This window comes from Astyanax mexicanus, chromosome 10, assembly GCF_023375975.1.
Source record: "Astyanax mexicanus isolate ESR-SI-001 chromosome 10, AstMex3_surface, whole genome shotgun sequence".
Taxonomy (NCBI): Eukaryota; Metazoa; Chordata; class Actinopteri; order Characiformes; family Acestrorhamphidae; genus Astyanax; species Astyanax mexicanus.
Window position 1 is genome coordinate 39807567 of NC_064417.1, and position 144179 is coordinate 39951745.

The 144179-nt window shown below is 37.4% G+C and overlaps 2 protein-coding genes across 52 annotated transcripts; both read left to right on the top strand.

The window, feature by feature from the left end:
• Window positions 1-21111: 21111 nt before the first annotated feature.
• Window positions 21112-57380, top strand: ahnak (AHNAK nucleoprotein). 50 transcript variants are annotated; one of them, XM_049484111.1, is made up of 8 exons: window positions 21112-21472; window positions 31016-31068; window positions 36549-36612; window positions 37102-37258; window positions 37384-37589; window positions 37781-45578; window positions 45936-51893; window positions 54393-57380. In XM_049484111.1, the coding sequence occupies exons 4-8, from the start codon at window positions 37102-37104 to the stop codon at window positions 56408-56410; spliced, it is 16137 nt and encodes a 5378-aa protein (XP_049340068.1). In that variant the 5' UTR covers window positions 21112-21472; window positions 31016-31068; window positions 36549-36612; the 3' UTR covers window positions 56411-57380. The 50 variants fall into 50 exon arrangements, with proteins under 50 accessions (XP_049340068.1, XP_049340069.1, XP_049340072.1 ...); XM_049484083.1 differs by having other exon boundaries at window positions 21113-21472; window positions 45936-52841; window positions 53556-57380; XM_049484081.1 differs by having other exon boundaries at window positions 21113-21472; window positions 45936-52811; window positions 53526-57380.
• A 230-nt stretch (window positions 57381-57610) lies between these two features.
• Window positions 57611-108111, top strand: klhl4 (kelch-like family member 4). Of its 2 annotated transcripts, none has more exons than XM_022684046.2 (11): window positions 57611-57805; window positions 84672-84839; window positions 85394-85530; window positions 88379-88575; window positions 90680-90892; window positions 91176-91362; window positions 91583-91807; window positions 96681-96843; window positions 99746-99958; window positions 103641-103812; window positions 107971-108111. In XM_022684046.2, exons 2-11 carry the CDS (start codon window positions 84697-84699, stop codon window positions 108028-108030), a joined length of 1710 nt encoding a protein of 569 aa, XP_022539767.1. In that variant the 5' UTR covers window positions 57611-57805; window positions 84672-84696; the 3' UTR covers window positions 108031-108111. The 2 variants fall into 2 exon arrangements, with proteins under 2 accessions (XP_022539767.1, XP_022539765.2); XM_022684044.2 differs by lacking the exon at window positions 57611-57805 and adding an exon at window positions 60769-62003.
• The last annotated feature ends 36068 nt before the right edge of the window (window positions 108112-144179 follow it).

Here is a 144179-nt window from a genome sequence, read left to right on the forward strand (position 1 = left end):
CACTGCAGGGGTTGGAGGTCAGGGTGCTAAAGGGGAGAATGTGGACGGGGTTGTCAAACAGAATCCTCCACAACAGCTACCAATCAGATAGCTTAAAAGCTTGAAGGCACGTCTGCTTTCCTTGCAATATTTCAAGCACGGCTCTGCCAAGTTTTCTTTAGCGCTTGCCCATAAAAAGAAAATTCGTCATTTTTTTTTGGTGTAGGCATCAGAGGAATTGGAGAGGGAAAACAGACAGCCCTTGCGCTTTTGCATTTGAGACCCCATACATAACTCTGCGGGCTCAGATTACCAATGGGGGAGGTGGAGCACAGGAATGGATGGTCTCATCCAGAACACTACTACAATGCTTAGAAATGTCACGCAAAGGAGGCGTATTTTACAAGACTTTCACAGAACTTCTAGAAGGTTGCTGCTGCAGCTGAAACTTTTACTTCCCTGAATGTTTATTTGCTTTAGCCTGTAATTGAGCTGAAATGTCATTACCATCAGTAATACAACAGCAGCCCAATTCATTCAACCATCTGCACCACATCTCGCAGATTTTTATTGCCTACTTGTGTGCACATACTCCCTAAAGTACTGTATTACAGTTACACAACCAAGCAAGCAAGTAAGTCTTAGATACATTTTAGGTCAGATTAGAAACGTCCCACCAGAAATAGCATGCAGTGTGCTCGTAAACAATGACACAAATGCCCTCCTGCTACCAGCATTGTGAAATTTGCAATACTATAGGATTACGTTACTGCCTTCAGCATTATGCACGGCTCCTTGACCTTATCATCCTTACAAAAGATGAACAATAGTGCCAGCAAAACTGTAAGAGTTTAACCCCAAGCATCTGCCAAATGTATTATCTGCCATGGCAGAACTGGCATTCCTTAGGTTAATTAGCACAGGCCTGAAAGGGATTTGTGTCATGGTATCACTAGACTTTTGTTCAGTAAGGACTGAACATGCAAGTTTTGGCTATTATCATCGTCATAAGCATGAAAGCCATTAAAGACCCACTTTTGGTTCCCTGAAGCTCCACTGACCATTTAGAAACATGTTGTACTTTTATAATTATAGACTAAATGTATCAGACAGTATAATGTCCTTTTTACCGTATTTTTCAGTGGTCAGGACTCTACAAGACCACCACACAGCAGGTATTATTTGGTTGGTGGATTTGGTTGGTGATTAGTGTGTTTAGTGTGTGTTGTTCTGGTTTGAGTAGATCAGAAACAGCAGTGCTGCTGGAGGTTTTAAAGTGGCAGTCCCTAATATTTTGTTTCTGAACTGAAAGCAGAAGCCTTTCTGAGTGGAGAAGGGATAAAATAGTGTGTTTAATGGTACCAGTTTGCTAAAACAACCATCCCTGCTAAGCCTAATATAATCATTCTAAAAACTGGGGTGTTGAGTCGTTTTTTCGCGAGAGTTCTTCTGACCACGTCACACGTTTTTATGTACTTGCCTCTAAAATTATGTACAGTGGAGACTTCAGAAGAGGAAACTCAGACCTCAGTAGCTCATTCACTCATAGTAAAACAAACAAACATAAAAAAAAAAACTAAGGAGTGAGCACACTATCTTTCTCTCTCTCTCTGACTGAACAAACCTGGATTCGGATTCATTCGCCCAGTTTAAAATGATTCTCCCCCAAGCTAGGTGCAATTACCAATTCTCACCAGAGAGGGCCCTAAATACCAAAACTTACGAACATCAGCTTTAAACACCTCAGTGTCACTATCTTTGACAAGGTGGAGCAGAACCATAGGAGTGTCTAAAAGAGCGGACAGTAAGTGGACACAGTGTTTAAAAACTCCAGCAGCACTGCTCTGTCTGATCCACTTAGTCTGTGCAGCAGTAGATTGGGTGAGCAGTGAATGTAGTAGAAACAGTGTCATGAAATTGATATTCTGATTTCTCTTTGTGTATCAATTTGAAAGAATCATCAAAGACAGGCAACCGATAGTTTTGTTTTTTCTAATATCATAATATAGCCTCCAAAGATTATTCACAGATGTGCCAATTGTTAGCAACCTACACAAACAAGTTGTGAGATGTTATCTTGTCAGTGAGGTTAAACACTGGTCACCATGCTCATGGCAAGGCGACATAAATTATTGGGTTTTGAGTGAGGCATAATGAATTAAGTGGTAGTTAAATTAAGTAGTTGAGTACTTAACACAGTGAATGGGTGAACACCACACTAACGAGTGAGCATAGTTGGTAAAAACTAACCCTGACAGACCTATGGCTGTTGTTGCAGCAAAATGTGCTTCTACTATGTACTAGTCTGATTAATTTCTTCGTAATGATTTTGCTTAATGAAGAAACATGAGTGCAAAAATCCCGTACAAGTGTAAAGAACCATTTCTGCTTGTGGTAGGATGCTAGTCTCCCCCTAAAAGGTGGAGTCAGGAAGTAGAGATAACAAAGCTGAAAGCTGGAGGGGTGTGTATAGGACACTAGATTGGGAGGAGGGGCTTCAGGCATGTTGCTCCTTCCAAAATTTCATGACAACACTTGTTTAAAAACTTCACGTAGTGTAAAAGGCTTTTCTGAGAACTGTATGTCAGGAAGTTGAACTTGTCAGTTAATCCTGCCTGGGGCAAATACTACACATGGACAGGCACTAGACACTTTTAAATCTAGGCTGAATACACTTTTGTTTGAGGAGACTTTTAGCTCAGTTTAAAACAATGTTAGCATTACAATGCTTCTGTGCTGGGGACTTTCATACCCTTCAATATCTGATGCTTAATTTTCTTTATTTGCATGTATTTTTAAATGTGCTATTAATATACATATAATTAATATATATTTTTTTCTTGCCAATGTAAAGTACTTTAAATTGTCACTGTGGTACAACACAGATGATCTTGCATTGTCTTATAGTAAAAAAAAAAGGTTTATTTTTGTTTATTTAGGTTTAAATTTTTTTCAAATTATAAAATGGCAAGTATAGGCATATGTATTTCTTTAACCCTTGTGTGGTTTTCATTTTTCATCAAATGATACTAAAAAAATATTTTTTCTAACTCAAACTCATTGGCATTGGCTCATTTTTTGTGAAAAACATATATCAAAAAACATTTTCGATAAACACACACTGTACACGCCCCCCCCCCCCCCCCCTACACATTTATATTACATACAGTATGTTTGGCCAAGGGCTAATAAACATTGCTTCATTTGAAATTTGAAACTAAACAAATTTTCTACTCATATCTTGAGTTTAATTCATTTTCTTTTACATTTTATTAAAAAACTAATAAAAAAAAGAGTAGCACTTTTTGAAAGAAATGTAACATAAGAAAGGTAAAGGGCAAATATTAACCATGTAAGCTGTTTATATTGCTTGCAATTTTGGTGAAGCAAGCATGTGTAAAGCATTTTAATGTAAAATTGCTTAATTTTTCTGAATTAAATACAAGTAACAAAGTAAACGAGTATCAAAAATATGAACACCACACAAGGGTTAATACTGTTTGTTCAAATATTTTTGGACACCCCATTTGATGAATGCATCCAGCTTTTTTAAATTGCACCCACTATCAAGCAGATGTGCAAATAGACATATACAGCTTGTCTAGTAGCTGTAAAGTATTGCCAATAGAATATGACCCTTTAAAACAGATAAACATGAACTCATTGGCACGGTGCTTAATGCCAAGCATGGACTAATGTTTATTCAGGTTACAGAACATAGTATTAATAAATTTTATTTTATTCGGGTTAACCATTTTAAGAGAAGTGTCTGATTCAATAATCCCTCTGTAGCTTTGGGTGTGGACTATATGCGGATATGAAAGAGTAATATATTAGCATCATGCGTGCTGACTGTCTGAATGTGGTGTTAAGGGGGGCAGGGGTGTGTGCAGGTCTGATTCAAATGGATCTGATTAACGTGATCTGAAAGTAAAACTTCTGCTTTTCGGTTTTGTGCCATCTGGTTTCTGGAGAACATTTTTTTTTTCTTTAGTTTATCCGTCTAACGTTTCTGGCTCTCAGTAGAACACTGGAAAAGATCCAACAAATTCATAAGCTTTATAATTTAGGAAAGTAGTGATTTTGTGTTAAATTACTAAATGGTCCTCTAAAGTACAGGGTGAGTCAAAAGCTGTAGGACACCTTACACTTTGGCATTGAAATGTTCATTTATTTTTGTAGATGGCTTATCCAGAGACAGACTATGATCACGCCTTTCATCAGTTCTTAAGATTTTCCTGAGGGGAGAGGGGACAAAACATTTTAATAAATGGCATCAGTGTTCTTCTGAGGCCATCTATTCCAAGCCAAATATATTCATTCATTCCTTTTGCTGGTTCCTTAAACAACTGCTGTGCTGCAAATGGCTACTGTGAACATGGAGATATCAAAACAGCAAACTCATTTGCGTATTGGTAACCCAAAGAAATCCAAAGAAAAGCAGAATTAGAACTAAAGAGAGCTGGCAAGCTAAAAAAGAGCACACATGAATCATTGCTAAAATAATGATAATAATAAAAAAGTAAAGAGTAAAGATTTATCCGCTCTGAAAGGAGACTGCACCACAATGCATGTTTTAAAAATATTGTTCCACATGTTCGGTTCAGTAACACATTTACACCAGAAAGATCTCTAAGGTTAAATTCACCCAGCAGGTAAAAATTTTCTTTCCAAAAATCCAATGTTATTCTTTTAGGCTTTTAAAACCACATATTTTATGTGAATAATTTCTGATATTTGTCTGAACAGTTTGCAGTATTGAGTAAATAACTTGTATACGCAAAAGAGCAATGCTTCACATGAAGTTTGGGTTTCATCTTTGTCAGAATCAAAGGGGCTTATCACAGATAATGTGCTTTAGCTCACTGTAAAAATCATCATGTTATTCGGCCACAAACATTATTCTACCAATGGAACCCTATTAAGTGCCACTGTCCATTTTTCTATCCACTTATGGCCGTTTTTTCTCTTTTTCTCATAGACATATTTTATACTTCATAAAACAATCTCATAAATTCTTATTTGCCAGAATCAGATATGAATCAGACTTCCATACCACATATTGAAATAGCCCTAGTTGAAAATGGAAATGTCTGTCAATGTGATTTAATGTGTTTTTTGCCACATAAATGACACATGTGCTACATATAATGAAAAAAATAAAAAATTGGGCAACTATCACCTGCTGTGTAAACACAAATTTATATATAATTTTATCAAGTGTGTTTTTGTTCAGGGTTCTCCATAATAAAATACATTTAAATAATTTATTCAGGAAACACCTGGCTATTATTCATTAAACTATCATTTTTTTAAGACTCCTGTTGGCTTTTTGTGTCCTGATGTTATCTCTTTTTGTATTAGAACAGAATTGTGAAACGTATACTGTGGAATGCCTGCACTAAACATGAGTATTATGGGTGAGGCTCTTTCACTCTGCACCACTCAGCTCTTATCACAACTTCCAGGATTCTTTATATATGAGTGTTGTGTTGTCATGGTTCTTCAGAGCGAAAGGAACTTTAAGAAACCATTCAGAAAAAAAAAACTCCTCAATCTTACCAACCACTATTTAAGATAAAAAAAAAACCCTGAAGTATATAGTAGAAATTGTACCAAGCTCATTATCTAATGGTTGACCCACAAAACCATTCTTTGTTCACTTAATAAAAGGATCACAGACATCACGTTTGTTATCTGTGACTTAAAAATAAAAAAAAAGTGCTGACCTTTCCACTCTGTATTACATTAAGCTAACTAGTGTTTAAAGACCCCTTTAAAGAGTAATTCAATGACAATGTCTCTCCTTCTGACATTTGCCCCTTGTCCTTAATTTTAGTCGCTTTATCAGATGATAGGTCGCATGTCTTTTCAGAAGATTCCTGAGTTAACTTGTGCAAGGCTTGAGGGCTAAATACCATGCACTAGACTGTTGAAATGCCTAAGATCTATGACTGGAATTTCATGCTCATAGGAAACCTCTTGTAGAAAAACAGAAAAGAATAAGGCGACAGAACCACACATACAAACGGTAGCTATTTACTCATAAATATGAAGTAAAATTATCTGAAAATATTATGTGTGTCATTGGGTATTTACAGCCCTGGAATTTTGATGGTGATTGGTAAAAATTATGTTTTTCCTTGATTTTACCAAATTGAAAACTCTGGAATATAAATCAAGAGGAAGATGGATAATCACAAGCCATCAAACCAAGCTGAAGTGCTTGAATTTTTGCACCAGGAATAGCATAAAGTTATCCAAAAGCAGTGTGTAAGACTGGTGAAGGAGAACATGCCAAGATGCATGAAAACTGTAATTAAAAATCCACCAAATATTGATTTCTGAACTATTAAAACTTTATTAATATGAACTTGTTTTCTTTGCATTATTTGAGGTCTGAAAGCTCTGCATCTTTTTGTTATTTCAGTCATTTCTAATTTAATTTCTGCAAATACATGCTCTAAATGACAATATTTTTATTTGGAATTTAGGAAAAATGTTGTCTGTAGTTTATAGAATAAAACAACAATGTTCCTTTTACTCAAACATATACCTATAAATAGCAAAATCAGAGAAACTGATTCAGAAACTATAGTGGTCTCTTCATTTTTTCCAGAGCTGTATGTATACAATCAATACATATGAACAATGTTAAGTTGTCCATTGTCCATTCTTTTATATGCCATATATTGTATATGCCAAAACCTCTATATTAATAAATAATTGAATTAATCCAATTAATGTCTTAGTTAGATTATGCTTAGTTACCTTAAGGCATCCTCCATAGGAAGTAGACAATAGTATTAAATATTATAACTATTTTACAATTTCCTACAGATTTCTAAGCTCATGTCATATTTAAACTGAATGTATGTGAATTTAACATTTATATACTTCTATATGCGACTATATATACAAATATTTATATACATAAGTAATACTGTATTTTGTAGGTAATATTTTCTTAAGAAAAGTTTTCAGAGCGAAGACTGTGTGCGAGAGCAGCGTGCAGATCAGTAGGAATTCTAGGTGGAGCAGCGGTTGAGCAATGTGCAGATTTAACTCACTTACTCTGAGGAGAAGGGCTGCGTTGTTCAGAGCTGGCCGGGCAAAATTAGAGATGTGAAAGTTCTGAGTCAAGTGAGACAAATTACATTTGAGTACAAATCCAGAAATAAAAACCGGACTTTATATCAGAGGCTGGTATGGTAAACCTAGTTACTGGGATTCACGGGGAGAGCTGCAGGCAGAGGAGCCCCATATATTTCACAAGTGAGGATTTTAGAAAAAAAAAAAAAGGAAAAGCAGTGAATCATGTGAATAATACGTGAATTATCTTGTGATCTTTTTTTTCTGTAAGGCAGACGCTGATATGACGTTGGTTGTTGGTGTGTCATAATTCTTTCAAGCTTTAAGTTAAAAAGAATAGAATATATGAAGCTTAAATAACAGATAAGGTCAAATGTAGTATCTATATCAAATATATCTCAAATAAATCATAGCTATGAAAATTGATGTCAAATGATAAAATGATTGTATATATACAATATATACACAGATAGTCACTAAAAAATATAATTTTATAATTTACATGTTGTACATGATTGTACACTAAATTTACACAATAGAACAAAAATCTGTAACACAATTCTGTGCAGCTGAGAAGAAAGTAATGTAATGATTAGTATGTATATGATTCTTGATTATTAATGAATGAGTGTGTGATTATGGTTGTTATCTGTTTTGTTTTGTTTTCTTGTCATCTCATCGGTGCTGCCTGAACGACTGACCACGCAGTTTATCTGATTTTTCGAACTTCTCAAGCACTTTTGGCATCCCATATTTATATACACACACAGGCCTTTGCTATGGAAACCTCCCTGCAGTAACCTGCCCCCTTGCTTATTATGTTGCCATGGCAGCCATCCCAGAATAGTCCTTTTCGGCCCGTCCCTCCCTCGTGTTGGTGAGTCATAATCTGCAGGGGAAACCACAATTCAATCCGTCTGACATTCTGCGCTCTTCTCTCTTTCCTCTTTTCTTTACTGGAAGTTCGGGATAGCCTCTTTCTGAATCATGAGATCTAACGCAGGGAAGCCCCAGGACAATAAAGGCCGAAAAACACAGTCGCGTAGCAACTGCCAGGGTTAATCATCCGGTGGGTTGTGGGACACTGGCCAGATGTTTAGTATCCCACATCACTTCGAATGCATACATCTGATTCTGCTCATCTAGGTACATCCACCCTGAAAACAGATCTACAGAGAGAGTGAGAGAGCGTGAGAGAGAGAAAACCAGCCTCTCTGTTTCATACAGGGAATGTGGTACATGAGAACAATCTCCACATGCATACATTCCTGCACTCCGCCTCCATACAGCGGTACATGCCAGTGGTAAAGTAACCACTGTTCTCTGAAGTAGTTAAACTGGAATGTGCTTTCATAGGTAAAAGTCGGGCAAGCCCTGGAGAAGGTGCTGAACACTGAGAGCCTGATAAATTTTTATCAGCGTTCTGTATCACACAGCTCTCAAAAATCTCAAAAATATTGATCAAAACCTTAGTTGAGAACATTTAATCCAAAAAATGAACCAATATTCAAGCCTTTCCAACGTGTAAGCATATCTCAACCACTTCTCCTTTTTGTAGGGTACTTTCATATCATCGCTGTCCAATTAAAACCAGCAACTTTACAGGAGAGAGAAAAAAACTTGTAAAGGTTGTCAATGTAAAAAGAGTTAATTTCAGGTCATTTTGAAGAGTTTCTATTGGTCCGTTCATCAAGAAATTTTGGCACAGTGTAAGGGACAGTTTGTCTGTTCAAATTATGTAGTTAAATAAAATTGACAAAAAAATGGAGATAAGTGTTTTTCATAGGAGAGCGACGATATGGACTTATATACTTTATACAGGCATACTCTAAATGTATAAATAGATTTTTCCAGTTCTCACAACATGATATATGACATTTTTTAAATAAACAAGACTGTATAGACACAACATACTATTTAAATTGATACTAAATGCTGCAAGTTTTGTAAAACAATCACACAAATGTCACTGAAATACCACACTTACACTTAAGCATGCTGTTAAAGCAGTTTAATTCATATCAGAAATAATACAATGTATTTCATTGAGTATTGGCATAAAGTATTCATACATATAAAACAAATGCTATATAATTGCATAATTCAATGCCTTTGAAGTTGTTTTAAAGCTTCTATGTTAGTACAATTAAAAATTGATATTAAATGCTGTAACCTTTGTGTAGCAATCACACAGATGCCACTAAAATGTCACACTTACACTTAAGCATGCTGTTAAAGCAGTCTAATTTATACTATAAGTAATAACGTGTATTTCGTTGTGCTGTGAGTATTGGCATAAAGTATTCATACATATAAAACAAATGCTTTATAATTGCATAATTCATTGCCTTTGAATTTGTTTTAAAGCCCCTATGTTAGTACAATAAAAAAAATGTGTTACCAAAGTCAGTCATTCTTTTTTTTTACATTGAAAAACAAAATGTTGCTTTATGTGGACTAATAATATTTATTCATTTATAAAGGCATTTAAAATAAAACCTCCAATAAAAAACATCAGATTTCTCCTAAAAGAGATACGTGGTTGACAACTATGCATATTTATTTGCTGGAAAGGCTCAAATATAGTGCAAAAGCACATGAAATACAATCAAAATTGTGCAAATCCTACATTTCTCTTGAACTCCTGAACAATTTTTCATCTGAAGTCCACTTAGTACATTTGTGGTTGAACCAGTTGTACAAAAAAAAAACCAACCATACTTTTAAGATTTTTGCATGAAGTAAATCCTTCCTTCAATCCCTACACTTTCTTCAAACAGCGAACCAGTATCCAAATGAGGTATTGCATCTTGTCACAAAGCCTTCAGGGTGTCACGTCTGCACGTCAAGTCAAATAACATAAATTACAGACCTGTTAGCTTCAGATAACACCTTCAGATATCAGTAAAAAAAAACTGTGACGTGAATTTAAAATAAATGTAGCTGTGAAATGAGTTTAACATTACAGTTATACAATGATGTTCCCAGTGTTCCAGTTTATATCCTTACTAAAAAAAACAAAAAAAAAAAACAAAGATCCTACAAACAATGGCATTGAAGAACCACTTTAAATCAATGGAGAAAAATATATGCAATAGGGATATATCAGTGTTAGTATAAAGAACCATTTTGCCAAATTGGTAAAGAACCTTGAATTTAAACCTATGTATTTAGGTTAAATTGAGAAGCTCTGGCTTCTCATAGAAACATATGTAGCACATTATAGCTTAGAAACAGTGAAGATATAGGGTCATACAGTATTCTTATTTCTAATAATCTAATAGTTCTTTGCTCATAATTGCCTAATTTCCCTCTGTTTTGATGAATGTCAGAAAACATATTATATTGGTATAACATTGATTGTGTCATTATCATTGCTTTGCTTTCTTATAAGACAGTGCTTCTCAAAACTGCTTTACACTTGTATAATTTCCCTTCTCTCAACACCTGATTCATCTAATTAGTTAATTAACACAACCTTTCAGAGAGGCAGTGGGTGTGTTAAAGTAGGGAAACCACTAAAATGTGCAGAGCAGGGTGTGTCCAGGACCAGGATTGAGAAACACTGTGATAAGACAGTAAAAGAGGTTAGAACTGAACAGGCTGTATTGTTATTGTGTCTTTGAGACGGATACTATATGTAAATCAATGTAAATCTCTTCTGACTGCATGGCTGAACTGTGTTGGGCTTCATTCAAAAAGCAGTCAGGGCTGAAATACTTCTTATCACTTCTTATCACCTTGAAGCAGCTAAGCTGCTGTTTAGCAACATAACTAAAAAACTGTTTTCCATATATAACCAGTATATCAGCTTAGTTTCCCTCCATGGACTGCATGGACAAGGAAATGAATAGTTTTGCTTTAAAGGAGATATTTGTGAAGATTCAAGAAGCACAATGTCTAGCATTAAAAGTTACAAGGTTTTGAACACAACAATACTGAAACTACATTTTCACAAAGATATATTGCCTTATCATGATCCTCTCGTACAGTACAAATTAGTCTTGGTATAGCAGTGATGTTTGGCCAGAACAAGCATCAAACTCCTTTATTTGAGGGCCATGACCGTGCTAGCAATGCATTCTGATAAATTATGTTGCCCACTTTGAAATTGCATTTTGCTTTAGAATTGGCCTATAACCATTTGTTACTGTGAGAAGTGTTGAATGTAGTTCCTGTCTGAGCTCTGATGAGTTTTTCATTCACTACCTGTGTTAGTTTTTTGTGTTAAATTAGGAGCAAAGGTAGGAAAGTTTGAATAATTCCCATTTAAACTTAAAAAAAAAACATGCTACATCAAACTCTCTGCCATCAAAACATAAAAACAATCCTTTGTTTTGTGTTGTATTCTCCAGACCAAAGATAAAAAGGACCACTTAGACTGATATCAGTAACCAAAAAGTAAAAAGCCAGGTTGTCATGGTCTGGCCTTAAAGCTAAAGTGCCCTTGGCAAAGGCAATTTATCATTTACTGGCTTTTAAGGTGACGTCTCTTCCAGGGACACAGATCTATTTTTCAGCAGGAGAGTGCAAAACCACATGCTGCTTAAATTACAAAGGCATGGCAAAAAGAAAAAATGGGGCTTCTGCTGGCAGTCCTGGCAATGTGTGGAGAATTTTGAAATGAAAAAATGTAACACTGATTAACCCGGTTCGCACTAAGAATGAGACAAAATAACACCTGAAGTACTTAATAGTAGCTTGGTATCTTTGGAGGTGTAAAAGCCTTGTAAACAGATAACCATCACTGTCCTCTCTCTTGTACTGGCAAGCCCTATTCAAACTGACTGGACAGTCCATAGAGGAAACCTTTGTAAAAATGGCTCTTTTGTGCTCGCAGTTACTTGATGTGCTGGCTGCTTGTTTAGTTCATGGACGATGGGATGGCTCATTTCCACAGTTCTGCTGTTGTTCTCAGAAAAACAACCAGCTAATGAGACTCGCATGTGCCCACAATAATAGGCCGAAACTTTACATCACTGCAGAAAGGCTTAAAAATTGACTTCTCGACAGAAGTTTTTCCACATGACACAAAATGATCTAACAACGTTTAGTCGTCAACATCTTTCAAGTCTTCCTGTAAAAGAGAACACCCTGACTAAAGCTGGATTACGCCCTTTTTTTAGAATGGCCCTGACCTCTTTTGACCTCGTAATTGATTCGAAATGTTGCTTTATGCATCTCCACTTTCAGTAAAAAAAAAAGAGTAAAAGGAAGGAGGACTCAAGGCCATGCAAGTTCTGAAGAACTGTACTGAGGATAGAGGAAAGGCCTTGCAGGGTTGTTGGGACGGACGCTACCGCGTGATCTATCAAATGATCATGATATGAAACAGCAGTGCATGCTCCTCCCTTGCAAAGACACTGTGTGCATTGTTGGAGTGAACAGGAATTTGATTTGGGTCCATTGTTTAGCTAATAGTAAGCACGATTACAGTCCAAGAGGAGCCTTTTCAACAGATGGTCTTTGGCTGAATGAGAATGAAAGCGAGTGTTTAGATTGGCAGTAGTAGAACACATTTGACCACAAAAGCGAAAAGTGGCTTTCGGTGTGCACCCTCTTCGTTGCGCTTTATTACCTACTGTTTTTGTTTAACCTATGAAAAAGAAGTGGCTCCGCTTATCCTCTGAAGTTGATCCCTCCCGGGCCACACCCAGCGGATTCGGGCCCCCCCTGCCCCTCCCTGTTCTTTTCCTTTGCTTCGCTCCCTGCATGAGTGGCACGGTGAGCATTGTAGTCATACTGCGTGACTCATCCTGACACACCAACACTCACTCTTGTTATTTGCACTAGCGCGCACAAGCAGACACACCTATAAGCACAGCTCTCCAGGAAACACACCCATTCCCACATATCCTAGTATTGAACTATTGAGACATTCCATTTTTCATGGCTGGGCCCTGACAGAGTTCCGTGGGTACTTGCAGCTTACGCTAACTAAAAGCACGGGACACTCATACACTTACACAGAGCACTCCGAATTATCTTCGGCCCACAGTGCTGTCCTTTCTTCGGTCTGCAGCGTCCTTTGTTAGAGGCCTGCGCTTTGAGAAAATCACTCCTAAAAATGGGAATGTTTTGTTCTTGCCATTTTTTTTCTTGCCCGTTTGTAATCCAGATTCTTTATTGCCGTACAGAGGCAGAACTCCTACGCAGAGAGCCGGGAGAGCGCGGCCAAATCAAGGCCAGGATTTTACTACGTTAGGCACATACGCACTGCTAAAACATCTGCTTTTCTGTTCCCATGTTTGCAGAACATGATCCTTCTCCTTTTTCTCTCCCTGCTGAGGTTTTTGAGCATGATGAGAAGACGTTCTTTCTTGTTCTTTTTTTCTTTCGCTTTTTTTGTTCCCCCTCATGAAAATCACTTTCTTCACCCAGAGTGGCGTGCCACACCCTGCCGTTTTTTTTTTTTTTTTGCAAAGACAGACAGTATAATAACTCCTTCTCTGTTTACTGAATTCATCTGCTGTTTGCTATTTCTCTGCACTGAATATATGGGTGTGACATGGATTTGTTGAAGGAGTGTTTCAAGGTTAAGCCTCCGACACACACACAAACACACACACACACTCACACAGACACACACAAACACACACACACACACACACACACACACACACTCACACATACAGTACATACGAATGCACATTCGCACAGACACCCACTCAACATGTTTAGCTGGACATTGTTACGCTTTCTGCTTGTGTCTGCTGCAGTGTCTCCTGCACAGAGTAACGTAGCCGAGATATCCAGCCAATAAGTTATTACAGTGCCGCGTTTTCCAAAACACTGTTATGCAAATAACATGGTATCTTCTCTTGTAGGAGGCAGAAACATGTTACTCAAGGCCGTTTGCTGCGGCCGTTTGGCCTCAGGCTGAGCAGAATGTGTGCTGGACAGAAAGTACTTAACATTGTCTCATCGCTGGCCAATTATTTGCTGGCCAGTTGATGTGATTCAGTTTATGGTACTTGTGGGATTAGCAAACTATATTTAATTCTTGGAAAAACAGAAACAAGAAAAAAAAAGATACATTTGGCCTAATTTTATGCCTATCTATGCTCTTGCTTTATTCACTTTTACTACATTAATTTAATTAGACTATATTTTAAAAACCTCTCCAGTAAAACGTTGGTATTTACTAAAACTGGTTTGACAGTTCTATGCTCCACCTTAGCTTCATTGTTAGCACTGTTCCAGGTTAGCATTTTTAGCTATAGCAGTTGATCACAGCAGGCATTTTACATTACAGTTATATACCATGGAATCATGACCACAGATAGAAGTTGTAAAGTTGTACAGTACTGTGTTCAAGACGGATTTAATGAGACACAAATACATATATATATATATATATACAGTAGATAGATAAGTGCTAATAAACTGTTATACACTACTGCTTATAGTTCTGCTGCTGTGCAGTGCAGCAATCTTGGATTCTAAACTCGAAAATCCAACTTTGGGAGGCATTCCACATGAAATTTCACACTATCCACTTGCAGCATTAGTTTTGTCCCTTACCTTTTAAACTTCTAACTGTTTTATTTCCATCTGAAATTCAGAAATCCCCTCATCATAGGTGAAAGGCATTTCAAATCTTAGGCTCCTGACCATGGAGGGCTCCTGACAATAGAGTGCTGTGTTATTGATTGGATTCAAACTTAGCATCTTCTGGTAATATTGACAAGTAGCTGTAGCAGTTAGACAGTTGTGCCACTCTAGAGCAGTAAAGCTTTGCAGTATATTTCTGAACAGAAGAATAGATTTACTCCGAATTGTGTTTTTATGTAGGAGACTTTAATTGCTCTTGGGTGGCACAATGGTCTAACTGTCTGCTCATCAAGTGTGATAAGATCAAAGTTCAAAACCCAGCAAGAGCTCAGCACTCCATGTCAGAAGACAGCCAGTCTGGGGACAAGTGACGGGGGAGGATCCCAGTCTAAACATCTTGCCCAGCATTTCAGCTGCAGCACGTTTACTAATGTTTGTGAGGCTCAGCATTAAATGTATTGTTGATTAAACTGAGATGCAGAATGACAGTAAAAACATTTGACTTAAAAAATATTTTTGTAGTTTTGTAGTCCTCCCTTTTTACATAGAAAATCTGGAACAGTTTTACATGTAAACAGAACTAACAATGATTGAAACATATCATAGAATAGACACTTAAAATGGGCCATATATACACAGACATGCCAAAAGTCAATGGACAGGAACTAGTATTGTGTCCCATGACTTTTAAAAAAAACTACAGAATGATGAGCTGACCTGTGGAACATGCATGTGGAACCTCTGTGGAGCAAAGTGTGGATGAGATTTCTAACAGATTTGCTTTTTATGGTCGCATGGACAATTCTAGCCAGACACCACAAGCCACAATGATTACCACCCACTGCTCTGTCCACAGTTTATAATATGTGTGGGATTAGCAAGCTATATTTAACTTTTGGCAAAACATAAACAAAAAAATATATACATTAGGCCTAATTCTATGCACTTTAAAAAAACGAGACAAGCCAACTTAACATAAACGTTTTCTGATTTTTTTCTTCAACCCAACTTACTTTATTCACTTTTTTGTTCTACATTAAATTTTAACTACATTCACTACATTCATATAATTAGACAATATTTTAAAACATCTCCAGTAAAACTTTGGAATTTTCCAATACTGATTTGACAATTCCTTATGGATAATTCAGTCTAAATATATCCCAATTTTATGCTCAGGTTATCATTGTTAGCACTGTCTCAGTTTAGCATTTTTAGCAATAGCAGTCGATAACAACGCATTATACATTGATACAAATATATTTTTTGCACACTCAAATACCATGGAATCATGGCCACATATAGAAGTTGTACAATACTGTGTTTATGACCGATTTAATGAGACCAAGTGCTAATAACCTGTGTTGAACTACTGCTTGTACTTCTCAAGGAAGTATCACATTTGTGCAGGAATGTTACATTTTTGCACAACTTCAATAACTTTGTGTCCTGGTTATCTAAAACCCACAGGCCTGAGGTAAACATCATAATAAATTAATGTACTGCATTTTACACAATATATGGCATGTCAGTACAACAGTAAATAAAAGTTGTTTGACTTATAACAAAAATAAAAGCCTTCTTTATGAAAGGTTTTATAAGAAACCATCAACAAGAGGTATTGTTTGATTGTACTGGGTTTTCAATACTCTGTCAATTCCTAATTATTTATAATTTAGATTTTTTTAACAGGCTTTTTCTTTTTAAACTACAATTTTATATTAGATTTTTTGTTTGTTTGTTTGTTTTCTTTACTCTATATTGAATCTCAGCATAACTATCTTCCATTTTTCTGTGTATTTGGTCTTTATTTGTGTTTCACATTATCCACTGTACTGACTTTCAATAAACAAAAAGTTGTTCACAAAAAAGAGGTAGTGTTTAAGTGCATGCTGAACCAATTAGCGAGGCAAAGTGATATTTAAGTATTTAAACAGTTTTTTGAGATGTCATAGTTTGATGTAGAATCACTGGCTTTACTAAGCAATCCGTATTAATCCATATTTTATAATATGCTACCTTTAAGTATTTCTAGAGTGTGAATTGTGCATAGCATAATTAAGAACTAATAAGAATTTAAATGAGTACACAGTATTAGTGTAACTTATTGTGATTTAATTTTGATCTGCCACATTTGTTACAATGACACAAATTGCACATAATGTCCTTCAATACAAAAACAAAAAAACTGCATTATTTATTTAGGTACAAACAAGTAATACAACTTTTGCTTTGAGAATCTTTAATCATTGTTTATTAAACAAGGGACAATTTATTCAAGCAAATATTTGAAGCTGCATAATCAAACCTTCCAAAACTCCCTATCATCCATGCAACCACGAGACTTGTCCATGCAAACAGCACTGCATTAATTAGTTTCAATTTTATTGAATTGATGGTTTGTGTTTGGTTAAATTCTTATTAAAGTTTGAAACTGATTTGATATAATGGGAAGATCATTACATGTGTTTTTTCAATCTAAATCTAAGATCTTCCGATGACAGTAGCAACAATATTTATAATGCAGGGTTGTTAAGGAAGGTTCAAACAATGGGGCACTCTGTAGGGGTTTTGAGAAAGCAGCGAGGGGCCTAGTGAAAGGCTGTTTTGATAGCGGTGGGTAACTCCAGCAGTGGCTGTAGGGCATACTTTTAAACTCTACATCTGATCTGTAGTAAAATTATCAACAAGATGAAGGCAAAAGATTTCCAGTGGAAGCGGCTGCTTGGAACATTTGATTAGCATTACAGGTCTATCAGGGAGCACAACGGCAATGTAAATCAGGTAATGAACGCAGACGTGTCTCTAGGTTAGGTTTTAGTTTCTCGTTGATTTTAGAGGTACCAAACCAGAAGGTAATCTTAATTAAAAAGTAGAGACTGGTAAGAAAAGAAATGTGTTCATAATGTTACAAGACAAATTATTTACTTTTATCATTAATGATTATAAGCCCCAAATTGTCTCTGTACCAGCTTATTTGGAATGTGTTTCAGGCCTGAAATAAAGGAATGTATGTATGTTAATAAAGTAAAGAAAGTCAGACAAGGACCAGACAAAGCATGGATTTATTGTGTCTGTTATTGTTTTTGTTTTTTTTTGCGTAAATTTAGGATTGTGCATAAAAATAGTCCAGTCTGTCTGAAATACATAAAGCAATTCAGCTTCAATGCTGTTAAATTAGCTGCAATAAATCTACAATTAACAAGACTAAACCCAACAAAGAGAATGGCAGACTGTAATTTGAGAACTCATTGTGAAATCTTAAGATTTCGGTGCTTGGGAGGAAGTCAGTCCTGAACTAGTTACAGGCAACCTATGTGAGTTCTAAGTGAGTTCTGAATTGATTAACTAAAATAACAGGTTCTTCAAACACAGAATTCTGACCTAGTTGTGTTTGTACTTCATAATGTAATGCACAAGATATGTTTTGGAAATATTAGCTGTCATTTCACATGTGCAATGTCATCATCCCTTAGGCTAGAGATATGTTTGCTGTTTAGCATGCACATGGACAGATAACTGGCTGCACCATGAACGAGACTTTTCACATACACTTATGTGTTACGTGTGTAACTGAAAGGATATTAAAGCCATATTTACCACACTGCATAGAGTTCATAAGAACGTTTTTCTCGGTTTAAAAACATGAACTTAAAACTGTGCTGGACTGAGGTGCACAGCTTTCGACACGTGCATTTACAAGCATGTGCTAAACTATGTGGATGGAGGCCATGCGGTTAACTTGTGTTTACTCCTACTGCCCTGTGCTCCCCCTCCCCCTCCTGCTTCTCAGGCAGCAGCAGCCTGTCACTTACACAGACACAGAGACAGCGCTGTGTATCTACTTCTTGTGTCAATAATCGAAACATTGCAACATGACGTGTTTGATCTAATTGCCTTAAGTGTTGTTGCATGCGCACATTGTGTTGGCGATGCTTAAAGGATAAATCGTGCAGCCCTACATACAACATCTATCAGCATAGGAATACAAGTATTATACACTCCTTTCTCCTCTTTTTTAGATGAATTGTTCCAAAATAAAATGTCCAAAATCTAAAATAAAAGAAGAGGTGTACAGGATAAGTTATTAACAGAACACAATGAAAATAAACACAGAGCGAGAGCTTCCTTGGCCCAGATTTAGCCTAGGTCTAGACTCAGAAGAATTTCCAAAGGTAAATCATGGTCTAAGACCAGGCTTCATCCATGTCTGGGAAACCCTCCCAAAATGGATTTAGATGCTTAACGTGAATGACTCAGATGTGAATGACTCAAACTCAAGCCTTTCCTCACGAGGATAAAGGCACAGAAGTAAACACATAACTCCTCATCTTTAAAAAAAAAAACTATCATATAAGCATTAAAGCATTACTTATTCACCCAAGTATGGGTGTATAAAACTGGGGAAATGTACAGATTCTGCACACTATTGCATTTTTTCATTGCTGAAAAAATGTGTCTCAGTCATGATGAGTCATAAGAACCACCATCCCAAGGGTGAACCATTCATCACGCTGTGGATGTCCATCTGTAACTGTGGCTACATTGTAAACTGAGTGTAAATACAAGTGTAAAAGCTGTCATTAACTCCCTCTATCTCTATCTCTATCTATCTCCTCTCACTGTGTCTTTCAGTTATTGGCCCGTTCTAGAATAGTGAATACAATTAAAATATGGAAATATCTGACACATCAGTTAACTCTTTAATCGTAAACTCATAGATTCCACACAACACCTTTAAAAACAGGATGTGTGTTAGTGTATCCTAGTGTATTTTTTTTACAAAGTAATGAGATTAGACATGTGACATATCTCATATCTGGTTTTCTGATAGAGGAAGTGACATCACTGTTTATAGAACTGTTCCATATTTGTGCAGTTTTGTATCAGAGTGATCAGTCAAAATTGCCCAGAACTTTGCCCAGACATAATATTATTTAGTGTATGAATCAGGAAGTAAGGCAAACAACAATGTATGGGATGGGAGTCATATAGGTCAAAATATATAGGCCTAAAATAAAATAAAATAAAAATACCCAAAAAATACCCAGTGGCAAATTATTTAAAGCAGATGGTAACCGTGTACTAATTCTATACAAGCTGGCTGTATTTTACTTTCCAGCAAAAGGATAACAGCTGCACAGGCCTATGACAGTAATACTAGCTAGCTAAGTTAGATAGGTAACTGAGGTAGATAGCCTGGGTTTTTTTTTTGTTTACAAACAAATAAATTGTCACCTTCCCCTGTGTAAATTTCACTTATGTTTAACTCGAGTAGCACCGCTGAGGTATATTTATAATTAGAATAGCACTACTGTACCATAACCAAGTCGCCTATGTATTAGTTGGTGACTTGCTAGCAAGGATGAATACAAATACTAAGCATTTACTGTGAATTCAGCTCTGATATAATGGTAGAAGATGCTGGACAGACCCACACTTACCAAGTTAAGTTTTTAACCTTCTTGTTATGTTATGAGTGAAACTGACCCATTTGAAGATCTAGGAAAAATATATGTAGTATGAAACTTCTTCTGCTTGCTTTAATTAGTGTAATCAACATACAATATGTCAAAGCCTAAAACTAAAACAAAATTGCAATGTTATGTTTCATTGTAAAAGGTTATGTAAAACTATTGTTTTATATGTTGGTCTTTCAAAAGTAATAAAGTAGTGAAACATAAAAATGACAAACGAGTACATTATCCTATATGATCCATTACATGGAGTTAGTAATGAAATAGTCACACTGATTGTTAGGATTCTTTTGGTTGGGAACTCCATTGCTGTTCCTGACAAATTAACATAATAGGAGGGTTAAATGGTAGCTTTTTTTAATGAGGTAGGAAATAGGTTATATATTTGTACAATCTTAGCTCATTTGATACAGTCTTTAGCAGGTTAATAAGCTTTTTGGTAGGTTAGCTTTGGATTATAATATCTTGAAAGGCATATTTTACAGCTGTAGTTTAGTTACAGCACCTCTCAAAATGTGTCCTCACTTCTTGTTCTCATTTCTGCGAGTTCATTCTTGCAGGTAACTTGTCAAGAACATTCTTCTAAAGAACACAAGTTCTTCAACAATCTGTTTGTTCTTCACAATCATGGTATTGAGAAACACCCATTTTACACCCTTTTACCAACGCAACTACAATCATGTTCTCTAAAAGTTCAGGCCTTCACGTCCATATTTCCTCAACAGTGCGTGGGCTGAAGGGCAGAAGCAGACGACCACTCCCTTCTGCTTTACTTTACTTTTCTTCTTAACCCACCCGTATTGCGCCTCCCGAGCGGACCCCGCCCCCGAGCTGGGCTTGGCCTCAGTAGTTGCTGGTAGGTCCTTGTGCTCACCGTAACGGCGGCCTGCTTGGAAGTAAGACCCAGTAACCAATCGTAGCGCCAGTGGGCGTGGCTGATGGAAACACTGGTAGAGGATGAAGGGAGGGAGGGGGGCAAAAAAAAAAAGAACAAACAACGCCTCCCTGCCACACCGTTCCCTCCCTCCCTCTTTCCTCCTGAAGATCCCTGCCCTGCCCTGCGCTCAGCCATTCTCCATAGCCCCAAGTTACGACCACAGCTTCTGAAGAGAGAGAGAGAGAAAAAAGGGAGTGAGAAAGAGAGAGAGAAAAGAAAAAGTTAGAAAGGCTTTAAGCCTTGGGTGGACAAAAAAAAAAAAAAACCTAGAAAGTGTGTGAGAGACAGAGAAAGTTTGAGTTCTCAAAGAAAAAAAGTTTCAGACAGCATCTGTGTGGGAGAAAACTTTTGGGGGCTGTGGCAGAAAAGGCGTGTCCGGCTGAGGATGCTCATGCCGAGGTGGTAAAAGCTTTGGATGCAGGATCTGCTCCAGGTAAGAACTTATCCTTAACCTTATACGTCTTAAAACACTTTTAAAGTGTTTAGAATAGGCTGTAGATCAAGCAAAAGCAATCTGCCTTCGTCATATGTAACTTTGTTTTAAACTAATGCGTAAAGAAGTGACATACCAAGCTTTAAGGGCGTGTTTACCTCAGAGTACCAAGTTTGGTACCGAAGGTCTTATGAATGTAAAAATGCTGGATATCTATCTATCTATCTGTTATGTGTATGGAACAGTGCTAAGTGATTAGAACAGAAGTCTGCAGCTTAGCTTCTTTATTGTAGCCTAATGTCATTGGTGTAATACTGTGCGTAAATCAAAAAACGAATAAAATAGAATGCTAAGGGCGTGTTCAGCGAAGTTCTGGGGTCTGTTGGGAGTCTTTATCTGTGCATATATGAGTTATGAGCCCCCGTCTGTCTGAAGACAATGAAGCATAACTTGGATCATGAGGAGAGGTGGGTGTGTATGTATCTATCTCTCTGGTTGCACAGTGGCTTCTCCGTTACGCACAGGCTTTTTGGACAGAAATAAACCGTTCAAGACAAGTTTTTTAATGGCTTTTGCTCTAATGGGAATCGAGTAGTAATACACTTTTAAACAGCATGTCTTTGAATAGCCAGATATTGCATTTGAGAGGCAACAGTGCGCATTAGCTCAGCTAATAAGGGCGCAGCAGGCTATTGGCAAGGAAAAAAGCTCGGATTTGTTTGCATGCCATGCAAAGGATATGCCCACACCTTTGGTTTTGTCTGTAGAAAAAGCTTCAGCAGCGGTGCTGGTCGAGTTTGGCTGTGCAACGTGGATATAACGTTGGGCTCGGCGTGTACGCACGCACTCGTCACACACGCAGCTGGAGTGGTGTTGCGCACGCTCGAAAAGTTTTAGTTTGTATGAAGAAAAGTTTCCGATGTTTATATATTTGTGTTTTTAAGGTTGTGAACGTGTGTTTTATGCTATGTAAATGCTGATAAACAAGAGTTGTTTTACGTATTTACGCATAATGCTGCTTCCACGCTTTCAGGCTTGAGCTTATTTTCTGTCCACGTTGATTCTCCGTGCTCATAATCTCACGTGTGGTTTCATACTCTTCCAAATGTGGTCACAGCCTGAAGATTTGGGCAACGTCAGCATATTCCACTGTATGACTATAACTAAGACCGTTGTAAAAAAAAAAAGTTTTATGGAATTTGTTTGGTGTTTGTGCACATTGAGACTGGGGTACTGCTAGTAAATTTAAGTTGAGGTGTGGCGTTTAAAGAAAAGAAAAAAAAACTCCACTCTAAAGTAGTGAAGCTTAAATGTACTGAAAATGGGTGGAGTCTGGTCATTCTCAGTTTTTTTTCTCGATTTTCTTAACCTGGGATTCTGGCCAGGGTGTGGGGAGTGCGAAAAGAGGGGGATGGTGGTGGTGGTGGTAAGGGGGGGAGTGGGGGAGGTGGGGGGTGATGGAATGTAGTGGTTTGGAAAGACTTACTAATTGAAACCAGGTCTGAAGCACAAGAAGGAAAAGTACAGCTTTGCTTGGAAAAGGAAAGAATGAAATGTTTTATTCACGCTCTGCTCTTATTTAACGCTTATGTGGAGGTGAGGTTTGCTGCAGAAATGCTCTCCTAACTTCTCCTAACTTTTCAAGAACTTGAAGAGTTAGGAGAACAGGAGAAAAGTAGAGTTTCTAGAGTGGAAGCTCTTCGGCATGGCCTATTCAAACATTTTCAAAAAGCTCAAAAAATGAAATGAAAAACTATATACACGGGTACAAGGAGTGAGGAACTACGCATTTAGATCCCATCCACCCCTCCCTCTGCTGCCACACCCTTCTCACTCCTTTCGTTTTTTTGTAGTTGAGAGTATCACTACATGATAGAAGATACCATCAAGATGTACAGATAGAGGCCATAGAAGATAAAGAATAGCCTTTTCAAATTTTGCACATTCTGTTCACAGGGATTTGTACACAGACTATAGTTAGTAGCAACAATCAGGTTCAATCAAGGTCCAGCATGTCTTCCATGTCTTCAGCAATGGTTCAACCTTGACTATCTTGAGGTGATTGCACTGTGTGTTTGTGTTTCTAAGCAAAACAGGACAAGACAGCTCAGCCACAGTTCTTCGAGATTCTCTGTTAAGGGACAGACCACACACTGTACATTGAGGTTTTAGAGTGACGGACTGAAACATCATTGCTCAAAGAAACTAGTTTCAGGCGGAGGCACCACTTTCTCCTGCAAAGTGTTGATAGGGTAGATAGGAGGGGTGCCTCCGAGACGTTTTCTATGCCAGTGTGAAACGGAAAGACTCTGGACGTGCGCAGACTTCCTCTGTCATTTCCTTACAGGGTCTGGCATCTACACCAAATGGAGAACAGTATGGAGGAACAGCCCTCTTAACAACCAAGTGTGATATTTTCTATTTGTTTGTGTTCTCACCTGCACCATGCTTTGTTTCTGACTCAAGAACCCACTGATAAAGACCTGAATGAGGGCTTTCATTTGCGGTTATCTTTGAAATGGTTTGTTTAGATTATCCCCTGCTGATAAGAAAGGACCACAGACATAGGGATGTTGACAAAAAAACTGAATGAGTTCAATGAGGCATATGTGACTGCATAATTATCCTAACAGTTTTCTTCTGACACATCCAGTTTTTTGAAACCTCTGGCCTGGTTGTGTGAATCCACTGTGCTTCAGCTTGTCCAAACTAAGCTGTAGTTGAGAAATACTGACTGTGGAAGTTAGGAACAATTGAGCAAAAGGCCAAACCCCTGCCAAAATGACAGTGACTCAGAACCACACGTTGATTTTTCATCATTTTCCATGTGACTGCATTCTATTGTAAGCAGCAGTCTGGGACGTGCAATATGGGACTGGGAATTCTTTGTGAAGGCCTTTAATTTTCTTAACACTAGTGAACATAAAAGGAGACTGGGAATAAAAAGAAAAATAAATGTAAAAGTATTGCAGTTGTTTAGCTTATGTTGTATAAGCAATAAGCCACTGTTATTCAAAGCACATCTCTATAAAATGGCAAGATCCCTTTTAACTATGACGTGTAACTGAAAATCAGTGCTAAAATATTTAATTAGAAGTCATTTTGGACTTATTCTACAGGTCCATTTATCATGAATTCAAAGTTAAAACAATGTAAAGAACAATTGACAAACATGAAGCAAAAAAAAAAGTTAAAACTTGTGTATTTTAAAATGCAAGTTTGCTCAATGCACACAGTTTACTTTAGGTGCTAAGCCTGAGGGGGTGTGGCAGCAGTAAGAGCAATATAAATGAAGGACTTGAAGGAACATGCCTTCAAGATCTATACAGCAATAAGCACATATGTTTTGTCAAGATGTGCGAGTGTTGCACATGATCCTGCTCAACACCTCAGTTCTTTCTCAACTACTTTTGCTGATACCTGTCTGATGTATTGACTGAACTGTTGCAACAAGCTAACCGCTGCCTGGTGCTTTTCCATGTTACTGATTGCACGGACAGTGTGTTCCGCCTGTTTCTTCGGGTGTTCATCATCCCACACAATACAGTTTAATGCATTTGGAGGGTTGACAGATTGTGAAATAGACAGTGCTGGTGTTAATCAAATTTCAAAGAGTTATTGGCAGGTATCTGTGGACATGTTCTCCAAAGGTTGTGTCATATTTGCCATAGGTGGTCATGGAGATTCTGCAAAATCCTGTAAGAGAAAGGAACTTTGGGATGATGGAAACCACATGTTTATTGTGCTCTCACGGACATTTATCTTAAAACTTTCCATTCACAAAACCTCAGCAATGTACAGATTCAGTAACATCCTTATCTGTAACCAATACCTTGGCGAGTCAAACTAGGCATGACCTGACATGTAGACCAAATTGCTAGGTTCTTCACACCCATTGCAGCAGCAAAAAAAAAAAAAAATGTTGCGTTAACACACTGTGCTATGCAACGAGCCTTGAGGGATCCACACATTCGAAACATGATTCTTGACATGTGTGTTATATTATCTGTACTTACCATCAGTATTCAAACTTAGCGATTTGAATATAAAAGAAATGCTAGTGGCCAGTTTTGGCCTCTCTTTTTTTTTAGCATCTTTGAGTCATTTCGTAGAGATGTTAGTTGCTTTTGTAACTAATTGAGAACATGAGTCATATCACTGCTCTGGACTACGCCCTTTCCACTACTCTAAAATGTTTGACAGAGTTATTACAGAGCAAGCAGTAAATCCTTACGAAAGGACTTGGAAAAAAAAAGATGTCAATTTAAGACACAGTGTGGACAAGCCTTAAACATATGCAGCATCCTTGTTACAATAGTTTATATTATTGCAATTGACACTTTAAAACCCTAATTATTGTGATTACCTTAGTTATCATAGTTCATTATAATGCTTCTATCATTGTGGATAAAAGACTCCACTCCATTAATACCCAAGCAAACCAGTCTAGCCAGTCTGAGTTTTTTTCTTCCCCTTAGGTTGCATATCTACACCCTAACTGCCAAGTGACAACGTCTGTCTGTGAACTGAGCACTTTCATTTCTTTAACATGTTCTTTAGTACTGCTGTTTTTAAATTCTACTTCTTTAATTCTACTCCATTACAACAAAAAAAAACACCTCATTTAGATCACGATTGCTTCAGTGCACGCACTGCATGCTTTCAGTTGGGTTTCGTCTTACTGTTTGTCTGCAGAGCGCACAATAACTTGCAGAAGTTTAAGTTCTTTGGCTGAATGTGGGTTTTCAATTGAGTCCATCTGGATGGGAAGATGGAACATTTTACCACTTGGTAGTTATCCTCGATTTTCCAGAAGTGAGTCAGCACTCGTTTTGAGGCGTTTTTTTTTCTCTCTTCTGCTACAGCACAATCTCCATATTTGCCATATTCCCCAGTGATTAATGAGGTAGTAGTGAAAAACATTTCTGCTTGTCAAAGGCCACGACTAGTGGATTTATTGACTTTTGCGCTGTCCAAATGCTAACTCACCATGAGCACACTCCTCCAATTAAACAGTACAACATTTTAATTAAAACAACAGGCCATGGAGGCACATCTTGTGCTATAAACAAGGCTTCTTTGTCGTCTTTGTTTGTGGGTGGGAGGAGGACGGGGGCACCCGTTCGTAATTATGGTAGATGTTTGTGGGAAACCTCACTGAAAAACCGTCTCTGTTACTGTCTCTCTTACTTCGTACACACACGATTGTCATTCCTCAGCAGATCTGCAAGTCTTGTTGAGTCTTTTTTAGAGTCTTATTGAGTCAGTGATTAAAATGTACATTTACTTAAAGTTGGAGAGACGGTTTAATAACACAGGAAATAATCATTCCAACCATTTTGCCTCCATTGGATAATAATCGGTCAAAGCTCATAAAACAAGTATCCTGTTTTTGTGGTGCAGACACAGTGGGTGAACAGAGTGATTGGGCAAAGTGTAGGACATTGCTTTGGAGTTAGTCACTGCAGGAGAGGCTGGGCGCTCTTCCAGCTGGCCTGACGGCTCTATCAAGGAATGTGTGTGACTGGAGGCCAGGGTGGGGCCCTCTGTGCTCTGCGCTCTGAGCATGGGAGATGGCGTGCCCACGGTTTCTCTCTTATTCAACGTAGGGTGTTTCCTATACTTTACATGCAGTATGCGATGACTAGTTTGTAGTGAAGATGCTAGAATCCTTTGATTTGTGAAGATTTGTGTTGACGCAACATGCAAAGCCCTGGATTAGATTGTTATCTTTGTTGCATTTTCCATTCTATCTCATGCACCATTTGTTTGTCATTGATCTTGACCTGATCGATTAAACCCATGCCATCCAGATGTTGTTAAAGGAAGCTGCTCTGTAACTAGGTGACAGCAGCATTAATAGAAATCAGTAGAAGTCTCATGGATGCAGTCTTTGGAGTGTACACAGCTGCTCTGCCACGCGCTATTCTGTGCAAACACTTTGACAAGCCCATCCAGCCTGTCCTTTATTGCCACAGGTCCATGTCTATTTCAGTCCCAGCTCAGAAATAACTAACTGCATAATGAAACAACAGGATAGTGAGAGCTTCTAGCAATGCTTTGGTAATCTTGGATGATAAAAAGCTTTGGGACGCTGAGAAGCACATTTATCTCTGTTGTTTATGAACAGCGCAGTACTATTGATACCACCAACACTGACTTGTGAAGGCCTCATCCCCCCACTACCTCCCTTGAACCACAGCATAACATACCAACTCTTAAAGATATGAGTGAAAAAAGTGAGAAAATAAATCTGTACTTTATAGTCTTTATTTAAGTCTTTCATGTGTGCAATTAAAGATGGCATCTACAATAATTTTAGGATTATTTAGGAAATAAATAAATAAAATTAAGTAACCTTTAAATAACAAGGTTGACTTGAAGGTTGAAATATCATAATCAGCATTTCCACTGATTGTATATTATATAAAATGACTCTACAGGTCTATAAGACAGAGTATCACTTTATGTAGAGTGTTCCTGCAAATTGCTGTTTTCTTCGAGTCCCAAATGGTCATTAAGAGTTAAAGTTAAACCACAGCGAAGAGACATAATTACAGTTGTTCTGCAACACTTTCTAGGGCAGGTCTCTACTGGCAGATACCTGTCTGCTCTGACTTCAGCATTTCTTTTCAGTGTCAGTAAAGGTCTCCCCCTCCCCTTTAGCTGCCTCAGGCACTTGTCTTAAAAAAAAACTCTACTCTGGTCACAGAGAAGATTTCAAGACATCATGATTTCCTAAAAAAAAAAGTAAAACCTTTTTTTTTTTTACCATAGCTTTTTTCAGAGACCCAGTACTATTGGCCTAATGGAAGCCTTAGTCCATCAATTAAACTCCAATTGCATCAGATTATGACTTAACAATACTTAACAAGACCCTAACCCAATAGAGGTATCACTATGTCATTCCATGTAACAATTACATTAAAATATTTTAAATAGTGTCAATGAAACCAAAATGACCCCAAATCCAGAACTAGTTTATTTGAAGTGATCTTCATCAGATTACTTTTTTACATGGCAATTGGCTTGCATCATATCCTGTCATCCATCAATTGCTTTATTGCTTTATTAGAGGCACTAAAGAACCGCCACATTCTCCACATTTTTCCTGACACAGGACGACACACGTAAAACAGGCCTCACTTTGTTCTTAGACATCTAACATTGTACATCTCAAACTTAAGATGAACTTTATAGGCTGTGCCAAATAGTATTTTAAAAATATTATTATTTAATGAGACACTATTTTACACAGTTAAACTGCAAAATAAAAAAACTTAAAAGAGTTTTTTTGCTTAAGTTGTGCTGTGTTGTATTGTTTGTTGATGCTGATTTCCAGCATTATAAATTAAAATACATAAACAAAACTATGCTCTTAAAAACTGCCTTTAAAAATGTTTTAGCTTCTAAGACAGCGTGAAATTAAGGACACTAGAAAGCCATTCTTTTGTTCCAAATGCTGCACATTAATAATGTTTAATATTTGATTAGAACGTGATTAAAAGTTAGATACTTTAAATGTAAAGTGCATTTTCAGGGACGTAATATTTATTATTTGATTAACTGATAAAAAATAATGAATTGGAACACTATCATTGTATCGTATTAAATCTAGGGCTGTATCTAACAATAAATTTTTATTGATTTGTCAAACAATTAACTTTTGATTAGTCAGTTAAAGTAATGACTAATTTATTGATTTCACAATAACAAAATAGTACTTTAAAACTTTAATCATATTCTGAAAACACATATTATGTACTTAATATAAAATTATTTTGCACACAAAAATATCTCATTATTAACAGGTGATCTCTGTTTCGTACATAAAGGTAAATAAACATTTTAGTATTTAAATACTAGATCTAAAACTTAAAATGGATTTGAATGGGAATTAATTTATCACTAGTGTAATATGAATTAATTACAGTAATATGTAAGCACTGGCAAATTTATTTTTATTTTTGTATTTATTTTTTTGCATAAATGTTGTACAGTAAGATGCTTGCACTTATATAGTGCTTATATATATATATATATATATATATATATATATATATATATATATATATATATATATATATATATATATATATATATATATACCAGTAGTAGTGTAGCGTGTGCTCTAGAGAAATCCAGATCCAAAACCTTTTTACACAGTATTTAGTGTGGTAGGTGTGATGTTCGGGACACAGTCCCTATTTTCATTGGGTGTGGCCATGTTTGCTCAGCTTTGATGCAGGTAATGCAAATACATGTAGCCCCTAAAACAAAAATAAATGTTAATTAGGTTGCCCTTTCCTTAATCAAATCTATTTCTACATTTGGTGAATCATTATAGAATCATAATCCCTAATATAAATCCCTTAAATTTACATTGTAGGGGTAAATAGGTGTAGCTATCAGTTACGCCACTGCTGCACTTCAGCAACTGCTTGTTCAGGTAGTTGTGTGTTTAGTGTGTGGTGATAAGCCATGCATTCATATAGCCTGTTACACACTTACCCTGAAAGAGCCGGTGCAGCTGATAAGGTTTGCTTTGACTAGGGGCTGACACTGACATTGTGTATATACAGTGTGAGAGGTAGAATATCAGAGCAAACAGTGCACTGCTGTGGACTCATGATTTTATTGTGATTAGACTCAATGGAGTGAGATAGGGATTGCTGGAGAATGTAGCATGTTTTTTGTATTATGAAGTGGTGATATAGAGTCAGAATGGAAGACTGTTTATTCGAATGAGGATTTGCACATGACTGTGGGGAACCCTAGAGGGCCTCAGTTTTGTAATGTGGCAGTCTATTTCAAGAAGAAATGATAGTGAGGAAACAGCTTTTGGGGCTGTGGGTTATGTTTAGTCTGATATTAACTGAAACTGATGTTTTCTTCTTTTCCAGATCATTTCACAATTATTTGTTGCATTGCTCGTAAATAAACTAGAATAAATAGTTGAATGTAATCCAGAGCAGCAGGCGGGTGCATTTATTTTTAGGGAGTGTTGCACAGGATCGTGATTTAATTAGCTTTTTATTTGCATTTTATTGAAATACAATCAGCTTATCATCTGTTGGTTTTAACTAGTTAAAAACTAGTTTAACATACAGAGCTGCAAAAAACAAACAAGCAAACAAACAAACAAAAAAAAACTCCCGAAAGAGAAGCTTTGGGTGTGTACAGGCTCAAATAAGCTGAGGGCTTAGGTCAGTGTAAAGGAATGCTGCCTGTATTATGTGTTTATGCAGTGTCTGTTTCAGTCACTGTCGCCCTCTGAGGGCAACCAAGAGAAAGTGGAGAGCAATGGGTGGGGTCGTATTTTGAAGGAAAAGGAAAAAAAGGGGAAAAAAAAGATTTTGCGTGTTCATAGTACACATGAGTACACCCAATACCAGGCAGAGCCACTGTATACTGATTTTTATGTGGGTTTATTCTCATTAAGTGTGGTTATTGTGGAGACCTCAATTTTAATGAAATGCTCTGCAAAAATCCTTTAACGTGTCTAATCTTTTGCCTTTTCGTCTTTTCTTTCTTTTGTTACAGAAAACAACAAGTAACACAGGGGTGGCACGGAGCGTGTTGTGCCTGATCACAAGGTAGGTTCCTTCTGGTTTTAATTCTTATGTTCAAAAAGAGCAGAGGGTAACGTGGATAGTGGTTAGAATAAAATGGAAACAGTAAATATGTATTAGCTATTTTTGGTAATTTCTTGTTAAGCACTTAAAAACAATACTGCAAAACAAAATAAACATACACATATGTCTTGATCTTATATTGTATATAATATAATTAATAACATTGTTTTTGGTACATATCTCTGTTCAATACAATGCCAGAAAAAAGGTACAGTTTCACCAAGGTGCAAAAGTATAACTGTACTCACAGAGGTTCACTTGCCAGGGAGAAAGTGGAGGGGGTTATTATTATCTTTGCATAATTTAAATGTTATAGTATAGACAAAAGTATAGACTAATTATATGAATGATAAATACAGATCTAAAAATAGCACAATTATAATCTCTATTAATTTGTACTAAAATGTACCCTTGTTTAGGGTATGATAAAATGTTAAAACACTTGTGCTTGACCTCTAAAGCACAAACAAATAAAATATGATACCCATCACAAGATCTGTGATAACATCTAGAGCTTCTGCACATCACAATGTAAATGATTAAACCAGTGCCTATAAACTAAAGTCAGACTGCAGAGCGCATATGGAATGTTTGTCATGAAAGCCATGCTTGACTCAGGAAGGTCATACAGCCGTGTCTGTGCTGTAAAAGGCCTGTGCTAAGAAATTTGACACTTCGTATCCACAGTGTTTTGCCCTCCCATAGTACTGCTTGACCACCTGTTCATGACGTCCAGTTCCCCATGCCGTTGCTGGGCCTTTCAAGACTGCCCAGTTCATGCCAGCAGCTGGTGGACGGCAGCTGCAGAAATATTCTCAGGCTGAAAATGGCTTGGTTCCTAATTTTACTTGTGGACGGAACAACAAAACATTCTGGACATTTGATAGACATAGTTTTAAAGTAATTGTTGTTTTCTCTTGTTACTCTTGTTTAGCTCAGATTGTATTGTTCTTCCTCTGTATGAATGCAGGGGTACTGTACAAAAAGTTGATATCCAAAGCATATGAACTGCCTGATACCCCCCCCCCACCCCTTATTTACATAGCATGGTTCAGTCTGCCCTTAAGACAGGTGTGACTTGTACTGTTGCAAGTACTGCACTGAAGGGAGTGTTGGGAGTGTTCACTCCCACAGTTGGAAGTGAAGCATCACATTGCATTTAGTGGAACAATCTGGTTACCAGAAATGCAGAGAAAGAAAACAGAGACGAGAGAGTGAAAGAATTATATCTCTCAGTTTTTTTGGGGCGTATTCTGGCTGTGATGGAAATCAACCTGTTAGCTGTGTTGCTAGTAAACATGCTAACATTCATTCTTTAATATCTTTACATTTCACTTTTCACATTTCGTTCATTATTCTGTTGACAAGTACTTACCTGGACAGGCATAAACAGCTTCATGATCTGCAGAACAAAAGTACCCATGCATTTGTACTGCTCTGTGCCTAGCGTTTGCCTGGTGCTGGTGTAGCTAGTCACCCCCAGGTTGCTGGTTGTCCTGCATATAAGTATCCAAAACCAAAGCTGTTTTGCTGGTGACCAGCTGTGCTGTTCATTTCTTTTTTATCTTTTTTATTTTCTCCAGCAGAGCAATTCTTTCTCATGCATTTTTGTTTCAAACTTGAGTTTGTTCTTTTCATTTGTCTTTGTAGATTAAAAAAAAAAATATTTACATTAGTAGATTAGCATGCTAAATGTAGCTAAATGTAAAGCATTTGACTAAGCATGTTTAGGAAGTCAACATAGGTCATCAACAAAGTAGGAAAGTTCATGCTAAGTTTTAATCCTGCTGCTGTCAAACGTTATTTTAGCAAGGTATGTTTGTTGTATTGTAATAATTTACTACAGTTATGTTTGTCTCGACTGGTGGGTCCAAAAATCCCTGGGAGAACCCCTATCGTACCTATCGTCAGGGCCGTTTCAATGCATTTGGGGGCCCAATGATTTCTGAAGTTTCATATTTTGCCGACTGCAAGAATTATTAACCTGGCTGCGGCTGGCTACTTCCAGTAGCTAGTGGGAGGGGCCAACCTGAGAGAGATTCTGATAACAGTGTTGATGTACTTTCCTGCATTGACAGTCACAAAATTTAAAGGGTTGCTCAAACAGTTAGTTATTTCATTCAATTCAAAACCAGTCATTAGCTGAGGGGCCCAGGCCAGCTTGGGGCCCTTGACAATGGACTGGGCAATTGATGGGTTTGCTTGACTTGTTTCAGCGTGCCTGCCTATCGTACAGAGGCCGTTATAGTTCCATAGTTCTGAAATTCCAGACTTTAGATCAGCTTTTTATCTGCGTACGTTGTTAGCCTCCTCCCACCACAATGTTCAATGATCAAGTTGTCCGGACCCTACGTGTTGTCTCAGCACTGCATTGACACTGACATGGTGGTGGTGTGTTAGCTGATATTTTGCACTGGTATGAATGGATCAGACACAGTAGTGCTGCAAATGTATACCACTTTCACACACCAATGCATCTTGTAATCTTTCAATTTGCTTGCCTAAACAGCCTTTTAGATCATGAAGCTAGTGAGGGATATAAAGTAGCTGGAAAATATGTATGTTAAGTAGCTTGATGGGCAGGGATGAGAAGGGAGTGTTCCGACCCCATCAGAAAAACAGAGGCGGAGGAAGGGTGTGGAGTTAAGCTAAACTTTAAAACATGCTTCAGCCAGGGAGAGGAATAACAGGTCATTCCTCTACTTGCTGGGAGTTGTTGAGAATCTGACCCTTGTTAGTTCCCCCTCCTCCAGCTTTGGGAGATGCCTGTTTCAGCCAACAATAATAGTAATAATAGGCTTTGTCTCAGGGTGTACAACTTCTATGTGTCCACAGTACAGTAATGCGTACATTTAATTTTTGATAGAAGGGGGATCCAAATATCTAAAAGAGCAAACCAACAGTAAACTAGTTATTCTGTTAAATGATGATTTTTGTTTTGATTGTAAAGCTACAGCAGGGCTTGCTGTCAGGAGCAGAAGGTATTTTGTTTGCATTTAGGCCCGTCTGCTTTCAGTAAACGGATCCTGCAAGCTGTCAGTTGGGAGTGTTGACTCTGCATCCGCAGAACATAGATTTGTTATTTTAAGCAAGTATTCTTATGGATTCTTGGTTTCAAGTGATTGTCAGGATGTTTTTCTTGGAAGGGAAGATTGTAGAACAGGCATTGGTGGTAAAATCTGATGACAGATGACAGATGCTTTACATTGACTTGTCAAAAGTTGTGGAAGAGCAGTATGTAAATTGATTATGAAGTGTTGTGAGGTGTTATATTCTTCTGGCACTGACAATCATTGCATATAGTTTTTTTTTTTTTTCAATTGAGAAGTTATAAACAAAGCCAATATAGATAATCAAGCATTGATTGGCACTCATTGCAGAACAAGGACAGAAGGACTGATGAGTCAGAGAATGTATAATGATTGGTGATAGCCAATCATTAAAAGTTTCTTACTACTGGTGAAATAACTTAGGCCTCATTTGCTGATCAAGGAATTTAGATATATGTTTTATTTTTTATTAATTAGTAACTGTACTGCAACAAAATACACATAACATATTGGGTTATATGTCTAATTAGCTACTAATCTCCTTTTTTTGCTTTATTTTACGTTTTGACACAATGTAAATCTAGCAGTTATTAGTTATGTTAAAATTTCATGACAATTGAACTAATAGAAATGCTCGAAAATTACAATTTTGACATTTTTGCAATGTTTTTTCTTTCTACTATAAAGTTGCCATTTTGAAGATACAGTATTTTGTATAAAAAATGTGACAGAAGTGATTTTTTTTCCTTAGTAAAGGCATAACAGTTACTATGACTATTATGACTATTGCTGTGCCTTTGACATTCCAAAAGATGACTAAAACCTTCCTCTATTTTAAACCTGTATAAGTGTAAAGGCCAAAACCTCTCCTTCTTTTTTCTAGATTCTAGAACACATATTAAACTGTAGTAAAAATGACATATTGCTTAACAAACAATGTAAAAATCTACAAGTCTGTTTACACGATCTGGTGTTTTCTTGTAGTCCGTCAACAGTCAGAAAAGTGTTGATCACAGTGCGGTATAAAATATGCACGTAGGTGTATTCATAGCCAAAAGGTCTTATGTAATAGCTGAGAGGATGGTTGAGGGGGTGGTATTAATAAAACAATGAGATGTCTGTGTTTGAAGTTGGAATGGCAGACCCACATGTTTACTGGACAACCCAAATGAAATATTTATCACCCAGTGGTTGCTTCATATTACAGTCCTTTATTTCTCCAAGCATATTGCAAAAACTATTTTTTTAAATATTTTATTGTACTTTGGTTTGCAGCATGCATGTTAATACTAATTTTCCCTTGTATTAAGGCGTGAAATACAATTGAAATAAACAAGTTAATCTATTATTACAGCTATGGAAAAAAATTAAGAGACCACTTCAGTTTCTGAATCAGTTTCTCTGATTTTGATATTTATATGTATATGTTTGAGTTAAATGAACATTGTTGTTTTATTCTATAAACTAGGAACATGTCTCTCAAATTCCAAATAAAACTATTGTCATTTAGAGCATTTTTTTTTTACAAAAAATAAGAAATGTCTGAAATGACAAAAACGATACAGAGCTTTCAGACCTCTAATAATGCAAAGAAAACAAGTTCATATTCATAAATTTTAAGAGTTAAGAAATAATTATTTGGTGGAATAACCCTGGTTTTTAATCACAGCATAATCAAACACATCATCTCAGTTTTTATGCATCTTGGCATGTTCTCCTCCACCAGTCTTACACACTGCTTTTGAATAATTTAATGCCACTCCTGGTGCAAAATTCAAGCAGTTCAGTTTGGTTTGATGGCTTGTGATCATCCATCTTCCTCTTGATTCTATTCAAAAGGGTTTCAATTTGGTAAAACTAAAGAAACTCATCATTTTTAAGTATACCCTTATTTTTTTCCAAAGCTGTATCTATATAACATATAAAAATCATGCATCTGAGAAAGAAAACTGTTTACTCTGTTATTAATTAATATTGAGAACACTTGCCTCCAGTAAATGCATTGTTGTGTCTACAAAATGAGGCAGCTTTAAACAGAATAGTTTGCTCCATTTGAGTTTGGATCTGATCTATGACCAAACTCAGTTTCCTGAGGCCAGTTTCTAAATGTCCTTCCAAATTTCACAGGGAGAGAGACGATTTCATAGTTGTATTAAACTTGCATATTTTGAAAAAAGGCATTTTATTGCCATCTTGTGGTATTCTGCTCCATGTGTCATAGTTCCTTATGTATGGAATTTGGTAACCATTTACAAACACTTTAACTTTGTAAGAAACCCAAGCAATGGCAAATTAAAAAGAAATACCAGTTCTTTGTTTGATCATGCACTTGTATATTATGATAACTTAGCAAATATTTTTATCAGGATGTTCTGTTTTGTTTATTTTTAGGGAGTGAATCCAGGGCTGATACAGTCCACCATAGGGGACAGGTCAAAGAGAAACAGAATTTAAAGTAAGTATATTTACTGTGGAGTAAAATCTGTACAGTTACTGTTTAAAGAAATACAGGACACACTGTTCTAACCCAAATAATTGATATTGAGACAAATATAAAAAAAGTAGAATAGTTCAGTGATTCTATATTTAGTACCAGAGATTAGTAGTAGCAGATTACATAAGCACAAAATGTTTGCTTGATGGTAAATATGCATGATATAATTCTGTTTCTTCTTTTTAACTACCTATTCTTATTTAGAAAGTGACATTGAGCTGTACACCACCAGATGTCAGTAAAGAATTGGATTTGGATATTGCCAATAATAATTACATAATTACACATTTATAAATCATGCTTTTATTGTAGTTTTACTTAAATTATTGCACACATAAAGTTTACTCTTTGTTTCTACTTCTCTTTCCACCAAAAACCATTGTCTATTAAAAGTTACATTTATTTTTGAATATCAACAAAAATTAATTTTGATTCTTTCCCTCTTTCCAGATGGCTGAAGAAGAGGACACAAGGGAAGTGCTCTTCCCACAGTGGATGGGCGCTGATAAACATGGGCTTACAATAGAGGAAAAAGGTCAAGGAGAAATATTCATCAAAGAAGTAAAAGAAGAGTCCCCTGCTTCTCATACTGGAAGAGTATTTGAAGGTACTCATTATAACCACCTTATAAGTGGACACATATTTATAATACTGTCTTTCCATAACATGTACGATTTCCAAGTGTGCATCTATTGTGTAATTTATGTGCTCTAAATATTTCTCCTCTCACAGGTGATCAAATTGTGGGTGCCACCATTTACTTTGAGAACATGAGCTCAGACGAAACAGCTGAGTTATTGAAAACTCTTAACCGACACAAGGTTGGACTAAAACTACAGCACAAGACAGGAGACAAGTCACCTTGTCGCTCTCCCATGGGCACACTGACCTGGGAAGGACGAAGCGGATTTGGAAGCTCCAGTCCTGACGTCATCCTAGTAAGACTATCCTTTTAATCGTGTGATCTTGTGTAAAGATCCCATGTTGTACATGATGGTAAATGTTTAATAATGATGTATTCATAACAAACTCCTTTCAATGTTTTTTTTTTATCTTTAAAAGTTTTGACATCTTTTTGTACAATATTCAAATATCACAAAAACCTTCTTACTTATTTCTGTGTTTACAGAGCGGGGATGATGAGGACTACAAGAGAATCTACACAAAGAAAATTAAGCCCAGACTGAAGTCTGAGGACCTTGCAGAGGGGGTTGATGTACGTACAGAACGTCACAGCAGCACCAGCAGTGACGGCAGCACTATTACTACCATTACTCGTCGTATTACTACCTACACTGTGGACATACCAGGGGCATCTGGCCAACAGCAGATTGATGTTTCAAGTCCTGAGTTTAAAATTCATGTTTTACCACATGAGCAATCAGATGGGAGCTCTACTCAGATCAGATTGCCACATGGCAGCTTAATAAGTAAAGAAGGTGTAGATGTGAGTGAGGTGAGACTCAGAGATCCAGAAGATAGTTCTTCTGAGGAGCACTGGAGTACAGCACATGTCAAAACAACGATTACAACAAGAGGGACAGAGGGGAGAGGGAAAGATTTGAAATTTAATATGTCTGACACTGGACTGTCAGGGGCAAAAGCACAATGGGAACCAGGGCATTCTGGGTGGAGGCAGCCTGAGATGAGTGGAATAAGTAAAGGTTCAGTCACTACCGATACAAGTAATATTGGTCTATCGGGTAAGGTGGGCATGGAATTAGACAAAGATGCAGGTCGTGTAAGCATTAGTGAAAAGCACTCGAAAGAAAGTGGAAAAGAGTTTGGCATTAGTGTGAACACAGGGGGTGTTATTAATCCACAACTAACAGAACGCAAGATTGTTGTTTCCAAACCAGATATTGAATCTGAAGGTTCAAATGTGAAAGGAGGAAAAGATTTTGTTTCTGGTTTTTCTGTGAGAGTGGGACCACAGCACAGCAATGTATCAATGAAAGGTACAGACCTGTCGTCTTCTGGTGAAGTAAAGCTGACAAATCCATCCATCACTGGACAAAAAATATCTATGCCTGAGGTAGACTTAAGCAGCAAAGGTGCCATTCAGAAAGGAGTTATTGATGTTCCAGTTCAAGGAGTTGAGGTAGACATCAAGGTGCCAAAAGTAGACATTCAAGGAGGTGATGGAAGAGCACAGCAACCTGAAATTAAAATGCCAATAATCTCAGGTCCAAATGTTTCCATGACAGATGTGGAGATAAAGGGTCCAAAACTGAAAGGCAATGTTGATGTCTCTGTTGCACCTAAAGTGGATATTAAAGGTGGAAACATCAATTCTAAAGAAGCAAAAGACACAATTAAGATGTCATCAATACAAATGCCATCTTTTGGGCTAAAGGGTTCAGAGGTTCAACACGCTGAAGCTGACAAAGGACTATCAGTAGACATCAAGACTGCTGACAGCGGAATAAAAGGACTAGATGGAAAAGTAAAGAGCACTAAAGACACATCGTTTATTTCTGGTCCAAACATATCTATGCCTACTGTTGATATCAACTTGAAAGGGTCAAATGTGAAAGGTCCAGATATGGATGTAAACCTTCCTAAAGCTGAAGTTGACATAAAGGGTCCAGCCATAGATATAAAGGCTCCAGAAGTCGACATTGAGGGACCTGATGGAAAAGTGAAGGGGCCAAAATTCAAAATGCCATCCATGTCTGGCCCTAAGGTTTCAATGCCTGATGTGGATTTCAATCTTAAAGGCTCTAAAGTCAAAGGCGGTGTTGATGTGTCAGTTCCAAGGATTGAAGGAGACATAAAGGCACCAAAAGTGGACATCGAAGGCCCAGAAGTAGACATCAAAGGCTCTGAAGGGGGAATCAAGATGCCAAAAATCACAATGCCATCAATTGGTCTAAAAGGTCCTAAGGTTGAAGGTCCCAGTGTGGATGTAAGGATTTCCAAAGCTGAAGTTGACATCAAGGCACCTGAAGCTGAAATTGAGGGACTTGATGGAAATCTGAAAGGTACAGAAATCAAAATGCCATCCACCACTGGCCCTAAGATTTCAATGCCTGATGTGAATTTCAATCTGAAAGGTGCAAAAGTAGAAAGGGGTTTTGATGTGTCAGTTCCAAAGATTGAAGGAGACATAAAGGCGCCAAAAGTGGACATCGAAGGCCCAGAAGTTGACTTTGAAGGACAAAAAGGAGGAGTCAAGATGCCAAAAATCAAAATGCCATCATTTGGAATTAAAGGTCCTAAGGTTGAAGGTCCAGATGTTGATGTAAACCTTCCCAAAGCTGAAGTTGACATAAAGGGTCCAGCTATAGATATTAAGGCTCCAGAGGTCGACATTGAGGGACCTGATGGAAAAGTGAAGGGGCCAACATTCAAAATGCCATCCATCTCCGGCCCTAAGATTTCAATGCCTGATGTGGATTTTAACGCAAAAGGCCCTAAAGTCAAAGGCGGTGTTGATGTGTCAGTTCCAAAGATTGAAGGAGACATAAAGGCACCAAAAGTAGACATCGAAGGCCCAGATGTTGACATAGAAGGCACGAAAGGAGGATTCAAAATGCCAAAAATCAAAATACCATCATTTGGACTTAAAGGTCCTACGGTTGAAGGTCCAGATGTGAATGTGAACCTTCCTAAAGCTGAAGTTGATATTAAAGGTCCAGCCATAGATGTCAAGGCTCCAGAAGTCGACATTGAGGGACCTGATGGAAAAGTGAAGGGGCCAAAACTGACAACGCCATCCATCTCTGGCCCTAAGATTTCAATGCCTGATGTGGATTTCAACATAAAAGGCCCTAAAGTCAAAGGAGGTGTTGATGTGTCAGTTCCAAAGATTGAAGGAGACATAAAGGCACAAAAAGTGGACATCGAAGGCCCAGAGATTGACATAGAAGGCACGAAAGGAGGATTCAAAATGCCAAAAATCAAAATGCCATCATTTGGACTTAAAGGTCCTAAGGTTGAAGGTCCAGATATGGATGTAAACCTTCCTAAAGCTGAAGTTGACATAAAGGGTCCAGCCATAGATATAAAGGCTCCAGAAGTCGACATTGAGGGACCTGATGGAAAAGTGAAGGGGCCAAAATTCAAAATGCCATCCATCTCTGGCCCTAAGATTTCAATGCCTGATGTGGATTTCAATCTTAAAGGCCCTAAAGTCAAAGGGGGTGTGGATGTGTCAGTTTCAAAGATTGAAGGAGACATAAAGGCACCAAAAGTGGACATTGAAGGCCCAGATGTTGACATAGAAGGTCCTGAAGGAGGATTCAAAATGCCAAAAATCAAAATGCCATCATTTGGATTTAAAGGTCCTAAGGTTGAAGGTCCGGATGTGGATGTAAACCTTGCTAAAGCTGAAGTTGATATAAAGGGTCCAGCCATAGACATGAAGGCTCCAGAAGTCGACATTGAGGGACCTGATGGAAAAGTAAAAGGGCCAAAATTCAAAATGCCATCCATCTCTGGCCCTAAGATTTCAATGCCTGATGTGGATTTCAATCTTAAAGGCCCTAAAGGCAAAGGAGGTGTTGATGTGTCAGTTCCAAAGATTGAAGGAGACATAAAGGCACCAAAAGTGGACATCGAAGGCCCAGAGGTTGACATAGAAGGCCCTGAAGGAGGATTCAAAATGCCAAAAATCAAAATGCCATCATTTGGATTTAAAGGTCCTAAGGTTGAAGGTCCGAATGTGGATGTAAACCTTCCTAAAGCTGAAGTTGATATAAAGGGTCCAGGCATAGATATTAAGGCTCCAGAAGTCGACATTGAGGGACCTGATGGAAAAGTGAAGGGGCCAAAATTCAAAATGCCATCTATCTCTGGCCCTAAGATTTCAATGCCTGATGTGGATTTCAATCTGAAAGGCCCTAAAGTCAAAGGGGGTGTGGATGTGTCAGTTCCAAAGATTGAAGGAGACATAAAGGCACCAAAAGTGGACATCGAAGGCCAAGATGTTGACATAGAAGGTCCTGAAGGAGGATTCAAAATGCCAAACATCAAAATGCCATCATTTGGATTTAAAGGTCCTAAGGTTGAAGGTCCGGATGTGGATGTAAACCTTGCTAAAGCTGAAGTTGATATAAAGGGTCCAGCCATAGACATGAAGGCTCCAGAAGTCGACATTGAAGGACCTGATGGAAAAGTAAAAGGGCCAAAATTCAAAATGCCATCCATCTCTGGCCCTAAGATTTCAATGCCTGATGTGGATTTCAATCTGAAAGGCCCTAAAGTCAAAGGGGGTGTGGATGTGTCAGTTCCAAAGATTGAAGGAGACATAAAGGCACCAAAAGTGGACATCGAAGGCCCAGAGATTGACATAGAAGGTCCTGAAGGAGGATTCAAAATGCCAAAAATCAAAATGCCATCATTTGGATTTAAAGGTCCTAAGGTTGAAGGTCCGGATATGGATGTAAACCTTCCTAAAGCTGAAGTTGATATAAAGGGTCCAGCCATAGATATCAAGGCTCCAGAAGTCGACATCGAGGGACCTGACGGAAAAGTGAAGGGGCCAAAATTCAAAATGCCATCCATCTCTGGCCCTAAGATTTCAATGCCTGACGTGGATTTCAATCTTAAAGGCCCTAAAGTCAAAGGAGGTGTTGATGTGTCAGTTCCAAAGATTGAAGGAGACCTAAATGCTCCGAAAGTGGACATCGAAGGCCCAGAGTTTGACATAGAAGGCCCTGAAGGAGGATTCAAAATGCCAAAAATCAAAATGCCATCATTTGGATTTAAAGGTCCTAAGGTTGAAGGTCCGGATGTGGATGTGAACCTTCCTAAAGCTGAAGTTGATATAAAGGGTCCAGCCATAGATATCAAGGCTCCAGAAGTCGACATCGAGGGACCTGATGGAAAAGTGAAGGGGCCAAAATTCAAAATGCCATCCATCTCTGGCCCTAAGATTTCAATGCCTGACATAGATTTCAATCTTAAAGGCCCTAAAGTCAAAGGAGGTGTTGATGTGTCAGCTCCAAAGATTGAAGGAGACCTAAAAGCTCCGAAAGTGGACATTGAAGGCCCAGAGGTTGACATAGAAGGCCCTGAAGGAGGATTCAAAATGCCAAAAATCAAAATGCCATCATTTGGATTTAAAGGTCCTAAGGTTGAAGGTCCGGATGTGGATGTAAACCTTCCTAAAGCTGAAGTTGATATAAAGGGTCCAGGCATAGATATTAAGGCTCCGGAAGTCGACATTGAGGGACCTGATGGAAAAGTGAAGGGGCCAAAATTCAAAATGCCATCTATCTCTGGCCCTAAGATTTCAATGCCTGATGTGGATTTCAATCTGAAAGGCCCTAAAGTCAAAGGGGGTGTGGATGTGTCAGTTCCAAAGATTGAAGGAGACATAAAGGCACCAAAAGTGGACATCGAAGGCCCAGATGTTGACATAGAAGGTCCTGAAGGAGGATTCAAAATGCCAAACATCAAAATGCCATCATTTGGATTTAAAGGTCCTAAGGTTGAAGGTCCGGATGTGGATGTAAACCTTGCTAAAGCTGAAGTTGATATAAAGGGTCCAGCCATAGACATGAAGGCTCCAGAAGTCGACATTGAGGGACCTGATGGAAAAGTAAAAGGGCCAAAATTCAAAATGCCATCCATCTCTGGCCCTAAGATTTCAATGCCTGATGTGGATTTCAATCTGAAAGGCCCTAAAGTCAAAGGGGGTGTGGATGTGTCAGTTCCAAAGATTGAAGGAGACATAAAGGCACCAAAAGTGGACATCGAAGGCCCAGAGATTGACATAGAAGGTCCTGAAGGAGGATTCAAAATGCCAAAAATCAAAATGCCATCATTTGGATTTAAAGGTCCTAAGGTTGAAGGTCCGGATATGGATGTAAACCTTCCTAAAGCTGAAGTTGATATAAAGGGTCCAGCCATAGATATCAAGGCTCCAGAAGTCGACATCGAGGGACCTGACGGAAAAGTGAAGGGGCCAAAATTCAAAATGCCATCCATCTCTGGCCCTAAGATTTCAATGCCTGACGTGGATTTCAATCTTAAAGGCCCTAAAGTCAAAGGAGGTGTTGATGTGTCAGTTCCAAAGATTGAAGGAGACCTAAATGCTCCGAAAGTGGACATCGAAGGCCCAGAGTTTGACATAGAAGGCCCTGAAGGAGGATTCAAAATGCCAAAAATCAAAATGCCATCATTTGGATTTAAAGGTCCTAAGGTTGAAGGTCCGGATGTGGATGTGAACCTTCCTAAAGCTGAAGTTGATATAAAGGGTCCAGCCATAGATATCAAGGCTCCAGAAGTCGACATCGAGGGACCTGATGGAAAAGTGAAGGGGCCAAAATTCAAAATGCCATCCATCTCTGGCCCTAAGATTTCAATGCCTGACATAGATTTCAATCTTAAAGGCCCTAAAGTCAAAGGAGGTGTTGATGTGTCAGCTCCAAAGATTGAAGGAGACCTAAAAGCTCCGAAAGTGGACATTGAAGGCCCAGAGGTTGACATAGAAGGCCCTGAAGGAGGATTCAAAATGCCAAAAATCAAAATGCCATCATTTGGATTTAAAGGTCCTAAGGTTGAAGGTCCGGATGTGGATGTAAACCTTCCTAAAGCTGAAGTTGATATAAAGGGTCCAGGCATAGATATTAAGGCTCCGGAAGTCGACATTGAGGGACCTGATGGAAAAGTGAAGGGGCCAAAATTCAAAATGCCATCTATCTCTGGCCCTAAGATTTCAATGCCTGATGTGGATTTCAATCTGAAAAGCCCTAAAGTCAAAGGGGGTGTGGATGTGTCAGTTCCAAAGATTGAAGGAGACATAAAGGCACCAAAAGTGGACATCGAAGGCCCAGATGTTGACATAGAAGGTCCTGAAGGAGGATTCAAAATGCCAAAAATCAAAATGCCATCATTTGGATTTAAAGGTCCTAAGGTTGAAGGTCCGGATATGGATGTAAACCTTCCTAAAGCTGAAGTTGATATAAAGGGTCCAGCCATAGATATCAAGGCTCCAGAAGTCGACATCGAGGGACCTGACGGAAAAGTGAAGGGGCCAAAATTCAAAATGCCATCCATCTCTGGCCCTAAGATTTCAATGCCTGACGTGGATTTCAATCTTAAAGGCCCTAAAGTCAAAGGAGGTGTTGATGTGTCAGTTCCAAAGATTGAAGGAGACCTAAATGCTCCGAAAGTGGACATCGAAGGCCCAGAGTTTGACATAGAAGGCCCTGAAGGAGGATTCAAAATGCCAAAAATCAAAATGCCATCATTTGGATTTAAAGGTCCTAAGGTTGAAGGTCCGGATGTGGATGTGAACCTTCCTAAAGCTGAAGTTGATATAAAGGGTCCAGCCATAGATATCAAGGCTCCAGAAGTCAACATCGAGGGACCTGATGGAAAAGTGAAGGGGCCAAAATTCAAAATGCCATCCATCTCTGGCCCTAAGATTTCAATGCCTGATGTGGATTTCAATCTTAAAGGCCCTAAAGTCAAAGGGGGTGTGGATGTGTCAGTTCCAAAGATTGAAGGAGACCTAAAAGCTCCAAAAGTGGACATTGAAGGCCCAGAGGTTGACATAGAAGGCCCTGAAGGAGGATTCAAAATGCCAAAAATCAAAATGCCATCATTTGGATTTAAAGGTCCTAAGGTTGAAGGTCCGGATATGGATGTAAACCTTCCTAAAGCTGAAGTTGATATAAAGGGTCCAGCCATAGATATCAAGGCTCCAGAAGTCGACATCGAGGGACCTGATGGAAAAGTGAAGGGGCCAAAATTCAAAATGCCATCCATCTCTGGCCCTAAGATTTCAATGCCTGACATGGATTTCAATCTTAAAGGCCCTAAAGTCAAAGGAGGTGTTGATGTGTCAGCTCCAAAGATTGAAGGAGACCTAAAAGCTCCGAAAGTGGACATTGAAGGCCCAGAGGTTGACATAGAAGGCCCTGAAGGAGGATTCAAAATGCCAAAAATCAAAATGCCATCATTTGGATTTAAAGGTCCTAAGGTTGAAGGTCCGGATGTTGATGTAAACCTTCCTAAAGCTGAAGTTGATGTTAAGGGTCCGGCCATAGATATCAAGGCACCAGAAGTCGACATCGAGGGACCTGATGGAAAAGTGAAGGGGCCAAAATTCAAAATGCCATCCATCTCTGGCCCTAAGATTTCAATGCCTGACGTGGATTTCAATCTTAAAGGCCCTAAAGTCAAAGGAGGTGTTGATGTGTCAGTTCCAAAGATTGAAGGAGATCTAAAAGCTCCGAAAGTGGACATTGAAGGCCCAGAGGTTGACATAGAAGGCCCTGAAGGAGGATTCAAAATGCCAAAAATCAAAATGCCTTCATTTGGATTTAAAGGTCCTAAGGTTGAAGGTCCGGATATGGATGTGAACCTTCCTAAAGCTGAAGTTGATATAAAGGGTCCCGCCATAGATATCAAGGCTCCAGAAGTCAACATCGAGGGACCAGATGGAAAAGTGAAGGGGCCAAAATTCAAAATGCCTTCTATCTCTGGACCTAAGATTTCAATGCCTGATGTGGATTTCAATCTGAAAGGCCCTAAAGTCAAAGGAGGTGTGGATGTGTCAGTTCCAAAGGTTGAAGGAGATATAAAGGCACCAAAAGTGGACATCGAAGGCCCAGAGGTTGATATAGAAGGCCCTGAAGGAGGATTCAAAATGCCTAAAATCAAAATGCCATCATTTGGATTTAAAGGTCCTAAGGTTGAAGGTCCGGATATGGATGTAAACCTTCCTAAAGCTGAAGTTGATATTAAGGGTCCCGCCATAGATATCAAGGCACCAGAAGTCGACATCGAGGGACCTGATGGAAAAGTGAAGGGGCCAAAATTCAAAATGCCATCCATCTCTGGCCCTAAGATTTCAATGCCTGACGTGGATTTCAATCTTAAAGGCCCTAAGGTCAAAGGAGGAGTTGATGTGTCAGTTCCAAAGATTGAAGGAGACCTAAATGCTCCGAAAGTGGACATCGAAGGCCCAGAGGTTGACATAGAAGGCCCTGAAGGAGGATTCAAAATGCCAAAAATCAAAATGCCATCATTTGGATTTAAAGGTCCTAAGGTTGAAGGTCCGGATATGGATGTGAACCTTCCTAAAGCTGAAGTTGATATAAAGGGTCCCGCCATAGATATCAAGGCACCAGAAGTCGACATCGAGGGACCTGATGGAAAAGTGAAGGGGCCAAAATTCAAAATGCCATCCATCTCTGGCCCTAAGATTTCAATGCCTGACATGGATTTCAATCTTAAAGGCCCTAAAGTCAAAGGAGGTGTTGATGTGTCAGTTCCAAAGATTGAAGGAGACCTAAAAGCTCCGAAAGTGGACATTGAAGGCCCAGAGGTTGACATAGAAGGCCCTGAGGGAGGATTCAAAATGCCAAAAATCAAAATGCCATCATTTGGATTTAAAGGTCCCAAGGTTGAAGGTCCGGATATGGATGTGAACCTTCCTAAAGCTGAAGTTGATATAAAGGGTCCCGCCATAGATATCAAGGCTCCAGAAGTCAACATCGAGGGACCAGATGGAAAAGTGAAGGGGCCAAAATTCAAAATGCCTTCTATCTCTGGACCTAAGATTTCAATGCCTGATGTGGATTTCAATCTGAAAGGCCCTAAAGTCAAAGGGGGTGTGGATGTGTCAGTTCCAAAGGTTGAAGGAGATATAAAGGCACCAACAGTGGACATCGAAGGCCCAGAGGTTGACATAGAAGGTCCTGAAGGAGGATTCAAAATGCCAAAAATCAAAATGCCATCATTTGGATTTAAAGGTCCTAAGGTTGAAGGTCCGGATATGGATGTAAACCTTCCTAAAGCTGAAGTTGATATAAAGGGTCCAGCCATAGATATCAAGGCTCCAGAAGTTGACATTGAGGGACCTGATGGAAAAGTGAAGGGGCCAAAATTCAAAATGCCATCCATCTCTGGCCCTAAGATTTCAATGCCTGACGTGGATTTCAATCTTAAAGGCCCTAAAGTCAAAGGAGGTGTTGATGTGTCAGTTCCAAAGATTGAAGGAGACCTAAAAGCTCCGAAAGTGGACATTGAAGGCCCAGAGGTTGACATAGAAGGTCCTGAAGGAGGATTCAAAATGCCAAAAATCAAAATGCCATCATTTGGATTTAAAGGTCCTAAGGTTGAAGGTCCGGATATGGATGTAAACCTTCCTAAAGCTGAAGTTGATATTAAGGGTCCCGCCATAGATATCAAGGCTCCAGAAGTCGACATCGAGGGACCTGATGGAAAAGTGAAGGGGCCAAAATTCAAAATGCCATCCATCTCTGGCCCTAAGATTTCAATGCCTGATGTGGATTTCAATCTTAAAGGCCCTAAAGTCAAAGGGGGTGTGGATGTGTCAGTTCCAAAGATTGAAGGAGATGTAAAGGCACCAAAAGTGGACATCGAAGGCCCAGAGGTTGACATAGAAGGTCCTGAAGGAGGATTCAAAATGCCAAAAATCAAAATGCCATCATTTGGATTTAAAGGTCCTAAGGTTGAAGGTCCGGATATGGATGTAAGCCTTCCTAAAGCTGAAGTTGATATAAAGGGTCCAGCCATAGATATCAAGGCTCCAGATGTTGACATTGAGGGACCTGATGGAAAAGTGAAGGGGCCAAAATTCAAAATGCCATCCATCTCTGGCCCTAAGATTTCAATGCCTGACATGGATTTCAATCTTAAAGGCCCTAAAGTCAAAGGTGGTGTTGATGTGTCAATTCCAAAGATTGAAGGAGATCTAAAATCTCCAAAAATGGACATCGAAGGCCCAGAGGTTGACATAGAAGGTCCTGAAGGAGGATTCAAAATGCCAAAAATCAAAATGCCATCATTTGGATTTAAAGGTCCTAAGGTTGAAGGTCCGGATATGGATGTAAACCTTCCTAAAGCTGAAGTTGATATTAAGGGTCCCGCCATAGATATCAAGGCTCCAGAAGTCGACATTGAGGGACCTGATGGAAAAGTGAAGGGGCCAAAATTCAAAATGCCATCCATCTCTGGCCCTAAGATTTCAATGCCTGATGTGGATTTCAATCTTAAAGGGCCTAAAGTCAAAGGGGGTGTGGATGTGTCAGTTCCAAAGATTGAAGGAGACATAAAGGCACCAAAAGTGGACATCGAAGGCCCAGAGGTTGACATAGAAGGTCCTGAAGGAGGATTCAAAATGCCAAAAATGAAAATGCCATCATTTGGATTTAAAGGTCCTAAGGTTGAACGTCCGGATATGGATGTAAACCTTCCTAAAGCTGAAGTTGATATAAAAAGTCCAGCCATAGATATCAAGGCTCCAGAAGTTGATATTGAGGGACCTGATGGAAAAGTGAAGGGGCCAAAATTCAAAATGCCATCCATCTCTGGCCCTAAGATTTCAATGCCTGACATGGATTTCAATCTTAAAGGCCCTAAAGTCAAAGGTGGTGTTGATGTGTCAGTTCCAAAGATTGAAGGAGATCTAAAATCTCCAAAAATGGACATCGAAGGCCCAGAGGTTGACATAGAAGGCCCTGAAGGAGGATTCAAAATGCCAAAAATGAAAATGCCATCATTTGGATTTAAAGGTCCTAAGGTTGAAGGTCCGGATATGGATGTAAACCTTCCTAAAGCTGAAGTTGATATAAAAAGTCCAGCCATAGATATCAAGGCTCCAGAAGTTGATATTGAGGGACCTGATGGAAAAGTGAAGGGGCCAAAATTCAAAATGCCATCCATCTCTGGCCCTAAGATTTCAATGCCTGATGTGGATTTCAATCTTAAAGGCCCCAAGGTCAAAGGGGGTGTCGATGTATCAGTTCCTAAGATCGAAGGGGACATCACCGCGCCAAAAATGGAAATCGAGTGCCCAGACGTTGACATTGAAGGTCCTGAAGGAGGACTCAAAATGCCAAAAATCAAAATTCCATCATTTGGACTTAAAGGTCCTAAAGTTGAAGCTGAAGTTGACATAAAAGGATGTGAAACAGATATCAAGGCACCAGATTTTGAAATTGAGGGACCTGATGCAAAAGTAAAGGGGCCAAAATTCAAGATGCCATCTTTATCAGGTCCAAAGATTTCTATGCCTGATGTGGACTTAAACCTGAAGGGCCCAAAACTAAAAACTGACATTGAAGGAGATATTACTGTGCCTAAAGTAGAACTTGAAGGCGCCAAAGTCAACCTAGATGTTCCTGAAAGTAGCCTGAAAAAGAAGGGTGGATTTAAGTTGCCAAAATTCAAAATGCCAAAGTTTGGATTTAAATCACCCAAGGCTGATGTACCAAATGTCGATGTCAGTTTGCCTGAAGCCGAGTTGGAAATGAAGGGAGGAAATGTTAACATCAAGAGTCCTTCAACTGACATAGAGTTACCAGAAGGAAAGATTAAAGGACCTAAAATTAAAATGCCATCTATCTCTGGACCAAAAATATCTATGCCTGATGTAGACCTCAAGCTTAAGGGACCCAAAATTGAGGGAGATGTAAATGTGTCTGTTCCAAAGGTTAAAGGTGACATCAATGCACCAAAAATAGACATTGAAGGTCCAGACATTGACTTGGAGGGACCAGACGGTGGCCTTAAGATGCCTAAAATCAAGATGCCATCATTTGGCATTAAAGGGCCAAAGGTGGAGGGCCCTGACATTGATGTAAATTTGCCAAAGGCTGATATTGATATCAAAGGACCAGACTTTGACATTAAAAGTCCAGAAATTGACATTGAAGGACCAGAAGGAAAAATCAAGGGTTCCAAATTCAAAATGCCATCATTTGGATTTAAAGGACCAAAAGTGGAGGGCCCCGATGTTGATGTGAATCTGCCAAAGGGTGATATTGATCTTAAAGCCCCCAAGATGGATGTAAAAAGTCCAGAAATTGACATTGAAGGCCCAGAAGGAAAAATCAAAGGACCCAAATTCAAAATGCCCACCATATCAGGTCCAAAGATCTCAATGCCTGATGTTGACCTCAACCTTAAAGGCCCCAAAGTAAAGGGAGGTGTTGATATGTCAATTCCAAAGATTGAAGGTGACATTAAAGCGCCCAAAGTTGACATTGAAGGTCCAGAAATTGATGTGGAGGGACCAGAGGGTGGTTTCAAAATGCCCAAAATCAAAATGCCATCATTTGGATTTAAAGGACCAAAAGTGGAGGGTCCAGATGTTGATGTGAATCTTCCAAAGGGTGATATTGATCTCAAAGGCCCCAAGATTGATGTCAAAACTCCAGAAATTGACATTGAAGGTCCAGAAGGAAAAATCAAGGGTCCCAAATTCAAAATGCCCACCATATCAGGTCCAAAGATCTCCATGCCTGATGTTGACCTCAACCTTAAAGGCCCCAAAGTAAAGGGAGGTGTTGATATGTCAGTTCCAAAGATTGAAGGTGACATTAAATCGCCCAAAGTTGACATTGAAGGTCCAGAAATTGATGTGGAGGGACCAGAGGGTGGTTTCAAAATGCCCAAAATCAAAATGCCATCATTTGGATTTAAAGGACCAAAAGTGGAGGGTCCAGATGTTGATGTGAATCTTCCAAAGGGTGATATTGATCTCAAAGGCCCCAAGATTGATGTCAAAACTCCAGAAATTGACATTGAAGGTCCAGACGGAAAAATCAAGGGTCCCAAATTCAAAATGCCCACCATATCAGGTCCAAAGATCTCCATGCCTGATATTGACCTCAACCTTAAAGGCCCAAAAGTAAAGGGAGGTGTGGATGTGTCAGTTCCAAAGATTGAAGGTGACATTAAAGCGCCCAAAGTTGACATTGAAGGTCCAGAAATTGATGTGGAGGGACCAGAGGGTGGTTTCAAAATGCCCAAAATAAAAATGCCATCATTTGGATTTAAAGGACCAAAAGTGGAGGGCCCTGATGTTGATGTAAATCTGCCAAAGGGTGATACTGATCTCAAAGGCCCTAAGATTGATGTAAAAAGTCCAGAAATTGACATTGAAGGCCCAGACGGAAAAATCAAGGGTCCCAAATTCAAAATGCCTACTATATCAGGTCCAAAGATCTCAATGCCTGATGTTGACTTTAATATTGGAGGCCCCAAAGTTAAAGGAGATGTGGATGTGTCTGTTCCGAAGATTGAATGTGACATTAAACCACCAAAAGTTGACATTGCAGGTCCAGAAATTGATGTGGAGGGACCCGAGGGCGGGTTCAAAATGCCCAAAATCAAAATGCCCACCATATCCGGTCCAAAGATCTCCATGCCTGATGTTGACCTCAACCTTAAAGGCCCCAAAGTAAAGGGAGGTGTTGATATGTCAGTTCCAAAGATTGAAGGTGACATTAAAGTGCCCAAAGTTGACATTGAAGGTCCAGAAATTGATGTGGAGGGACCAGAGGGTGGTTTCAAAATGCCTAAAATCAAAATGCCATCATTTGGATTTAAAGGACCAAAAGTGGAGGGCCCTGATGTTGATGTAAATCTGCCAAAGGGTGATATTGATCTCAAAGGCCCTAGGATTGATGTAAAAAGTCCAGAAATTGACATTGAAGGCCCAGAAGGAAAAATCAAAGGACCCAAATTCAAAATGCCCACCATATCAGGTCCAAAGATCTCAATGCCTGATGTTGACCTCAACCTTAAAGGCCCCAAAGTAAAGGGAGGTGTAGATATGTCAATTCCAAAGATTGAAGGTGACATTAAAGCGCCCAAAGTTGACATTGAAGGTCCAGAAATTGATGTGGAGGGACCAGAGGGTGGTTTCAAAATGCCCAAAATCAAAATGCCATCATTTGGATTTAAAGGACCAAAAGTGGAGGGCCCTGATGTTGATGTAAACCTGCCAAAGGGTGATCTTGATCTCAAAGGCCCTAGGATTGATGTAAAAAGTCCAGAAATTGACATTGAAGGCCCAGAAGGAAAAATCAAGGGTCCCAAATTCAAAATGCCCACTATATCAGGTCCAAAGTTGTCCATGCCTGATGTTGACCTCAACCTTAAAGGCCCCAAAGTAAAGGGAGGTGTGGATGTGTCAGTTCCAAAGATTGAAGGGGACATTAAAGCACCAAAAGTTGACATTGAAGGTCCAGAAATTGATGTGGAGGGACCAGAGGGTGGTTTCAAAATGCCCAAAATCAAAATGCCATCATTTGGATTTAAAGGACCAAAAGTGGAGGGTCCAGATGTTGATGTGAATCTTCCAAAGGGTGATATTGATCTCAAAGGCCCCAAGATTGACGTCAAAACTCCAGAAATTGATATTGAAGGGCCAGAGGGAAAGATCAAGGGTCCCAAATTCAAAATGCCCACCATATCAAGTCCAAAGATCTCCATGCCTGATGTTGACCTCAACCTTAAAGGCCCAAAAGTAAAGGGAGGTGTTGATATGTCAGTTCCAAAGATTGAAGGTGACATTAAAGCTCCCAAAGTTGACCTTGAAGGTCCAGAAATTGATGTGGAGGGACCAGAGGGTGGTTTCAAAATGCCCAAAATCAAAATGCCATCATTTGGATTTAAAGGACCAAAAGTGGAGGGCCCTGATGTTGATGTAAATCTGCCAAAGGGTGATTTTGATCTCAAAGGCCCTACGATTGATGTAAAAAGTCCAGAAATTGACATTGAAGGCCCAGAAGGAAAAATCAAGGGACCCAAATTCAAAATGCCCACCATATCAGGTCCAAAGATCTCAATGCCTGATGTTGACCTCAACCTTAAAGGCCCCAAAGTAAAGGGAGGTGTTGATATGTCAGTTCCAAAGATTGAAGGTGACATTAAAGCGCCCAAAGTTGACATTGAGGGTCCAGAAATTGATGTGGAGGGACCAGAGGGGGGTTTCAAAATGCCCAAAATCAAAATGCCGTCATTTGGATTTAAAGGACCAAAAGTGGAGGGCCCTGATGTTGATATAAATCTGCCAAAGGGTGATCTTGATCTCAAAGGCCCTAGTATTAATCTAAAGAGTCCAGAAATTGACATTGAAGGCCCAGAAGGAAAAATCAAAGGACCCAAATTCAAAATGCCCACCATATCAGGTCCAAAGATCTCCATGCCTGATGTTGACCTCAACCTTAAAGGCCCCAAAGTAAAGGGAGGTGTTGATATGTCAGTTCCAAAGATTGAAGGTGACATTAAAGCGCCCAAAGTTGATATTGAAGGTCCAGAAATTGATGTGGAGGGACCAGAGGGTGGTTTCAAAATGCCCAAAATCAAAATGCCATCATTTGGATTTAAAGGACCAAAAGTGGAGGGCCCCGATGTTGATGTAAACCTGCCAAAGGGTGATCTTGATCTCAAAGGCCCTAGGATTGATGTAAAAAGTCCAGAAATCGACATTGAAGGCCCAGAAGGAAAAATCAAGGGTCCCAAATTCAAAATGCCCACTATATCAGGTCCAAAAATGTCCATGCCTGATGTTGACCTCAACCTTAAAGGCCCCAAAGTAAAGGGAGGTGTGGATGTGTCAGTTCCAAAGATTGAAGGGGACATTAAAGCACCAAAAGTTGACATTGAAGGCCCAGAAATTGATGTGGAGGGACCAGAGGGTGGTTTCAAAATGCCCAAAATCAAAATGCCATCATTTGGATTTAAAGGACCGAAAGTGGAGGGTCCAGATGTTGATGTGAATCTTCCAAAGGGTGATATTGATCTCAAAGGCCCCAAGATTGACGTCAAAACTCCAGAAATTGATATTGAAGGGCCAGAGGGAAAGATCAAGGGTCCCAAATTCAAAATGCCCACCATATCAAGTCCAAAGATCTCCATGCCTGATGTTGACCTCAACCTTAAAGGCCCCAAAGTAAAGGGAGGTGTTGATATGTCAGTTCCAAAGGTTGAAGGGGACATTAAAGCACCAAAAGTTGAAGTTGAAGGTCCAGAAATTGATGTGGAGGGACCAGAGGGTGGTTTCAAAATGCCCAAAATCAAAATGCCATCATTTGGATTTAAAGGACCAAAAGTGGAGGGCCCTGATGTTGATGTAAATCTGCCAAAGGGTGATATTGATCTCAAAGGCCCTAGGATTGATGTAAAAAGTCCAGAAATCGACATTGAAGGACCAGAAGGAAAAATCAAGGGTCCCAAATTCAAAATGCCCACCATATCAGGTCCAAAGATCTCCATGCCTGATGTTGACCTCAACCTTAAAGGTCCAAAAGTAAAGGGAGGTGTTGATATGTCAGTTCCAAAGATTGAAGGGGACATTAAAGCACCAAAAGTTGACATTGAAGGTCCAGAAATTAATGTGGAGGGACCAGAGGGTGGTTTAAAAATGCCCAAAATCAAAATGCCATCATTTGGACTGAAAGGACCGAAAGTGGAGGGCCCTGATGTTGATATAAATCTTCCAAAAGGTGATATTGACATTAAAGTTCCTGGATCCAAACTGAAGGGAGATATAGATTTGTCTGCTTCAAATATTGAAGGTGATATAAAGACACCAAAAGTAGATATTGAGGGACCAGGTGTTAATTTTGAGGGGCCAGAAGGAGGTTTAAAAATGCCCAAAATTAAAATGCCAGCCTTTGGATTAAAGGCTCCCAAAGTGGAGGGTACAGACATGGATGTGCAGGTGCAGCTTTCCAAACCTGATGTTGACATAAAAGGCCCAAGCATTAATACCAAAGCCCCTAAAATCAGTGGTAAAATCCCGAAAACTGATGTGGAAGGCAGTCTCGAAGGTCTTGGTGCAGAGGTTAATTTAAAAGGAAAGAAGGATAAAGTCAAGACGCCGAAGGTGAAAGGAAAGGTCAGAACTGATATTGACACTGGTGCAGCAGAGATAGACTCTCCTGATCTGCACTTCAAAGGGCCCAAGGTCAAAAAGCCACTGTTTGGAAAACTACATTTTCCTGATGTGGAATTTGACATCAAAAAATCATCTCCAAAGGTTAAAGGTGGCGCTGGAGCTTCAAAGTCTGTATCTGGAAATTTAAAAGGAACGTTTGAAAGCGGAGTTCCCTCGATTGATGCTGAAGGTGTTAAAGTAGAAGCAGGAGCTAAGAATGTACAGTTGAAGATGCCAGATGTAAAGGTCAAAGGACCTCAAGGGGTTATTTTGGATGAACAGAAAGGAGAAATAGGAGCAAGCACAGATGTAGGAGTCTCAGGTAAAATTGAGTATCCCGAGGGTAGTGTAACATTTCCAAAGATGAAAGTGCCAAAGTTTGGAATCGCTTTGCCCCATATAGAGGGAAGGGAGATGGGTGTTGATGTAGGTTCAGGAGAACTAACTGCTGGAGCCAATGTTAGTTCTCAGAGTCTAGAAATGCAAAGTCCAGAACTGAAAAACAGTGGTGGAAAAGTCAAAGTTAAAAAGCCACGATTCTTTGGCAAGTCAAAAACCAAGGGTGGTAGTGCAGCTGACCTTACAGTTCAAGGACCTGAGATTGCATTTACAGGCGAGGGAGGTGCTAACGTGTCTAAAGAGTTAAGCTTGAGTTCTGGGGAACTGATAGGTGGAAAGATGGTAGCGGGTGGTTCTGGGTTGAAAATTTCACCGAAGAGTAAATCTGCTTCACTTGATCTCTACAAGAAATCCAGGCATCGTTCTTCTTCACTGAGTGATGAAGGAGAACTAGCTTCCCCCAGCTCTATTGAAGGGCATTTACATACAGAAAGTGGTAACATTTCAGTGGATGTTGGAGATGCTAAGGTGAAAGGAAAAAAAGGAAAGTTAAAGTTTGGCACATTTGGTGGGTTTGGCTCAAAGTCCAAGGGGTCCTATGAAGTGACACTTGGAGATGATAATGAAGCTAGGGTTGAAGGAGCTGGTGGAGTTGTTCTCCCATCAAAGAAATCAAGAATTTCATCATCATCTAGCAGTGATAGTGGTTCAAAGAGTGGTTTTCGCTTCCCAAAAGTTGAAATAGCAGTTTCACCAAAAAAATAACGTGATACCATTGTGATACTATTAAAGGCACTAATCTTCTAGCCATTTTCTATACTTTTTGTGGACATCTACATTTTTAAGCCTCACTTAAATACAGTGCACTGTCATAAACAGACACATTATGTTTGTTTTATTGTCTTTACCCCCTGAATTATTTTCTTTTTTATTTTGGGGTACAGGTCATGTATTTTAAATCTCAATGTAACTGTAAATAAGATAAATTTGTATTGTAATTTTAAATGTGTTTTGTAAATAGAAAAAAGGAGCCTATTACATTTTAAATTCAATATCATGACAAATGGCTAGTTGGATGGAAATATCTACATCTGGTTTAACTTTTCTGTGATAATATATTTTTGTATTTTTTAAAGGGGAAATGGTTTAGTAATCATTGACATTGACAGTAGCTCATTTCACAAATACAGTTCCAGGAAAATAACTAAATGTTATATATGAGGTTTTATAATTCTGAAACTAAATAATCCCTGCTGTATATTACTTAAAAATGAACTGAATTGACCATGCCCTCAACTGTCGATACATTGTAAAAATTGTAAATAAACTGCTGACAATAACAAAATACATTAAGGGTATGAATTTAAGACTGAGTAAATAGAACACAAGGATTTATAATCTCATCATGATGTAGTCTATCCAAAGATTATTTGCCAAAGTATTTATAAGAAATGTGAATTTTTTATCCTAAAAACAAATAACAAATTAAAGGGTTACAAATAATAACTTTACAAATGCCCATGTTTTAGCAACAGCACTTTCATATATTTATCCTATTTTCTCTTTTCCTCTCACTGAATTGATTTTCTGTGCTGTACAGAATGCAGAGCAATGACTACAGAATATGCAACAGGGCAATGCCCATATGGGACATTTATGCTACAGGTTTCTCAACTGTTTCTTATATTGTTTTCTGTCAGCTGCAAAACAAACCAAATAAAGTGTTCAATTACAATGTGTTTGTGTGTTTAATATATTATATTAAGAGTTGACATTTTGAAGTTAAATAAATATTCCTACAACTCTATACTAGAGCTAACTTTTGGCCCATAATTCAACAAAACTTTGGTAAAATAAGTTCATACATTTTTTATGTTATCTGTATTTAAATGTTATAGGAGGAATGAGCCAAGAAAACAGGAAATGATGCCTGGTTTCCTGGTTGTTCAAGCCCAACCACTGGGGCCAGTGTTGAGGAAGGAACGAATTTCCTCTCTGGGAGGAACGTGTAAGTGTTTTAGTGTGCTAGTCAGTAGAAAAGGACAAAGAAGAAGCATGTAAAGATTTATTTAAATCCAAGAAAATTAGACTTATTTTTACATATTCTTTGCTATATGCAGAGCGGAATATTGGCAGAGAGTTTTTTTGTTATATTAGAAGGTAAGTTCTGTTTTTTATTTGTTTGTCTTTTAATATATTTTAATTGACATCACAGCTGGGTAACTGCTATGGTGTACTCGCGATAGAAGAGAAGGAAAAAGCGTGAATATTTATAATTATAATAAATTAATACTAACATTTTCAAAGTAGAAAAAAGTATTCATTTGTGGAACTGAAGTTAAGCTGGTGAAAGTTTTAAATATAATTAAATAGTTTTGTTAAATGACGCAACCTGATAATGTTTTCTTTTAAATAAATGCAAAAAAGTTCATCTAGCCCAACCATGGGAATCTAGTGAAAATGTATGGATCAAATTGAACAAACTGACTTTAAAACACACCTCTGAAAAGAATCTACACTGTGTTGAATGTTAGATAAAGGGCAGATGAATAAATCTCATAGTCTCGAGGGAAATTTGAATTCAATTCCGGTTCAATTTTTGTGTGAATTTTTTAATACAAATTCCATCACTAAAAACTGATTGGCATTACAGAAAAAAAAAAAAAAAAAACATGTGGCTGTGGCTTGATATTTAAGTGGACCGATGTTCCTCACAGAGGTATGCTACTGCAATAAGCAGGTATACATGCTATCATATTCTGTTAAGTACATACTGGAATAAACTGTAAAATATATCTGCTCTAGTAAGGCATATATTTGCTGGCAGTACTGGATCAGCAGTCTGATTTAACATGTCTCAACTCAAAATAAGCAGACAGTGTCTTGATATCATTTGGAAAAAGTTGCCATGTGCATAATACATATTTTAGTCTATGTCTTTAATATGAAAGTGTTGTCTTGGTTACCATAGCAGGTTTGGAGCATGTTTATTTTCATTTGTATGATAAACTTATTGATACTTATGCTTTACACATGAAATTATAGAAAGCACAAAGCAAACAGGGTCTTGCTGCCATATATTATTCATAAATCATAACACCAAAACACTGTTTCTCAAAATGGCCAGACAAGAAGGAACTTTTAAGGGAAGTTAATGAAGTTTTTGAAGCATTTCTATTGTTCCATTAATTATGAAATGTTGACAAAAAGATTCATTTAATGTCTAAAGTCAAAAACAGAAACAATAATGTGAAAAATTGTTTCTTAACCCTTGTGTGGTGTCCGGGTCTGTGGGACCCGTTTTCATTTTTCATCAAATTATACTAAAAAAATCTTTTTTCTAACTCAAACTCATTGGCAATGGCTCATTTTTTGTGAAAAACATATATCAAAACACATTTTCGATAAACACACACTGTACACAACCCCCACCCCCCACACATTTACGTTACATACAGTATGTTTGGCCAAGGGCTTATAAACATTGCTTCATTTGTAAATTTGAAACTAAACAAATGTTCTACTCATATCTTGAGTTTAATTCATTTTCTTTTACATTTTATTAAAAAACTAATAAAAAAAGAGTAGCACTTTTTGAAAGAAATGTAACATAAGAAAGGTAAAGAGCAAATATTAACCATGTAAGCTGTTTATATTGCTTGCAATTTAAGTGAAGCAAGCATGTGTAAAGCATTTTAATGTAAAATTGCTTAATTTTGCTGAATTAAATACAAGTAACAAAGTAAACGAGTAACAAAAATATGAACACCACACAAGGGGGTTAACTGTTGGAATGCTCAGGCATGTCTATTTAATGTCTATTTAATGAATTAACATGTACATGTACTCATCATTCAGGTTGGGTTCTAATTCTCTTTCATGAATACAATCTCATGGGACATTTCTGGAGTGTGATGAACATAGACATGTGACAACAAGTAATTCAAAACAAAATGAGGTTCACTTCTCCACTGTCTACAGGTTTTACAGATCAGAAAGATCAATTATAGGCTTTAAAGTAAAGCAAAACCTTTGACCATGAGTTGTATAAGCCACACAGTTAATATACTATGCTATATCAATCAATGCTATAAAAGCAGTATCAAATAAAAAAAAATAGATAGGCATTAGCAGTTTCTGTACTCAAATGTAAAAATGTAAATATAAGCAGTTTTAATTGAGTACCCTCTACTCCCTGCTGTACCCTGCATACATTTCCCTAAATAATCTATCAAGCCACTGACAATTTTTTTCCACTATATGTTTTAGATGTGTGCAAAATGCTTCAAAATCTTTTAAAATGATCTAAATCAATAAAATATTTTCAGTATGTAAAGTACTCTGACAGTACTTATTATGAAACAATATACAGTGGGTACAAAATTGATGTTGGCCAAAAGCATTTGATTAAAACCAAAGAGCTGAACATAATAATGATTTAATACAAAAAAAAAACACGCAAATACATAAACACGGCACAGAGTTAATAACATTGCAAAAAAAGCAAACCATGTCAAGCATATTAAGTACATAGTGTGTGCTTAAAATAGATATACCCAACTATATATTTAATTACAGAGGTCATAATTAGTCTAGTTTAATTTGATGAATTGCACTGTACTACTGTACTCATTATTTAAAAGTATTTGTATACAAATATATATATATACTGCACTCAGTATAGATTTGTACTTAAAAGAGTATAAAATAGTATTTTGTACCATGTTTTTTTTTTTGTACCAATAAAGATTATAAACATTATCATCAACCGAATATTTGTCAGGAACTTGATGATCCAAAATGGTCTGACCTTTAAATAAAAAAATGTATAATTAAAAAATATATTTTTTTATTAATACAGTGGCTGGTTAAATGGTACAAATCTGTACTTCCTGTTGTTAGGAAAGACTTTGTACTTCAGAGGGAACAAATCTGACCCTGTAAAGACCAATATTATAGCTTTGAGGGTAAAATTATGAAAAGTGTACCTTTGAGTATCTTTGAGTTTTACTGTGTATGTCATGGAAATGTCTAATACACACACATACAAGATTTGTACACACAATGTGTATCATCATTTTCACGCAAAAACCTTACAATGGATATCAAATTGTTAAAGGAAAAATTAAGAGTAATGTGTGTGTCTCTTCTGACTTATGAACTTTATGTTTCATTGCTACCTAGGTTTGCAGTTTATACAGAGAAAGTACATTTTTTTCTGCATGCTTTCCTGCTTTGAGAGATGGAGCCTGTCTCCCATGGGACTTTGCCACATGAGGAGAATGTGCAGCGCATGTGTATGTCTGATGTCTGTGTGCATTTGTGTGTGTGTGTGAGAGAGAGAGAGAGAGAGAGAGAGAGAGAGAGAGAGTGGGTGTGCATGTGTGCAAGCATAAAAGAGACAAGCAGAGTGTAAGCTAGAGCAAAGAGGATGCTGCTTCTGGAGGAAGACCGTGCTAGTGCTGCTTTTCCTTCCTGTGTTACATGATTTACTCCAGTGAGATCTGACCTCTGCTTTGTGTCATTTTCGGCACCGTCCCTGCTGGACATCATCAGCGGCTGGAAACTGGGCAGGGCTTGTGGAAGTGCTCTTCATTTTGGCTTATTTTTCACGTGTGTGTGCTCAGAGTCACGGAGAGACAGAGAGAGAGAGAGAGAGAGAGAGAGAGAGCAGGGCAATGGATACAGAGTGTATCATGCATGTGCAATAACTGAGCACCAGGAGCAGCAGGCAGAGTTGGAAGGGGGTGGGGGGGTAGAGTGAGAGTAAGAGAGAGAGTAAGCTCAGACAAAAGCTGCAGACTGTTCCTTCACCGACCACAAGCAGCAACAAAGACAAAAGGGGGAAAGCTGCTGAAGCTGGGGCTCAGGCTCTTTGCCTCATTACTGCCAGGATTCCATGAAGCACGGGCATCACGCAGAGGGCAAATAGGATGTCAGTGTCAGGGAAGAAGGAGTTTGACGTGAAGCAGATCCTCAGGCTTCGCTGGCGCTGGTTCAGTCATTCCTCACAGACATCAGCAGGAAGCGGGGGATACATTCAGCAAGATGGCTTTGACCACCGAGGTACACCGCTCCAGAGCCGCCTTAAGAGTCACTCCCGGGACAGAGGGGGGCTTCGCAAGAGCAACAGCCCCGCGCACAGCATCCTGGCTCCAACCCCTGGCCCAACACCTGTCTATGTCAGGCCGGGCAATCAATCATGGCACCAGCAGAACATCATCCAGCACTTCCAAGCCAGCGAGGACTCGCCGAAAAACAGCTCACCTGCCACCGGCAGGAAGGAGGACGGCAAAAGCAGCCAGGAACATGTGAAAAGCAACCCGGTGGAACCTTCCGAGGAGGAAACCACAGACAGGTAAAAAAAAAAAAAAGCTAGAATCAAAAAATAGAATCCGAGAAGTATACGTGTGAAGATGTGCCTGCAGCTGTCAGCTAACGTCACAGAGGAACCCGTTAAGTTACGCATGTAGGCATGAAGCACAGGTGCAGTTTTCTCCCTTAAAATTTCCAGTAAATTCCCGTGGTGTAATGAAAATCTGACAGTGCCGAGCCGAGGAAGTTGAGCGGCAGAGCAGTTATTACGGCACTGTGTGGATTTACAGTAAGCCTCACTGAGTGTCACCATTGACTGGTTTTACCAGCATTATGTAGAGACTACAGAATTTAACCGCCACTTTGCTCAAGCTGATTACGCCAGTCACACACGCTCACTAATCACAGGGTTTGTTTTATTCTCATTTACTGTGTTTACTACTCAGCAGCCCCGCTAACATGTTGGCTTTGTCCTCGGAGGATATCATTTTCCAATCAACTCCACCATGCAGCTGCCACCACTGCTCACCTGGGGATAGTTCATTCACATGGCACGCGCCGCGTAGAAACACAGCTCTCTGAAATATCCCAGGATAAATTATTCATTAGGCAGACATCTCGCTAGCAACTGCCGAGGCAGCCAAGGCTTGCGCTTTTATCACACAGATACCACACACTGTAAGATTCAGCATCATTCGCAGGGAGTTTTGCCCTTCTCGTTACGTGTCTGCATTTTCATAACCTGCAGCAGGAAGGTTTCAGTGCATGTTAATGCATTCATGCTCAGAGTTTTAAATGTTGCAGAGAGAGCACTATTACACCGGAGACCGGTGGTGCACGAGCTGAGCTATAAAAGCTTTGCGAAGGGCAAAAACATGAATTAACCATAGAGGGGGGTGATATTTACGTTTCGTGCAGTTCAGGGGAAGACAGCATTAAATTTGCTGGCGTGGATCGATTGAAATTTATGAGATTATAAAGCCACACTTCCACCGCTGCTTATATTCATCCCCTAAGTGCCGTGTCTTCAGGAGAAAATACCTGCTTGTTTTTCTTCTTAAAGTGACTCGAGTGCACTGGCTCTGCAGTAATGTCATTGCATGCTTTGGGAGGAAGTAAACACGATTTTCTCAGAGAAGGACGACACATGGCTGACCTGCTGTACAAGGTGATGTCATGAAACATGCAAATGTGGCTCAGCCTGCCTATTTCATTAAATTGTAATACAGACGCCTAATACAGGAATTTATTACATATTATATTAAACAGTCATAGAAATTAGTTTTGAACATTAAAGAGCATCAAATTTAGTGAAAGGATTGGATCCTGAAGATTGTCTGAGAACTACACTCAGATAATATACACTGGCATGCCAAATGTCATGTGACAGGAACTGGTATCATGTCCCATGACTTTTGCCATGTTCCATGGAAAATAAAGTGTTCTGTGCTGACCTACAGGATATGGCTGTGGGGATGTGGGGCCTCCTGCATTAAATGTGGATGTGATTTCTGCCAGAGTTTCTTTTCTGTTCACATAGACAATTCTAGCAGGACACTGTCATTACCATGTTATTACTATCCACTGCGAATGGCTATACCTTTCATATGGCATTATCAGGTCTAGCCTGAACTCGGACATTGCACTTGCGCCTTTCCATGTTGGCCAGTATTAAGCCTCACTCACAAGATAGCACCTTCCAAATATACAGATGTGGGTTTTCCCATGCTGTCCCCTAATGTAACACTTTGTAACAATGGGTCAGTTTACATATTGATATCCCATGACTTTTTGGAATGTTAGGAAAGCTACTTTAAATGGTTCTTAGAGTAATTATATCACTCCAAGAACCAAATCAACTATTTGAAGAACCTTTACTAGCACAGTAATCAATGATTATAAGACATTTTTCTTTGTTAAATAATAAGATAAGAGTAATTGCATGTTGCACAAGAATTGCACTGAACAATAGTTGCATACTTACTCAGCTGAGGCACATGTCTTCTGCAACAATGAGCAATATATCCATGGTACTGTAGCTCTAGCTGTCGTCTGGCTGTTGGGTCATCAACTACCTACATGAAGAGACAGGCTAAGAACAGCATAGGCTATCATGTTATTCTATCAGACATACTATAACCATGTAGCTTGTAACTGTAGAAAACTTTGCAGACCTTATATGTTACTATAGATGTGACTTATATATCATTTTTGTCTTCATTTTTGTCAATTTTTAGTTTACTGCATCATTTGAACATGTTAACCATCCCTTACACTGTGCCAAAAATAATTTTTGTACATTGACTTCCATTGAAAGTTTAGAAGGTTTTTGGCTCCCTCCTGTAAAGTTGCAGTTTTGGAGATAATTGTTTTTTCATTGGACAGTGACGATATACTATATCTATAACTATTAGAATTTTTGATGATTTTTATCCATTGACAATGGACTATTGAAGACTGCATATCAGAAGCTATGAATGAGAGAGCTTTCTAAGTATAAGCACAGAGACTCAAAGGAGGAAATCAATATTTCTAATGTACAGTTCTGTACTTAAACAGCTTGGCATCTTAACCTTTTATGATAGTAAATCCTTAATAGGCAAGGAGGCAGTCAGGCCCGATTCAATCAATTACTACAGGCAGATTCTCAGGATTACATAAACATTGGGGGATCCAACTCTCTGTTATATTTATTTACCAGAAATTGTCTAATGCACTAAGATAACTTGACCCTTTAAAACCACATGGTGATTACTACAATGGCCTAAAAGCCTACATGGTGTTAATGGCCTTCACTGTTGATTGATATTGCCCTATGAAGCTCACCGCAGCAAACGCCATTACATCAGTGTTATTAAAACAGGCAGCCTTAAAAGCTTCATTACTCAAGAGAATGAACAGAGTGAACATTTTTCAAATGTTAAAATTAATGTAAAATTTATTTTATTCAATATTACTGTACGAAAGAATATTGTGAGTACTGAAATATTCATCATATATATCAACATACAGCGAGTTCTGTATACAATTAAGAGGAATAAAAGATATAATGTAAAACACACACAATTCATACATTATATAGAATACAGATCACTTTTTAGATCTTGTAGTCAACCTATATTTATTTGTTTGTTTCTCCTTGTAGGCAGAGTGTGATTAAAATGAGCTCATTTAATGGATCTCCAGCTATTTATTAACAAGAGCCTGACCATCAGGTCTCTCAGCGCAACAAGAAAAATAACAACCCACTCAGGTTTTGCTGAAATAAGCAGGCAGCAGCATGCATTTTATGGTACTCCTAAGCCATTAGTTGTTTAGATGTGAAAGTTAATTGAGCAGGAGGCTTTAGTGTATTGAGACATTTCTGAAACTTAAAGTAAATATGGCTGCTGCCTTCTTAAGATTAGGGAATACATTTTGGAGGTACAATGATTCTCTTGCCATGGGCTTAACCATTTGCACACCACAAATCTGCAAATGCTTGCCTGAGATGTTGCAAGTAGGTATTATAGTTAATAATACTACAAGATGTGAAAAAAATCAATAAAACTGCCTATTAGAATTTCAGATTTAAATAGCCAGATAGAAATAATGAAAATTCAAACAGATGGATATTCATAGATCCTTTTGAGTCTTATAAGCAATGGCCTCAAGCAATCTGAAGTATGGCTGGGCAATATAAATAAAAAATCCAAACTAATATCTCCATGTGCTTAAAATAAATTGTGATATATAATTTGATATAATAAAAATACTAAATAAAGTATAATGATAAATAGCAAATGTTAATTTGTTTAAATAGTAAATACACTGTCTGGTCGCCACAGTTGGTCAGGTCTAGGATCAGCAACAGTATGTGCTCAAATAATGAGGTCAGCTTACAGTTATAAAAAGGTTATAAGACCGTTATATATAAGTTCTAAAAAAAGTGGTCATGCTTAGCTGGTACAATATTATGATGTGGATATTTTTGATGGTTATCCCATATAAAACAACCATGAAAAAATCTATATTTACACCATATTGCTAAATTGAATGTCAGTAAATTCTGTTAAATAAAGTATAAAAAGGATGCTTATTTCTAGATACACTTGGTGGGTTGACCAGTGTTGATTTCTCAGTCTTTCACATAAGTGGTCTTTTTCCAGTTAAGCAACAAATGGGGGTTAAAAGGCAGCTTACGCTTTAGTGCTGCTTTTTGTAGCAACTAACTTTCAACATTGTTTAAATTATGTATCAGTCATTTGTTGAACATCTGTACTTATTCTAAACTAGTAAAATGACCTGTATTTGGTAAGATCTTGAAATGAATTTAATTGACTGAAATAATTGTTTGAAATTGTTTGGCCAACTGTAATTGCAATCATGACAGAGTACCTTTAGTTGTGCACTGAATGTTCATTTACTAAACACATACAGCAGTTTAGTGCAGGGTTAATTCTTTTTGCACCTACTCAAAATGAACATGCCTTATGAAAAAAGACTTTATAGAATTTATAGATCCATCCTTTAAATATTGTTTTGCCAGAGTTAAACCATATTGTAATATTCTCTGCAAAATATGCTGCATTAGTAGTAATAAAAATGTGTAAGTATAGTGTCAGTATAAATAACAGACTGTCCTCTGATGATAACAGAACCCAGTCCACCAACCGAACACCTCAGATTAGTGTGATTTTCCTGCAGTGAGAACTGCTGTAGAGCAACACTTTCATTTCGATTCCACTTAAAAATGTTTCTGTCGATCTCTAACTATATCCCTGCCAGGGTTCAGGCCTGGGCTCCATGAATTATTCATCATGAGTTGTTTAAAGTTTTTAAAAGCTATTTTTCTTTGTTAGAGGCAGTGAAAAGAAGAGGGTGAACGCGCTCTATGCTAATGTGGCAGAGGATAGAGGGAGTGTGATTGGTCATCTTCAGGGCAAAATGTAGTCTAGGTCGACTCCTGACTCACACAGTACATGTATAATGGGTGGAATGCAGATACTGTACATAGACAAAAGTATTGGGACACCAGATAATGCATATTGCATTTATTAAACGTTTTTTTGTTGTTGCAATCAATGGTACTAAAAAGTTTGTTCTGACCTAAAAGTTTTTTTTAATTTGCCATTTTGGTCTCTGGCGTTACAGACTTGCAGAGCTCATCATTTAAAAAAAACAAAAAAAAAAAAACTTATCGTTTTGGTTTATGAGGCTGAGAAAACTGCAGTAAGTCTGTCATGGGGCGTCTGTTAAAGAGAGGTTTATGGGATGCACAATCAGCCTTTTAGTTATTCTAAATGACTCTATTTGGATGGAGTTCAGGGCAATAGCTTATGATGAATCTTTAGATACATGTTCCATGGGCGATGAGCAGATGTGCTCCTGACAAAGAGATTCACACCGATTTGCTGTGCCAGCTGGGTTTTCCCATTAAATTTCACATCATAAAGTGGAGAAGTGTAATTTGTCATAATCCAGAAGACCAGTCCCAGTAGGAGGCATGATAAACGTTCCTTTCTCTTCATGCTGATGAGCCTTGTTTCTGCCCAAAATGGCCTCACAGTACCCCTTAGGGTGTAGCCCTTAAGAGCATGATAGACTTTGCCATTTTGTTTCATGATAACATTGCAGCTGTGTCGTCTGCAGCTAAAATTCTAGAAGAATGAATATCTTGTTTTGTATTTAGCCACTGCTTTTCCACCCAAGTGCAAAAAACCCTAAAAACCCTAAAAAATACAGTTTTTATAGAGTTTTGCAGGACAATCCATTATTTTAAAGATATTATTTATCTGTTAAATGACAAATATTTAGTTTTTAGCTGCTGTCTTACAACTCTGATATAGAGGTGCACTAGCGGAAAGCCTTAATACACTGGCGATAAGCTAACATCTGGAGTTCTAAATTGCACAGGCACCCAAGAGACATGTCTTTCATGGTCTGTCATCTCTGCACATCTTCAGTTGTGACATTAAGTGCTTACTCTCGCGAAATGTGTATTTCAGTTCACTTAAAAGAACATGACCAGTGGGATAACGTGATATATATATACACTGTATACTCTCCACGTTTTGCTCGCCTTGAAACGCATGGGGTTCAATCTCGTCTGTGTGGGATTATTTGTTTTACTGGACTGTCAGGCTGACAGCAGGTTGGCTTGTAACAGTGTCACAAGGTCTAGAGCAACTGCAACATATGGCACTGTGCAAACACAATCCCGTCTCGAGCTTGCTTATGAAATCACAGAGCAATCAAACATGATGGCAGCGCGAGAACCACCCTTCTGACCGTTAGAAAATACAGGAAATGGCATTCACAGAAATTGATATAATTTACGCAAGGGAAAAAAAAAGCCTTCATAACGCTTTAAAGAAGCAGTTTTTAAATCATAATATTTGTTGCTAATCAGTATTCATCATTAAATGCGATCCATTCCTTATGTAATTTTAAATTCTGCAGTACAGACAGCGTGCACGCCACAAGGGCTCTTTTGTTCTCTGCTTGAAAATGAACAGTGATATTTGAATGCACTGTGGTTGTGTGGATCAAAGGACAAACTGTGTGATGAAATGGAATCACAGTGAGACACACTCTCTGGAGCAGAAAACTGAGTGGAAGAAATGAGAAAGTGCAAAAGGGAATACCTCACAGTCAACGGACATGCGCAAGACAATCACAAAACAATATTGGCTTAATTTGTGAGGCATTTAACTGCTCGTAAAATACAAAACAGGTCTAACCTACAACGCAGATGGATGATCTATTTACCCAGAGCACATTGATTTAATTAGTTGTTGTTCTAAGTCATACTGTCATTAATTATTATAGGAGAGATGTCACTGCATTCTTGATGGAATAGTCAACACAGTAATAGAATCATTTGTCTTATTCTCTTATTGTTACACTAGAGCTCTAAAGTCTCAAATCATCAAACCATTTTAAGCAGAAGTCCTCTACTAAGCTGCCCTCACCGACAAAACTCCTTTGTCCCCTTTTGATGAAGTACCCTATGTGAGAGGAATTTTGGCCCTGACCCTTTAATAAGGCGAATAGTGGAGGTTTGAGTCAGCAGCTGTTACTGTGAATGATATCTCAATTCCCTCTCAATTGCCTTGGAAAATAATGACACCATCTTGTCCTAGTGGGAGCTGTAAGTCATATGTGATCTCTGAGCTTCATTTCAGGCAGAGATTCATGGGATCATCATAAAACGCCGCCTCGGATGTCACTGTTCAGGTTCAGTGAAATTAAATACTCTAAAAGATGGTGTCAATGTCCAATTTCATAATCAGAGTATTATGAGATATACCTATAGAGGACACAGCAGAGTAGTGAATTTAAATGATCTTGGGCTGCATAATACCGTACTGTGTATTTTATCAGTCTTTATCAAGGTAAAATATAACAGTACATGCAATCCACATCCAATATTAGTTGGCAAAATATATTCAGCTATACATAAAACAAGAGACCACTTAAAAATTTCTTTGATTTAACCGGATTGAAAACCTCTGAAATATAATCAAGAGGAAGGTTGATTATTACAAGTCAATAAACCAAGCTGAACTGCTTGTTTTTTTTGCACCAGCAGTGGCATAAAATTATCCAAAAGCAGTGTGTAAGACTGGTGGAGGAGAACATGCCAAGATGCATGAAAACTGGTTATTCCACCAAACATTGATTTCTGAGATCTGAAAGCTCTGCATCTTTTTGTTATTTCAGAATTTGGAAGAAATGATGTACATAGTTTATAGAATAAAACAACAATGTTCATTTTACTCAAACATATACCTATAAATAGCAGAGAAACTGATTCAGAAACTGAAGAGGTCTCTTAATTTTTTCCAGAGCTGTATATGAGAGGCTTTATTCTTAAGTGGAAATAAGAAGTGATTTCTGCTGTTGATGATGAGAAAGCCAGCAATCCACGTGTAATATAATGTGACCGAGCAGCCCTGTCACACATTTGAATTTCAACACAAAAAAATACAGAAAACTCATCAAACTAATCAATTATTATAATGAAACATTTCAAGTTTCTAGCAGAAGGACTTAACATGAGAGAATGTTTTTCATCCTGATTCATGCCAAGTGCGCTGCACTTCTGTGGCTTTTTGATGGCTTGATGACTAATCAGGGGCTTTGGCAAAGTTTGAATGCATTCAAATGAAAATGGCAAATGGTAACCCTGCCTGAAAGGCAAACACAAACAAATAACAAATTACAGTATATTGGCAGGAGAAACGCTTTGTAAATTGAGTACTCCTTTCAAAATCATCATGAATAAATGATGAATAAATCATTTCAACTGGGTTAAATACACTTAGAAAGATCTGATTTTTATTGTGGGCTCATTTCCATAACTGCTTTTATGCAGTAGCAGGATATAATGGACAAGAGCCTAGTGTCACATGGTGTAGTCATTATTTTACAATTAGGCAAATCATTTAATGAATAAATAAATATGTATGACAATGCAGGTACATTAAGGTACATATTTATGTAGTTATGGCTTTTAACCTTTTTTAGAAGTGTGTATAGTACTGTGCTAGTATATATAAATAAAGAACAGCACTTATGCACATGTGTATTCAATTTAATGCACAAACATTAATATATTGCTGAAGTAAACAGTTGTCTCTTGAAACGCAGCTGTTACCAGAATTACTGATGCGTCAGGATTCCCTGTCATTTGGCTTCAGCATTTCAATATACCAAAGCCAAGCAATAAATCCTACTAACAGGCTGTGGTGGGCTCCACACATTCAATCAAATTATAATTCTGCCTTTCCACATGCCCATTAGCCTCTACCTAATTGGTAGAAGCCTCTAATTGGCAGCTGCTGAGACTGTAATATTGGGAAAACATGACGTGCACACATCAAAACATCTGACTTTATTTTGCTTTAGAGAATATACGAGGACAATCCGACTGATAGTAGACCGTTAGATTAGGACTACAGTTACAGCACTCCTAATAATCCTGTAATCATACTGGATTACCACAGTTAAAATTATTTTTTATCCTTTTTAGATACTCACTTATGTACTCATTCATTCATCCAGCCATTCATTAGTTCATTCATTGATTCATCTACGCAGATATGAGTGCGTGAACTGTGTCAATAATGAAAAGAGACAATGCACAATAGGTCTAAGTGCTCTAAGAAAACACAATAGTACTGCTTATTCCCAGCTGAATAAAGCAGTGAGAACAAGAGTGACAGGCAGGGCTCGATAGCTAGATACCGTGAAAAAGCCTTTCATCTCTGTACCCGTTCGGCATGAGCTTCTGGCTGGTGAGATTCTTTTGGGTTCTCAAAATGTGTGCAGTGCAGACTAGCAGCATAATATAGCTTTTCTTCTTTTCTTTTCCCATATCTCTCTTCTCAAGTGCAATATATTTAGTAGATGAGCATGAGTTAGGATTTCTGTCGCATAGGGCTTAGTTAAAATAGAATAAATATATTGTCTAACCATAATGACAGTGATAGTACTGTGAGTAATATGATGTTCATTGAGAAGACACTTTGAGTTGGCTTTTAATGTGTATTTAAGTACATAAGCTATTATGGTTCTCTCATTTTAATGATGTAACCTTTAATTTAACCAAGCAACGCATTAGGAACTAGTTATTTTTTACTGTAATGGCCTGGCAAGCAGTAGAAGCCATTTGACGAACAACAAACTAAGAATTACTATAATTTTTTTGGACATATTTGTAATTTAATAAAATAAAATTTACACCAGCAGAAGCTGTTCATATGACTTTTGCACAGGTTATTTCACTTATGTAGCAGTTCAGTTGTAAGCGATCTGACAACTAGGCATCAGTAATCAGCAGGTTCAGATTTTTAAACTTTTTAGGATAATAGCTCTTTGCTATGGTGCATTTTATGTTCTTTAGGTTAGGTTTCAGTGCCGCATATCAGGTAGACATAAGTAAACTTTCTGAATGATTTTTACTGTAAGAAAAAAAAAAATTCTAAAATAGCATACACTCTCACTGTCGTGTTTTAGTAGTGTGTCCGATGAAGTATGCATTGTTACAGATTTATCATAGTTATATAAGTTAAGTAACTGTACACATCTTCACTGTGTAACAGGGTGAGTGTACTTTCACGTGGGATCATGTGTCTGAATTTTTATATGTAATAGTGTGTTTGTGTAATTCGCTGTGTATAAACTTGTTGTAAAATTGTAAAAACTACATTTTAATACATACTAAAAATCATAAATCATACTTTATCATAGGAAGACAGAAAAAATATTCAACTATGTCTAACTGACACTATGATCCATGTGTAATTATACCACAGTAAGTTCTGACCCTGCAATGTGATTGGCTACGAGGCGAGGCGAGGCGAGGCATTCTAGGCATGCCATTATCAGCCGGTAATGCACTGTACAGAAGCGCTCCATGTATTACTCCGCCACATACAGGTAACCTAGCAACAATACAGTGCTTACAAACCAAACAGCGCAGCTACACACAGAGCAGCAATGGAACTATATTTTAACTAGCTGAGTGTTTATAACCAAACAGATCACATTTTCTCATCCTTTTTAACTCAGAATCTTTCAATAAACAGTGATAATGGAACTTTTGTATAATTGCAATAATACACTTGAGGTTTGTGCTATAAATTTAATATTGTCACTGCTGTGCTGATCTACGCCACTCAGCCTGAAACCTTGTGCCTATGTCCACAGCACAGCCGTGCCAATATTACACATTATAGTACTCCCTCTCCCTGTGTATTATTGCCTAGTTACATAACCTGTACAACTGTAATTATTCTGTAACAAAGTTACAAAAATTACATGGATCGTTAATGTGTTATAACTGCACAGTTATTAAAGACACTTATTGTAAAGTGGGTCTGAAAGAGTTTTGGTTTCATAAAGAACCGTGTTCTTTAACAGGTTTTTGATACATACATTATATACTCATGTATAAATGGGAATATACCAACATTCTCAAAACTAAAGGTCAAATTACATTAAAATAAAATAAAAAAAACATAAATACTAGGAATAGTTTGTTACGTTTGGCTCAATAATGCACTAAGAAAAACTAACTGCAAAAACATCAGATTCAGTAGAGTGACACAGCACCCTCAGTGTTCCCATCGCTTTGTAGTCTTAGGTTCTGCAGGTTCTTGATTCCTGTGGAGCAACATCCAGCAGCACAGTGGAGAGAAGAATACCAAAGCAGAAGCTGCAGACCTTGCGAATCCTCTTGCTGCACAAAATGCCAGCTTAATCTCCTTATACAGACCCTATCTTCACCTCGCATCAGAATGTGATATGAAGCCTGACTCGATTTAAAATCCAGCTGCGATGTCTCAGCAGGTTGCCGCACACCCCACATTCAGATATGAACAAATGGCTATTCCGTCTGCTGGTATAGGTTTTAATATTGGGGAATAGATCATTTTTAGACTGGTGAAACCTTCGAATCTATATTCAGCCAGAGCAGAAATTAAGGTTATATCCCTCCCTTTTTTTATCATTATGAGAAGTGGGATTCATAAATAGCTTGTAAGGCATGTTGAGGTAATAACTTATTTTCATTACTACAGCAGTAGCAATTTTCATTTGTTCTTGGACACAAAAGGGCCATATCGGCTCCCTCAGCTAGATACACTACTCATCTTAGTGTAGAGCGAGTACTTACAGATAATAGCTAATGGCTTTAAGTGGCACAAAACATCATTTAGAAGAGGAGCAGGTACCCTCACATTATGCAATATACTAGAAGTATTCCGTTTTCTCATTTGATTATGTATTAAGTGTAATTCCATTCAACCCAATTTCTCTATTTCTTAGAAATAGATTTTTTTAAAAAGCTTTTGTTCAGTGAATACTGTGTCTGTCCTTAAATTGTAATTTACCATTCCGACCCTTTTGCATGCAAAACCAGTCTCTGAACAGTCTAATATGGATGGAATGGTATTTTTATGGCGGCATTTAATACACTTCCATCAAAGAATACTAAATCTGTTTATTTCGACCCATGGTGACGGGCAGAAAATGATAAATGCCTCCAGGAACACAGGGCTTTCTCTGAATGCTGATGACTTGAAATCTATCTCCACAACAGACTAGCTGTTTGATTGTTGGAATGGAGTGAGTGAACTGAATGAAAATAATTCTTTGAGCACAAATCCCAGGGATTACATGAATACAGATGAAGTCTAAAAAGTAGCTTGAGCCCCTCTGTACCCAATACATCTGACTTTAAAGGACAACTGGAAAATGATCTGGAGGAATATGTACCCAGTCAAGCTGTCTGGGTGATAAAGATTTTCTGCAACACACTGCCATGGGGGACAGTGGGAAGCTGTAATCCTCTTTAAACGTAGAGTTCATTCATCTTCTTTCAGGTTCTTTTTTTTTCCTTCACCTTTTTTCCCCCTTTTTATCGTAAGGGATTTGGAATCGTCTGTTGGACGAAAAAGACAGATCATTAGGGATCCAGTGTGTAATCAGGACATAACCTTACATTGGGTTATGTTCGTTACTTATAAAGACACTTAAGCTGCCTGAGACAGGGAGACAGGCTAATGCAAATTGGTAAATGCATTTTCCGTATTTAAAGCACTCTCAGATATTTGCTTATTTACTTTGTACAGAATTACATAGTTTATGCCAAAAGGAATTTGGATATATTTGAATACATTAGGCTCAGGATTTACTGCAGCATCTTAAACCAATTTTCACAGACCTTGATAGCATCCACTGTGCTTCTTTGCCTTTGTGTTTATATAGTCATGGCCGAAAGCATTGGCACCCCTTGACATTTTTCCAGGAAATCAAAATATATCAAATATTTCTCCAGATAATTATTGCAGTTACATATGTTTTGTTCTACACGTTCTACATGTTTATTTCATCTGTGTGTATTGGAACACCACAAACAAAACAGAGAAAAAAGTAAAAATTTAAATGATTTTATGCAAAACTCCTAAAAGAGGCTGAACAAAATATTTGGCACCCTCAAATGAATATTTGTTTGCACACCATCAACCAATCTTCTTATACAACCTGCTTTGAAGGGTGTCGTCTCCCAAAAGAATTTTAAGATCTCTCCACAGGTGCTCATTGGGTCCTGCTGTAGGACCCATGACCTAGTACTGTGTTATTTCCTTAGTAGGCCTCATTCATACATTTTGGCAGACTGCAGTCTAGCAATTTTATGTATATATGCATTTAATTTCTTTCAAATATTGACAGATACTGACTCTGACACTGATGCACCCTGAGCCTGCAGGAATTTCTTTGGAACTTGATTGTATCTGCGTATCCACCATCCTGCTATGCCACCATTCATATTTTTTTCTCTTTTGTTCAAATCAAGAAAGGCTAGCTACAGTGCCATAGGTTGTAAACTTTTTGCTTATATTACCCTGGAAAACTTACATCAAGATCTCTGGAGAAGGAATGCAACCTTGAGACCTCTTCAATAACACAGATGACATTAAGCATCATAGTAAATTGTCTTGCGATATACAAAAAATCTTGCAGAATCACAGTATTGTGATTGTTAATAATATATCACCCAACATGTCCCATCAACATTTCATGATCACCCATCCCATATTGTTAATTAACAGTTCATTGTACTTTAAATATGTTTAATTGCATTATTGTGCTATTACATTATCATTATATCAGTGGTACAATATGGTGGTCTTAAAATGACCTATGTCCTAAAATCATATTCATCCTTTATTTGTGGCACAATGTATCATACAAACAATTATCGTCACAGGCCTCACTGCACTAAGGATTCAGTTGGCATGACTAGACAGTTGCGCAAAAAAAAAAAAAAAATATATATATATATATATATATATATATATATATATATATTGGTCGCAATACATGCAAGCTTTGGAGTGTTTTTACGTTAGGGTTGTAAGAGCAATAAGAATTCTAAGGGCACACTCTGTTCTGTCAAAAAAAAAAAAAAAAGAGACCCTAGCAACTCCGATATGCATTTTGGAAAGTAGAGCAGGCTTCAAAAAACGAGGCAGAGGCAAGCTCCTGATACTACGAGGAATAAAAACCTGCCAAATAAAATAGCTCTGGGCTACATCCGTATGTGACTGGAACTTGCCACTGGCTATTTCTTGAAAGGTCAAGCATATCCATGCTCAGTGCAGAAGATGTGTGCAGTGACGCTGACACAAATTCTTATATGAGAACCTTGAATTACACAGCAGACCTCTGTCTGCAGGCTAGCAGAACCTGCTTTCACCAACCGCTGCTCTGCAAATATGTGTGGCTGTCAAACCAGAGAGAAAAACTGATATAATATGAGATGATCACTATCCTCAAAATCATTTACTGATCAGCCAAAGTATTAACACCACTTCCTTGTTTCTACTCTTGTTGTTTATTTTCTCAGTTCCACTGACCATATAGGAGAACTCTGCAGTTCTTTTGCTTAATAGGGATGTGTCATATGAGACTGAAGAAGCTTTAAAACATCTTAGGAACCTTCACTTGGGGTTAGGTTCCTCACACTCACACATCTGTTTTACCATCAACGTTCTTGATATAAAAATATAAGTGGTTCTTCTATGGCATTGGTGGGAAATGAGGACCATAGTCCAGCACATTACATTACATTACATTATGTTTAGGGAACGCCTTTATCCAAAGCAACTTACAAAAAAATTATGTACCTTTAAAAATAGCTTACATAGAAGGTTAACACATAGAAGGTTTACATTTTTGACAGGATCAAAAAGAGGTGAAAGGAAAAAGTGGGATAGAGGAGCAAAAAAGGAAATTAAGTTAAAAGTTTGTTAGTTTAATCTCAGGTGGTGGAAAAAAAACAACTAAACCTTCCAAAAACAGGAAAAAAAAACTCTAAAGGAAAACCTGATACCACCCTACATTTCCCCCCAATCAGCCCAACATGCAAAGCTCTTCTGGGTAGCCTTCAGATATTTTCAGGCAACTGCAAAACCCCCCCACTAGCTATTGATCGTCTTAAACCATGCAAATCCAATAACTGCACACACACATCGCTGTGACATGGATATATAATGATCTGCATCATTCACTCTTTAACACAGCAAATAGATCTGTTTGCTTTGTTCAAGCAGTGAGCCAATTTCATTTTTCTTACATTTACACTTTGTATTGATTGTTAATTAAAGTACATGTCATTTGGATCACCCATGCTGGCCATAGAGAAGAACACAATGCTAAAGCCTAGTGAGCATCATTCGCTGAATATCTTTCTCACGTTATGTGTTCAGATTTATATCCTAAACTATGAAGTATTTATAGGAGTTGTCTCTTGAGAAAGTATCAAAGCTAGCGTGGAGTGCAGGCTACTGCGCTTACCATGTGTGGGAGGATCCTGTTCAGCATTTCACTGAGCAGAATTCAATCTGCAACATTTAGACAGCACTTGTAATGTTCTTTTTTTATTATTATTTTAAATAATGGTTAAAATAGTTAAAAAATAAGGGTTAAAATGGTTTCTGGCTGTGAATATACAATCTGATATATATTTAGAGCAAATCACCAGGAGAAATTTCATCATTTCATGATTTCATCACGTATGTTTAAATATATCTAATTCCTCTCCTTTAGTCTGGGCCACAACAGAAAATGATGCATAACTGAATATTTCACAGAAATGACAAAAAAACAGCAGAATATATGTTATATGTTAATTTTACTCAAGCATATATATATAAATAGCCAAATCAGAGAAACTGATTCATAAACTGAAGTGGTCTCTTAATTGTGCTGTATAATAGCTGTATAATAAATATAAATAATATGTGTAAAAATATAAAATGTCTACTGCAAATAAGAAACACTGACTGAACTATTGCATGTCAGGTCTTAACACACCTTGACTTAATAAAACGTCGGTTTTAAAAGAGTCGGTTTTACAGGAAGTCATACTTCCAGTAAACATTGTCAGCAAATTTATGGCCTTTGAGAGAGTAATACAAAAGCAATTAGACCTTCAGATGCTCGCGCACATAAAAGGCCCTTTTGCTGTTCCTTGGAGCTGATACAGACGTAATGCATCTCCACTTTACAACCCCTCTTACAGCACCTTATTTCTTATTCTGCACACCCAGCTCTGTGCCTGAGAACAGTTCTAGTGGCAGGACTATAAATTACCCAGCTATTTAATGTAAAGAAAAAACAGCCTAGGAAAGACTCCATCAGATCCAGGAAGGGCATGAGGCACAGGATGAAGAATCAGGTTCTGATGCTGTCTGAATCATTAGGGTGCCGAGAGAGGGAGGGTTAATTAAAAACAAAATGTAATACATTTAAATAAAATTCAACACGTGTGTAATTGCGTTTTAAGCCTCTGCACAGCCTCTGTATCATCAGCAACTATTAGCCTTAAAATATTAATGACTCGAGGACCCTGGTGCATGTAGTAAATCACATATGCAGATCATGTAAGGGGTCTCAAGTGAGCAGAGCGGCAGAAATTAAACATTCGGTCGAAGCAGCGCTGATATGTTCCTCCGAGGCCCCGCTGGACCCTTTCGCCGCGCTCTCTCGGAGCGGAAGGACCTGATGTTATAGGCTACGTTTAATTAAGGAGAAAGGGAATGGAGGCTAGGCCATAAAGGAGTTTTTGGCAGAGAACATATGTAAATAGCATGTAGCTGGAGATTTAATTTGTGCACTGTTGATCCACAGTCAAGCTCAGATTATAGCTGGCCGTGTCAGTGGCACCACATCACAGTCACCTCAGGACTCTTTCATATGTGTGGATGTGATCTCTGCAGCTTGTAAATATCAACGTGATCCGCCGCCCTTGACAGCTGCCCAGAGAGATATGATAGCATATTCTGTATGAGAATCACAATGCTGAACCCACATAGCATGCTTTCAGCTCCCCATACCGTAAACACAGCAGATCACAGGGAATAATTCTCATCAGCTAAAAATAGCCAGGGTGTGAACTCTTTAATTAATCTTGTTTCAAACTGCCGTATGCTCAGACCTGACTTATGGCGGCGGTACACATCTGCCCTTCGAGGCTAGGACACAAGACCGGGATTCTGCTTCGCTCGCTGTTTTTCTGGATGGACTCCTCAGAGTTCCTAAGGCCACTGATGCCACTAAGAGAGTCTTCATTGAGATTTACTAAGTAATTACGTCTTTAGTGCAGGAGTGCAGTCTGGAGACGTTTAATGGAAGCCTATTTCTATTTCTTTTTTAATGGAAGCAGATGCAGCTGTTAATAACACACCAAAAGTGATACTTAATGTGACCACATAATATTGAATTTAACAACACACATTGCAGTTTACAGACTAGCTATAACTTTAACCCTCCTGTTTTGTTACAGGTCAAATCGACCTGTTTTAGCTTTTGAAGATCTAAGAAAAATAGAAAAATAAGAAAAATAAGAACAATAAAACAAAATTGCAATGTTATGTTTCAATGTTATGTAAAACTATTGTGTTTCATATGTTGGTCTTTCAAAAGAACGAGTGAATTACCAATTTAACCATTACCTGTTAGAGGTATAAAGAACACAGTTGCATTAAATATTTATAAAATAATTAGCAGTGGAGTTAGTCATTAAATATTCACAGTGTTTGTTAGGTTTTTTATGGTTTCAGATATTGTATTGTAATACAGCTTTGACTTGTCTATCTCTAAAAACAAAGGTCCTACAAAAGTTTTGCTAAGGCATGTTATAGAAAAAATATTTGTAATTCAATTAATAACCATTTTTGTAAAAGGTTGTAATGGTTTGTAATGTGTAATTGCGAAGAATTCTGTTCCATTCTTTAATTTAGCATACTACATACTATTTTTATCTTTAACAAATCTGCAGGGTTATCAATCACACTGACTGTGAAGCTGGCAGTAACCCAATGCCTGTTTTAGTGTGCCAATGCTGGGTGAACTGGTGAACTGCATCACCACCACGGTTAGAAAAACAAAACATGATAAATGCATTAAAATACCTCTTCAGGGTAAGGGCAATTTGCTGTAACATCAACAACAAAAAATAATTAGCTGCAGGGGGAAATATGAAGACAAATAAATGAAAAATTGCAAAAAAAATCCTGGTAAATAATTCACTTTATTTTTTAGAATAAAGTACATCGTAACAAATATATTATGTTATTATTACAACTATTATTCAATATGTAAATAAGTAAATCCTGAAAAATGGTTTGTTATTGACATATTTGGTCAATTTTTGCTAATTTGTCAAAATACTATTAGTACTTCTATTAGTACTGTATTATGTTTAAATGTCTGATTTCCCTTGCTAAAATACACTATACAGCTCTGGAAAAAATAAAAGACCACTTACAAATGTTGAGGTTTTTATTTTATCTAACTGAAAATGTCTGGAATATAATTAAGAGGAAGATGGATGATCACAAGCCATCACCAGGAGTGGCATAAAATTATCCAAAAGCAGTGTGTAAGACTGGTGGAGGAGAAAATGCAAAGATGCATGAAATGAAGACTGTGGTTAAAAACCAAGGTTATTGCACCAAATAGGAAATTCTGAACTTCTAAAACTTTATGAATTTGAACTTGTTTTCTTTGCATTGCTCGAGGTCTGACAGGTCTGCATCTTTTTTTTTGTTATTTTAGCCATTTCTCATTTTCTGAAAAGAAATGCTCTAAATGACAATATTTATATTTGGGAAAAATATTTTCAGTCGTTTATAGAATAAAACAACTATGTTAATTTTACACAAACATATACCTATAGACAGCAAAATCAGAGAAAATGATTCAGAAACAATTGTTTTACAGAGCTTCATGTCCAAATGTTTATATATAATCCTTCTGAAAAGCGTATTCAGCTACTTTAAGAGATTCACGTAAGCATGTATCTCCAGGCACTATGACTGCGGCCAGGTGTGGGCTAGAGTGTTCAAAGCCCCAGCACTGAGCTGTGAAGCAGTGGAACTGCGTCCTCTGGGATGATTTCATTCCATCCAATACTGTAGGGATGGGTTGGGGAGTTGAGGATGAGATGGAGAGATGATCATCCTATATGCTGCCATCACAAACACACACATTACCAAATACAATCAGATCTATACTGTGCAGTGCTCCATGCAAAAACGTTTTTAAGCCAAGCAAAACGTTGGGCAACACTTTACTTGGATGGTCCATTTGATGGCCTCTTTGATGCTCAACTGACATTCAACTAACAATCAACTACATGTCTATTAAATGCAAATATACTAAAAGGTGAAAGTAAATGATTCTCTATTGAATATAACCCTACATTCAACTCTAATCCAAACGCATATCCTAATATTTTAGGAGTGGGTTTAGGGTTAGATTTTAAGCTTAGGTTAAGGTTAGTGTAAGGGATAGGTGTAGGGTTCGATTTTAGGGTTGATTAAGGGTTAAGTTTAGGGTTAGGTGTACAGTCAGGTTCTATTTTAAATAATTTAATTCAACATATGGTTAAGTTCAATTTAATGGACTTTTAATTCAGTGTTAGCTGAACGTCAGTTGAGCATCAATAAGGCCATAAAATGGACCATCCAAGTAAAGTGTTACCAAACATTTTAAGGACTGTAGAAACAGTTACTCCAACAAGAGCAGGATATCAATAATTACACTGTACCAACTGCATTAAATGTCGTACTGTAATAATGGCTATCACGTCTGTTAGTGACCTGTTTTCCAGCTCAAAAGTTATGAGAATGCTGTACTAGAACTTTTCCCAGACAACAGGACTTTATAGAATGGGGAGCAGACTTGTAGCTAGTTAAATGTCAGTGGTGGATTTGCAGCGTGAAGGGCACCAAAATAACAGTTTTGGATTGTTTGTCACGGGTCTGAGGGATTACTGCGATGCTCCACAATAGCATGTAATCTACCGGTCTGCAGGGAGAGTAGCTCAGAATTACCATTATCACTGTGCTGGGAAGAAGTCAGATCCTTCGGAAAGTCCGTGTCTATCGTGAAAAAAAAAAGAAATGGTAAGCTGCCCCCTTCGGACTACTCTGGTTCTCAATCCACTTATTTACGGAGTTTAGCTCTAATGGTTTTAATTTGAGCCCTGACAAGTGTGAAGGAAGGAGATACGGAGTATCACACATTTCCAACTGGGGTGTGTCAAACAAATATGTTATTGCATCTTTTCTCTGCACGGCATTGACTGCACACTTCCACCAAACAGCACGACCTTTCATCAAACAGCATGACTAAATTCTGCTGTGCTTTGAGTAGGGAACTATTTAAAAGGCAAGGTAAACATCGATGTCCTTACTGCAGTAAATTTTAACAGGATATTTCCTCAGCCGTGTGGGCCTACATAAAGTCATGGCCAAAAATATTGGTACTCCTACTCCTACAGTTCTTTTTTTTTTTTTAGAACGTGCACCACTTCTGCCAAACATTTCTTGGTGTTGCAAATGCCCTGATATACACATACTTAAATATATCAGAGCATAAAGTTAATTTGTCCATCTCCTGTTGTCCTGAGATTAAAGATTGCCCAACGACCATTGAAGTCATGTTATGATAAACGCTGTGTTCTTATGCCCTTATATCATAGTCCTGGTCTAATCTTAATTTTCAATGAAAGAAAGAAATAAAATGAAAAAAAAAAGATCTATATCTCATCCTGTGGTAAACAAATACATCCAGAACCCTATCTCTTTTATTATATTTGTATTATCTCCTCTTTATCACTGCATTCTCAAAATTGGGTGATTATTTTAGAGGCATTAATACTAATATTTCTACATGCAAACTAATGCCACTATGCATTAATTAGTTACCAGTAAGTCTGGTCATGTTGAGCAATATAGCAGTTGAGTGCAGGTCAACTTGTAGCTGAAAAATGCTAGCTCTTGGCTAGCACTGCATCTAATTTAATTTGAGGTTAATGGTTTAGTTGGTCTATCAAGCTGTTTAAGTTGGTCATTTTGACAAACTCGAATGTTAATCCACTGCTCTTTTTAAAAAGCCAATTAACCCTAAAACATATTTTTTTTCATTAATAGCTTAAATGTGTTTCTTTTGAAGTAATAAAACATACCAGACCTGCTTAAAAATGTGTGATGTGATGATGTGGTGTGTACTTTGGTGCGCAGATACATCACAATATGCAGATCAGTATATCATCTGTGCTGTCTCTAAACCCATACATCACCCAATGCCCCTCCCAAACCACCCCTCCCATTTTTTTGACTTTTTCAAATTTAAGCTGAGGGTGGAGTCCTGCAAAAATCAATTCAATTAAATTCAATTTTATTTATACAGCGCTTTTTACAACAAAGGTTGTCACAAAGCAGCTTTACAGAGAAAAAACAGGTCCACGCCTCTTATTAGCAGCACCACAGAGATGCCAATTTTTATGGTGACATAGTGGCAAGGAAAAACTCCCATTAAGCGGAAGAAACCTTGGAAGAAACCAAGACTCAGTCAGAGGAACTCATCCTACTCGGGTTGACCCTCTCAGTACAAAAAAATCAGGAGGTTTAGCTGAACCTGATAATAACACTCAATTAAAATGGCAAAGTGTGCTGGTTTGTGCAGCTGTTTAAGATACTGCAATCTAATAATGTCAATTCAGAGTGCAATATCTGCTTTTTGTATTATTGCAATATAATTAAATGAGGTAAACTTGTCAATATTAACATATAACTCTGAAACAAAATAAGAGACCACTTTAGTTTCTGGATCAGTTTCTCTGATTTTGCTATTTATAGGTATATGTTTGAGTAAAATAACTATTTGAAGTTTTATTTTAAACTATGGACAGTGTTTCTCCCAAATTCCAAATAAAAATATTGTCATTAAGAGCAATTATTATCAGAAAATCAAAAAGAAATGGCTAAAATAACAAACAAGATTCAGAGCTTTCAGACCTCAAATAATGCAAAAAAACAAGTTCATATTAATAAAAATTCAGAAATCAATATTTGGTGGAATAACCCTGTTTTCATGCATCTTGGCATGTTCTCCTCCTCCAGTCTTACACACTGCTTTTGGATAACTTTATGCCTTTACTCTGGTGCAAAAATTCAATCAGTTCAACTTGGTTTGATGGCTTGTGATCATCCATCTTCCTCTTGATTATATTCCAGAGGTTTTCAGTTAGATAAAATCAAAGAACCTCATAATTTGTAAGTGGTCTTTTATTTTTTCCAGAGCTGTATAGTGTATTCTGGCGAGGGAAGTCAGACATTTAAAAATAATACAGTACTAACAGAAGTACTAATAGTATTTTGACAAATTAGCAAAAAATGACAAAATATGTCAATAACAAACCATTTTTCAGGATTTACTTCTTTACATTTACTTTGGTTTGATGGCTTGTGATCATCCATCTTCCTCTTGATTATATTCCAGAGGTTTTCAATTTGGTAAAATTAAAGAAACTCATCATTTTTAAGTGGTATCTTAATTTTTTTTCCAGAGCTGCATATAACTGCAATACATTTAAATGCAGGGGTGCCAATATTTTGTGTCCACTACACTAGGTTTGACATAAACTGTCATTCAGGGCAAAGATTGCAGTTGTACGAATAACGGGTCAGTCAAGGTGTATGACAATAAAGGAGGTGACAGATATTTTCGACCTTATAAAGTGATAAGCTTGGTTCTCACTGACATTTCTTTCTTATGTCAGATATCATGGCTGCCACAGACAGGTGTTCCTATTACTGCCTTCACTCAGTGACCTCTAACGCTCCACTGTCCTCTGGCTTTTTCTCAGGCTGATTTTGACCAGTTACTCCAGGATGAGCTCCAACTGCTCAGACGAGTTTTTCCAGGCCACAAACCATGCGGAACAGACCTTCCGCAAGATGGAGACTTACCTGCAGCACAAGCAGCTGTGTGATGTGCTCTTGATAGCCGGAGATCATAAAATCCCTGCGCACAGGTTGGTATTCTTCCAGCCAAATCAATGTTTTACTCCCTGATCTCCCAACTGCAAGTGAAAACAGATGTGTGAGTGAAAGGAGGTATATTTACCCTGAGCGTCGTTTAATTTTTCAAACGCCTTATGCATATATGCAGCGCTTCTTTACTTCTGCACTTCGCTACTTGCGCTTTATGCAATGAAAAAGTAATGATCTGCAGACAGTGCCTCCCTCAGCCATCCCTGGCAACAGTTCCAATTCTACTTGTAAATGTTTCCCCTTGTATACAATTAGCTCCCGTGTTCTGATGTTACTCTGCAGGAGAATGCTCTCAGTAGTCAATGTTCCTCAATGTGCCAACGAACCGCAATCAGGGTCTCTCCAGCTCTGCATGATTTAGCCTGGTGAAAATAGCTGCTGCATCACATGCTAAGGTGTGATGAATGCCTCTCCCTTCAACACAGAGCATGAAAATGTGAGACATCCATTCTAATGAAGGCAGCTTTTCAGAAAATAATTGCATGTGTGCTGAACTTGCTTTGTTTTATTTGTTCTTGTCTTGTTTTCATGGCAGGCTTGTCTTAAGCGCTGTTTCTGACTACTTTGCTGCCATGTTCACCAACGACGTCCGAGAAGCGAAACAAGAGGAGATCAAAATGGAAGGTGTCGACCCAGAGGCCCTGAGATCATTAGTTCATTTTGCATACACTGGTCAGTATTTGTCTGCTGGCAGCTGTAAAAAGTAATGCAGTGCTTGTACTGTATACAGGATGTCTGGAGAAAGAGAAAATGTTTTGAAGATTTTTTTTTTATTTTTTTAATGTCACTTTAAATGTAGATATAAAGATTAAATCTGTAGTGGCGGCATAAAAGTATATAAACATTTTTTAAAGTAAATCACATTTAAATCACTGTGGATCTGGGATCTAATTGATTAGTTGGTTGATTAGTATGCAAAAATTGTCAATAAAAATGTAGAAAATTAAATATACATTCTATTCTATACACTAACCAAAAGTCAAGGCATAGCAGGATGTAATTTGATCATAGCTTTAGCAGACAGCATAGAAATGCTCACACTCTTTATAAGGTGTTACCATTCCATAATGGAGCATTTTAGTGTTTAATATTAAGTATATTAGTGTAAAAATGTACATCATAATACTTAATTATAATATATGACAAAAGCAACAACAACAAAAAAAATGCTTTTATTTCGGGCAAAGCAACTAATTTGCTTTGAAATCATATTTAATAAATCTCCACATCTTTTACCATTTTTTCTTGACCTACTTAACAAGCTAGCTAGCTGTTATATATCATACTCCTGCCAGTCGGTGTCACTACTAAGTTAAAAAGAGCTTCATGTACTAGAGTGAGCAGAGTGTGTGAGAGCAAGTAAAGGAGAAGAACCTAAACTCTACTGCTGAGTCCTTCGTGTTATTTTCTACATTTATTTCACCACTACATATTGGCGATGAGGATGGGCAACACTAGCCTATACTTTTAGTGAAAGGATCAAAAATACAAAAAATAGTTTTCAATAAAAAATTTGAATGAGCCTCTAAACCGCACATGCTTTTGCACATCAGCAAAATCTATTTTATGTAAAAGTATTTAAGTTAAGTGAAATAATAATGTGTTTTTTTTTCATGTTTTAACCTATTGAGTGGTGAAAAATCCTGTATTGCTGTCTATATTTTCATTATTTCAGTCCTGTATTAAAAGCAGGACATGTAGATAATTATTAATAGATTATTAATAACTGTTTTTAATGATCTAGGTGGGTAAAAAGCTAGTCATCCAGATGAAAAACGTATGTTACCTTATGCTGATAAACTAACCAGCATAGTGTAAACATACACAGTACTGGTCGAAATCCAGCTGATCAACCATCTTAACCACCTTATCCAGAAAAACCATAAAGTTGATCATTGCTGCAGCTGTATCTCCACATAACAGCTCAAGCAGTTAATGCTACATATATGGACCAATATCTGCTGTGTCAGCGACCTTGTCCTATTGAATGTGTACATGATGACAAAATGTTTTCTACAAGTAACATGACCTATCTGTACACTAGGGATGTCCTGATCCAATTCAGCCGATGTAGGCACATGTAAATGGATTTGCTATTGACTATTTTAACCCAATCCGTGTATAATTCTTTGTTTTAACAAAGTGTAACTGTGGTAGAGGTTCCATAAGCAGAGTGTATTCCGAACCGCAAAGAATTGAGTGTTCCTTAGTGAAAATACAACAGACTGTTTGAATTAAAACACAAAAACATGTATTATAATATACATATTTAATAATGTTCATGCTGTTTTGGAGAATAACTGATATGGTGATACTTATTGCATCCCTATACCAATATCTAATGCTTTTAGGTTTCATTTTATAATAATTTCTATTTTTGTATTTACAAGAATTAGGACCTTTAATTTGTAAAATGCATTTTCCGTTAAAGGAAGTATTTCTAAAGACCCACAGACTTGTGCAATTCCAAGTCTGCTTGTCTATTATACAGCTCTGGAAAAAAATGAGAGACCACTTAAAAATTATGAGTTTCTTCTTCAAGAGGAAGATGGATGATCACAAGCCATCAAACCAAGCTGAACTGCTTGAATTTTTGCTCCAGGAGTGGCATAAAGTTATCCAAAAGCAGTGTGTAAGACTGCTGGAGGAGAACATGCCAAAAAGCCTGAAAACTGTTATTAAAAAACAGGGTTATTCCACCAAATATTGATTTTTGAACTCTTAAAACTTTATGTATATTAACTTGTTTTCTTTGCATTATTAGAGGTCTGAAAGTTCTGCATCTTTTTTGTTTGATTCTCATTTTTTGCAAATAAATGCTCTAAATGTCAATATTTTTAATATTTTTATTTAAAAAATATTTACAATATTACAATATTCATTGTACTCAAATGTAAACCTATAAATACCAAAGTCAAAGAAACTGATTCAGAAACTGAAGTGGCCTCTTAATATTTCCAGAGCTGTATATTGTTAATATATTATTATTGTTTTGATTGATAATTGTTACAGTCATAGTAAATAAAAAATAATAAATACATGATGTTGGTGTCCATGTGGTTCTACATATAACCAAATATACTAGGGTTGCCATTCATACAACTCAGTACTATACTGACGCTTTTGGTGTGTAACTAAACAGGTACATGTCTCCTTCTGTTAAGTACTGCACTGCACGTTATATGCTTTTGAAATGTTTGTTTTTGTGTATGTATATATATATATATATATATATATATATATATATATATATATATATATATATATATATAGATAGATAGATAGATAGATAGATAGATAGATAGATAGATAGATAGATAGATAGATAGAGTCCCTGAAAAGTAACATTTAATAATAATAGACATTTAATACTATATTGTGTCTACACTCACACACTGGTGGATGTAGTCTGTCCGACACAGTTGCTAGAATTATTTCAGTCAACAAATCCTCTCCAGCACAGGGTGTTAACTGGGCTTTTGAGATGTTACAGTTTTTTTTTTCCCCTCCAACTTCACAGGTGTCCTTGAGCTGAAGGAAGAGACGATCGAGAGCCTATTAGCTGCAGCGTGTCTTCTTCAGCTCTCACAAGTTATTGAGGTCTGCTGCAACTTTCTAATGAAACAGCTACACCCGTCCAACTGCCTGGGGATCCGCTCGTTTGCTGATGCTCAGGGATGCATGGATCTGCTGAACGTGGCCCATAGCTACACCATGGTAGGACTGCTGCTGTGCTTGGAATAATCCTGATAACTAGTAGAGTTACTACATTGCTAACTCATTCATTCATTACAGTTAACATAAAAAAACTGATATAGTTTTCCCAAAAAAATTGGTAAAAAAAAAAGCTCTAATTAATATATAATATATATAAATATATAATATAAGACCACTTAAGTTTCTGAATCAGTTTCTCTGATTTTGCTATTTATATGTATATATTTGAGTAAAATGAACATGTTGTTTTATTCTATAAACTACAGACATTTCTCCCAAATTCCAAAAAAAAGATGCAGAGCTCAGACCTCAAACCATGCAACAAATTCATATTCATAAACATTGAAGAGTTCAGAAATCAATATTTGGTTAAATAACTCTAGTTTTTTATCACGGTTGTCATGCATCTTGGCATGTTCTCCTCCACCAGTCTTACACACTGCTTTTGGATGCTTTTTAATTTTATGCCACTCCTGGTGCAAAGATTCAAGCAGTTCAGCTTGGTTTGATGGCTTGTGATCATCCATCTTCCTCTTGATTATATTCCAGAGGTTTCAAATTTGGTAAAATCAAGGAAAAACATAAATTTTAGGTGTTCTCTTAACTTTTTTTTCCAGAGCTGTATATACTGTATATTATAGATGTATATATAGATAGAAATGCAATTTGTATCATGCATAATATAATGCATAATAACACATTAAATGTTTTTTTTTTAAACCTACTTATTAAAAGGTAAACCCATAAACCTGTCCCCTTGTTATTTTCTCACATAGTGCTTGATTTAGGATGTCTAAACAGACCTCTTGATGTGTGAGAAATTTAAAAGCAACTTTGGCCAAACAGAACTAATACATTAAGTATTCTCAGGGGCTTCCGGATTCACCGCACACATTTGTTAGATGACATGCCCCTGCCAAAGTGCGGAAACAAGCGAGGAAGATGGCCGTTATCTCCTGAAGGACATCTGCACAGGCTGTTTACATAGGGCTACCCAGATCAGCGAGGTTAATCTAATCAGAGAGAGCACAAGCAGGGAAACTTCCTTTTCAATCACTTCAGTAATGGACATGGGGCGGACAGAGCTTCCTGGTCTACCATCCGTTGTGTCCAGATTAAAAAGTTCTATTTTGATAAGGTTGTTTTTCCTCCTTTCTCTGTGCAATCCTGACATCCTGTCTCTTTGTGAGAGAGCCACAGTCCACCAGTGTAGTGTGCCAGTGGTCTAAGGGATTCTGCTGCTTTATGTCTGTTTAGAGATCTTATTGGCATTAAGCTGCTTTAGAAACCTGAAAAGAACAAAAATATATATTTTTTTACTTAATCATCTTAGTCTTATTTATATTGCCTGGCCTTTCTAATTGCTGTTAACCATAATATACTAGAACTTGCTTGAAGAACTTGCTTAAACATTTTTATCCATGCTATTAATTCATTAAAAGTGCCTGTGCTAATAACTGCTAATAAGGACATACGACTGAAATCCATATTAGGGAGTGGCTGGAAAAAAAAATCAATTCAATAGCTAATTTCATTCATCTTCTGAGCTAAGCTCTCAAAGCCCCAGATGGCTTTAGATGATACACTTGAATTTGATCATTAATGATCAATACAATGTTTGCAAGTCTTATTCAATGCATAATTAAATTAGCAAGAATCGTAATGGATGCAAGAAGGAAGCGCATGAACAGTTGATGCCCTATAAACGATTGAACAGGCTTATCTTTAAATCTTTCACACAGAACAGAGCAAAGCAGTGTTTTTAGAGGACAATCTCAGATGCCCTTGAAATGACAAGCAAGCAAGCCATTATATTGAAGGGTATGACAAAGCCAAAGAAAAGACAAACGTGAAAATAAAAAGCCCACTGGCTGAATCTAAAGAATCTAAAGAAGACAAGGACATTGTTTTAAACGACACTCGCAGATTATCCCTAAACGTCAATGTGACTTTTTATTAAATTAAACTGGAATAGTATATATACAGTTGTAATTAGTTAGGGATAATTCATGACTTATTGGGGTTCAATTTTAAATATATATTTATGAGATATGTGCTATAAACTGGATATTGCAGCTTACATCAGACCTTATTGATCTTTCAGGAACACTTTCTAGAGGTCATTCAGAATCAGGAGTTCCTGCTGCTTCCTACCATGGAAATAGTGAAACTACTGGCCAGTGACGACATCAACGTCCCCGATGAAGAGACTATTTTTCAAGCGCTGATGATGTGGGTTCGCCATGATGTGCAACATCGGCAACAAGACCTGGGAGTTCTGCTTGCATACATTCGTCTACCCTTACTGCCACCTCAGGTTTGCTTAGAACTGTTTGCTCATGACACTTATTAAATATGAATTTGATGCAATTTAACCCAATTGACGTCATTTTTGGAGCCTTGAAACGTATTGTGTTGTGTTGCTCACAAGAAGACTGCTTCTGATATTCCATAATTGGATCTCAGATTATTCTGAAATGATAAAGCAATGAAAAAAAATGAAAAAAAGGATAACGACTTACATAATCACATTATTGATCACACAGTCCATTAACCAGTAGATTGGCTGTTGATAGATGATTATGCTCATTATGCTCTAGCTTCTTGCTGACTTGGAGAACAATAAAATGTTTTCTGAAGATCTGGAATGCCAAAAGCTACTGATGGAGGCTATGAAGTATCATTTGTTGCCAGAGCGCCGGCCAATGCTACAGAGCCCAAGGACCAAACCACGTAAATCCACTGTTGGGGCACTTTACGCTGTAGGAGGAATGGACGCCTCAAAAGGTGGGTCATCATTGGTTCTAGTTAGATTGAGCTAGTAGAAAAAATTCACACCATAATTGCGGATATTTTAATATACTGGCCTGTAGCTCTCATTTCTTATTACAGTTATACAATTATAAAATATCAATTTTAAAGTAAATTGCTCAACAGGGGACTAAGTAACCAGTCTCTGATTAAAGAGAATAAAATTTCTTTTTTTAAATGTTGTCTATGCTTTCAGGTTCCACAACAATAGAGAAGTATGACCTTCGCACCAACACATGGATCCAGGTCGGCATCATGAACGGCCGGAGGCTACAGTTCGGTGTGGCAGTTATCGATAACAAGCTCTATGTGGTTGGGGGAAGGGATGGCCTGAAGACGTCCAACATGGTGGAGTGCTACGACCCGATTACTAAAGTGTGGTGCACTATGCCCCCTATGTCAACTCACAGACATGGGCTAGGTATGTATTTTGCCCTCTTTCATAAGTATTTCTCAGTGGTGGAAAAAGTACGCCTATTAATGTATTGAAAGTTGAAATACTCTTTCTGACATATTAGGCAAGCACATGTATAGAGTCTGTAAAAAGTACTTATACATGTACTCAAGTATAAAAAGTGAACAGAAAGTTCTTCTTGGAATTAATAATAATGTAACTTTACTTGGATGGTCCATTTGATGGCCTCAATGATGCTCAACTGACATTCAACTAACATTCAACTGCATGTCTATTAAATGCACTTAAACTGAAAGCTGAACGTATATGATTCTCTATTGAATGTAACCCTACATCCAACTCAAACCCAAAATCTAATCTTAACATTTTAGCATTGGGTTTAGGGTTAGAATTACAGTTTAGGTTAAGGTTAAGGTTATGGTTAGATTTAAGGGTTGATTGATGGTAAACAACTATAATCAGATTCTTCTAAAGGTCACATAGAAGGGATAAATATTGATCCATGTTATGGGTATATTTAGGACAGTTGTTTAGGACAGAGTGGTTAGAGCACTAGAGTCATTGATGATAGGGTTGTGGGATTTTGACCAAGGCACATAATCCTCACTGTTTTCCAAGGATATAAAAAACTTTTTTCTGTATCTGAAAAACAAATGACACGCTGGACTATTTTCAGAGTCTAGGTTAAAGCAAATTATCATGACATATTTGGCCTCCAATGTGAACATCCAACCAATGTAACTCTATATTTTTATTACAAAGACCCTTTTTTTTAGAGTCTTTAGAGTTTTGAAGGTGAATAACATTATATTTTATACTTACACATAATGCAAAGTTGTAAACACTCTACAGTACATATTATATATGCATGAAAACATACTCAAGTACATTAAAAATGTACTACAATCCATACTGTCCACCACTGATATTTCCACGTACAATGGATTGTAACTTGGCATACGCTTTGCCTACACATCATTTGTGTAATGGGAGTCTTACTCTCCTACTCACCGCACTCAATATCAGCCTTTCAGAGCACGATTCCTCTCTCTTGGGGGCATAAAGAAAAAGAAGAAAAAGATAATGATGCTGACTCACAAGGAAAAAATATGCAGTTAAAAAGGGAATACTGAGTGCCTTTGTGGGCAGGAAACATACTGTATTTTTCCCTTATTTTTCTGCAACACCAGGAATCACCCGTGAGTGAATGTGCCATCCTGTTAGCCCACTCGAGCTGGTCCACAAAATACAGATGACTCATTCGAAATGTGATTTAACAGCTCTGACCTCAACTGGCTCACGGTTCGCTCACGAAAACAAGAATCCAAAGGGTCCAAAGGGTGAGGAGGCATAAATAGAATATATATATATAAAAAAAAAGAATTATTTTTAACCCTTTTTTGCCATCAAGCAACAAACAAAATGTTTTGTGTACCTTTCTGTACCACACTATTCCATACCTTATTTATTTTTTCATTAACTTAGTTAATATTCACTTACTTACTTATTACTTTATCTTTAATATAATATAACACAGACGTTCTACTGTATGTCCAGCACAATAAAAGTGGGTAAAATACATAAATAAAGTTATTTATATGTGCAAGAATATGTAAAGAAGTATATTTGGCTGCTTAAAATAATAATAATAATAATAATTCTTACAAAGCACTGTTCTTACTATATTCTTTGTGTTGTAAATTTACTAGAACAGTGTTTTTTGATTGGTTATTGGCTTTTTTGATTGACCTTGTGCAGTTAGACCATGTTTTTTGTGCTTCCTTGCTCTAAAACATCTGATTCAAATTATCAGCTTAATATCAGACAATACTATTCCTATATCTAATTACAATTAGACTTTTTTCTTTAAATTTTTCTGTTATTTTTCCAGATAAAAATAAGTGAACACATCCTTACATATATGACATTTTCTCCTCATTTAGAGAACAATTTCTTGTTAATGTTTTTTATGTGTTTTTCATTATAACTGTGCATGTAATTGTATACATTTACAGAAGTATACTGTCTTGAGGATTTGTACTTTATTACACCTTATTACAATACATGTAATTTAACAAGGGAGCCTAAACATTAGCATATTACTTTATAGCAAACAATGCCTTAAGTTGAACCCTTACAAACCCTAACCCACAACAATAGCTTTAGCAAAATGCAAAAATGCAAACAACTCTGCATAATCAGCATTTTGAAATATTTCCATTTATATTCTAACCCAGATTATTAAGATGTATCAGTAAGAGCAGATAATGTACTCATAGTAGCTGAAATACAAATTTATCACTGCAATCAATGGGTACAAATAGAAATATATCCATCCATACTTCTCTAATGGCAAAATACTTCTCTAATGGCTCATCCTGACACAAAACACAGAATGATAAATTGGACAATAGCTGTGTGCATTGAGACCAAAGCTTATCAATACCTCACCTATGTCTCAGTTATTGCACTATAGGGACAAATGGAGCACACTTCAGACCATCCCATTGTCTTGTATGGACTCATAATCTTGTGAATGATGACTAGTGTAATCACTCACTTACTCTAAGCAAACCAAATCAGGGACCAGATCTAAAATACAGTGCACAGTTTATCACATGTAGTGCTCTACAACCAAGAAAAAAAAAGTGACACGGCAGCCAATTTCACACAGAGGATGAGGAAAATTGACTGCAGTGTTCTTTGGCATAATTTACAGTAGCTCCATAAAACCAACGCTTCAGAGGTTGCACTGTGAGGTCTGCACAACATTGCAATATCAGAGTCATTTCAAAATGTCGGTCAAGGGCCAATTTATACGTCAAGAGCCAAAACGCAACAGTCTGAGATTTACAACATAAGCATGAGGGACCTTTTCTGCAGAGGTGGCGGCAAGATGCAGCATGAATACATAATGCATGCTCCAGTGTCTCGGTGCCGCCGCTGTCCTCAGGGTCTGGCCACTGGGAAATTTATTCAGCTCCTGGTGCTTTGTTAAAGGGGAAGCCTTTTTGATTTTCATCTCAATTAATACCAAAGGCAGTGTTATTTAAATTTGATCTTCTTTTTTTTGCACATCTGTCTACAACAAAGGGCATCTCCTGAGAGATGAATAGATTTTAAGCCCTTGCACATACATATCATTACTGTGGACAAAAAAAAAAAAAAAAAAAAAAAAAAAAAAATATATATATATATATATACAGTGAGTCCAAGAAGTATTTGATCCCTTGCTGATTTTCTTTGTTTGCCCACTAATAAAGACACTATCCTTCTGCACTTTTAATGGTAGATATATTCTAACATGGAGAGACAGAATATCAAGACAAAAATCCAGAATATAATTTTAAAGAATATATTTTAATTAATTTGTATTTCAATGAGGAAAATAAGTATTTGATCCCTCTTGCCAAACACACTCAATACTTAGTGGCAAAGCCATTGTTTGCAAGCACAGCGGTGAGACGTTTGTTGTAGTTAACCACAAGTTTAGCACACACACCAGGGGGAATTTTGGCCCACTCTTCTTTGCAGATCCTCTCTAAATCATGAAGGTTGGTGGGCTGTCGCTTGGCAACTCTGACCTTCAGCTCCCTCCATAGATTTTCGATCGGATTGAGGTCTGGCGACTGGCTGGGCCACTCCATGACCTTAATGTGATTTTTCTTGAGCCAATCCTTTGTTGCCTTTGCTGTATGTTTAGGGTCGTTATCATGTTGGAAGACCCAACCACGGCCCATTTTCAGATCCCTGGCAGAGGGGAGGAGGTTGTCCCTCAGGATTGTGCGGTACATGGCTCCATCCATCTTCCCAGTGATGCGGTGAAGTAGCCCTGTACCCTTGGCAGAGAAACACCCCCAAAACATTATGCTTCCACCTCCATGCTTGACGGTGGGCACAGTGTTCTTGGGGTCATAGGCAGCATTTTTCTTCCTCCACACATGGCGGGTGGAGTTGAGGCCAAAAAGTTCAATTTTGGTCTCGTCTGACCACAAAAACTTCTCCCAATAACTTGGTTCATCTTTCAAATGATCATTGGCATACTTGAGGCGCGCCTCCACATGTGCTCTCTTCAGCAGGGGTACCTTTCGGGCACTGCAGGATGTGAATCCATTGTTGCGCAAAGTGTTGCCAATTGTTTCCTTGCAAACTGTGGTCCCAGCTGCCTTCAGGTCATTTGCTAACTCCTGCCGAGTGGTTGCAGGACGATTTCTGACCGTTCTCAGCATCATTGCCACCCCACGAGGCAAAATCTTCTTTGGAGCACCGGGCCGAGGTCTGTTGATTGTCATGTTATACTCTTTACACTTTCTGATAATTGCACCAATAGTTGTTACTTTCACATCCAACACCTTACTAATCTTTTTGTAGCCCATTCCAGCTTTGTGAAGGTCAACAATTCTGACTCTGAGGTCCTGTGACAGCTCTTTGGTTTTACCCATGTTGGAGACTTGAAATCTGTGTGATCTGTCTGATTCTGTGGACAGGTGTTTTTCACACAAGTGATAAGTGAGAACAGGTGGCTTCAGGTCAGGTAACAAGTTGATTGGGAGTGTCTAACTGGTCTGTAAAAGCCAGAACTGCTAATGAATACTAAGGGATCAAATACTTATTTCACTCCATGAAATACAAATCAATTAATATATATTCCTTAGATTTATTTTCTGGATTTTCTTTTTAATATTCTGTCTCTCCATGTAAGAATATATCTACCATTAAAAGTATAGAATGATCATGTCTTTATTAGTGGGCCAACGAAGAAAATCAGCAAGGGATCAAATACTTCTTGGACTCACTGTATATATATATATATATATATATATATATACAAAAAAAATAACCCCATGGTCTTTTTTTTCTCCCTCTTTCATTTGATAAGGGATTGCTGTGCTGGAAGGGCCTATGTATGCGGTGGGAGGTCATGATGGATGGAGCTATCTGAACACAGTGGAGAGGTGGGACCCCCAGGCCAGACAGTGGAATTATGTGGCTAGTATGTCCACTCCTCGCAGCACTGTGGGAGTCACTGCTCTTAATGGAAAGTAAGGGATTTTCTCTTTTCCTCTTTCCTCGCAGTTACACAATACATTTTCCTCCCACACTACACACATCACACACATTTTGTCTCAAAGTACAGAAAGAAGGAATCATTCTTTACGATACGGGCTACAGATCTGCAAGCGTTTAATGATTTGTTTGCCTGAGATAAACCTGAAATGTAGGTTTTCTGTGGCAGCAGATAAAACATGGGCAAAATCACTCCGAAAATTGAAGGCAGTTGTAAAAACCTGGGTTTATTTGCTGCTCTATTGCAGTTGTTATTGCAGTCAACACGGTACCGTCAATGTTGGGTGCACTGTAATAATTTCTTAGTGAATGTGCGTAAACATCCAGAATGAAATACAGATTGTTAAGGGCTTACTATTGATTTGTTTCATTAGACTGATAATGAAAGGCAGCTGGAGTGTTGCAGTAAAGTACTGTAGGCTTGACACAAAAACAAGGAAAAACAATCCTAGGCAATCCTAGTTTTGAATGGTCTGCCACTGCCTGCATAGATTTATCAATAGCATGGCAACATTTGGGGATTAATTTTTTTTCCAAATAAAAAACATGTTTTTATTTGGAAACAAATTGTATTATACTGTGGTATAAAATATGACCTATATTATTTTTCATGTGCCATTTAGTGTAACCCTGACTGGCAAAGAGATTCTCAGCAGAGCTTAAAGCTATGGCACTTTAATTTGATGGAAATGTAAATTGTTTGTTAATAAAACATATTATTCAACACATTACTGTTGAAACATTACACTTACTGGACTAACTTAGAGGAAAAATCTATTTTGCTTTAAGGCCTTTGGGCTGCACTGCAAACTCAATGAAGGTGGTCTGTAAAGAAGGGGGAAGGTCTTACAAATGAATCAAATAATGCAGACTACGGTTGCAAGTTTGACAACATGACGGACAGTTTAACTAAATTTCTTGAAAGACCAGAATGGAATAAAACAATAACTTTATGGTGACACCATGTGTGACACGTGGTGACATAGTGTCGCAAAATGAATGCCCATTTCATTTCTTCACATAAATTAAATAAAAAGATAAAAAATTAACCACAGCATCCATGCTTTTTCCAACAGTTAGTGCGATTAGCCCTGTAATGATAACCATTTCTGTTTGAATGATACACTGTCTCGCCAAACAAAAAATCGGCACCTGGATTTAAGTAAGTAAATGATGTGGGGTTGATGCTGCAGTTGGTCTGCAGGTCTAGGTTCAGCAACAATATGTGCTGCAAGAATGAGGTCAGCTGACTATCTGAATATACTGAATATAGACCAGATTATTCCATCAATGGATGATTTTTTCTTCCCTGATGACACGGTCATATTCTAAGATGATGACAATGTCAGGATTCATGGGGCTGGAATTGTGAAAGAGTTCAGGGTTCAGGAAGCATGAGATCATCATTTTCACACATGGATTTAGAGAGTTCACCACAGAGTCCAGACCTTAACCTCATTGAGAATATATAGAATGTGCTGCAGAAGGCTGCGTGATATTGCAGAAGCTTTTATTGAAACAATGCCACAGCAAATACTTGACACAATAAAAGCTAAAGGCGGTCCAATGAAATATTGAAATAATATAGTGAGTGACCTTTTTTTTTTTGGCCAGGCAGTGTATGTTGTTCTAGAAATGTTTGTGATAAAAAAATTACAGTCATTAAAAACTACAGATTTGTGTCACCAATGTAACGATAATGTAATAGCATATAATACAATTACATCCTTTGGTAACACTTTACTTGGATGGTCCATCTTATGGCCTTGTTGATGCTCAGCTGACATTCAACTAACACTGAATTGAATGTCCATTAAATTGAATTTAACCACATGTTGAATGTAAATGATTCAAAATAGAACCTAACTGTACACCTAACCCTAACCTTAACCCTTAATCAACCATAAAATCAAACCCTACACCTAACCCTTACCCTAACCTTAACCTAAGCTTAAAATCTAACCCTAAACCCACTCCTAAAATATTAAGGTAAGCGTTTGGGTTACAGTTGAATGTAGGGTTATATTCAATAGAGAATCATTTACTTTCACCTTTTAGTTCATTTGCATTTAATAGATATGCAGTTGAATGTTAGTTGAATGTCAGTTGAGCATCAAAGAGGCCATCAAATGGACCATCCAAGTAAAGTGTTACCCATCCTTTTAAGTGCAATTAGCTTAAAAGGATATTTGCTAAGAATATTCAGACACTGGAATTTTTTTTTACAAAGCACATAAACTATATTGGGCAATACTTCAGTAATTTAAATATCATGACAGGCCTAATTGCGGTGTATTCTGCAGCTATAATAGGGAGAAGTCAGCTCTATTTCCTCCTCCTGCTCTATATTCTCCAGTACGCATTTTTGCAGAGGAACTTCAGGCACTGAGAAGTAATGGGCTCTGAGGCCAGCAAGCCTCCAAAACCTTTTACATTAGAGTCACTTCAGTGTTGTTTAAAAGACTGACAAGAGGTCATGCTGGTGTTTGTCCTAACTGAGGAAAACAGAGGCCAGCTGTGCGTCTCACAGAGAACACTGACTGACACACCCTGGAGCCTGTATTCTGTATTCAGGTCAAATACACAACCTTCAAACTACCTTCCAGGAACTGTGTCCTACTTTTTTTAAAGTGATTCATTGAGTGGCCTCTTTTTATTTTTGATAAGAAAGCAGTTTGAATAAAGAAAAATGTAAGCATTTGTGTGGATTTAACACATTTAACAGTAATGAATGTGTTTGTACAGTAGATTAATGTGATATCGGTACAATCGGTACATTTGTGAATTGTATTTGTAGTGTGTTTGAGAAGAAAATCTTATCTCTGCTATGTTTTTTATTTTTTTTTTCAATGCACTATCTGCAATGCATTGTTTCAGATTGTTTGCTGTGGGTGGTCGTGATGGGAGCTCCTGCCTGCGGTCGATGGAATGTTTTGATCCCCATACAAACAAATGGAGCATGTGTGCACCAATGGCGAAGAGGAGAGGAGGGGTAGGTGTGGCCACATACAACAGTTTCCTCTATGCAGTCGGTGGCCATGACGCACCCGCTTCAAACCACTGCTCTCGCCTGTCCGATTGTGTGGAGAGGTAAGAATTAGAGGTAAAACGTCGCCTTCAGAACAGCTCATTACTGTGTCACAGTCATACTCATGGCTCATGCTCCGTGAGGACTGCTGCTCATGAAAGGTTTTTCTGTCTGCACCACCAGGCACACCTTTCTCAGTCAAACCGCAGTTACCTTACTGCTCTGGAATGTGTTTTCCAGCGCGCCGCTAATAATTTGGCTTCATACACCCCCTGCTGACGCTGCAGGGAACAGCATCCTTCACCTGCAGCATCTTGATCTCAGCGGTAGACTCAAATTAAACAGCATGACAGAATGCTGGATGAATTAAACCTCCTTAAATAATATATGATACGAGAATGAATAACAATGAGCAATGAGCCAGCGCAGTATCCTGGGGGAAACCAACGTTTTCTGTTTTTTTTTTTTTGTTTTACTTTCTTTTTTTTTTTTGCTCAATGTTTCTTTATGGGAGCTATAAAATACTGCAGTAAATTAATCAAATTCACACCGAGCAGATGGTCATCCAAAACAGCCATAAAATAATAAACTAAAAAGAAAGCTCCTGCGTGGTACCTCTCAGTTGGTTCTCCCATTTAGTGACACACTTCAAAAATAATTGTGCAATCAGTCAAGCGTGTTTTAATGGACTTACACTCTTGATTGGTTTAATGGACCCGCTGTTGCCCTCTCTGTACCACTTCTATCTGAAGAGTCTGTGCAGTTCCAGCACTTTAACACAGCCAACAAATATAATAAGCAGTGTGCCATATCATATTGTACACAATAATATCTTAATACTTTTTTACTTTATACTAAGTATATAAAATGATAATAAATAGTAAATAGATAGGAAGGCTCTGTAGTTTGTATTTGCTCGGCTATGCACTGTAAAGCATTTATTAGAGTAGATCAGATTAGATTAAACTTTATTGTTATTGTGAGACAAAAAAAATACTCTGTACCTGTAAGAATATTCTTTATTTTGTAATTCTTAGGTTTGCTTATGTTTATAAGCACCCCCCCCCCATACTCTCTACCACACTGCAGCCATCTCTCCCTGTTTCCTCAACACCTCCCCCCAGGCTTTCCAGCAGTTTCTTCCCCCCAGTCTCTCCCACCCCAACACACACTCCATCATACATCACTGCAGACCAAGTCAGGAAACAGCTGAGGAGGCTCCACCCCAGGAAAGCAGCAGGCCCAGACAAGGTGTCCCCCCCGAATCCTGAAGACCTGCGCGGCAGAACTGGGTGAACCGTTACAACGGATTTTCAACCTGAGCCTGCAGCTGGGGAGAGTGCCCACCCTCTGGAAGACATCATGCTTAGTACCAGTTCCGAAAAAGAACCGGCCCAGTGAGCTGAATGACTTCCGACCGGTGGCACTCACTTCACATCTGATGAAGACGTTGGAGCGGCTCTGTGATCAGCAGCACTGGAGCACCTCAGGGCACGGTGCTGGCCCCTCTCCTCTTCACCCTGTACACCGCAGACTTCTGCTACAACTCCGAGCTGTGTCACATTCAGAAGTTTGCAGTTGACACAGCCATCGTGGGGTGTATCAGGGACGACAACGAGGAGGAGTATAGAACTCTGGTGAGGGACTTTGCTGTTTGGTGCCACAGGAATAATCTGCAGCTCAACACCTCAAAGACCAAGGAGTTGGTTATTGACTTTGGGAGGTCCAGACCAAGGTCACGACCAGTTCTGATTGAGGGGGTTGAGGTGGAGGCTGTGGACTCCTACAAGTACCTTGGGCTGTGGCTGGACAGCAAGCTGGACTGGACCTGTAATTCTGACCACCTGTACAGGAAGAGTCAGAGCAGGCTGTACTTCCTGAGGAGACTGCGGTCCTTCAACATCTGCAAGAAACTCATGTGGATGTTCTATCAGTCTGTGGTGGCCAGTGTCCTGTTCTACACCGTGGTGTGCTGGGGATGCAGCATATCAAAGAAGGACTCATCCAGGCTGGACAAACTGATCAGGCGTGCTGGTTCTGGGGTCGGCATGAAGCTGGACTCCTTGGTGACGGTGGCAGAGAAGAGGACTATGGACAAACTGCTGAACATCATGGACGATGCCAGTCACCCTCTGCACACCGTCATCAGCAACCAGAAGAGCCTGTTCAGTGACAGACTGCTCCTCCCCAAATGCAGGACCAACAGACTCCGAAACTCCTTTGTCCATCATGCCATCAGACTTTACAATTCCTCCCCTGAGGGAAGGAGGAGTAACAGGAGGACAGAGGATGAGGAGGAGCAGTAGCAACTCAAATGGACTAAGTGCAATAAAATAATACATACGGAATAAGTGCAATAAAAATTCTATTCAAATACATTCACTGCATATTTATATTTATACCCTAATTTCCCTGAGGGAACCTCCCAAGGGATCAATAAAGTTCTATCTATCTATCTATCTATCTATCTATCTATCTATCTATCTATCTATCTATCTATCTATCTATCTATCTATCTATCTATCTATCTATCTATAAGCATGCAATAAACATTCAGCACTTTAGTATTGTGGTACATTTTGGTTGTTATACAATAAATAATTTTTATATTACATATATTATGGCTGGGCAATATATTATGCATATAAAATATATTATAAAAGCTATGTTATAGAAGATATTATGTTTTTGTGTGGAAATACTCAACAGTGTACATTCGTAATTAAAGGAGCAGCATGATTAATAAAAAAAAAACATAATTCAATTTAGTTTGCTGACTTCACCAAGAGTGGAACTGTCTAATGTATAGGTTTATATATTTTTAGCCATTTCTCATTTTCTGCAAATAAATGCTCTAAATTACAGAATTTCTATTTGGGATTTGGGAGAAATGTCTGTAGTTTATAGAATAAAACTACAATGTTAATTTTACTCAAACATATACCTATAAATAGCAAAATTAGAGAAACTAATTCAGAAACTGAAGTGGTGTCTTATTTTTTTTTCATTATTATTATTATTATTATTATTATTATTATTATTATTATTATTATTATTATTATTATTATTCAATACAATATTACACACATAGAGTAATGATGAGTTGTAGTTAACAACAAAATAGACCTCAGTTATACAGACCAAAATATACAGATTTTTGGTATTTTCTGAATGTTTGATCCTAATATATTTCTAAATATTTTATTCTAAAAAACTTTATTTTATTTATTTATTTTTTTATATATTTATTTTGTTGCAGAAGCATATTCTTGAAATTAATTAAAAAATTGGTCAATATTTTGTCATATTATTATTATTATTATTATTATTAGTATTATAAAATACTCCTAGAAAATAGTGTGATATTATTTTTGTTCCATAAAATCCACCCCTACCACATTTTTATTTACATTTACAGCACTTTAGCTGACACTCTTATCCAGAGGTTACAAGGTTATTCCTATTACAGATTTGGGTCATTGTAGTGTCATTAAGAGTCTTGCCCGATGACTCCACCAATTACTAGTATAGTACAGTATAGTTACCCAGACCTGGACTTAAACCCCAGTCTTCCACATGCTAGCTCACTGGCAGGCGGTGGTGTTATCCTGCGCACCTTTGACCTATCTGTTTGTTTTCCAGTAAGTCATTCTGAGTTTGTATTGGATTTTATTGGCTCTTGTATTAATACTGCTTTGAGCTGAGATTCAGCTTCCATCTCTCTGTCATGTGCTGTCCTTGCAGGTATGACCCAAAAACAGACACGTGGACCACGGTGTCGTCCCTCAGCGTGCCTCGTGATGCAGTGGGAGTGTGTTTGCTCGGGGACAAACTGTATGCGGTTGGTGGCTACGATGGCCAGTCCTACCTGAACAGCGTGGAGTCCTACGATGCACAGAATAACGAGTGGACAGAGGTGATTCATTTATTCAGTGTATCAGTCTGTTCATTACACACATTACACAACCAACTGTTTATGCATATTTTATGGAACCCTCCTATACACTGTAAGCCCGGATAAGTTGAATTTACTTTAAAAAATTGAGGAAACCGGTTGCCTTAAAAAGTTAAGTAATGGGTAATGAAAACGTATGTTAGCATACCTTAAAACATCAAGTTATTACAACTGAAGGGGAAGTCGATTTAACTTTTGGTAACACTTTACTTGGATGGTCCATTTTATGGCCTTGTTGATGCTCAACTGACATTCAACTAAAACTGAATTGAATGTCCATTAAATTTAACTTAACCCTATGTTGAATGTAAATGATTCAAAATGATGCAGCAGCACGTCTGGTCTTCAACCAACCAAAACGGGCACATGTCACCCCGCTGCTCATTGAGCTCCATTGGCTACCAGTTGATGCTCGCATCAAATTCAAAACTCTTACAATCGCCTACAAGGTGATGACAGAACAGCTCCTTCCTACCTGCACTGATCACTCCTGAAGGCTTACGCTACCTCCCGGCCGCTGCGCTCCTCCAATGAACGTCGCCTCGCTTTGCCAAACAAACATTCACACAAAGCAATCCAGACTGTTCTCATACAGAGTTCCCCAATGGTGGAACAAACTACCTTCCACTACCAGATCAGGAGAATCTCTCACTATCTTTAATAAACTCCTGAAGACAGAGCTCTTCAAAGAGCACTTACTCTCCTAACACCTCTAACTAACTACCTTCCACTACCAGATCAGGAGCGTCCCTCACTATCTTTAATAAACTCCTGAAGACAGAGCTCTTCAAAGAGCACTTACACTCCTAACACCTCTAACTAACTACCTTCTACTACCAGATCAGGAGAATCTCTCGCTATCTTTAAGAGACTCCTGAAGACAGAGCTATTCAAAGAGCACTTACTCTCCTAACACCTCTAACACACTAACTACTTCTAACCCCATTTTCTTCTTCCTCTCCTTCACTTCTCTATCCCTTTATTTCCCTTTGACCTCCTTTAAGCCCTATTTAAAAATGGGTTATCTTAATTCCTATTACTTTTGTACTTCATTATTGTAAGTGGCTTTGGACAAAAGCGTCTGCCAAATGTAATGTAATGTAATGTAATGTAAAAAATAGGACCTAACTGTACACCTAACCCTAACCTTAACACTTAATCAACCATAAAATCTAACCCTACACCTAACCCTTACCCTAACCTTAACCTAAACTTAAAATCGAACCCTAAACCCAATGCTAAAATATTAAGATAAGTGTTTGGGTTAGAGTTGAATGTAGGGTTATATTCAATAGAGAATCATTTACTTTCACCTTTTAGTTCATTTGCATTTAATAGACATGCAGTTGAATGTTAGTTGAACGTCAGTTGAGCATCAGAGAGGCCATCAAATGGACCATCCAAGTAAAGTGTTACCTAACTTTTTTATTTTTGTTAAACTGTAAGACCAGATAAGTTGAGTTTACTCAATTTTTTTAAGTAATGGGGAAAAAAAACTTGAGTTAAAACATCAAGTTATTGCAACTAAAGGAGAAGTTGATTTATTTCTAAGGTAGCTTGAGAGGAATCACTACACACTGATGGTGAGTGTTGGTCAGAAACTGTTGGACACACCTAGTATGCAAATAGATTGTGACAGAAGCCAATAGAAAAGAAGCTGTTAATGGCAACAGACTAAATTAGTTATTATACAGTTATTATAAGTTGGTTCAACTCAAACATCTCAGTTTGAATGTATTTGTGCCCACAAATGTGCAACTAACTCAAAATAGAGTATTGAGTATTTTTTAGAAATATCCAATTTTATGTAAAACAGACTTAATCCATTTGAGTTTAAACAGCATATGAATTTACAGTGTAGTATTAAATTACAGTGAAAGTAGCCCTTCTTGGTATTCAGATCTTTCAGTGTGAAAAGCTGTGAAGCAAAACATTCTATGAACATTACTCGCTGTCACGGAGAGGAAGTAAATGTCTTTCCTGCTATTCATCTCTCTATTTCCACTTTCCACAATAGCAAGCACACGATTCCCACGTTAACCCCTTAGCAATGTAGCGAGCATGTGTTAACCACTCATTCATCCAGCACGTACACCTATATCCTTGCTGTTGTAAAAAACAACTTAATATTTCTGAAAAACAGCTTTTTAAGACTAGAAATAAGTATATTCTTAATTATTATTGATGTAAAGTACTGTGCAAGAAGTGTTAAGCCTTGGGTATGTTTTACACAACATTTAAAGTCACAGCAAAGCATAAAAAGACTATGTATTACACACTACATAATTTCTTCTTAATGATTAGCTTGTTGAAAACATGCAAACCTTGTGAAACCTAGGAAATATAGATTTGTCATGTTTGAGTGAGGTCCTGGGTGGGAAGCTGGAGTCAGCATGGTCAGTACAGACTGTAGAGGAAGTTGGTGGTGCATAGCACACCGTAAGTTAGAGGCTACCTTGCACCACTGCCTCTCAAAAAAATAGAATATAATTGAAAAGTTACTTTATTTCAGTAAATCAGTTCAAAATGTGAAACTCATATATTACACACAGAGTGATCTATTTTAAGCGGTTATTTCTTTTATTGTTGATGATTGTGGCTTACAGCCAATAAAACCCCAAAAATCAGTGTCTCAGAAAATTAGAATATTATATAAGACCAATTGGTTATTTTGGCAGTGTGGGCAGTGTGCTAAGTCCTGCTGGAAAATGAAATCTGCATCTCCATAAAAGTTGTCAGCAGAGGGAAGCATGAAGTGCTGTAAGATTTTCCTGGAAAACACCTAACTGATTTTGTACTTAATATAACACTGAATTACTCGATATAACACTGAACTGAATTACGGAAATAAAAAATTTAAAAAACTTTTTAATGATACTAAATTTTGAAATGCACTAATATACATTACATTGCCCTTAGCAGACACTTTTATTTAAAACACCTTACAAAATGATGAGGTACATAACCACTAGAGGATATAAAAATAAATAAAAAAACATTTCAGCACAGCCTGAAGGAGGCCAAAAGGGTAATATTGGTAGTAGTTAGTTAGAGGTGTTAGGAGAGTAAGTGCTCTCTGAAGAGCTCAGTCTTGAAGAGGTTCTTGATTGATTTTTGATCACTTCTTTAACACATTTCCATCCCACCATAGCAAATAATGCTACAGTATCAAACATATCATATGATATTGGTGCCAGAATGTAGCTATTGCATTATTTACATTAAACGTTTTCAATACAATTTTATTGGCTATTGGCAAGACACATTTTGCATCAATAACCAGTATACACTAATAGATTAGATTCAAATAAAAAAGTGGGTTAGAGGTGTGTAAGACATCATTATATTTAAAAGAATTAAAATATGTTTAAAAACCTGTTCTGCTTATAATAAAGGTTGGTCAATTTTAGTTTTGAGTCGAATTGACATAAACGTGGATATTTGATTTGTCCAATTGTCTCTAATATGGGCAACTGGTGTAAAATAATAACTATTAAAATAAATTGAGCCTTGCCTTTCTTATGACTACATCGACAATATTTAGGAAAAAAAAAATTCTCTTGTATCACAGCCCCATTCCCTCCTCCACACACACAATTATTTGTTTTGCCCTTGGCCATGTGGATGAACATTTCACATATAAATCTGACCTAAAATTTCGGAATTAGAGTTTAACTTTAGGGAGTTTAATACATATTGTATCTATAAAATAAAAAGTGCAAAGTGAGGTTTTATAGAAAGTAAGACTCATAAATTCAATATACTTCAAGTTTCATTATTTTGTAAACATAAATACACTTTAGTTTTCTCTTTTTTAGTAATGGAGACTTTTTTATGACTGCATCGACAATGTTTAGGGACATTTTTTTATATCACAGTTTCATTCCCTTCTCCACACACGCACACACACACACACACACTGACTCTCTCTCTCTCTTTCTCTTTCTCTCTCTCTCTCTCCCTCTCTCTAAGAAAGACCTGCAGCAGAGCAGGGTAATCTGTCCAAGAAGTGTTCGTCTGCATGCTGAGTGGGAATGGGGTAGAAGAGTGCATTTGAGGGGTCAGGCTTATGGACATTGGCCATTAACCTCTGTCTCTCTCTCTCTCGCTCTGCTCTAGGAGGTCCAGCTGAATATCGGCAGAGCCGGGGCCTGTGTGGTTGTGGTGAAATTGCCTTGAGCGCTGAGGCTTTCGGAGCCGTGCTCTTACAGCAGACACACCAGCAGTAGAGAACAAAAAAAAAAAAAAAAGAAAGAAAAACTCTTGATGTCAACACTCGGAATGTTCCTTCATGTTCATTCCTCTCTCGCTTGGATGACAAGAATGTGAGAGGCCTAATAGTTGAGAGTTGCTACAGTAGACAGAGAAAAACAATGTGATCTATTCATTCACTCCATACCTTACTTTACAGATCAGAATTTTTCATATACAGATATATATGAACCAGTCAGAGTTATTACTTCTCATCTCCTGTTTACCTCACTATATACTGCATATTTTGTTTACCTCATCATACAGTTTGAGGTCTGTATTATCATGTGTTACTAACTTTCAATGACATACAATTGAAATTCTCAGTATTTTTAAAGAATGCGACAGCTGCATACTTTAGTTGTTTGTCTTTCATTTCAAGTCTTTTGTGGAAAAAAAAAACTAAACAAACAAATGTAATTTCACTCTTGAATAATGCATTTTTAAAGACCACTGTGAGAACATCCAGTTGTAAACGTGCCAGCTAAGCTCTTACCTTAGAGTTGTTTTATTCTAAACCCTTCTGGAGATCATTCATGCACAGACGTCATTAAAAAAAGGGGAAAAAAATACACTTTTATTGTCAGATTAGATATAGCACGGGACATTTTTTAAACAAGCTGTCTTTTGGAAGTAGCTGCAAAAACACCAAAGTAATTACCACGTGATAGTAGTCATGACTTTCAACGTTTACAAAATAGTGACTTTACGAATATATCATATTGATATTTCACATAACTGTATATTTCTTTTGTATTTAAGCCATGTATATATTTCCTGAATCTGTGTTACATGTAATTTATGATCACGTTATTTTTGGGCATGCTACTCCACTTCAATATTTGAATGCCGTTCTGTAATGCTTTCTTCTGCTACAAAACATAAAACTGTTTACAGCACAGGTCAGCACTGATGATTTTATTAGAATTTTAACATTTTTCATATGATGTTTAATACATTTTTTTTCTGTCCTTGCCCATGTAGATGAGCATTTCACATGTAACACTGACCTGAAATTTCTGAATTAGAGTTTAACTTTAGGGAGTCTAATACGTATCTATTAAATAAATTTTGCAAAGTGAGGTTTTGTAGAAAGTAAGATTCATAAATTCAATATACTTCAATTTTCATTATTTTGTATAGCATGCAAACATAAATAAAATAAACTTTTGTTTTCTCTTTATTCTGTGTTTGCTTGTTTATTTCTCAGATCATTTATTAATCCAGGTGGGCTGTTTTGCTGGCATGGTCAATACCTTTGGTATCACAGATAATTACTAAGCGGAATTGTCTACTTACAATGAACACTTTTGAACCATTTTCTATTCTATTTCTACACAGCTGATTTAAAACTCCATCAGTTTTTTTACTCAATTAAAAATAAAAAATGTAAGGAGAATTAAATTAAACAAATGAGACACAAAATTGATTTGGTAATTTATTTATTGAGGAAAATATTACACTTTCTGTGAGTGGCAAAAATAGGTAAATCTTTGCTTTCGGTATCTGGTGCAAACCTCTTATGCAGAAATAACTGCAACTAAACATTTTCAGTAAGTGCTGATCAGTCCTACACATCAGCTTGAATAAATTTGAGCCCATTCCATCATATAAAACAACTTCAGCTCTGCTACTTTCAGTGAACTACTGCTTTATGTCCTTTCACAACAATATTATTGGATTATGTTGGCCAGTACATTGATTTGGCCATTCTAAAACATTAATTTTATTTTTAAATGTATTCTTCTTCAACTATTCTTTGGTAAAGCAACATGCGTGCTTAGGATCATTGTCTTGCTTCATGAGCCAAATTCTCTTTAGCTTCAACTCATAGACATATGTCCTGATGACATTTTCCTTCAGAATGTGCTGATATCATTCAGAATACATTGTCTAATTAATGATTGCAAGCCTTTCTGGCCCAGATGCATTAAAACAGGACTAAACCATGATACAACCACCACCATGTTTCACACATAGGATATTTTTTCCAAGCTAGAATGAAATGTTTTCCTTTTACCAAACATATTCTCACTTATCCCAAAACATATCTACTTTGCTATAATCTGTCCACAAAACATTAAACTTTCCAAAAGCCTGGTTTGCTCCTTTCTCCTTGCAGACCTGCCATGCACATTACTGTTGTTTAGTGTCCTGTATAAATAGGAGACATAACAAAGTGAGCAGCAGTGCAGCAGTACTGAATACTGCCCTCCAAAGGATACCTAATGTATAGCAGGTTTGGTTAGTAAAAAAGCATGAGAGTCTAATTTTGAGATTCAATCAATTAAATCAATTCTTAAAGCCATGACCACTTTATGATAAATGCATGGTAATATTAATTTGCAACACATTGTATTGTCTAATTCACCACCATTTTATAGTATTGACAAGGGGACCAAATTATTGTATTGATGATTATATCCATACAGTATATACTAGTATATTTTGGCTTTGGATCAATAAGGTCATGCAAACAGACAGCGCCGCTTTTGTTTCCACTACTGTCCATAGTGCAGCAAAAGGATAATTGATGATACGCTCAGATATCGACCATCATGTTGCTCCAGTAATCACAAAGTGCTTCTGTTAGACTGGATTTTATTGCACTTCAGGGTGAAAATAGTGGAGAAGAATGAAGAACAAAGCCATTGTACACTAACCTTTAAAATGAATGATTTATTTGTTGATTTTCTAAAATGTCAGCAGATGAAAGTGCTGTGACTGACCTGCCGAAGGAGCTGGAACGATGACCAAAGCACGCGAGATTGCATGTGATAAGATATAAGATGGCCGGGTTGCAGTCGTTGCAGCCTTTGTTCTCGAAGATAACAAGGAAAAAAGGAGTGATTGGGTGTTTCAAAGGGATTAAAATTGATTATAAATGAAGAGTGATGGTTGCACCACATCAAACGAGGGCCGGAAGAGTGCAGGTGTTGTTTTGGATCCTGGAGACGCTGCAGACGCCCGTGTTTGAAAGGGCCTTCTGAAGATACCTGCCCTCCAATTCGTGACCTCATGGAGAGCTTCATCTCGTCGGGCTGTTCCACACCTGGAGCAGAAAATCCTCACTAAGACACCAGATGAAACATGAGCAGAGCTGTAGGGTAGATAAAAGCTTACAGGTTACTGCAAATACAAGTCAGCACACTGTGCGTCCAAAAAAAAAGAAAAGAAAATGACAATATATGACAAAACAAATGATATATTTAATCTATTGTTCATAGCAGATACAACACATATGAAAGAAAGTGATCAGAGAGATTAATATGATGATTAACACGTGATAACCAGTGTGAAAACTATACCCAGAGGTCATATTGCACAGTTTTATTTATTCAATGTTTCTGTCAGTCATTTCTCATAAAATGTCTCATTAGAGGTCCTGAGAGTAGTAAGACGATTATGCTGAACTGCAGGAAACCAAGCTAGTATTTAACAGAGGCATCTGTTACCCACGAGCACTTACACTATTCACTAACAGTTCATTTTAAGCATTTTTATTTTGTACAACTTGCACAGTATAAATGTAACAATATTCATCACAAGTTGATGAAAAAATTTTGAGTGTGTAAACATGCACTAAAAAATCTAATCATAATCTGATTTCCGCAATTATCTGACTATTCAATTCAAGTCAGTATGTTAACAGCATACTTTAAACAATGTCTTAGATGGGATTCTTTAAATCTGTTAAACTAGTAAACTAGATTTAGCATTTCAGCACATGTGTATTTTTACTTTTATTTTCTATTTGTATTACTAGAATAAGAATTAAACCAATTAGAACCATAAAAGAACTAGATCCATATTTATTTGTATAGTTACTATAGTTTATGTCACATGCCTTTATGAGATTATTGGCTTGTAGCAAAGTAGAATTCTTAAACTATACTGTTTAAACTTAAACTTTGAAGCAAAAAGGCCAGTTTTCCCATGATCTGATAGCCCAACTATGAAATCAGGTTAATCAGGATACTGAGAAAAATAGATATCAGATATTTCTGCAGTATTGAGTTCATGTAAACACACATATCGATATATAGTCAATTATGTATATGTTATTCACTTTATTTTTATACAGCACGTTTTTTGTATAAAAAATTATTTACATGTCGGTTATCTTTCTTATTATCTGCTTTATTGCCTAATGGCAAAGCAATATAATCATAAACTATAAAGAACGGTTTAGGCAACAGGCTCCATCTGCAGTGTTGCCATAAGCATCTAAATATCTCTGCTTTAATCTGTGGAGATGGAGCAACCAGCCAGCAGAATTAGGGGATAGAGAGTAAAACTGTCAGCTGTCCTTATGGCTGTTCTTTGACCGTGGTAAAATAGTACTACCTAATACCTAAACTAAAGTAATGTGTATTTTAATACAACCAAAATACTTGGAATATTAGCAAAAAAATATATATATATATATATATATATTTTTTCTATCTATTCTCATTATCTCATCTTAATATTTTTATATTTAGTACCTGCTTAATAAAGTAAACTTAATTTGAGCTAATTTAATTTTAGTGATGTTCTTCTTAAAAGTATACATTTTGAAAAGGTGTTTTTTCATGATTAAACTACACTATGAAATGTGTTAACAGTTTCTTCTGTGACTGTAATGATATATATTAAATTACAAAGTATATTTACATGTAAGTTAGAAAATTTACACATTTTACTAATGCGTACTACAGTACGCCTTTTAGTAGTTTGTGTTGTACTGTACTAAGTGTGTTTTTAGGAGCACTAAAGTTCACAATAAAGATAAACAATTTATTATACTACAACCTTACTGTAAAAGCATGTGAAGCATTTGCCACTTTATAATATAGTAATTATATCAAAAATAATAGAAATTGCTATAGTGCAAATCTACAAATTTATTTCTATAGTGCTTTTTTATGGAAGAAAAGAGAATCAGACAAAACATTGAACAGACAACATAGAACTTCAAGTCAGTGACAGAGGCAAAGAAAAAAAAACACTTTTAAAAACTCATTATACAGTTCTAATATACAGGGGTTGGACAATGAAACTGAAACACCTGGTTTTAGACCACAATCATTTATTGTTCTGGTGGAAACAGGAGAGTTGAGGTGCACATTGAATTCTGCCGTGATTTCCTGTTTTTTGGATACAATCCGGGTTAGCACTGAACATCCCTTTCGGACAGCTTCCTCTTGTGTCCACAGTTAATCCTGTTGGATGTGGTTTGTCCTTCTTGGTGGTATGCTGACATTACCCTGGATATCGTGGCTCTTGATACATTACAAAGATTTGCTGTCTTGGTCACAGATGCGCCAGCAAGACGTGAACCAACAATTTGTCCTCTTTTTAACTCTGGTATGTCACACATAATGTTGTGTGCATTGCAATATTTTGAGCAAAACTGTGCTCTTACCCTGCTAATTGAACTTAATAAAGATTGGCCACCAGGCTGGTCCAGTTTAGCCATGAAACCTCCCACACTAAAATGACAGGTGTTTCAGTTATATTGTCCAACCCCTCTATAGGTAAATAGCCACACCAGCACTAGAAGCGGTTTGAAAATTCCTAATTAAAGTTAATATAAACCTTGATATTAAACCCAGTATTAGAGAGAGAGCAACTACTCTAAGGTCATTTTCATAAACTGGGCGGTGAGCAGCGGATCTGTGGTGGGTGATGGGAAAAACCTGGTGTCCAGAAATCATCAGTCAATAACAACAACATTATCAAGGTGTGGATAGTGACAGATCTGATTATAACAGCTTAGGCAAAAGGAGAGAGCCAGAAGGTAACATAGACATGGAGGCATCCAGAAACACTGGCATGCAGTGGGCAGGACAACAGCACCAGCATCTCAGATTACCACAATTCATTAGATAGATAGATCGATAGATAGATAGATAGATAGATAGATAGATAGATAGATAGATAGATAGATAGATAGATAGATAGATAGATAGATAGATAGATAGATAGATAGATAGATAGATACTTTATTGATTCCAGAGGGGAAATTCTACACAACCAGCAGCAGGTATAATACACAAAGTTACAAACTGAATACACAAAGTTACAAAATAAAATATATAAAATATAAAGATAAAGATACATATAAATACAATCAAATAAAAAAATAGAATGTGCAATGTAAAAATAAAAATACAGTCTTTAGTGTGTGTGTGTAATGTAGAATGGAGGTAGTGCAGTTGAACAATAGACAGTTTGACAGTTCATGTGCATAAAGTGAGGATAACTGATGCCAGCCATACAGAAAGTGCAAATACACAGTTATATAATGATTTAAATTTAGCAGTGCAAAAGATACGTAAACAGTAGATGAATTAACTACTAGTGAATGAACCACTAGTGCAAAATAGGGTAGAACTATAAAAATAGTGTTATAGGCATCAGCAAGTCTGAGAGTGTCTCCATAGCTGAGGGCGGGGCCATGGTGTGGCCAGAGTTGCCAGAGTGAAAAAGTGTCACAGAGTCTTTAGTTTGCTGTGCTGAGAGGAGTTGAAAAGTCTTATGTCCATGAACCCCTGGATCTGCAGCCTTTATCTAAGAGGAAACCTTAATTAGCGAAACAGACTGTCCTGAAGGAGATTGTAGAATTGGGGGGCTTTAAAAGAGAAAGCTCTTTCCCGTGCAAAATGTCTCTGAATTCTGGGAACTACTAGGAAACCCATACACTGTAATCTAAAAAAATCGAGACGGTTCATAAATGGAGATGAGGTCCCGCAAATACTTAGTAGATCATGCAATTACACAAATTGACTTCATGTACTAAGTATGTGATTAATTAGCACAGTAGTTGTATAACAAAAACAATTTAACCCCTTAACAGGCCAGCATGCTTGTAAATTTTACACCACTTTTACAAAACATTACACCACTAAATCTTGTAGATTTCTATTCAAGCATTATATAAAAAGCTTTCATGTTTGACAGTAAATGTTACTATAAATCCTAATTGTCAAAAAAGATAATATAAGTACATCTGCAACTTATAAAATATAATGAATTACAATCATAAAATTGTCTCTTTCCTAAACTTCATTTTAGAATCAATTTCAAACATTTAATGTTCTCTAAACCTTTACTTTCATTATGTTTGTCTAGTTTTTGCATCTATTTTCAAACATGCAGAATTTGAGTTAATTCTTGTTACTGATCTGGAATTATTAAGTGGAGTAGAGAATGAACAGGCAGCTTCTCTAAGTGTCCTGTAGGAGATTTCACAGCCTTCAATTTTTTAAAAATTTAAATAAGTTATTTTACTGCAGAGGAGAAAGGTTTTGTATCACCTACACTTGTAGCCTGTACACGTTTCAAGGCCTGTAAGGGGGTTAAGCTCATTTGTTTTTATTGTTTAATTGGACATTTTATACAACCATACTTTATATGTATTAGAAGAGTGGTGAAAATAGCACATGACTAGTACACTTAGTACATATTAAGTGTAACCTAATGTAACTTTAATTACATTATCTAATCTAATCTAATCTAATTACATGTAAGCAATGCATAATACTACTATAATATCAATTAATGCTTCCAAAATAACACAAGTACATAACTATTTCTTCCTATACTTTTTTTCACACAGGAATTGCTTTGTCTGACAGTGCTAGCAGAACCCCGAGTCTGTCTAAGTGTAGCCAGACAGACTCAAAAGTGTAGCCAATTATTCAAGAAAAGCAGACAGGAAACATTCAGCGTTTTGAAGTCCACATTGCACTTGGTCTGGAAGACCTTCTAGCATGCAGTGGAGTCTTTGGTGAACAGAAGTCTGCATTGTTTTTGTAGGTCTTCTTCAAAGGTGTCTCTATCTAAAACAAGCATGTCTCCCCCTGTATTGTTTTGTTCGGTAACTGACAGAGATCCACATTTAAGCTTTGTGTAGGTTTATGTTCCAAAAAAAAAAAAAAAACAACAACAAAAAAAAACACCACAGGGCAGAAAAAGTGAAAAATAACATTCATTTAACAAATGTTACTGCATACTAACTTTATTTTTGATTAATTGCCAGCCGACTTGTTACCGACTTGTTTTTGTTTTCCGATTATCAATTTTATTTATAGTGAAGTACTATAATCATTAGTTCAGTACTACTTACTAAGTAATTACTCAGTACTACCTGGTAGTTAATAGCACAGATTTGTGTGTTAATGTAGTACTATTAATTAGTGTTTGCTTAGTTTATGCTTGGTTACCTATTGACTATGGTATTAAAACAGTATTAAAAGTGTTATCCAAAAATCTGGACATCTCTCAGGGAAGATTCCAAAAACAAGAACAGAACATTTTCAAGAAAGCCATCAGACCAGGAGTGGCATAAAGTTATCCAAAAGCAGTGTGTAAGACTGGTGGAGGAGAACAAGCCAAGATGCCTAAAAACTGTTATTATTATTATTATTATATAAAAAATATTATTTAATGCCAGGTATACAACATGTTTTGCAGACTGACAAAAAACTTAGTTCATATGAAACTATGTGTATTTTATTTATTATGTTTTGTCCACTTTATGTTTCTCTTTCTTAAAAAAAGGGTACCATACATTTTTTTCTTGTACAACACGTCATTATATTATTAATGCATTATGTGTATTGAAGATAAAAATAAATAGTAGGCTAATATAATCTGCTTCTGGTAGAGACAATCTATCAACTAAAATGAGAACAATGCAAATTTCCGCATGATGTTTTACGATTTACATGACATGCCTTACATGACATTGCATATTCTGCAGTGTGACTAATGTAAACAATGTTGAAACAATATTAAACATCCCTAACCCCCCCCCCCAACACACACATGTTGATCAAAAATAAAACATCTAGTAAAATATCTATCTAAATAATAAGTTCAATTAACAGACAAAATAAGCTATTTTCTCATTTCTCTCTCCTGTTTTGTCTAGTTAACAGTCTGTGTACAAAATTAAACAGACAGTCAGTAAGCAAGGCTTGCTTTTCTATGCAGATGTTTTTTTAAACGTCTGACCTTGTAATATTAGATTATTTTTTTCTCCAAAGTCTGTACAGCAGATGGTGCTGTTGTACTGCAGCAGTCTCTGCAGTTCTCGGCCCAAACACAATAAAAATCAAAGGCCAGCTCTTCTTGCTCTGAACAATAAATGTCAACCAGCATCAACTGGGTCAAGGACAAACAATTGAGCTAATAATCCTGCATAATTATCAGGCCAAGCTGATGAAATCTGAGGAAATAATCTAGAAAGAATCTCCCTTGCTGACATTTTACCAGAGGTACGGATCACAAGCTACAGTATCACTGATCTTAAAGTCTGATCTTGCCACAACTTATTTTGGTCATGTAAGGACCATATTGTAACAGACACAGTGTTGATGCAATGCTTTATAACGTTAACCAGACAAATCTACCTCTATTTTGAGGCTCCTGAAAAGCGTTTAATATCATCTTGTAAAATGCCTGACTGCATGAAAAAAAAAAGCTTTCAGATAAGCATAATAATTTTTTCCAAAGAACTATTCACTCTTTTACTGGCAAAACGTTATATTTCAGCTTGTCCTTGTATAACTAACAGATTTTTTTTTTTATATCAACCTGAATAGCATCGAAAAGAAAGGTTTCCGAAGCCAGACGGCACGTGCAAGACGGATAAATAGGTATCTGCCATATTTCCCGTGCTAACTCCTGTGATAAAATGCCACTTTCTTTGGATTCTGTTTCTTTCAGGTCCAGGCTGTAATTTTTCTGTATTCACTCTCCAGTTCATGACCGCGCAAACAGTGCTGCCCTGTTCATATAAACAACTATTTTGTGCTAGCTATCATTACTGGGAGAGGAAAGCCAGGTCAAAATGAGGTGAGTGCAGCAGAGCAAAGACAGCACGGCTGAAATCTCGAGAGTCAGCTCTACACTTTGCCTCCCAGCAACCATGGCTTGGTTTGCTCACAATGTGTGGATGCCAATACCAATACCTTAATATAATCAAATGTTTCATTGAGACCCAAACTTTCCATCTATCTGACTGTCTGTGTATCTATCTACACTGTAAAATATATTTTTCAGAATTGATCTTAAATCTGTTCAGCTCAAATAAATACTTGAATAACCAGCAGATGTCATGACGCTCCAAACCATCGCTAATTGTGGAAACTTCACACTAGACCTCAAGCAGCTTGGACTGTGTGTCTCTCCACTCTTCCTCAAGACTCTGCTCACTTGATTTACAAATGAAATGTAAAATTTACTGATGATCAGTGATGGTTTGGAGAGACATGTCATCTGCTGGTGTTGATCCACTGTGTTCCATCAAGTCTAAAGTCAGTGCAGTGTTTTGTTTTGTTTTTTTTTTTTTCCCCAGAAACTCTTACTATACTTCATGCTTCTTTCTGCTGCCAACTTTCATGTAGATGTGGATTTCATTTTCCAGCAGGACTTGGCACACGGCCCATACTGCCAAAGAAGAAATAAAAGAAGAAAAACCCTTAACTTAGATCACTCTGTGTGTAATGCATCTACATAATATATGAGTATGTTAACATGATTAAACTACATGAGCTTTATATGTTAGTACACTGCTGCATCATAATGCAATACATTCAGAGCCATGCAGCTTCATAAAACATCCCAGTATCCTCAGAGCAGAATAATAATACGAATTAATTCCTCTGAGATGAGAATAAGGCTCCCTTTCCAGATACTCTTGACCATGATCAGAACATTCTTCAGCTGGGATCCGGACCTGGACCTGAATCTTTCGTCTGGACAGCCAATCTATGCTTCCACACAAGGGGCTCTTCTTTCAGTGTGTTTGAGTATTGCAGTCCTGGAACTATACATGGATTCGGCTCAGTCTGGTCTGCAGAACAGGTGAACTGAATAAGTGCCTGAGAAATTGAAGAGCAAAGGAACTGATCTTACAATATCAGACAGAGTCGGAGGATCAAAATCTAGCTAAGAGTGCTTCACCAGAGCGATAGTCCCAAAACACTCAGTGTCAAAGATTAGATGCTCCCACTGTACCCACACAAGTCGCAAGTACCACGTCTCAAAAGAGAAAATAGAGTTTCTACTGCTTTCTTCTTCCATCCCTTTAAAGATTAAGAGGAAAGTAAGAGAGAAAGAGAGAGAAAGAATAAGGTTTCAAGAACTGAGAACCACAAAGGAAACACCTACCTTGACTGAATGAAGCTTATCTGACGATGAGTAAGATTTTTCAGCCAGTGCTAACTCAGTCTATACAGGTGCATCAAAAACAAATTGAATAACGTTGAAAAGTTGCGTTATTTCAGTAAAACCATTACTGATTGTGGAAACTTCACACTAGACCTCAAGCAGCTTGGACTGTGTGTCTCTTCACTCTTCCTCCAGACTCCAGACATTTGGTCCCTTAATTTCCAAATGAAAGGCATGGTTTGGAAATGGTTGGGAGAGACATGTCATCTGCTGGTGTTGGTCCACTGTGCTATATGAAGTCCGAAGTCAGTGCAGTGTTTTCCTGGAAAATCTTACAGACCTTTATGCTGACAACTTCTCTGCTGACAACTGAGGCAAACACGCACAAGAACCGACAAATTAACACTGAAAACAAAGGACTATATATACACGGAAGGAGACATGAAAGAGGAAGCACCTGGGGATAGGTAACGAGGGGGCGGATATACAAATGAACACAGGTGGGAGCACTGAAGACATGGGCAGAGACAAGGAGAAACACACAGGCCATGTGCAGGGGAAGGTAAATAAACAACAAACAGGAGGGCAGTAATAACACGGAGACAAAACAAGACCATTGTGCTGTTGTTAATTATTAATAATTGTTAATTATGACATCACAAAAATAAAAATGTTACATAAAAGAGGGTTAAACGAAAGTATTTTTGTCTTTTAAAATGTATTATATGTATTATACACACAAGCTAAACCTAAAGGAGGTTATTGGGTGGCACAAGCTATTTTTATTTATAAATATAAATTAATATACAATTATTTCACGGCTTTAGGTGTATTTTACTCTGTATCTTGACCCTGTAAACATGCTTACACAAACTGCCAAAGTCCAGCAACTTGTGCCCACTTAAAGCCAAAGCTGTTGAAACTTTACTAAAGTAAAAATAAAATGTTGTTTATCCTCTGCAGCATTTAGATATCTCTGATTAATGCTGTAGATGGCATTCTGATTCTGTTTTGACACACTGAAGGTTTTATTTATTATTCAGCTGTTAATTATTTATTATAAAACAAATTGTTTCAGTTTCAAAATATCACCACCCATGTAAACTATGTTATTTATTGTTCTGATGCAGCAGGATTTTGCTGTTTAATAAAAGCAGTAATCCACTTGAGATTGTGTTGCCAGTCATTTCACATGCCTGTCGCTGTGGGAAAACCATGGTAACACAGCCTCTCGTGGTTTACTGCTTTAAAATATCACAAGACAAAAAAAAAAAAAAAAAAAACACAAGCACAGTTATAACAGAGTGCAGCTTAGTGCAGAAAGTTTTTTTTTACAAGTTACAGCAGTTATTTTTATTTAGTATTATTTATTATTAAATATACAGCATACATTCTGCCTAATCAGGTATGTATTATTGCCCATATAACTTTTGTTACCAACTTTTAATTCAATGCCCAGAAGTATTGAGACACCAACTCTGTCAGTATTTCTTCTAAGTTCAAGGCTATTAAAAAGTGTTGACCCTGCTTTTGATGGAGTAACTGTCTCTACTGCTCAGGATGGGTTTTCTTTTTTTCAGTTTTCTCCCCAATTTACAAGGCCACTCCTTAGGACCCCTCCCATCACTAGTGATTTCCCAACACCAGGACGGTGAAGACTAGCACACGCCTCCTCCGATACATGTGAAGTAGTGATGCAGCATGGTGCAGCATTGCTGAGTAGCTTCACGGCGCGCAGTGGCGTGGTGGAAAGAGCGCCATCTACTCAACCAAATAGAGCAAGGCAAATTGTGCTCTCTCAGGGCTCCGGTAGCCGATGGCAAGCTACATGAACAGGATTTGAACGGCCGAGCTCCTGATAACTTAGAGCCCCGCAGGATGGAGCGTTGCTGTGTGGATTTAAAAACATTCAGCAACAAGAGCATTAGACAGATGAGGATGTTGGATGAACAGATACCCACTTTATTCCCAACTCATTCCAAAAGTACTGCATGGAGCACCATCATTTCACATCATAAAAAAATAGTTTTGACAGATTTTCCCCAGTACATTTTATAGTTCTTTTTCTCAGGAAATTCACTTAAAAATGACAAGAATAGACTGTTTATTAAAAGGTGTTGTGTAGATTTACGAGAATAGTGAGGATTGTAGTGGAATACATGAATTATTTAAATATCCATATGAACATCATTTTCTGTAATTTTATAAATATAGTATTGTTATCACTGTTATCACAGTTTGTAGCTGCAAGAAAATATGCAAGAGAAAATAACTGTCATTTTCTGTCACCCAAAAATCACAGCTCCACTGCTTCACAGCTCAGTGTGGAGCTTTTTACCCCTCTAGCCAACCCCTGGTAATAAGTTCATCTTTCAAATAGGTTAATCTTTCAAGTTGCAGAATACATTTATAAGAATTCAACATTATAGGCCAGTTTATAGGCCAGTTTCAGACTATATTTTTTCTTCAATTAAAAAAAAAATAATAATGTTGGCTTAGTTTCTGCCAGGGAAACTGTCTAAACCAAAGAAACCAGAAACCAGACTAGACATATAAATGTATCCTTAATAAAAAATATTTTAATTATGTATAAAATATGTATACAGTATGAATACTTTATGAGATTATATACAATCTAGCTAGTGTGTGTATAGTCTAAGCTAGTGTAAATGCATTTGACTGAATCAGAAAAAAAAATAATTAGGCTGCTAAATCTATTCACATCATTGGCAAATCCTGTAAACAACTATACATTAATAAAAAAAAAATTGAGTTTTTCTTGTTTTGATTTTGCTTCCTGTCTATTTTTAACCCACCCTATTATAAACCTTCCCATAAAAGAAGCTCAAAGCAACAAGCCACAACAGCATTTACAGCAAAAAATAATGATTTTGACACAAACTGAAAACATAAAAAGGAGTCAGGCGACAGAAGAAGAAGAATAATCAGAGAAACTTCCCAATGCCCTATCAACACCACTTCAAGGATTATTTACTGTAGCTCAGTCAGGCGTTTCTCTGCAATACCCATGCAAGGCATGCAGCCCGAGAGAAGACTACGAGCTAGCATCTTTAGATGTTCCAAGCTTGCGACACGGCTAACAACAGAGTCTCACAGTCTGAAATTATCCCCTGATTACCACACTTTTAACAAGATGCGATGCGAGGGACGCACGGATCAACAAGCCTCTAAGATGAAAATGAGCCCAGCCATTGATTGCTGGTACTGCCTTTGAAAATATGCATAGCAGGCCCGTCACCAGGCGACAGATGATTTGGACACTGCTATTTTTTGTTTGTCTGGATTTACATGTTCACACTTCTTCCTCAAAGGCTGTCCTCTCTTGTCACGCAGGCTGCTGCCAAGTCACCCGTTTGTGGACTCGTTTGTGGACTCTTCACCAGAATGAACGCAATTAGACTGCGTTGTGGGTGTAAACTGTCCCTCTGTGTAAACTTTTGACACAATGCAATCTATCATTTTAATGGGCCTCAAATTCCATGGGATACATTTTGGAATATGAAGACTACATGCAGCAAGGCATTGCTTCTGAATGAATAAAATTTGCCTGGGTTTCATTTAAATTACTGAAACAGTTGCAGGCCTGAAGAGGCCTGGAGAGAGGAAAATAATAAAAATAAATGAACCTCACCAAATTATTAAAATGAGTAAATTTACAAATGCTTAGATAATCTACCTAAAGGTGCCAAAGAATGTATTCATTGATTTTATTAGTATAGGTATTTATTAATTATTTATAATGAATTAATAATTTATTTATTGGTCCTTGACACATAAAGTCGAGTCAAGTCAAGATGCTTTTATACACGAAAGTGCGATGATGATTACTGGTGAAGTTTGTATTGTTGCAGATTGATTGTAGTTTATGTAATTACGCATAAATCAGTTAGATATTGCATAATATTATCTTCATCTATCATCTTCTTATGATAAAATCAGATTTTTTTTTTAGTAAAGAGCCCTATTTACATGCCAGGCAAGGACTGTTTGAGAAACAGATGTTTATTCACAATTAATAACAAATTCACACACACTATGACACACTCATCCTGTTACAAAACTGATGTTGACACCTGTGCAATTACTTAATCTATGTAACAGTAATATATCTGCATCAATTTGTACTTCACCAGTAACTACATTGTTATTACATTGGTTTTTAATGTGTAACTACACATTTATTAGAGACCAATTTTATAATGGGGGCTAAGATGCAACTCTGCAGCAAAATGTGCAACAAAGAACTAGAACTCTACAATAAATACAATAACTACAGCAGTGCAGTACCAATGCAACACAATTTAAAAATATGTAGCGAGGAGTATAAATCTTTTTCTTGGGAATAATGATGAGATGTCATTTAACAGGCCTCTTTCAAACCTGTTATTTTGCTTTACAACAGAACATGCTTTCTATTTCTTGTACAGAGGACTTGGTAAACCTTTATTGTATACATTTATTGTTTACTTACTGAGCTGAGGTGGTACAGTTTGTTTTTGAGGGAGCAGACATTGTAGAGAATAGATAGTAATGCCATTTGGCGAGTGTTAGCATTTAGCCCAGCACAGAACCATTTATCCTCCCCAGGCTTAGGCTTTGTAACATGCTAAGTTTGAGCTCGTCTCTGTTAACACTGGCACAGGGAACATCTCGGTCAATAGCTTTCACTGTTTGTGTGGGTTATGTATTTTTTGAGGGCATGATCATAACAATTCAAGACTGTTTTCCAGCCCTGTTTTGGGTTTCCCATTTTTTTAAAGAAGGACCCAACAGTGTTTGAGGTTCATGGAGTGTCAGCTCCATGTTCCCACCTCTTAATATTCAGCTAAGCCGAGGGAAATTGAATTTGACATTCTAGGGCCCTTTTTAATCTCTGTTACCCTTTACCAGTCATACGTTTTCACACACCTTGCTTACGCTGTCTCTCCAAATTCATGTCAGCGAATTCTACAGGCAGAGTAATGGAACAAATGGCAATCATTCGCAGCACAATCTCCATTAGATTCTATCTGGCTGAACAGTTTGCATGTTAATCAGAAGTCTACTTACTTGAAGAGCTTTTTACTTCAAATGGAAAGCATCAGTTATTAGTCTGATCTCAACCAAATGAAGTCTGTACTTTATATACAAAGAGACAAGTGAGAAGTGGACCAAAGCTAATTATATTATTTTGTTTTACTAAAAATATTTGTCTGTCAGGTAAAATATCCTCTGTCCTCTCAGAGGAGATCACAAACGAGCCCAAAAAACATTCTGAAGTGCATTGAAAATACAGAACCCAGCAAAGAAAGATCCGCACTTGATAAATTCATCGTCTGAATATCTAAAGATATCTCAGGCCCGTCTTACAAGATTCAAAATTGTACAGCTCAGCTTCACAGAACTGACAGCTTTGTGTTTCATGCAGGTAAATAATACAATTACATCAAACTTTCCCTGCAGGTTGCAGACAGTGCAGTAAAAAGGGAGCTTTGATTAATTGAATAACCTTTTTCCTTTAACTGTTTTTGATGTCTGGTCTGAAGAACACTGACATGCATCGCAAAAGATAATGCCTCTCATGTTTATGATGACTAAAAATAGAAAAGCTTGAACAAGAGACAAACAAGTTTTATAAGCAAGTGCTACAAAAGAACATCAGACCTCTGGCAACCTTTCATGAAGTTCTACTTTTACTTTATTTCCAAACATAAGAGTTATAAGAGTGAATAATGTGCTGTTTAATAAATCAACAAAATTAGTCAGTGATCAAAGGCACTCAAAGTTAAATGGAGCCAAGATGATACACAGAGTAAATAGAGTCTGGGACAATTGTATCAGTTGATGGACTAACACGTACAGTTCTCTGGGGAATCGGTCTGCCCCGTACAACATCCTGCAGGAAAAAGTCAAGAAAGCTTAATCACTAGTGTTGTCGAAAAGGTGGGCTTTCTTCCGAGACCTTATTGTTAGCTGCTTTTGTTAGTGAAGATGAACTACCCATGACAATTAAAGTTCCAGACCATTACTCTGCCTGAATAGAGGTTACCCTTAATGCCTAACCGCCTTTAAAAAAAAAAAGAAAGAAAAAAAAAGCTCTGGCTGCATTTGTCCAATTCCTCGTGAAATTGGGGTTCTTTTCAAGTGTAAGCTCTTCCAACAACAAGCTTTAAAAAAAGAAAGGGCTGTCTGTGGAACAGCAATTACACTGAAGATGCAATGGTGTGTTCAAAATTCCCTCATGATCCTAGTTTTAAAGTTGGTAACACTTTATAATAGCTTTTATTAATATATCATTAACTAATGATTGCTAACTATTAATTTTCACATTATAAGAAACAAAAAAGCTGCTAACATATGTGTAAATACTAACAAACACATTGGCAACATAACTGCAATTGATAAACATTTGTCAGGTTTAAAGTTCTTTTTACTAGTGATGTATTAATGTTCAAATTCTGATGAACTAATGATTTGATTAAAATGACTAAATGTGAATATCAATGCTGATAACTAATTGTCATGTGTAAACATTTGTTGATACTCAAATTCTGATAAACTAATGCTTTTTTCACATGTATGTATCATTAGCGAAAAGTATATCAATTAAAGTTATTATAAAGTGTTACCTTCAAGTTTTTGTATATGTCAAATGCATAGTCATACACGGTACAACTAGCAGTGAACTGCTTCGACAGCTGTCTGTTCACATGAATGAACAATAAGATAGTACCGTGATAAAAATGTGAGGGAGTGAAGTAGTGATATAAACCCTTAATTAAAACGTTACTAAAAAACTGCTAAATATAATGCTGAGTTGAGCATGGTTGAACTGGTCTTTAGAATCAATCATCCACATACATTATTTTTTTATATGCTGTGTGTTGTCATAAAATAACTAAATTGTTGGAGGAGGACCATTCTTTTTAACATTCTATAAATGTGTCATGAGAAGTTTTCACAACCCCTCTCTTATCTCTGCTTTCTGAATTATAGTAAAGGGGGTACTTGCTTCATACAACAAATTAAGGCTGTCTAAACTCCAGCCCAAAGTTTTGTCCCCTATCGTCTTTCTATTCCTAAATAGCTGTAACCAGATTTCATGTTTTAAACTGTCAAATTGCTTAACGATTTTAAGTTTGGTTGGAGCATAAAAGAAGTTTGTATTACTATATTGTATATACATATAGTAATAGACTGGTTTATAGAACCATTTCTTGACTATTTTTTTTTTTTTGGAGTTATGAAAAAAATATATTTTTTAAGTTTACCTCCACATAAAATCTGGTTTACGTACCAATTAAAGTTGTATTCCTAAAAATAAAACCCCAAACCCAAAGTCATTTTGACATGTATGTTGAATAGGGGTACAAATGTGCATCAACAAATTGTAATAATGAAAGGCATTATTTAATGGATGAATACAGTCCATTGAATTCAACAGTCAATATTTTTCTTTTTTTTTTACAGTAAATTTGAATAAAAACAGTCACAATCATATGACCACTCACCATAGAAACACTCATATTACATCTCTCCATAAGTGACACTGAGGTGTTTAAAAACTCCAGCAGCACTGCTGTGTCTGATTCACTTGTACCAACACAACACACATTAGAGTCACTGCAGTGCTGAGAATAATGACCCACCACCCAAATAGTAGCTGCTCTTTGTGGTAGTCCTGAACATTGAAGAACAGGGTGAAAGGATGCTAATAATACAAATAAAAGTATGCAGAGAAACAGATACAGGACTACAGTCTGCATTTTCAGAACTACGAAATGTTTCTATTCCCTCAGAGGAGCTGATGAAATGGACAACGAGTGGTCATAATATTCTGATTGGGCTGTGCAAAACTGTGAATAAAGTACTGTGCATAGATTTCTCTGCTAAATGTACGTATCAATGCACACCATATAAAAATGCAAATGGAATTTTCCAAAGGGTGAGAAACTCAAACTACAAAACTCATAAGCTGTGCTGTATATGCTGCAAAGCTTCAAGCTTGCAGTTATTTTTGCCCGACTCTTTCCCAGAATATTCAGAGAGTAAACACTGAAACCAGGGCAGAGGTGATGATGCTTAAATCCAAGGTTATGTTCTATAGCTGCCAGCGAGGGGGCATCTGTACTGCAGTGTCCCGCATTAATTTAATCACTTTTGGAGCACTTTGTAGGTGGTTTCGCCATGCGGAACAGCTTTACAGAGCGGAAGCCTGTAACCCCTGCACACTGCCAGGAGGTCTGCCCCAAGCATCCCACTCTGAGCCTCCGCGATCCTGATAGAGGTCTTCCGAGTATGGATTTGTGCCTATCCCTGTTAACAATGTCAGAAGATTAATTTGATCGTACCGTGCATTTAACAGCTGAACCACAGTGCTTGGTCTGAGTTGGCACGCGGTAGCCTTCAGCTTTGTAAGTATAAAAAAATCAAGCTCTCAGCTTCCCTCCAAAACCACTCTTTCTTCTTTAACAAGCTTTGTGCCGTTTGGGAAGAAAGGAGGTTTTGGGGTTTTAGAATTTAGACTATAAAATAGAGAATATTGACTTCATTCATTGCTTTCATGGGATGCAGACAGCCCATATTTTCTACATTTTCGTCTACAAGGCTGCAGCAATTTTGTAATTAAAGAATAAGTGTCATTTACTCACTGACATCCTGAACATTATGTACAGTTCAGTTCTAAAGACATACTGTATTTACTCCCAAGAACTCAGTAAAGCACCCAAACTCCCATTTACACGAATCTTACATTCATTTGACCTTAAATCCAGATTGTGTTCAATTTTCAATGTGTGGCCCTGAAAATCTAACATTATTAATGAAATAAATCCAATACATTTCAAGATGAACTCAGGGCTAAGAGTACAAAACCAGACTCCTTCAACAGCAGGACACTCATGCTTTATTTCACTGTCTGCTCTGAAATGCACCAAGCTACCGGCACGTAGCCTGAGACTCGTCCAGCCCTTTAACAGAAAACACACTTGGCCTCGAACGTAAACTGCCTCTCCACCGTGGTTGCCATGTAACCTTCAGAAGACATCTCGCTGCTTGAGTCTCCATGACCTTAACCTGCTCATCGCCCTTGGCAAAGAACAAACGTGTGTACACATTAATCTTTCGCCCAACACAACTTCTGGTTTCTCAAAGCCTATAAATTGAAACGGACATTCTGAACATGACGGAGTGCGTGGCGAACTGTTCAAGGGTAGCAAGCATGACCCTTTGAAATCATAATTAGGCTACTACATTTCAGAGTGGTGTTAAAATGGCTGGCATTAACAAAAGCATAGTTCTGAAGGTGTTTACTGAGAGGTCTACTGCAGATTTTCTGAGAAAAATACTGCATGAAAAAGAAGAGAAATTAAGTGGAAAATACTTACCTACAAATGTCTCACAAAAATTCTGACACAGAATGAGTTTGTCAGTGTTAATTAAATATTATAAGAATTAGTTTCTCAGACGTGGACTAAGCGTGGACTAAGTAATAGACTAAATCTACATTCAAAATGCTGTGTAAGAACATGGTGTATTGTTTGTCTGTTGAACTTGCCCATATTGTTAAATCAACAGTAAAAGTGTTGGCTTATTGTACGCTACTGTTTTCTTATGTGGGATTTGTTTAATGTATAGGGACAGTGGGATACACCATAATAAGAGCTATTAGGACTTTTCTCACTAACAAATCTAAAAAAAACGTTTTTAAAATTTATATGAATAAAAAACAAAAAATGTACTTCTGAAGAGTTTTTTTTACAACTAATGTTGCAAAGCAGCTTTACATACATTTGCTAGCAAGACAGAGAATCAGACAAAACATAAAACATGAAACCCCCCAGTGAGTTCCTCAAACGCAAGGACAATCTAACTCATATTCATACAGTTTTAAAAGTATAGAATTCAATATTTGGTGGAACAACCTATGGTTTTTAATCACAGTTTTTTTAATGCATTTTGGCATGCTCTCTTCCACCAGTCTTACACACTGCTTTTGGATGACTTTATACTTTACACTCCCGGTGCAAAAAAAAAAAAAGCAGTTCAGCTTGGTTTGGTGGCTTGTGATCATCCATCTTCCTCTTGATTGTATTCCAAAGGTTTTCAAGTTGGTAAAATCATGGAATCTCATCATTTTGAGTTTAAGTGGTCTCTTTTTTTTCCAGAGCTGTATATACATATGTATAATGTGTTTAAATATGTTGATTTACCCATTAACAGTTACAGGATCTGATATACATATTCAAACAACTTCAGGCAAGAAATGGTAAGAGCAGTCGCTTTCAGTTTTGATAGTAAAACTTTAGAAATTTTTGAGTGTTTATGGACATTGAACCCCCCCATATCCATACAACCATCTAAACACAACTGGTCTTGACTGGTATCCACTGGTATTAAATAATATTTAAAAATATGATGTGTCCAAAGAATATGAATGCTTTAAACAAGGTTGTATTAGAAGGCGCAATTAGTCTCAATCATATCTATTCCATGTGATGCTGTGGAGCGGGACAAAAGCATGCTGTGACTGCCAGTGGGAGGTTTTTTTTTTTCTTTCTTTTCTCCATGCCTTCTGCCAGAGCTTTGAAGTCACAGTCCTGTCAGAAGGAGTAGAGCAATAGCAACTAGCAGCCTCTGCGACTCAAAAGCCACTTTCATTGTGTATAAAAGCTTCAATCCTCCCTAAACATTGTCCTTCACACCATTTACAGGAGTGATATCTGGTCCACACTCAGCTAGAGCAGTGGTGGGCTATGAAAAGCATGTTTATATACAGCGGTTTGGCACGTTAAGCAACATTCACCGCGTGATCCGCCGCAGTGTGATGTACTAAATACCGCGGATGTGCATAACTAAGCATCACCGTGGCATGGCACCTGTTTGGAATTTCAGATGGCCGTGTTGGAGCGGGCGATGGTGGAGGCTTGGCGCGAGATGCCATCCTTCTGCTTTTGTTCTGTTTGGAAGCTCCTGCCTCATACCAAACAAGCTGGCATCATTAATATCCCATACAAAAGGGGGGAAACATCACAGCCACGCGAATCTCGTCAGTGCTCAATGCTAAGAGCGCGCTCCGTGCTCCCAAACTAGGCATAAATTAGTTGCTCTTAGCATCCGCTGTGCTGGTCAGTGAGTGATTTATCTGCTCTTGTAACAATATTAGCTCAGTGCAAAGACAAATCTGAAGGCGAGGCTTTCTTCCAGCCTTCTCCCAGAAGCTTAATAATGTGCCATGTGGAGAATGATGTAACATAAAGACACAGCAAGTTGTGCAGCAGCTTAGAAGGAGGGACTCAAAGGAGCTGATTACTGTGCATCATCCACAAGACAAGGCGCACCACCCAAATCTCCAGCGAGATTCTAAATACTGTTTGACTACGATAACAGACGCTTTACAGCCTCTCTGTACAGCGAACATACAATAGCTCTGAAAGTGATCAGAGGACTTCAGAGCAGCCTCGCACAGAAGAAGCAGCAGCAGCACAGCATCTGATGCTCGGAAAGTTCTTGAAACTAGAGACTAGAGATGCCATGGCTATCATTAAATGGACCTACTACTGCATTATAACCACAGTGTTTTGTACAGTCTGCCTTTTTGCCTGAAAGAATGTTTACTATGAAACCGTATGTACTGTGCACAGAATTCCCATGTGCACACTGCCCACTCCTCTCTCATATTAAGAACAACTTTTAAATTTCAAAACTTCAAAGCAAACATCACAAAATTTCCACTGTTCAACTTTGCTAAGTGTCGACTTTTTTTAATGAGGTTTAAATTTTTAGGATTTAAGTTTTTCCCCTAAAGAGTCAGCAGAGGAAATCATGACCACTAACTATTTAAGTATACAGTATGTATAATGTTAAAGGAGAACTGTGAAAATGGTGTAAAATGGACTTTTGGTGTAGTAAAACATGAAAGAAATGACTTACATTTGATGACTAGCACACCTCCGCCCTCCCACAGTGTTCTGAGATCCAGAAGTTTTAACAGTTTGTGCAAACACCCTTCAGACTTCACTGGGTGACACGGGGAGCATAATTTGCCCTGATAAATCACTTTTCCCACAGTTATCCAGGCTCAAAGTAGCTCCACACCTCCTTGCAAAAAAATGGAGAGTCCCGACATTAAAAACAAGGCATTAATAACTGAAAAATAACTTTAAAAAATGCACAAAAGCTTATTAAAAAACACTGTTTTTAATAAACATCCTATAACGCTAGCTTCAGCTCCAAGTGCCGCCATCACTGAACTGAAAATAACAGACATATATGTATGTATGTATGTATATATGTATAAAAATAGACTTTGCATTGGGGTAGCAGCCGGTGCCAGGGGGCAGGCTGTCTATCATATCTCATTATTTTTGCCATATCCCAGGGTAGCTAAAGAAAGAATGCTAGAGTTTGAGCTAATAAATATGGGATATGTATGTGGGGCCCCCTTTCTTGGACAATTTTAGCCAGATGCCGCATGTCACAATCATTACCAAATACTGCACTGTCCACTGTGGGAAGTAATGCCTGCTATGCAATGATGTCAGTAATGATAGATAGATACTTTATTTATCCCGAAGGAAATTTAGAATATATATTTAGTAATGTGTTACTTAGTAACAAATTACTCTAATCGGATGACTTTAGTCAGTAATCAGTAATCAAAATTATGATTTCTAATCCAGTAATCAAATAAAAACTACTTATTCAAGTCACTGTGCTTTAGATAAAAAGATAGATTTTTGCTTTATTTTTGCATCTTGTGGAGTGATGTCCAGCCTTTTCAACAATTAAGTCACATTTCCAGCATGAGGAGAACTTACGTGTAACTCCATGCAACAACATAAACCTTAACAAGGAAGAGAGGAGAGAGATCCACATTTTGTATCTGAAAATACAGACAATATTTTAAATTTGTATCAGCTAAAGATGACAATATCAAGGTTGGCTGTACAGTCTCTGGGTGTACTATTTTGCTTCAAAAAACTACATCAAATAATAATAAAAAAAAAACATTTAAAGCTTCCAATAAAGTGAGAATTGGCTAAACTGGTTGTCCCTGGCTGTTTTTTTATGTTGAGGTGGTGAGGGGTGTTGTTGACAACTGCTAAATGTAGCTAATGAAGTAACTTGTAATCTAACTTAGTTCCTTTTTAAAATCAAGTAATCAATAAGGTAACTAAGTTACTTTTTAAAAAGTAATATTTGTGATGATTCATGTCAGCTTACCATGAGCATGCAGACACAGGATTAGCGATTAGCCTTACTCAAAAGATAACACCTCACAACCTATACACATGTGGGCATGCTAAAGCCATCCCTTGAGGTAACACATTCATGATTAATTTGCATACTTCTTAAGTGCTTTAAGGACCTAAAAGGGTCACATATATCAGCATTTATAACAGTAATAAACATTGTTAATTGGACAAGTAATGTCTCTTCTAATTATTAGTTGACAGTAGTTAAGACATTATTAAACATTACTATAGTTTAATGCTTGCTAGTTTAATGTTATGAACAATAATAAATTAAGACATAAGTTAACCTTTATTGTGAAGTGTTACCAAAGATCCATCATAAAAAGATATATTTCTATAAAAATAACTATTTTATTGAGTTCTCACGCTTCTAAATTGATATGTGACCTTTATTAGAAATTCCTTGAGGAGCATAAGTTTGTCTTACAAAGGTGGAACCATGGGTTCTTTTTGAGTGATGTCATAGAAGAACCAAATATTTAATGATGTAAAGATTCTTTACACCAACATCATCATTTTACAATTATTATTATTTTTTTAAATAAAATCAAAGCCATCTTTTATGGAACCAAAATATCTTCTTCCATGGCATTGTTCATAAATCCCAGTTCCACCAATGTACTAGCACCTTAATCTTTAAAAGTGTACATTTTTTGCATCTCTGAAAAACCTTTCACTTATTTTTTTATGAATCATCTGTTAATTAATGTTAGTTTATTGCACCAAAACGACTCATTCTACTGGTTTTCACTTAGAATCCTTTCTAATGTAGAATCATCAGTATGTTGATGATCTAATTGCACACTACAGATATAAAGATATTCATAGGGAACATCACCCTTTTGAAGCACTGACCATAAAGCACCATGTCTCCAGATATTAGCATTCCACAAGATGGCAACATTGATTCATATTCTGATCCTGTACCTGTTGTGACAACGCTTTTCTTCCCAGTATAGGCAGGAGGCAGAAACAGCCCATGCTGTGAGGGAATAAAAGGTATGCAGTTAGAATTGTTCTTCAGCATGCAGCTAATTTGAGCTTCAGCACTGTAATCTTCTTAAGAAACAACAGGAACCAAATCATAAGACAAGCTGCAGAATGCTGCTCTTTCCTTACATCACAATGTTCAAGACAAGGACAGGACACAGCATATAGTGTGTAATGTTCCAAATCCATGAAAAGCAAATGCAGTGTTTCAGCACATTCGATTGGTGAAGGTAAACTGTACAAAATAATTTAGATAGCCTTTAGCCAAAACTTAAATATACAGTATATTCAATTTAAGTCTAGTCTAGTTGTAGACTATATTTTTCCTGAAAAATATTTTGTGGAAAACTCCTTTCTGGCCAACTGTCCCATTCTGTTTTAATATAGCAAAGACCAAATTTCAATTTCAATTGCTGAAAACTTAATTAAATAGATCTGAGTTCATTTGATTTATTATAATCGCAAACAGTTGATGTTCTCTCTAAAAAATGTTAAATTTGTCACAAATATTTTTATAGACCACACAAGTGATTTGCTTCTTGATAGAATCAAGGGACTGTTCCGTGTTTCTATCGCCCAAAGCAGCGGAATTCTCTTCCAGATCATTTGAGATCAATTGATGCACTCAGTCTCGCCATCTTAACAAAGAGATTCAAGGCTCAACGATTTATTGCTGCTTTTACCTAGGAGTTGTTTCTCTTAGGATCTGTTCCAATCTGTACAGTTTTGCACCTGGTTATACACCAACATGCCAAAAGTCATGGAAAAAAAAGTAGTACTGCATTCCATGACTTTTTGTCCAGTTGTTGGATTTTAAGAAGGAGCAAATAATTGGAGAGAGGGAAGCAGGATAGCCATTTTTATAAGGCTGTCTGTCAGTCAGCCACCATCGCTGTTGTTTGCAGTGATTTTAATAAAAAAAAAACTGGACTGTTATGAACAAATCCAGTATTAATAAAATAATAATACACTGCTTGACCAAACAAAAAGTCTCCACCTGGATTTAAGTAAGTAAATGATGTGGGGTTGATGCTGCAGTTGGTCTGCAGGTCTAGGTTCAGCATCAGTATGTGCTGAAAGAATGAGGTCAGCTGACTACCTGAATATAGACCAGGTTATTCCGCTAATGGATTTTTTCTTCCCTGATGACACGGCCATATTCCAGGATGACAATATCATTTTCACACATGGATTGTTCACCACAGTATCCAGACCACAACCTCATTGAGAATCTTTGGGATGTGCTGGATGGAGAAGACTTTGTGCAGTGGTCAGACTCTACCATCACCAATGCTGCTGCAAGATCTTGGTGAAAAATTGATACAAAACTGGATTGAAATAAATCTTGTGACATTCATTGCAGAAGCTTATTGAAACAATGCCACAGCGAATGGATGCCTCAATCAAAGGTAAAGGTGGTCAAACCAAATATTAGAGAGGGTGACCTTTTTTTTCGGTGGAGATATTTTTGTTTTGTTGGCCAGGCAGTGCATTAATTGTGGCTGTTGATGAACTTATTAATCACGCAATCTGCTGTGATAAATCACATTTAACACTTCTTAAGGGCATTTTCACACCTAAAAAGTCTGGACCAGAGTCCCCATCAAGCTTTGTGTGTTTCTTACAATTTATATACACTTTTGGTCCAGTAAGTTATGGTTTCTCACTGCAGTTTAGTGAGCGGACCATAGAACGGTCCTATGTCCTGTCATCTTTATCAACTAAGTGGGTGGAGTCTTCTTATACTTCACTTTAGTTGGTTTGTAGAGAGCTGTTAGTTTGGCGAGAGAAAGAGAGAGAGAGAGAGAGAGAGAGAGAGAGAGAGAGAGAGAGAGAGAGAGAGCAATGGAGAGAGGAGGAGAGTGTAAGAGAGTAAGAGTTGCTTATGAGATTGAATCCATATTTCAACATGAATTAAAATAAATCTACCACAAAAACACAAATATATCACCAGAATGAATTACAGCAGGAAATGTGGGCCAAATTTGGTTTTAATGAATAATTTTAATAAAAAACTTTAATTAATTGTGTTAATTGTGTGGTTGAATGCATTAATTTGCCAACAGCACTAATAATATATCCTTTTTTATCCTTTTTTAGCTTTTATTGATGTTTTTAATGTTTAGTTTAATTTTATTTTTTATTAATATTCTTTTAGGCAGTTTGTGAAGTTTTTTTTTGTTTTGAAAAGATAAATATTGTCACAATCACAATATCAAATTCCTTATTTTTAAGGCCATTGGAAATGTGCTGCTAGGCACATTGGGTACGTACATCTGGATTACGTAGAATCAAAATCAAATGGAAGTTTTGAAAAATAATAGATGATGAGTCATGTTTTTGGGTTCATATTTTTGTGGATTGCTGTGTGGTTTGTGAAATGATTATAGCACAGGGCAGTGTTTATGCTGGGAATTCACCACTCTAACATTTTCACCAAACTGTATGTTTATATGTTTTTTTATTCATATTTGACAGATGCTTTTATCCAGATGCTCACAGTGTAATCATGTTGTAGAGGCCGGTAAATGTAGTGTTGGAAGTCTTGATTAAGGAGTTTTAATGCTGTAGTAGGACATGGCCTGGGGTAGGAGCCTGGCACGGCTTGCATGTCATTGTCAGCATGCCATTTTTCTTTCCTCTTTGCTTTCTACTGTGGTTGAGATGTTCTGCTGCTGATGCTGGGGATCTTCTGTTGATAATAGGTGTTTTTTTTTTTAAACACATCATGTCTGCAACCTATGTTTTGGTGTGTGGTGTAGCTACAGCATCTGTAGACACATATATCTGCCTCAATGTCAAGTGTTCACGTCATGCGTTTTAGTGTCAAAGTTGAACCAAACTGAATTTTGACCACTGCAAACGGTAGCATGGTCATGGAGAAATGGTCATGGCCGTGATAACGCAACACTTTCTGAACTGTTCTACCTTTGGCACTGGGAAAACAATTAAACCCAATGGGGACAGTCAGCATACAGCAGTATGGCTATACTATGAAACTATGATCTGAAAGCACCTTGACACATGGGGGGCAATGCTATTATAGACTGTGGCAGCCTCTTAACACGCCCTGTCTCATGTGCATAATTCATATCTGGCTGTGTTTATGAATATTTATAGGCTCAATATAGACACCTATTATGCCATATTAAAGCTTAGAATCTCTTCTTTTCATTTGTCTAGCCTATTTAGCTGTATTTAGCTGTAGAGAAAAATATGCCTTTTTTATTAAGAATATTATTCATAATTTGCATATTTGCGTTTTTCGTACGTTCATATTTTCTCCAGTGCGGACATGTTATACATCATTAAAACTGTCTCATGACTCATGGCTTTAAAATTGCTCCAAACATGAGTAAATCCATCAATCCTTTCGCCAATAATCCTCATTTATGTCCAAGCAGTGCTTAAAGAAATTTGAGGAATAAAAAATTTTATATCGATTTCAATCCACTGTAGTTAAAGTTTGGCTTGGTTTATAGCTTACTAACATGCATGTACAGAATCATCAGTCTTCTCTGAACAAAGACACATGAATCAAGTCCGTTGGCTAATCAGGTGGAGACAGAACTGGGGGAGGGATTTAATCCAGTCCTGCTGGCAGAGCTATCTTTAAAAAAAAAAGAAAAGAAAAGAAAAACACACAGCATAATATAACACAGCATTTGGTGTTTTCAACTAATTTTATAAAGGCTTCTAACTAATATTAATTCATAAAATTGCCTTTGAATTATTTAACATTAAAGTGAAAAGCCTTAAAATTGGGGTATGCAATTTAAGGTGGGAATTGGCAACATTAGGCGGAGCTTGGAGCTTATTAACAACCTCTGCAAGTCCTACTGTAAAACAATTCATCTTCACAAATTCCCAAATTAAACACACCAAGCACACACTACTTAATACAGTGATTCCACTGGGATGAAGTGGCAACTTTTTGATTAAGCAGTAATCAGTACACACCTCTAATACAAAACCTCTGAAGCAGACAGAAAATAAGTTTAATAATAGGTTTTGATTTACACTTCCAGAAGACAAAAGAATCATCTCCTTGTCCTTGGTAGGATTACAACTCCCTCCAGAAGACAAAAATCCAAATAATAAGTACAATATTACAGGAAGATGATAATTCCTGCACCTAACAACTGGGGTTATGCATAGGGCTCAGCCAGAATCTATTATAACAACAATCAACCACAGCACACTCTCTAAACACAATACACAAACACAACTTAATACTATTTTAAGCTCTAAGCGAAACCTCTTTTCTGAAAATAGGTTAATAGAACTCAGGCTTGAACATGCTCCGGGTGTAGTTACCCTTAGAACGCATGTTGCCCATTTAAAAAGACTTGAGCGTGAAACTACCTCAAGAACAGCAAGCTATTCACAAGGGTCATAATAATAATAATAATAATAATAATAATAATAATAATAATATTTCTACAACACATAAAAATAATTATTTCAGTGGGATTTTTTTTAACATTCTCTTACTGGGAATGTTACACTCCGTTGTCACCTGAGCAAATAAAGGCCAAAAAAATCATTTTAATCAAACTAATAAATATGTTATGAAAACCTCTTTCCCTTCCTAGTTGTAAACAGGCTCACAGCATCCTATCCTCTGACCTTCTAATATTTCAAGATGCAATATTTTGAAATATTAGAATCCCTTATCAAATTCAATGATGAACCAGATGCAAGTCTGTGAAAGAACATAATTATGCAGCATTCAGCAAAGATCAAGGGGAGATTATGTTTGTGCAGTCGATAGCCGAGTTCACTCGGCTTACAACTGATTTTTAGGATGTAACGAGTGAAGAATTAGTCAGAATATTAGCATGCGCACACATTTAAAAATGTAAAGCCTATTAGAGTATTAACTGGTATTATTTTTACCCTCACATCACCGGAGTCAAATGACTCTGATGTTGGTGTTAGCATGAGATCTTTCAATGAGGACATAGTCTAAAAAACTTGACCTCACATTAAATATGGTGTTTATAGTGTCTAAAGAAAACATAAGACATAACAGCCTGTAGTTATGTCTTAAGAAGATATGTACAGTACAGGCCAAAAGTTTGGACACACCTTCTCTTTTTTAACAAGTTTTCTTTATTTTCGTGACTATTTACATTGTAGATTCTCACTGAAGGCATCAAAACTATGAATGAACCCATGTGGAGTTTCATGTACTTAACCAAAAAAAGGTGAAATAACTAAAAAAAAAAAATATATATATATATATATATATATATATATATATTAGTTTCTTCAAAACAGCCACCCTTTGCTCTGATTACTGATTCAATTTGCACACTCTTGGCATCATTCTCTCAATGAGCTTTAAGAGGTGGTCACCTGAAATAATGGTTTTCCAACAGTCTTAAAGGAAGGAGTTCCCAGAGGTGTTTAGCACTTGTTGCCACTTTGCCTTCACTCTGCGGTCCAGCTCACCCCAAACCATCTGGATTGGGTTCAGGTCTGGTGACTGTGGAGGCCATAAAACTCAAAACATGTGTTCATTCATAGTTTTAATGCCTTTAGTGAGAATCTACAATGTAAATAGTCATGAAAATAAAGAAAACACACTGAATGAGAAGGTGTGTCCAAACTTTTGGCCTGTACTGTAAATGATTACTTATGTGGTTTGATTAGACACTAGGTCTTGCCACAAGATGGTGTAAAATTGCTTTCTATACTGTCATATTGTATAAAAAGACTTTCCGTTGCCACCTTTGGGTAGTGTACCTCTTGGTGAGAGATTGGTGAGAGTTTACTGCTAGATATCTTCAACAAGACACTGTTGAACCCAAGATCTGGTTCAAATTAAATGTATGTTGGGTTCGAATGCTTCAATCCTGCCTTTTCAGTGAAGCATCAAAGTACCCTAACTGCAGGTGTGATAGTCTGAGTAGCCATCATATACTGTATGACATTTGGTCACCCCTAGTAGTGATACAAGGGACTTTGTATGGCATTTTCTGCATGATAATGCTCGGCCACACACAGCAAGACTTTCCCAGTAATATTTTTGCAGGAATTCAACAATTCAACTCTTTTCCCTGCCTGGTCACTAGATGTATCTTCAATCAAGCATTTATGGGAACCACTGGAAAAAAACAGTTTTGGCAACATATGAGTTTTTAGGAACTACAGGCCCAACATCTTTGGGCAAATGTGGTGCAGGATGTGTGCCATACATCTGTATATGATCCTGTATACATTATGTAAATGAATTTGGATGAATAGTTCAATGGAAATGTTCTAAAATTGCAAGAAATATTCTCAAATTTTACATTGACTTTCAATCAAAGTTCAGGTACATGTTTGCTTTCTGCTCTAAAGTCTGAACAGTGACAATATATCATGATTAAAGTCACAAATAAAGTTAAATTTAATTCCAATAACCTCTTCTTGGTGCTTCATTTGTTGTTTCTCAGTGTTTGTGTCATTGGAAGACATTTTAAAGATGTTTCTAAAGTTCACTCTAGATCTGAAGTGTACTTTAGCAACTTTATCTCCCTTTCCATGACTCTTTTTACTCAAAAAGGGCTGTGTTGTAAGATCTGATCCAAGATCTAAATGCTTCTGGCATAAAACAAGCATCTGACATGTTGTTTGTCATTGCTGTAGTGTATAATTGTATCTCTCAGCCTCATAGTTCTGACAGAATTCAGAATTTTGCATGTCTCGTGTTTTCACTCATTAGTGTTTTCCCGCTGCAAACCCAGCAAGCATTTGGCAAATATGTCATACAACTATTGGGACTCATTAAGAAAACACATTTCATATTTATTCAACTTAAGACAGATGTCAGAGACAAGTTGTTTCTCAGCCAGAGCCGAGAGCCAGAAGCCAAACTGAGAGAACATCTAAGTTAGGTTAGCACTTAGCTTGTCCTCATTTGATGTATTATATTTGATGCTTGAGAAATCAGTGCCCTCCACTGCGATAATGAATTCTTAAATGTTTTGCAAAAAATGATAGCACTCCAAATGATAGCTGGTTTGATAGCTGGTTTCTGAGGCTGCATTAATGTTACAAATTGAACTTAAATGAACTGTTATGCTGTAAAGTGACGCAGATGTGATTTTTTTCGGGGCTGTGTGGACCAGCCAAAAGTTAGGGCACACCTTCAAGAAAAAAATCAAACAATCAAAACATTAAACATTAAAACTATTCAGGGAACGTATATAGAATTATGTAGTAAACAACAATCCCCTGATCTAAACCTGATTTACTGAGATGGTGATGATGGTTGGGATAAACTTGAACTTCACAGCTTGAAGGAAAAGCAGCAACTATTGTTCAGCACCTCCAGAAACTCCTTCAAGATGCTGAGAAAACTATAACTCCAGGTGACTCTGCCTCATGAAGACAGATCTGTCCTCAAAGCTAAATCTAAGTCTAAAGTATAAATACATTCTGTGCTATGAGCTGCAACTATAATTGGAAGATTGCTGGTTCGAATCCTGGTCATGCAGCCTGCCATCAGCTGCCGGAGCCCTGACAGAACACAATTGGCCTTGCTCTCTATGGGTGGGTAGATAGCGCTTTTTCCCCTCATCCCTCCGAAGGGTGATGTTGATCAGCACAAGACATCTGTGAGCTGATGTAATGGAACTGAGCCGTTGCACTGTGATGCTACTCTGCATTTTGATGCAGCATCAAAATGAGGCAGTGATTGGCTTCACACGTGTCGGAGGAGGTGTTTGCTAGTCTTTACCCTCCTTGTGTTGAGGCATCACTAGTGATAAGGGATTTAGAGCTGCTATCAGCAGATAAAAAAGAATAAAAAATATGTTTTATTATTTATTATTTAAGACTTACAAAAAAAAAAATCAGCATGTGTTCCTATGTAGTTATAGCTTACACAATTCCTGTTTTTATTTACGCATTATTATTACTACTAGTTTTTACCTTACAACTACTGAACGTTGCTTAAGAAGAGTCACACTTTGCCATGAAATCTAAATTCAACACACCACCATAGCAAACCTGCACAGTATAAAACAGTGTGGCAATGCAAGCTGCATCACAGACAGATTTATTCACATTACTAACAAATGCAGGTCACTTACATTTATAAATGTGAACGGTCAAGATACCCAAATCTGTTCTGCGCAAACCGTAAGGCTTGTAAAGTAAATGTAGCTTAAACTGCATTTTCAGTTATCTGGCTTCCTTTCACTTTCGGCCTTAATAAGCCTCAGTCACACAGACCGTGAATAAAATCCACCTACAGTAGCTGGTTCACTTGAATAGAGAGTGTCATGGGAATAGAAAAAAAATCAGCTTTCTGCTTCCAGTAGCAGTTAATTTAGCTCTGAACCGAGTTCATTTAAATGAACTTTAACCCTGCAAATTTGTGAACCTCAGAAGAGAGCTTGTATATGTCTGGGAAAGGAAAAAAAAAAAAAACGAACAAGATACAGGAACTGCTTATTCTTGCTGTTTTAAGACACCCACCTCTTTCTATACAACTGTATCCTTAATGAGTACAAAGACATCAATGAACAGAAAACAGCCAGGAATAGAGTGAGTTTTGCTCCAGAACTTCTTATGAAAGCTAAAAGCTTTAGAAAAGCATTAGAAAAAGTTCTACCAGGAGACTAATGCTACATCACTTAATTTCCCAACAAATCATCAGTTTTCAGTTCTGTCACTGCTAATAAAGTGTTTCATATTTTTTTCCATTTTGCACTGGCCTGTGGAAAATGCATCTGGGACCTACTGAATTTTTTGTGTATGTGATTTATGTCATGTGATTTTCCGTCACTTGTCTGTTTACAAAGACAGAAATACTGGCAAAACGCTACAAATATTATAACCACCCAATTTGCTGTCTGTTGTATAAATATAAGTTCAAAAATACTGTCAGGGGTGATAGTGAAAAAAAATCCTGAGCCTGAACTTTTTTTTCCTGTTCCAACAGGGTGAGGAAGGGGGGGGGGGGGGTTGTTGGGGAGGGACAACAGACTGCATATGTGACGTAACATAGGCATAAATGTTGACACATTATTCAAACATTTAATAGTCTGTGTATAACCTTATTGTCAAGTGACACATTTTAGATAACGTTTTCATTTTCATATTTACATTTTCTCCACTCTTTTTTTCTACTGAGAGCTCTTCTTAAGATGGTGTCCTTGTGTAAAATAATGTAACTTTATGTTTCATAGAGATTTTTATAAACGTCAGGACATGTGGTCTTACTGTGAACTACAAATGAACAGAAGTCACATTACAGCAGTGTTTCTCAACCCTGATCCTGCATATTCTACTGCATATTAACACTGTTCTGTATATTCTTCTGCATATTAACACTGTTCTGTATATTCTTCTGCATATTAACACTTCTGTATATTCTTCTGCATATTAACACTGTTCTGCAGATATTCTTATGATTTTAGCCGATCTGATTCAGGAGTTTAGGGTTAAGCAGTTTATCAGAGCTGTGTGTGGATGAAACTGGTGAAACCGGTGAAACTGCTCACTTACAAGAAGCTGCAGTTCCTCATCCAACCACTAGTCGGAGCTGCAGCAGCACAAGCCCCCGCTGTCTTTACTCAGTCACAGCTACAGCCCAGCCACGGGCTACAGAGCTCAGCTCAGCCAGTCTGGAGCGTTTTTTTTACACGTTTTTTTTAAGTTCATCTGTGTAGGAAAAGGTTTTAAAAACGGATAATACAGCTCTCTACAGTTCACCTTTCAGCCAAAGCAGCTAACAGCAGCAGTTGTCACGGAGGCACTGCTCGGATTACATTATAAACAGGTCAGTTAGCGCGCTGCTAACCTCATGATGTTTATAACTACGGAGTTTAGTGGACACACCACGGCTGCAAGGTTAGACTGTTGAAGGCTACTGAAGACTATTAAAGGCTATTGGAGGTTATTGAAAGGGTTATTGGAGCAGAAATCAGTAAAGGCTGGTTAGATAAGTGATTCACCTCCTCGTCCTTTACTGCGGTGAAACTGCGACTAGCGCTGTCACAGTGATGTTTATTTAACGTCATTAAAACTGATTTTGTCAGGTATTGTCTTATAAATATTTACACAGAACTTATATCTCTCATAAAAAGCGTTTATTTTGGTCAGTAACACTCGTGTTTATTTACTAGCAGCGTAAATTACCAGTGTTTGCTTTGGTGTGGATGTAATTAGGGGAATCTGTACCAGCCAGGTTTGCCAGGCACCTGTGTGGCATTAATGTGGCATTTGGCCCCGCCCAAGATCGGTATCGGCGATCGGCCCATCGTGGTGAAAGACGACCGGCGATCGGAATCGGCCCCAAAAACACTGATCGGTTCAGGAGGTGTAAAAAAGGAGGTGAATTTTGGCAGTGCATCTGCGATTCTTTTGCTCTCTGCCCGTTTCTTTCGTTTAGCAGAACCACTTTCATAACTCCGCTTCATTTTCACTGTGACAGCTGTCACTCTAGGTGAAAATCAAGATCAGGTGAAAATCTAGGTGAAATGATTGTGGAATTGTGGAAAACACAATTTTAGTTCAGTGATCAGGGTTAAGAAACTGCTTTAAACTACAAACATAAAGTACTGTACTAAATTCTGACTATCCACTACATCTGGCTTCTAGCTAATTAGCTATATTCATTTTCTCCTGTAATCCTAAACTAATAACGACAGTGAAATATGTGAAATAGTG

Coding starts and splice junctions, on each gene's coding strand:
- ahnak (XM_049484066.1), top strand. CDS start 37,102: ATGGCTGAAGAAGAGGACACAAGGGAAGTGCTCTTCCCACAGTGGATG. Junction 37,259..37,383: donor TACTGGAAGAGTATTTGAAG/GTACTCATTATA, acceptor CTCCTCTCACAG/GTGATCAAATTGTGGGTGCC. Junction 45,579..45,935: donor GCCATCATTTGGATTTAAAG/GTCCTAAGGTTG, acceptor TTGGATTTAAAG/GTCCTAAGGTTGAAGGTCCG.
- klhl4 (XM_022684044.2), top strand. CDS start 61,579: ATGTCAGTGTCAGGGAAGAAGGAGTTTGACGTGAAGCAGATCCTCAGG. Junction 62,004..84,671: donor GAGGAGGAAACCACAGACAG/GTAAAAAAAAAA, acceptor GCTTTTTCTCAG/GCTGATTTTGACCAGTTACT. Junction 88,576..90,679: donor TGGCCCATAGCTACACCATG/GTAGGACTGCTG, acceptor TTGATCTTTCAG/GAACACTTTCTAGAGGTCAT.